The following is a 138414-nucleotide window of genomic DNA, read 5'->3' on the forward strand; positions in this document are numbered from 1 at the left end:
TGCCCATAACCATTATTTTACTGCGCGTTGAACCATTGATGCTAAATTTGAGAATCAATGGCGATTAAGCGTACTCGCGGAGGAAGTCGGGGGCGGAGGAGAGCAACCGGCCGAAGAATGAGCAGGAGGAGTAGACGGTGATGAGCGTGGTGGTTTGGGAATCCTTCCCCAACGACTCCGCGATCTGGCCGAGGTTGTTGCTGTAGACCAAACCGACGGTGGCGCCGCAGAAGTAAGCGACGTAGTAGAGCCAGAAATCGATGCGGCGGACGAGCCTCGAGACGCTGTGCTCTTCCCCGAGCGCCGCCAGTTTGTCCTTCATCAACCCGCGGCAAGAACAACAGTGTTGCCCAGCATCAGCATCGTCGCCTCCGCCGTCGCAGTCGTTATCGTTCCTAATTACGTTGCCGCCGGCCGTACTATCCTCCTCGTCGCTCCCGACGAGTTGCTTTTGCAGCTCAAAGTCATCGACAGCGCCGCCGATGAAGCTGAACAGAGAGCTGGAGTAGATGTTGCGTCGCAACCAGTCGCAGGCGCAGATCAGGTGGGGGACGCAGGCGGGAAGAAGCAGGAGGATGACCGCGCCGGCGAGGAGGAGGCGCGCGTTGGTGAGGCTCGATGAGGAAAATGAGTTGAGGAAGAGGAGGTAGAGGCCGGTGAAGAAGGCGAGGATGTGGAGGACGACGAAGATGTGGGAGTCGTGGGAGGAGGAGTCAAGGAGGAGAGCGGAAGAAGGGCTGCGGAGGATGGGGAGCAGGGCGGCGGTGGAGGCGAGGAGGGGGAGCGCGGCGTTGAGGAGGAGGTAGGCCGAGGTGGAGGAGGAGGAGGAAGAGACGGCGTTAGCGGCGAGGGCGTAGAGGGAGGCGCTGAGGCCGTTGAAGCTGATGGTGAGGCCGAGGGCGAGGGAGCGGTTGAGGGAGAAGTTGCGGATGCAGAGGACGAAGCAGACGGTGTTGAACCAACAGATGCTGCAACCGGCCAACAGGCACAACAGAAATACCTGTACAAACCAAATTAACTGTTCATTTACGGCGTTTATAAATCTAGATAGATTCGATCTAGACAATGGAATCTAGTGCGGCGGATGAGACGTTGACTTGGCGTTCGGTCAGCCAAGCAAATTGGATGGTGCTCCTTCGCCCTCACCATTAAACCAGAAGCTCGCTAATTAATGCTCTGTCTCTGTTTACCCGCAGGATGAACAGAAGAACGAGACTGATGATCCAGGGGAATAAAACTACAAATTTGGGTCTCGAAATGTCGATGGACGATCGAGAGAAAGGAAAGAACGATCAGAAAATCTTAATAACTCGTCGAGAAAAATCATAGGAAAGAAGAAAAACATCTATATTTTAATAGGAAAAGAAAATAGGAACGAAAGGAAAGTGGTGGCTATTGAAGATGGACGTACAGGGAAGTAGGAGAGGGAAATGCGGCCGGTGATGAGGAGCCACTGCGCGCCGTAGGCGGCGACGCCGATGGCGGCGGCGAGGAGGAGGACGACGGGCAGGGGGAGGTAAAGGAGCGCGAGGCCGGAGGACCAGCCGAGCGCCTTGCCGAGGTCGGAGGCGGTGGCCAGGTAGTTGAGCTGCACCTGCGAGATCCTCATCACCGCCTTCATATCCGACGAGTAGGCCGAGAAGTCGAAGTTGGTGCCGGTGAACGCCTGGATCCACACCGTCGCCGCCGCCACCATCCACTTCCGCGATTGCCCCTCCATGGATGAGACAGCCGCGGCCGCCGCGGCCCCTTCTATTAACTCCGATTTGATCTTCAATTTTCCTTCAAGAGATTTCGTTCTTCCATCCAACAATAACAATATCGGGGAAGGAAGGTTTGCCTTCCCTCCTCCATACCATACGAAATGAATGTATGGTATCTATCCACCCTTCTGGTCAATGTTTTTTGCTTAAAATAGAAAGCGTATCTAGTGAGTTGGGCTTCGTTGAGATTGGGCTTCACTTGAGAGGCCCAATTGGCCCATCACAAAGACTAAAATAAAAGTATTTAATATTTTAGCTTTAGTTTTTATAATCAAATATACAAATATTTATGCATGATTTATTCTTTTATAAAATAATAAACTTTAATAATAATTTCTTTATTTGCATATTCAATTTTGAATGAAGGAAGACTTACACTAACTATGCCCTCTTTGAGTTGGCCAATGCTTTATTCTTCCTCATGCTAGTGATCTGTATTGTACTTCTCCTAACTATTCTACTACGATCCCTTTACAGCATGAGCCCAATTCAAAATACTTTACATATATCATTTGTACTAATCCAAATGATCATTCTCCTCTAATTAATTACTCTGGATTAGTATCGATCATGGGAAGAAAAAAAAGATGGAGAAACTTCCAAACATTCAAAGTTTATGTCATGGGTGTTATGAGTTCAGTTGGACCCGGCCCGCGAGGTCCAAGATTGGCCTAAGTAGATGGCACGTCGGATAGAAGGTTGATTTAGTCTCACACCCTGACTTGCATCCTAACTTGGTGACCTCAATCCGATCACCTGGATTAGGTCGGAACTCACATTCCTCGGTCTCTCGTCTAGCCACCTGACTTGGTGCTTAGGCTCAGGTCAAGTAGGAGGACCGACCTTTCCCAAGATTTGATTTTACACTCGAGGTCGAGCTCTGATTCTGAGGCTCCACTTTATCTCAATCCCTAACCCATCCTAGCGACTCCAACAACTCCACCTTGCTCTCTTAGCTAGTTGTATGGACCATCCTAATTAGGATAGGGTAATTATGTAATATGGTGGTTAGCCTATTCTCCTACTTATGTGGCATAATGATATAGTATAATAATGAATGACACGACTTTTCGCTATTATGACAATGATGAACATACTTTTCTCACTCGGATGGAACATATTCTTTTGACAAGATCTCCGCACACGGATATTCTCCTTAATTAGGGACATGACAGGACAGTTCTATATAACATTCTCTCACCCTCACCTATATAATCCTCATTCTTTGCATTCTTCTTTCTCTCAAAAATTGATTTGGACGTCGGAGTGGTCGAGCCAAGACACCTCTAACCTTCCTTCTCACTGTCTTGGTGCTTGCAAGATTGCAGAGTTCATTGTCTCCTTTCTTTCCCGTAAAATCAACCCTGGTGCTAGGTGGCCAGTGACATGTCCAAGGGATGATCTCAACCGGAACAGTTTAGATGGATGGTCTCAATCAATGCACGTGCATGGATGCATGAGATATACACGAAAATGGATGCTGATGAGAAAATGATGGTCTCATATTCCCTTTACGTACCTGCACTACTGTGCACTGTGCACTGCATGAGTTGTCCCATTTGATATTGTTCAAAGATTAACGATGATTGAGGTTAATTAAAATAGAGAGAATTACCTCTCTTTTGATGCATATAAAAGGGCCTACACAGGCCCCTACGAACAAACCAACACACAGTACTCCCAAAGAAACTGACCTTTCTCTCCTCTAACTGATCTCTGCAGCTCATCTATCTCCTCTGTTCTTCAAGAGCTGTATGGCGAAGGAAGCCGAGTTGAAGGTGAGCGATCGAGAGCATCTCTGAGCTCGATCGTCTAGATAGATTTGTGTTTAATCAGTTAAAAGAGTCTGGTATTTGCGCAGAGTGTTGATCTGAAGGTTTCTGTTAACTGCTGCGAGGGATGCAAGAGAAAGGTTTTGAAGGCCTTAAGCATCAAAGGTAACTAATTAATTAATTAATTGTTCTTCATAATTTTTCATTGTTTGTGTTTCTTTTTGTGAAAAATTATTGTTGTTGTTTCATGGTTTTAGGTGTCCTGAGGGCAGAGATTCATCCAACCCTGCCCAAAGTGACGGTCATCGGCAATGTCGATGTAGGAATCCTGATAAAGAAGTTGTCGAAAGTCGGTAAAAGTGCTGAAATATTGGCCGGGGAGACGCAAATGCCACAAAGAGATGATAGGGTAAGCGAGAAGGAGAAAGATAATGAGAGCAAGGATGAGATTGACAAAGATGATAAAGAAATTGACAAAGGATAATCCCATGGTTGTCGAAACAACAAAGGAGGGTGTGTACCCGACAATTGTAACCGTCATTCCGCAAATGAGCTCGTACCAAACTATCTCACCGCAAGCTAAAGTTTACTATCCGGTGGAGCCTATTGCATACTACATTCAAGACTATCACTACTATGAACTGCCGTCCTACCGCCCTTCACCACCGCAGTCGCAAGCAATGGCTGCTTTCGGGGACTACTTCAACGAAGACAACACGGTAGGTTGCCGGATCATGTGAAGGATATATCGAACTTACCCAAAATGGCTTGCGCAAACAATTTTTGTGTGGCAGTGGCAAAGGGTAGAGGAATTGATTGAGGACCACAGCTTTGTTGATTCAAATATGGAAAAGGCGGGAGGAATTGAATGCCTCCCTTCCTTGCAACTTTGACTAGACTAGACTCTGAAAGCTCTACCGGCCACTTGTCTTGTTCTTCTGATGTTCTCTATCAAATTAAAGGAATGAAACTTCGAGTGATTAACAAGGAATAGGAATCTTAATTTTGCTAAGTGAGCTTGAAATCATGCTTCTGGGGGCCAAGGAAAGGTGGATGGATGGATACCAAGGAATAAAGTAAGAAGGCCATTAGCCACCAAATTTTGATACTTCATAGTCAATGATCAATTAAGAGCACCATGGAATTAAATTAAAGTTGAAAAAGACTGCTGGTGATGCTCTGTCTACATTTTGCTTGCTAAGTTCCTTTGGCTAGCTGAGAATCGATGCATGTTTTAATGGAGGAACAAGAAGTCCAGTGGTCAGTTATATATGTATATGTAGTTGAGTTTTGTGGAAAATTAAGTAAAGATGCTCCTTTGGAATGGAAGATATATATATATATTTTCATCACTCCATTCTGCAGCTAAACACAGCTACTTTATACCTGTTGATATATACATGGATTCTAGTTATAGTGTGTCGGTGTTAACTTAGTAATGAAGAAGAGAATAAATTAAAGAAGAAGGTTTCAGCTTCAGCTCTGATAATAAATTAAACAATGATTGATTTGATGCTGTGTGTATATATATATATATATTGAAGAACATTCAGTTAACTGCTACGCTCATGCTTCAACTGATTGAACTAGCCGAATCAAGTAATTAGATGTAAAAATATGTTGGAGATATTATTGGAGATACAAGGAACATAGTTTGAGTTGAAATTACAGTTGTTCCCGGGATATAGCTGAGTTGGTTACGATGGAGCAGACTTGCAAAAAAGACAAAGGGTTCGAATCTCAACGAAGCCGAGTGATATTCTCCTCTGTCGTGACCAACTGCAGTTTCTCGATTTACCTCCTCACAGATGGTCGTGAGGCCGACCGTGTAGGACTGCTGGGGTGGCAGATTCTATCTTTTGCAGAAGAGTTGAAATTACAGTTGACCTAAGTTGATGATCTCAAGTTGTTAGTCTGAGTTAGTTAGATTGAGTTGTTGGATTGTCAAAATTGTTGATCAAGTACTTGAGCTGATCGCATAGACATTTGTTGAATCGAGTCCGATTGGGATGTCACTTTTCTAAATGTTGACTGCTCCTTATAAGTGCTGCGAGGTTCGAGCAGCATGAGTGATCCCCGAATAGTATGTCGAGTGTCAAATCTAGAAGCCAATTGATAGCATCGTTCGACTATGGATTATTGAGTCAATCGAGTGCGAGTAAGTTGTTGTGTCACCCGACGGTTGACTGTCGAATCAACCGAGTATGAGTGGGTCGTTGCATCACTTGATAGTTGACTGTCGAGTCGGTCAAGCCTGAGTGGATCATTACGTCGCCTGACTATTGACTGTCAAGCCAATCGAATCTGAGTGGGTTGTCGATGCTTGAGCGTCAAGTTGGGAGACCAAGTACAAGTAGAAAATTGAGACGTTAAGGCTTACATTTGACACAATCTTTTTTAAAATAGATTCATCTTTTCCGACAGTATTTCAAGGTTACATTGGATATCTATTTCCCAAGATACAATGACAAAATCACGATCTCAATCTAACACAAGTTGTTTGTGACAAACTTAGCACATACTTGAACTCTATCACGGAAAAGTCCGTTGAGCGAAGGGCACGATGACAGAGAAAAAGAAAATGAGAGAACAGATAGAAGGCTTATGCATCTACTTATTATGTCTTTTTCTTTATTTATGATTGCAACCTCCTTATATAGGAGCTTAGACTCTTAGCAGCATCCGGCTAAGAAACATCAATCGTGATCATCAATAGTCAATCATCGACCATTTCATATCTACACATTAATGCATCCATTACCCACTTAAGTAGGTGACAAATTAAATGGATTCAGATGACAAACGTAGATTGATCCGTTTGAATAAATTTTACCTCGATCGATCCAGTATTCGATGCATAGTACAATCCGAACTTTAGATTTCCACACCTCTCCTACAGACACAAGTGTTGTGATTCAATATCGACCAATCTCATAGTACAAAACTAAACTCGAATGTACACATGGAAGATTTTTCCATCCATCAATCTTATTTCCATTATATATATTTATATATATGTGAGGGCAAAGAAAACTTTGAAAATAGCTAATTTTGTAGCATCATCTGACTTCGAACCCTCCTAATGAACACGTCGGCGACGTGGTCGATCTCATCCTCCAAGACGAACTCCGCGCCACCATCCTCCCGTGAGCTCCGGACCAAATCGATCGCCGAGCACGCATCATGATCGTCGCTCAGGCCCTCCTCGCCGCCGCCGGCGTCGTCGTCCAAGTCAAAGAGGCAGTGGCTCAGATACTCGTCTTCCTCAGTACTGATCTCGTCGTCATATTCCACCTTGCCGAGGATCCTGCCGGAGATGGCACTCGTCGACAGCAGCTTCTTGTTGGGGAGCAGACCAAGGAGCATGGCCCTGGGCTTGGCTTTGAGCACCATTGCTGCAACCACAGTGCCAATCTGCTTGAGCAAAGAGACGACTGCCCCTTTCTTCATTATTAATTTCTTTTCTTCAAGGAATTGTATAAATGCTTCATGGTTAGTATTTGTAGCCACCACAAGAAATCTTCTATTTGCTGAACTAAAGCAACAAAAGAAGAAGAAGAATTATAAGAAACTCATGAAAATGGAGAAGGCACTCAAAAAAAGATGAAAGTGAGAGGGAAAGTTATTTGAATTTAAGCATGAGGAGTGAATATGAAGATATATAAACATGAAAAGGAGCATGCAAATTAAGTTCTTGAGAGGTAAGTGGATATAGCAATAGCACAATAATGAATCTTGTTTATTCTTTGAAACATCATCTAAATTGTCCATATATATATATATAATTCAAATTGCAATTAATTAATAAAGTTTACCCTTTAGGCATATAAAGTTAGTTGAATCATAAAAATAAACATCCACAAATATATAATTTGAGGGGGCAAAAATCAATACCTCCTCATAGATGGTCGTGGGGTCGACTGTGTAGGATCGTCGAGCTGGGATGAGCTCGGCTCAGTTTTTAAGTTAAAAACGAACAACTTTTATTAAAAAAGATGAGGCAAAAATCAAACAAGTAATGTTCAAGCTAGAGACACTTGTTGAATCTTGAAATGGTGCATAGGTGGAGCAATCAAAATAGGCTAAAAGATGGTTAGAACTTTATTTAGAGATTTGATAAGAGGTTTAGTTTTTCGATATGACAATTGAGAATATTGAATCAATGGATGTACCAAGGAGAAAAACAAGTTATCGTATATTAAAGAAAAATAATAATGAGATAAGAAAGATAAACACAATTAAAACTATCAAATTATTCAAGAAAATAATGTCATCCACATGACACACAAAATGTTGTGTAATTAAAAACTAGATTAATTCAATAAAAATTTAATTTAAATATTTTATAATTAAAAAATAATTTGCATTTCTATACTTCATAATAGAACCATTTAAGTACTCTTTGTAAAGGCCATGTGGATTTTTAAGTAATGTTCAATCCTTCTTTTTTTTTGTGTATGTGTTTGATCACAAAATGTTTTTAAGATGATGTTTTCCACAAACATAAACTTCCTTTAATATTATGGTTCTTTAAATTTAAAAACAACTCAAACATTGTGAAGAATTTAGTAAAAAAAAAAAAACTTGCAATCTAAAAGGAATCTATGGCCTAGATTTTTCGATCGAAGGCGCACTAAAGCCATGTCTTTGGCAAATTCTTCTTCCTTTTCAACATGTAGGATGGGAAGGCAAAGGAGATACTCATGTTCGAGTTCTAATTAAAGATGAAGAAAAGTCACATTTGAGGCTTAAAGCATTCCATTAGGGATGTTTACTATAAGTTTAAGTTTGGTTGGGTGATTAAATAATCTAAGTGGAGGATTTCGTACACCAAGATATGAACCATGAGCTATTCAATGATAATAATAAGAATAATAATGATACTCTACAAGATAATAATCTAATGTAGCATGAAAAGAGGAAATTAATCTAATCATTTTTGCTAGGAATAACTTCACATAAATCTAATGTAGCATGAAAAGATCTCAGTTAAACTAATAATAAACAAGCAATCCATTAACAAAGAGTTAAAAGTTGATTTGACACAATATTCATGACAAACATAATTTAATGATGATATATTTCAATATGTATCATTCATAAAAAGTGTCATATAACTAACATACATGTTTTGTGATTATGCTCTTAATACTTTTTTTTAATATTACAAAGAATTGGCTGGTTGCATATGATGATGCCTTTTCTCACAATATAGTATCAGTAATAGTTCTAGTTTGTCTTAGGTTGAGAGAAGTCCATGGTGTTCCTCCAACCTGAGCCTGGCTTTGGGAATTCTGTTTGTTGAGTTGGCCTTTACTATATATAAGGTCTCCTTGAAACTTATGAAAGTCAATTCAGACATCCTATTCTGGATATACAGAGCAATACCTTGGATAAAATGGTTACAACGATCAACATCAATGGCTACTAGTTGCGAACAAAACTCCACCAACTTGTCGAACTCTGCACAATAGTCCAATACACTATGATCTCCTTGACAAATGCTCAAAAATTCCTGATGTCTTGCATCTCTAAATGCCTACTTCAATTGCTTCCACAAGATAGGTCTCATCTCAAAAGATGGTCTCTTAATACGCCATCAAACCACCAATTGCCCTCGAAAAAAATGTGCTCTAAATCTTCTAACCATCCATGAGCCTCCCATGGATCAGTGGTACCGTGGAAAGTAATGAATCACGCTTTTGCTAACTTCGCGAGTTGTAATATTCTAACCTTGTCAACTAGAATACTTTCAGCAAGTGTGACAGACTCAATTTTGAGCTTCTCTGTTGAGCTAGTCTCCAACCCACCCTGTTGCTTGGTCGGTTGCTCTAAAACTTGAACTATCTGAAGATCATATGGCAACATCTTGCACTAGAGGGTGCAATTTCCCCTGCTTAGGCTCTCCAACAGAGGGAGTACGTTTATGATCATCACTATGAAATCGAGAAGATCATCCTCGCACCATGATCTGCAATGAACCAAATGCTTAGACATCATCTTAACACAAAATATATATACAATACCACAATCTATGACTATAAATTTTTGCTAATAGACACTCAACCATGTTTGAAGATGACTCTATCCAAAGTCATGATTTGAAAATAAAAAACCATAAAATACAACAAACCATAACTTCTCAAACTCAAAGAGAATGAATTTTAGAGCCTTCCTCCTCATGACCACATCCATCTATGCATCATAACCATAGAATGACACCACTGAGAGTGCACAATGTTGTAATACTAATAAATAGTAAAAAATATAAACATATATCGACACAATGTCTAACTCATTATGAAGGCATAATTAGAACCGTGCTTATTGACTTAATTAAACTCATGCTAACAAATGAGAAAATACACAAAAATCAATTAATGAATAATAATGGAACTGTTTTCAATATTATTGTCGAGTATCTCTGAGCAAGATGATCCTATAATACTATTCAAAATTTAAAAATCACCTCAAGTCTACGAATCTCAAGATCAATGAAAAAATGGGAGCACATAAGTGCAAAGTGGAGTAATAAAAGATATAAATGATATAATATCATAGAAGGCAACAACAAATCTCTACAAATTATCTTCATGTTCTTCTAGCATCATAGCATCATTAATAATTTTTCATTATACTTCTTTCATTCCCTTTTTAAATAGTTTCTTCAATTTACCCTATGTTTTCTCTTTTGCACTATTACACATTTTTTCATCTTATTTTAGAAAAGAATTAGCATAATTTATAAAGAGAGTAAATAACATAGAATCCACCCATTAAAAGACGCATCGTAAATAAAGACGAATAACTCGTAATCCATCCACCTGATATCATAATGCATTATATGTAAAATATAAAAATAGAGATGAATAACACACAATCCATCTAATAAGGTTATATTGTATATAAGAGTGGACAAACTATAATTCACTCATTATGAAATGCATTATATATATATTATATATATATATATATATATATATAGGTGAACGACTCACAATCCTATTCTAAAATAAAAAATACATCTCACATAGAAAGGATCAATGACCTGCAATCCACTCAGTGAGCGATGTATGTCATATAAAACAGTTGAAGCCTATAAAATGTGTGATGCATTCACTATTTTATTAATTTGGTATAAGTAATTACATAAGTGTGAAGTCGAAGCTCTATACTAAATATGAGTAATTCATTCACCATTTTATTAGTTTTCATACTCTTTTTATAGTATGTAACTTGTTAATCACCAAATCATTAATAAGTATTATAGGAAACAATAAGTAACCAAGAGAGTTAAAGGGCAAGCAATGTCAAAGAAATTACCAAGCAAACAAGAGTAGAGATAATTACATAAAGAAGTCTCTTTTCCCAACAACTTAATAATTATATCATCTAGTTATTTAAATTTAGTCAATCACAAGGTAAATATACTGAAACAAACAAGAAACACCCATGTGAGTGAGAACTTAGATCACACCAACTCGCCTTAGGAAACTCTACACTTCTTTTACAAATTACCCACTCACATAGAAAGAAAGAATAAACTATGAACACTATAATATACTAGGTTTCCTACTAAATAAAGAATAGCATCCGTGCTAGCCCTCCCTTCTTATTGCCTTCAAAGGTACCACAATAATCAATTCAAATAGAACCATTCGCATTCAAAAATCAAAATGTGACAACAAACAGTGAGCACAAATAACTTCAAAGGTTTTAGGCATGGAGTTTGATCCTTTTACCTCAATAATCAATTCATATAGCGACACATACCTGTTTTGGTCTCAATATTGACAAGGATAAGCAACGATACTGGCGATAGATCTCTCAGTGTTTGTTGTTTAGATGTAGACTGCCCCTGATAATTCAAGGAAAGGAGGCTGCTAAAACTAAAGCCTCAAGGAGAGGATGCTCTTGCTCGGCTAGGCTTTCAAGAGTAGGAATCACAATGTAAATAGAGCAGGCAAAACCCCATCTTGACTACTGGGGAAAGATCGCGATCAGGAACGCTTTTATGAGAGAATGAGGGAGAAAAGGAAAAAAAGGGCATCAGCGACAATACTGGCGGCGGTGACGACGTGGGCTACGGCGTGGCTGTTGGATGAAGAATGCATTGGTTTGGAAGCAAGTTCGCAAATTTCTAGAAATCACAACTAGGTCGTTTGAAAAATATAACATTAAGATAGCTCGATCTCTTTGATTCGATCGTGCTCTGTCTTTAAGCAATTAGAATCAGCACGCTGGCGATGATGCAGTTGAATTGGTTTCTCATCGGAAATCACAGCACACAAACCTAAATCTTGCTTGCCCCAAAACAAGAAGGAAACGAAAGGGAAAAAAAAAAACTAGAGAAAGAGGAGGAAAGTACTGGGGAGGGCTGGAGATGATTCAGTTCACCGACGGCGACCTCATGGCTTCGAATCTACGATCGGAGAAAAAAACTTGCTCATCAAAAAAGCAGAATGAAGCGGATTGCTTCAGAAGAAGAGACAAGATAGGAAAAAAAATCTTAATAATAAAAAAACGCGACCTTTCTGGGAAGCTCCAATTTGGCTTCGTCTTCGGCGGCGGAGTTGTCCTCGGAAGGCGAAGACATCGACGACGAAGCCGCCATCGATCGATCGAAGAGAAAGATGGGACAAGGAGCGATCTCGAACTATACGGAGCCGTTAGAGGGAAACCGAAGCGAGTAGAGTTTCTGATGGGGCAAAAGTACAAAAAGACGCCTTTGATTTTTTTATTTATTATATATTATTTTTTTATAAAAAAGTATTTCATTTTTTTAAAATAATATAATTATTTTTTAATATTATTTATTTTCTATCTACATTTTAAATTAATTAATATATTATAACAATTATAAAATCATAACTATTATAAAAAAATTTTTTTATAAAAATTTAACTATTAAGAAACTTTAAAAAGCTTTTCATAATTTTATTGATTTATTTATTAAATAGAAAGGAAAAGGATATTAATTTTAAATTAAAAATATAAAAATCTATAATTAATTATAAAATTAAAGTTGTAACGATCAAGTTTTAGATTTAAAAAATATTACTAAATTTTAAATTTTTGAGAATTTTAAATATTTTTAATTTTTAATTTTTTTATCTATAGTATAATAATCATGATTTTATAGTTATTATAATATATCCGACTAATTAAAAAATTTAGATCAGAGTACTAAAATATATTTATATTATTTTATAAAAGAGTAGGACATGTTTTTATAAAAAATAATATAGCATTTTTTTTATTTTTATCTTTTCTTATTCGAGAAACTTTTCATTTTGGTCTCCACATACTTTAGCAACTTTATATTTCACCCTTATATTCTAAATTATTAAATTTCAGCCCTTTAGAACATAAATAGAGCATAGGGTGCATAGTAGACTCGACCACAGGCCGGGTCCAGCCTGGAGCCGGGCCGGGTCAATGGGACGGGTGGCCCATTGACCCGGTTAGTCAGGCCGAACTGGAACCGACCCGGCAGAATGCCGGACCGGTTCTGATTCAATAGGTGTGAAACTGACGGCCCGTCGGTTAACCGGTGGGTTGAACCGCTGGTTCAAAATTTTAACTCCAGTCAACTGGATTTTCTCATCAGTTAAATCCAGTCGACTGATGAGGCGCGTATCCAGTCGACTGGATTTTGAATTCTGACAAAAATCAGGTGTGATTTTAGCAATTCAGTAGCCGTTTTCTTGGTTTGACTAAATCAGTCGACTGGGATGGTAAATTCCCTGAAGTGCACTTTTTTTAATAAATTTTAAATTTTTTAATATAATAATCTCGAACCGTCGTGAACCGTGAATCGTAAATCGAACCGTGAATCGGCGGTTCCAAACCGTGAACCGTAATCGTCTTGGGCGGTTAAGGTTAAGGGTCGACCTATCATGAACCGTAGAACCAACGATTTCGAACCGTTGAACCGTCGATTCTGAACCGTAGTCGGATCTAGTGCATAGCGTACAAAGAGTACTGCGTCGCAGAGTTGCAAAAATGGACAAGAATTTGAATTTCGATGAAGTTAAAATAATGTCTTTCTCGGTCGTGGTCAATTATAATTTTTTTATTTATTTATTTATAGATGATTGTGGAATTGTTGAAATGATAGATTAAAATTTTTTTATTTTATAAAAACGAAGAACACTGTGTGCACTGCTTTACATTCAAACCGTCATCACTTCACCTAGACTGAACTCTCCACAAAGCAAGGGATCGAGCAAGCTCTCGATCGCCCACCGTCGCCTTTCAGTACTTGAACTAATAAACTCCTTTTGCTCGCGCTTCGAAGACGAAGCTTCACAGGTACCGGCGGAAGCCACAAATCGATCCTTCGGTTATATTCATGCACGAACGTAAAAGCAAAAGCGAAGGCGACGCAGCCGGTGCTCGACGCTGCAGGTAGCGTGCGTGCGTGCGTGCGTGCGTGCAAAGGCAAGGCTGCGCCGCCCGTACGGCTCCATGCCCACGCCGGTACTCGCCGGCGCTGGGAGCAGCACGTATAGTTTATGGCGATTCAATTGGCTTTCGTACGTCGTGGTCAAATCTGGATGAGTCTCCGTCATCTTCCAGACTTTCACTTTTCTTTTCAGTGCTGTGGATTCTCTTCTCGAACCATTCGTTTCGTCGATCGACGCAGAGATAATCTGTCAAGAGCAGAGATAGAATCTACTTTGGCAAACTGCTAATCCATCTATTGAAAATTAACAATGAAAATATTTTTGACAAAGTTGCACGATTTCCCAAATTGCTGGAGAAAGAAAAAAAGATTGAAGCAGCAGCAGCAGCAAAGCATGCACGGCACAGCTCGCCGTGCCACAAACAACGATAAGGCTGGTTAAGGCTGTCGACGAATCGTCGTACGAGTTACGCATTAAACAGTAAAAGAACACTGTTCAGTGTACCGTATAGACATTAATGGAGCCAAATCTAGGTTCTGTTAAACAGTATACAGTACGTTAAGATTCAAGTCCTAGTTGCAACAGTGAACGACAGCAAAGGAACAGTGAACACAAAGGTTAAAAATATATATATTAGTGTTCTACACTACATACAGTGAAAGCAGAATTGGAGCACTGCCCCCCTCGCATATATAAACGGAAGGGGACAGCAGCAGAGGGACATTGACAAGCCCACTCGGCTGCCGCTGCTCTCCTGCTGTCCCTGATACGCAGTGCATCCCCACGGCATTCCCATCCGGAGAAAGGGACAACACCGTCAGCAGAATTCCGTGCGTGCTGTCGAGAGTGTATATAAATCAATGATGATGCACAACACGAGCAGCTAGCCATTAGGAAACGAAGATCAGTAGTAGAGACAACTGGTGAGTTAGTCGTCGTCAAATGCTCTCTTTTCTTGTACTTAAACTTCTGGTCTCTTGTTTCTTTGCTACTTCAATTCTCCTCCTATTCGTGTCCATGGCGAACAAAAAAAAGTAAACCTGATGTGAAGTGGTGTCTTTCTTTAATTTGTTACTGGTTCCCTTTGGAGCTGCTTTCCTTTCCTTTCCTTTCCTTTCCATTCGATCCCGCGCTGACAAGCAAAGCAAAAGATGGAACCGTCCAGGTTATCGGCATAAAAGCTCTCTGGTCTTGCAGGGGCGATAGGAGGAGCTAGGAGGGAGAGGGCAAAGCAAGGAGGGAGGAAGAAGATGCTGGCCTGCATTGCTTGCGCAAAGCACGACCCGGACGGCGGCGGAGAAGACGCCGGCGACAGGCGTCCGACCGGCAAAGAAGCCGTCAAGAGCCTCTCGTCGCAGGTCACTCACTCCTCCTCCTTATTTAGCTTAAGTTAATTAATTAGGGTGTGGCATTAGAGCCAAAACGTCTTAGTGCGACGTCGCAGATCCCAAGAGACAGAGACCTAGTGTTCTGTTCCTGCGAACGACAAGTACTGCGAGGTTTATACGTGATTACCAGTGCAAACTAAATGCAATCTTATCACCACAAACAACCTCGATAGCAAATCGTGTCCAGTCTTCCTTGGAAGGAGAGCCTGACAAATTAAAAGCAAAGTTTTGTATATGACTAAGGAAGGAATAAAGCGTGGCTGTGCAACTGCTGCATGCGTGCATGCAGTGGTCGCGGTCCTATAATCCTCTAAATCTAAATACGCAGTAAATTCCAAAGATAGATCGCCGGAAGCTTGATCTCAGTGCGATCGATCATCTTCGAGTTGTTATAAGATCATCGATGAGTTTTCTGATCCCGGTCTCGATGCGCGCAGATAAAGGACTTGGTGTTGAAGATTTCCGGCGCAACGCGTCAGGGCAGAGGGAGCGGAAGCTCCTCGCTCTCTTCTACATCGTTCAGGAGCAAGAGCTTCCGCGGGGATCCTCGCCGTCGGCAGCGGCAGCACGGTGCCTATACTTACGAGGACGCCGCCCACTACGCGGCGGCCGGCTGCAGGTCGAAGGAGGAGGGTGTGGTGCCGGAGACGACGACGGCGAGTCGAAGGAGTGGGTGGCCCAGGTGGAGCCCGGCGTGCACATAACCTTCGCGTCGCTCCCCGGCGGCGCCGGCAACGATCTCAAGCGGATCCGATTCAGGTGAAGTTTTCAACAGCTGTAGATCTCTATGTTTTGTCCAGACGAATGGGATGCTCAAGTCGCGACTGGTGCTGTCTGTAGTCGGGAGATGTTTAACAAGTGGCAAGCACAGAGATGGTGGGGGGAGAACTACGACAGGATCATGGAGCTGTACAATGTGCAGCGCTACAACCGCCAGGCTCTCCAGACTCCGGCGAGATCCGACGACGGCGAGGTCAGTAACCAGCACGCCCTCTGTTTCACTAGATTTCTGCATGGATTTGCAGCTTTATTCGGGGTTTCATTCAGGGAGAATCCTCATGGTCGAGGGTTGGCTCGACAAAGGAGAGCCCCATTGCACCGCCGTTCACAACAGAGAGGCAACTCATCAGAGAGACCAACAAACCGCCCTCTGCTGGCGCCGGCGAAGGGTCTTCCGGTGTCAAGGCCGAAGTCGAAGCCTCGGCGGGTGCATCACGAACCACCACCCCGTCGAGAGATGAGGCGTCCATCTCCGTCAGCAATGCTAGCGACCTCGAGATAGCGGAGTGGGTGGAGCAAGATGAACCCGGCGTCTACATCACCATCCGGGAACTCACCGACGGCGCCCGGGAGCTCCGGCGAGTGCGATTCAGGTACTATTTATACATATGTAGTTTCTAGCTCATCTCAAATTAACTTCTGCGTACCTTCTTCTCCGATACTGATGAGAGCCATGATTTGGTGGTCCGGCAGCCGAGAGAAGTTTGGGGAGGTGCACGCCAAGCTGTGGTGGGAGGCCAACAGAGAGAGAATCCAAGCACAGTACCTGTAGACCTCTACGTACGCACTGCATGAACAAAACTCCCATATTATACTCCAAACAACAACGATTTAGGAAAGGAAAACTAACTGGGAAATTGTGGGTCTTAATTTGTACAAGTAGTTTCATCTTATCAATGCCATATCTGGTTGGATTTCATCTACATATTTCCTCTTCATGCAATTGAAATGCTGACAGATATCCTAGATAGAGTTCATCCCTTTTTAAAAAAAAAAAAGAATGCACAATATATACAAGAACTGGTAAATAATTGGCATCTATCAGGAGAAATCAAGTTCCATAGCTCTGTCATCCAATCAGAAGCAAAGAATTCAGTATTCAGAGTACCATTTGAAATGTGTATATTTACGATATGATATCACACTGCAAAGGTATGCAAAGAATACTTAATCTAGTTTGACAGAAAATTACAATAAAACTGGATGCAGAAAGATAATCAATCACCTAAATTGAATCATCCAATCAACAAAAAAGGAATTACCTACGTCATGAACTCTTCTCATTACACTGCAGGAGGACATTTCTGAAGAAGAAAAGAAAATGTCTACCTATATAGAGTATCAATTGGTTCATAGTCTCTGCAATTCAAAAACTGAATCAGATATCAAACTTACGAATAGCATGGAGTTCCATAGTCTTATAGAAATTTGAGTGAGAAACTGAAACAATGCCCGCCATGAGTACTTCAATTTTCCAACTAACTTCATCCAAGAGATCAGAACCAGCTTTGAAGCATATGCTTGGCAGCAATTCGTGCAAGAGATTCGTTCACCAACATTAGTAGAAAACAACAGTTATCAAATAGAGTAGAAAACATAATGTATTTCTTAATGAGTATTACCCAGACAATTGTGAACATGGATCAAATAGATGGAGTTTCAGATGTCTAAAATTACATGATCTAAACAAAGGGCAAAGGCTAGTCATCTCAATTAGTATATCTCATCATCAGGAATTTCTGGAGTCAAAAATTTCTCAGGATCTTTATACATCTCCTCGTAGTCGAATCTAGACTTCACTTTTTCTGGCACTGGTGCAAGAGGAATTATAGAGTCTCGATCAATAATACCATCAATGATTCCATACTCAACACCCTCAATAGGTGACATGTAACGATCTCTATCAATATCTTTTTTAACTTGCTCAATTGTGCGGCCTGTAAAACCTGAGATAATTTTTATAACATTGTCCTTGCTATGCATAATCTCTTTGGCCTGAACCTCAACCTCTATGGCTTTCCCACTAGCTCCTCCAAGAGGTTGGTGAATCATTATCCGTGTGTTGGGCATTGCAAATCGCTTTCCCTTGGTACCACCACCAAGGATGATGGACGCTGTAGATGCTGAAATGCCAAGGGCAACTGTGGAGACATCGGCTCTCACAAGCTGCACCACATCATAAATGGCCATTGTAGCACTGGAAACAGATGAAGTAAACAGTTACAAATTAGAATGCCTTAGGAAAATATATGATTTGTGTATTTGGGAGGAAACAAGTGCTGATGAATAAGAGGGAAAAGAGGAGGGGGGATGGTAAACAAGCGGAAAAAAAAAAGCACTAGTGGTCATTTTTCTTATGTGCAAAACTTGTTCTTTCCTTCATTCTTCTATTCATCTAACCAAGTAAACAGAAGAGATGATTATCCAAGTAATGCCATGTGCAAAGATCAACATAATAATAAAGCAGAATAAATGATGACACTCATCACAATCTGAACTTAATTATAAGGAAAAGAAAATATTTGTATACAACCTGAAAGACTGGGCAATTTAAATCAAACATAGAAACTTGAACAAGTTCAATGTTCACCCACACAAATACTAGCTGATCAGCTCTAAAGAACAGAGCAGTTAAAGATTTGGACAGGAAAATTTTTATAAACTTATTGTGCTTCATATATTCATCATCAATTGTCCAGTCAACCTCTTTTCAGTTCCTGGTGTGCAGTGATCCCAGAACAGAAGATCATGGTTAGGTGATTTCAAGACATTATGGCTGCAAAGCATGTTCAACCAAACATGACATTTAAATTTGAAACTTATTTTGGTGAGAAATAATAATTCCACAAAGACTTGTTAAACCCAAGATAATACATGGAAGCCAGATGTGCTTAGATATGGTGCTTCCTGGTTGGAAAAACAAGGCAAAAAGGACAGATTTAGCAAAAAGGGAATCACCAGAAGTTAGTTTGAATTTCTAAGTTCCAGCGTGTAGCAATATATACAGGAGAAATTAGTCAATATCATCCAAACGTTTTATGAAACATTGGAGAATGTTCCAAAGTTACAAATGGATAGCACTTCAAGTTTTTCATGAATGGGTCCACAGATCCAAGAGGAGAAGAACATAATGGTCACAGATGACATCCAACAACAGGCACCTTACCTAAACAACAAAAATCCTCTCTTATTCTGTGTTACAGAGGTCAATAAGCCACATCCCAAGCACAACTAAGCAGAAAACACACATTCTAATATGTAACAATTAGCCAAAAATAAACTAAACTAGCCTTAATTGTGACAAAAATATAGAGAACAAGTGGCTGAAGGACTTTCCATTAGAAATTGTTATGTTGTTAGAACACATTATCACGTTGATTAAGTGAACACACATGTATTTTTTAATTAAAAAAATCACTCCGACACTGAAAGGCGTTCATTCAAAAACATTCATCGTTCTTGAGGATGCTAGGTAGGTATGTTGATCGTGGATGAAGATTAGGTTTAGAACTATAAAATGCCCCAATTCCAGCAAATCACGCCACTCGAGATGATATTTAAATCAAATCAACAGAATTGGATACTGAAATTTGTAAAGATTTGATCTTAGAGCCTTCAATTACGACTCCATCATTTTGTACATAACCTCCAAGCGATTCAAGGGCGCACCTTAGGGAGCCACCGGAGGAGTTGATGAAGAGGCGGATGTCCTTGGTCGGATCCATGGCATCAAGGAGGAGGAGCTGGCTAATGATGGCGTCGGCCACGAAGTCGTCGATGCTGGTCCCCAAGAAGACAATCCGCTCGCGCAGCAGCAGGCCCATGACGTCGGACTCGGCGCCCCTCATGGCCGAGGCCGGCGTCTGCGGTGCCGCCGAAATCGGAAACTGTAAGTCGAAGGACGAAGAGGTCGAGAGGGCTCGGGCCCTGCCGCGGGAAGAGAAAGAGAAAGGGAGGTGCGAGGGAGATGTGAGGCGGAGAGAGAGAGATCGAGGGGGCTTTGCAGTGGACGGGGAAGTGGAAAGGAAGGCAGGCTTGAGGGGAGCGGAGACGAAGAGTGAGGCCATGGCGTTGAACGACGACGAAAGGCGGCGACCTAGAGAAAACATTTCGAGGCGATCTGCAACCCTCACCTCATCAATCTTCTTTCCTTTTTTTTTATTAATTAATTTATTTATTAATATACATAACAAAAAATAATTATATATTTTTAAAATTCAATTAATTTTAAGTCAAAATAGAATTTTACCTTAACAGGTAGTATTTCCGTTCTCGCTGCTTCCTCGCTCGCTTCCGCCATGGCTTCCTCTTCTGTTCCTTCAAGCTCTGCATCGTCTCCAACACCGATCGTACTCCAAATTGCATCTCTCCTTTTCCAGTTGCTCCTTTCCTCCTCGATCTTCCTCAATGAGAGCTTTATCGACATCTGCGGCAGTAGGATTCCTCCGACGGCGCCAGCTCCCCACAGCCATGCTCCATTCTTCCCCGGCTGCCGCCCATGCGACCACCTATCAGTGGGATCCAGCCCTCGACCTGAGGCTCCACCACCCCACGCTTCTGCTCCTCGAGAAGCACTGCAACTCCCCCGACCACTTCGACCAGATCCTCGCCCAGATGATGAGGCTCCACCTCACCGCCGACACCTTCCCCATGAGCCGCCTCCTCGCCCACTCCACCGCCGCGTCTCGCCTCTCCCTCGCCCTCCGCCTCTTCACCCACTTCACTCCCTCCCCCAACCTCTTCACCTACAACCTCATGATCTCCGCCTTCTCCTCCTTCCCACGCCAATCTTGCGACCTCTACAAGTCCATGCTGTCTTCCCCCGTCGCCCTCGATGAGCGGACCTTGCTCTCGCTCCTCAAATCCGCTTCCAAAAACGCACCTTTCGGCCGGCAGATCCACGCCCACGTCGTAGTCTGCGGTTTCAGCTCACGAGTCTACTTGCAGAACACTCTGATGAAGATGTACTTGGACGCCGGAGACGCCGCTGCTGCACGCCATGTGTTCGATCATATGCCTGAACAGGATCTGGTTTCGTGTAACATCATGCTGTCTGGGCTTGCCAAAGAGGGACGCTGCGTGGAAGCACTGGAGTTGTTTAGAGACATGGAAGCTTCGGGTATTGAACTGGACGAATACACCATGGTCGGCCTTCTGGTGTGCTGCTGCCAGCTTAAGAATGCACGTCTTGGAAAGGCTGTTCATGGCATGATCATAAGAAAGATGGCTCTCAGTGGCAGCAGCAGTAACACTAGCTTGATTCTGAACAATGCTCTCATGGATCTATATGCTAAGTGTGGGGAGCTCGACCTTGCAGTCAAGGTGTTCAATAAAATGCTCGACAGAGACTGTATCTCGTGGAACACAATGATCACAGGGCATGCAAGTAATGGACAATTGGATCTTGCTTGTAGGTTTTTCAATGAAGCGCCTAGGAGGGACCTGGTCTCATGGAATTCTCTCCTTGTTGGGTATGCCCAGGTTGGTGATTTGGAAATGGCGATCAAACTATCACGACGCATGCTTGTTGAAAGTGTTCGACCTGATAGGGTGACTGCCGTTGCATTAGTTTGCACTGCTGCGGAGACTGGAGAGTTGAGTCATGGAAGGTGCATACATGGTTGGGTGCACAAGGGATATGGAACCCTGGATGCCTTCCTGGGGTCAGCACTGATAGATATGTACAGCAAGTGCGGAAGTATTGAGAGATCTCTTGTCATTTTTAACCATGTTTCGAAGAAGGATGTCACACTGTGGACAGCCATGATCACTGGTCTTGCTTTCCAAGGCAATGGAGCAAAAGCTATGGAGTTGTTTGTCAAAATGCAAGAAGAGGGTCTGATGCCCAACAAGGTCACTTTAGTTGCAGCCCTTACAGCTTGCAGCCATGCAGGCCTGGTGGATCAGGGGACTGAAATCTTCGAATCCATGAAGCAACAATACAATGTTGAACCTGGCAAGGAGCACTATGGGTGTATGGTTGATCTTTTCGCCCGAGCAGGGCAGCTGAAGGAAGCTCTACATGTGGTAGAAAGAATGCCAATGAAGCCAACTAGGTCAATATGGGGAGCCATCTTAAGCGCGAGCAAGGTCCATGCAAACTTGGAGCTTGCAGAGCATGCTTTAACAGAACTTCTCGAGCTGGAACCTGAGGAAGAAGGAGGATATGTGTTGCTCTCCAATGCATATGCTGCTTGTGGCATGTGGAGCTCCTCAGACAAAGTCAGAGAGATGATGGAGAGAAAGGGTGTTAAAAAGATTGGGGGTTGCAGTTCATTGTTGGTTGATGGTGTTGTCCATGAGTTCATGTCTTCAGATAAGAGGCATAGATTCTGGCCTGAGATTTACGGCACCTTAAATTATCTGCACAAAATGATGAAGATAGACGAAGAAAGAGTACAAAAATTTGGGTCCCTTCATTGAAAAGTCAAGGTTAGAGACGTTCTACAAAACACAATTGACCTAGAGAAATCTGACTTTAAAAGATGAAACCAAATTGATTTCTTGCTAAAGATTATCTAGTCTTCTTTTTTTCACTTCGATTACCATTTTTTTCCTTTGTGTGCAAAGAACAGAAGCCTTGTGTAAGTGAACTCTACATCATTCTTACACTGTAATCTGAGTCATTATAGACTTATGCACTGTACAATTTGGTATAAATTCTAGAAAGAAAGGATTTATCTACCATTGCTGTTAAACCATCCAAAGTTTTAAAAATTATATCAAAATATTTAATATATATTGTTATGGATTAGTACACCTAGATCAGAGAGATAAGATCTGGTGCAATTAGCAGCGATACAACAAAGGCAAGGTCTGATCTTGTGGTGGACTGGCTCAGTTCGATGTCCAACTCTACAATTGGCTCGGCTCATCACTTAGCTCTCTTGAAGCTCCACACTCTAAGCTCGAGCGTTCCTTTCAATGATTGTCTAAGCTTTCCTCACCGTCCGAGCTCTTTTTTCGGTGACCACCCGAGCTCTCCTCTTCATGATTGTCGCCAAAAAGACACGTGCAATGATATAATATTTAAAGGTAATTCACCTACCCATATCGAATATGGGTGATATAACCCTTAACTACCGCAGCAATGGGATATTCTCTTTACCGGCGATGGGATACCCCTTCAATGATTCCATATAATGACTCCGCTTCTTACGGACACAAGTACACGCACACACACAATCGACACTCTACCTCTCTAAGTTTTCCTCTTCTTCTCGATTCGCGACATGACTTGAACGTCAGAACGGTTAAGCCAGGGTATTTCCTGATGTCCGTTCTCACTTTTTTTTTTTTTTTAAGTCTGATATGAGCTTCATCGTCTGCAGATCTGATCTTGCGTACGACTAATCCGTAGATGATCTCAAGATGTAGAGAGAGAGAATGATATCAGGCATATTGTCAAAGATGCTGTGCCAATCTTTCTTCTCAGCGGCATTTTGTCATATTGTCAAAGATAAGTTACCTGTGTCAATCTTTCTTCTCAGCGGCATTTTGTCATATTGTCAAAGATAAGTTACATGTGCCAATCTTTCTTCTCGGCGGCATTTTGTCACACACATGCAACACAATTCGCTCGGCGCCAATGAAAACACTCGCACTTGTCGTCGCTGTTAGGCTACACGCCATCCATCCGCATCACGAACACGGAAGCGTCGACGAAGCATCAATCCTTCTAGAGAGCAGCGATCGAGACCTGGCAACATTTATATAAACCGGAGGAGGTTAGGGCATGACCAAATCGAAGCAAGGTCGCGGAAGCAGATGGGGAAGTTGAGTTCGATGGAAGTTCTGCTTCTGCTGCTGCTTTGCTTCGCCGTCGCCGGGGCGATGGCGCAGCAGGCGTCGAATGTGAGGGCGACGTATCACTACTACTACCCGGCGCAGAACAACTGGGATCTGTACGCCGTCAGCGCCTACTGCTCGACGTGGGACGGCGGCCGGCCGCTGGAGTGGCGGAGGAGGTACGGCTGGACCGCCTTCTGCGGACCCGTCGGGCCGACAGGCCGCGACGCCTGCGGCAGGTGCTTGAGGGTAAGACCCGATATCAAACTAATTTTTAATTTTTTAAAATAATAAAAAAAATTAAATATTTGCAGTATTTTAAAATTTAACTTTTCGATCATATGCGGCGGCAGGTTACAAACACAGCGACGGGGACTCCAGTAACGGTCAGGATTGTGGATCAGTGTGCAAATGGAGGGCTAGATTTAGATCAAGGGGTGTTCGCTCAGCTGGACACAGATGGAGCCGGCTACCAGCGAGGCCACTTGATCGTTAACTACCAGTTCGTTAACTGCAACGATTGAGCTACGAATACAAACGCTAGCTGAATAAATATGTAATAAATAAATAATAATTAAATAATGGCTTTAATGCCTGACTTTTATAATCTTTTGATAAAAATGGGTTTTTTTCTTCTTCTTCTGTTCGCTTAATTTGGTAAGAGATATAATTCATGCACGTCTCCGTTCGACGTGCGACCTGAAACTTTGGAAGCCGATGGCTACTTTTCAGCGCGGCACGGAGCGACGAATCCGCGCTGCGGAACGTGCGTGAACCGCCGATCGCTGCTTCTTCTCCGCCCAAACGTTTCCGATTTAGGAAGCAAGAAATCGATGCGTCGTTTCAAAAGTCGATGAGATCAGATCACCGATCCGGAGAAGGAGAGGAGGAGAGAGGGAGAGGAGGGAGAAGGACTCCGGCGAACGCTGTTCCTGTTTCTTCTTCTTTCTTTCTGTCTCCAATTCGATACCGAGAGTTCGTTGGAGGTGGTGAGCCAATCAAGCAGGAATTTTGCTTGTGTTTTGGTTTATGTGAATCGATAGTACGTCGGGCATGGGTGCCGGAACCACCGCAGCAGCTCAAGCGCCGACGGCGGCGACGCTGTACTGTTTCTTCTCGGTGCTCCTCGGCGCCGTCTCCGAGTGGTGCCTGATCGTGATCCTGCTGACCAACGCTGCTTTGTCCTACGCCGCCACAAGGTTCGCGAGCCTCTGCAACCTGCCGCCGCCCTGCCCTTTCTGCTCCCGGCTCGATCACGTCCTCGGCGGCGAGCGCCGTGGCTTCTACCACCACCTGCTCTGCCGCGCCCACAAGCTCGAGGTCTCCGCGCTCGTCTACTGCCACGCCCACCGACGCCTCGCCAACTCCCGCAGCATGTGCGAGGCCTGCCTCCTGTCCTCCCCCGCCGCCGCATTTCGAAAGCCCAAGCCCGCGATCACGCTCGGCGACGACCCTCCTACGCTGGACGGAGACGACCACCCAGGCGTCAGATCCTGCTCATGCTGCGCCGAGCCCTTCACTCTCTCGCGGGCGATCGTCCACGGGAAGAAGAAGAAGTCCTCCGCCAAGATCGACGTAGCCGGAATCAACAACGCGCCGGTGGGACGGCGAGTCCAGCTAAGAAAGAGGCAGTGGAAGAGCTCGGATCGGCCGGCCGCCATGCCGCACGTAGGCTACAGCGAGCTAAAGATCACATCGGGGTCGGAGACGGAGATACCCTACTCCGACGACGACTGCTACGACGAGAACGAAGAGGGGGGCTCGCCGGTGAACGGCGTTAAGGACATCGAGGAGGAGTCGGCGTCGGCGGCGAGGGCGTGGCGGCCGACGACGACGGTGGAGGAGTTGGTTCCCGAGAGGCTCATCCATCCTAATCCTAACCCTAACCTTGTCGAGAAGAAGCCGACGGAGAATGATTCGAATAAAGTCGATCCCAAGAACACTGCTGTGGAATCGACGGAGAGAACGATCGAACAGGTTCCTCAACGAGGTAATCTCTTCAATTTCATACTTTGCCTGTTATTTTATTTTACCCTAATCGATCACTCCACAGCGGCGGCGGCTTCCGCTGCCAATCCGAGCATCAACGATCCGCCTACATCGGCGCGCGCCATCTTGCTGGAGCGCAACGAGAGCTTCAAGAACGCACTGGCGAAGAAGGGGATGATGATGTCGCCGCGGATCTCCGTCCTGGCTGAGGACTTGAAGCTCCGGCTGTCCCAGAAATCCTACCACGCTCTTGATCTGCCGTGGAGCGGCGACATGATCTTCAGCCCCCGCTTCGCGGAGGTCGACGCCTCCACCTCCGCCGGGTTGCAGAGCATCGCGAAGCGGCTCGCCGTGGAGCGCAACAACTCGAGCCTGGAGAGCTACGACGCGTGCGTGGTCTCCGACGTGGAGGCGGAGACGTCGACGGAGCGGCTGCGGCAGCAGATCGAGCTGGACCGGAAGACGATGAGCGCGCTGTACAAGGAGCTGGAGGAGGAGCGGAGCGCGTCGGCGGTGGCGGCCAACGAGGCGCTTGCGATGATCAACCGCCTGCAGGAGGAGAAGGCCGGGATGCAGATGGAGGCTCTGCAGTGCCTGCGAATGATGGAGGAGCAGGCGGAGTACGACCAGGAAGCGATCCACAAGCTCAACGACCTGCTGACCGATCGAGAGAAGGAGCTGATGGATCTGGAGGCAGAGCTGGAGAGCACCCGGAAGAGGCTCGCCGGGGAGGAGGGAAATCCCCACAGCGAGGCTGAATTCAGCGACCTGGTGGACGGATTCGACGAGGAGAAGGCGCAGATCTCGGCGTGCTTGAAGAATCTGCAGGACAAAATCAACACCACGTCGAGCTCAACCGACGCAGCGCAGATCGATCTGCAACTGCAAGACGAGGTCCTGAAGCTGAACGAGAGACTGCATGCACTCGAGGAGGACAAAGCGCTGCTCGCCCACGCTGTGCGTGCGCTGAGGTACGGCGGCGACGGAGTCAGGCTAGTGCAGGAAATGGCGCGGCAGCTCGAGGAATTGAGAAGGATTCCGGCGACGTAAAGGTGGCTGAGGATCGGAGCAGATAGAGGCTCCAGTTCCAATTACAGAACGAGAATTGTAGGCATTGGAATTTGGAAGGATAGATTTTGAGTGCAATCTCGGGAAATCTAGCAACTTAGCAAGAAACATTGAAGTTTACTGGCAGTGATCTGCTCAGCTGTTGTTTACTAAACGAATCAATTAGCACGAAAGATAAAGGTTTTATTTAGAACATAAATGACACGATAATTAATAACCGAACGATAAGTAGTGGATAAATGCACTGCTAATTCATGTTTACGCAGTGACTTGCAGTAATACAATCGCGTAATCATATCCCTTTCATGGACTCCTGCAACCGCCGTTACCTCCGCCTCCGCCGCCACCTCCTCCTCCTCCACCACCACTACCATGATGACTCCCCCGTCCACCACCTAAACCCCCATGGTGCCCAAGTCCACCTCCATCCCCGGCGCCGCCGCCTCCTGCTCCGCTCCCGCCGCCGAGGCCTCCCAATCCGCCCAGCCCACCAAGTCCTGTTCCTCCTCCGATCCCCCCGCCGCCAAGGCCACTGCTCCCGCCTCCGAGGCCGCCAACGTCTCTGTAAAAGGGCAGGCCGCCGAACCCACCGAGTCCGCCGACGCTGGCGAAACCGCCAGGCCCGCCAAACGACATGAAACTCTTCTGCTCTTCGACGCCGGCTGCCAGGCCAGCGGCCGGCTTTCTTGGATCTCAGGCGTGCCTCCTCTTCCGGCACCTTCCTAGAGTGCGCGCCGTGAGCCAAAGCAAAAGCTATCGCCATCAGGACCAAGAAACTCCAATTCGCCATTTCCTACTTCCAAATCCTAATCAGGACTCACTCAGAGCTTGGAGCGAGAAGCTTCTTATGCAGGTCCGTGGGCGGTGGGCAGTCCAAGAAGTTCTTTAATCTGTTCATATGGATGCATTAGAATTCCTCGGCGAAGCCACGAGAAGACGATGGCGATGTCTTCTTCATGCATGAAGAATTACTGCCCACCGAACGCATTGGCATCTTCTATGTTTGAGAACTGTGATTCAGAAAATAGTGGGGGGCAAACTGCAATTTAATCGAACATGTAATGGGCCGTTGTCGAAGCCCATAAAGAAGGCGGCCTGTTCCACTGCCATGTGTTTGCACCCCTGCTTACTCTTGATATTTTCGATCGCGTCGTCGATCGAGTGATCCAACGGCTGAGAGAGTCGCGTTCAAATGAAGCGGACCGTGCGTGGGAAACGACGTCGATCGTAGCCAGACGCCCTTTTTAGGGTTCGCCACCGCTCGTTCAAATCGCACGGCGCTCTCGTCCCGTCTTTTTCTGCCTTCTTCCCCGTCGCACTTCTCGGAAATCAATCTGATGGTAAAGTCGCCGATCTTCTTCCCCTTCTGCTTCTCGAAATTGGGTTTTGATTTGCAATTTTATGGGTTTGTTGTTGTTGTTGTTTTTGCAGGCATTGCCAAATCAGCAAACGGTGGACTACCCGAGCTTTAAGCTTGTGCTTGTCGGCGATGGCGGGACAGGTAAACAGCATGATTCACGAACTGCTTTGATCGTCGTCGGGTTAGGGTTAAGAAGATTTGCTTCTGTTGTTTTATCGATCTCGATCTCGATCTCTTTTACGTGAAATCTCTGCCTAGGTTTTTCTTCTGCTGGTATGGGATTAATATTTGGTCATGTTGATTAAGCGTACAATGTTTGGTTTATTGCTGAATGGGCCACTTCTTTTCCCATTTATTTTATGTTCGTTTTAGGGCAACACAATACTGTACTCAAATTGCATCTAGTTTGTATTCCCCCGACTTTTTTGATTTGTACCTCTGCACCTATAGTTATCTTATTCCTATGGTGTGATACAGGGAAAACAACATTTGTGAAGAGGCACCTTACTGGTGAATTCGAGAAGAAGTATGAGCGTGAGTATCATGTTAATCTTAAATTTTTATTTGTTTTGTTTGGTAATATACTAATATGCATCACAATGTCTTGGGGTTTTTTTTTCAGCTACTATCGGTGTTGAGGTCCATCCTCTTGATTTCTTCACAAACTGTGGAAAGATCCGATTTTATTGTTGGGATACTGCTGGTCAGGAAAAATTTGGTGGTCTGAGGGATGGATACTAGTATGTTCTGACTCGTGTTTATTTTTATCATTGCATTTTCTGGTTGATAGTGCAAGTTGATATAGTTTCTTGGCACCTGCTACTGATCATTTTGATGTTTCTTAATGATTTCTTCTTAAATATTTTTGGCTGTGAAATAGGACATTGGCTTACCAAACAGATGGACATCGTGGACTTGTTATTCAATCAATAATCTTCATTTAAGATTGAAAACCATTAGCTGTTTAAAAATATTTATTATACTCAATATTGCTCATTTTCAATTCAGGGGTTTCCTTATTGTTTTGAACTTACTGGTAGGTTGGTAGTTTTGATTTGTAATCTTATTTGTTCCCTATAATATATGACAAGCTTGTTGTTTATCAATTGCATTTAGAGAGAAAAAACTGTTTATGTGGGATTTTTGTAGATAATTGGATTCTCCATTTTGAAAAGCAATGGATGATAACTTTTTTCTTTTTTTAACTTTTCATACTCATGTTTGTCACATTCTGTTTAGTGTGAATTAAATGGTTATTGAAAGCTTGTTGCTTTTCTAATCTGGCTTTGCCATTTTCTTTTACAGTATTCATGGTCAGTGTGCTATAATCATGTTCGATGTGACTGCAAGATTAACATACAAGAACGTTCCAACATGGCACCGGGACCTATGCAGGTTGCTTCTAAGAACACAAGAAGATGAATACGCAGCTCCTGGCACTTCAAAATATCTAACAATTTTGTCTTTTTTTGTATTTGGTGAAATCAGGGTTTGTGAGAATATTCCTATTGTTCTGTGTGGCAATAAGGTTGACGTGAAAAACAGGCAGGTTAAAGCAAAGCAAGTTACCTTCCACAGGAAGAAGAACCTCCAGTATTATGAGATCTCAGCAAAGAGCAATTATAACTTCGAGAAGCCATTCCTTTATCTTGCAAGGAAACTTGCAGGGTAAGTAGATGATAATTAGTTTCTGCAGTTATTACCGCTAGAAAAAAGAAAGAAATAATAATAATGGGAAATGCCATGACAGGGACCCTAACCTTCATTTTGTTGAATCGCCTGCACTGGCGCCTCCAGAGGTCCAGATTGACTTGGCCGCTCAGCAACAGTAAGTGCAATTTATATATATGCTTTTAGATTTGTTGTGATTTTTTCCTTGCGGGTCCAATCTAATTGCTGTCTTAGTTTTTTATATTAGAGATTATGGATCTTTTGCTGGTCAATGATGATTAGTTCACATTCTTATTTTTCCAAGTAGACATATAGTGAATAAGTGATCCTTTGTTTGGTTGATTCATGAAATTAAATTGACATGGAATAACTATTCTTATATTTGCTTAGTAGTATTTGCTCTTTGTTTGGTTTGTGAAATAGAATGGGCATGAAATAATTAGTCTTATGTTTGGTTTATAGGAAAGGGATATACATGGAATGGAATAGCTTCCTCAGGAATAGAAACTATTCTTATGTTTGGAGCACCAAAATGTTATAAGAAATAAATAAGAAATAGTTTCACAATGATAAAATGAATGGCTTGTCTAATTCAGGGCAGTCATGTACTTTGTCTCCTTGGCCCAAAGCAGGTACTAGCCCGACATATCCCATTCACCCATTGGACTTGTACAGCTTGCCTCCTTACCAATGTGATTGATAACCCCTTCGGGTTGCCTTGTTTCAGCCAAATATGCTCACTCTGCAATTTGTACGGTTTGACTTGTCTTGTTGGACTCACCCAATTTGTACTGTTCAACTAGCTTATCATCTATCCATTTGAGTGACTGTGTGGCCCAAACCAACACAATAGGTCGGTTTGATTCAAGCTCTCGGTCAGTGTGGCTGCACTAGCTTTTTTAGCTCTACCAGCCTGCTCCACCCAATTGTGTTCCCCCAACCCACCTGATGATTGTGCAATAGGCCTGTCTGACCTATATTGAACTAAGGATGTATTATTTGAAGAATGAATAACTGCTTTGAAATATCGCAAGGAATTATTCCATATGAATGAGGATCCTGAAACATAAGAAAATTTGGTCCAATGGAAATCTTAAGGAATACAAAGTAACCATTCTCATAAACTAAAAACTCATCTTTAGATTTCATTCAAGTAGTGAGTGGCTTCAAGTTAGTTAAGTTCTATATAAGATTTTGTTCATATTTATGACTTTGCTCTGTTTTTTTGCTTCTTCTTTTTCAGACATGAAGCTGAGCTCGCTGCAGCTGCTGCTCAGCCTCTTCCGGACGACGACGACGATCTGCTTGATTAGAAGCGTTATACGAGTCAACATGATAATTAGTGTGTTGTTTTCCAAGGTGTGCTATGATTTGAACCAAGGGAACTCGTTTATCTGCCAAAGAGTTGCGTTTTTAGAATTTGCGCTGAATGCTTATCATTAGTTTATTCAAGGATGTTTCTCCTTTGATGTGGAACGTAATTTGTGGATAATTCTGCTAATCTCGATGCCGTTTTTAATCATTTGGATCTGTTTTTATCTCCATTAATTATGAAAATATTTTCTCCTGTTTTCCACTGTTTCCTTTTAAGAAAGTTAAACATCCTTCCTGTAAAAAAAATCATTAATTGCAAGTGTACTACATGTACTGCTGCAAACCTTGTGTACTGAAGTCAATGGATATTTATGTCGTTTTAAATTTATCATTTTAATTTAAAAATCAGAATTACAATTCATTTACAATTTTAAAAAATATATATTGTGTATTTTTATCAAGCTACAAAGTAAAGCAATCACTTCTAAACCGGATCAAGCCGGGTCCAACCCCGACCGGAGGAGCTGTCACGTGCTCCCCGAATGCCGCGAACCTATTGGATCCCCGGCCGCCGGACTGTCGAGGCAGGTTCTCCGGCATGATGTTCTCCAAAGAGTTCGCCCGCCACGGCGGGCACCTCCGCTTGTCGCTCCACCGCACCATCTTCCCCGCTCCCGACCCCGCCACCTCCGCCCTGACCTCGCCGGCTAGCACCTCCCCGTCGCCGCCCAGCCCGATGGCGGATCCGATCAAGACGCACGCCGCCGTCGACACGCACTGGCTCCTCCAGCTGACCTCCGTCCTCTGCGACCTGCTATCGAACACATTTAGATCAAGAGGGAGAGATGGTGTTGGGAATCCCCGGAATCACGCATCGAGCGCTCACCTCGGAGAGAACAGCGTGGGGGAAGGAGGAGGAGGAGCGGGCGGCGGCGTAGGCGGGCGGAGGCAGGCGTGGATCGAGATCGCCATTGCTTTCGCTCGCTCGCTACCTGTTCGATGAAACGTCCCAGAGTCTGGCGATGCGCGTGCCCTGCTCGGGCACGATCGATGGCTTCTTAAATTGGTCAAATAAAGAAAAATCAACAACCAAACAAGTAAACAAACGATGACCGTCAGATAAAGTTGGACGATGACACGGACGGTCGATACTGCCCAGCTTGCTTGCCGTGTAAAAGTAACCCATTGGCGGGCGATATCCCGCGACACGTCGGATGAAGTGGGTCCGGCTCACACATACCCAAATCTACACGCCTAGTTACTGGACCAATCTCTAAGAACGAAGTAGGTAGGTAACGCAATTTTCATTTTGCACGACATTGAGACGCAGCTGACTTGCGATCGCTTAAGAGCCGTCGGATGATGATCGGTCGGTGGATGGAAGAGGGCAAAGGAGAACAGGAAAGTAGTAGTGTTTTTCTTCGTTTAGTTGGTTCCCAAGCGTACGAGACCATCTTAATGTTACGCTTGTTTTGACCTCGAGCGAGAGCAGTATTTTTTTTTTTTTTTTTTTCCATTTTTTCCCCATTTTCCTTATTTTGTTCGTATTTTTCTCATTTTTTTCCAACAGTTTGTGATGCGTGAGGAACACGTGACAATCTTCTCTCTAATTCATCTATCTAATGAAATATTCATAATAAGTCTCCTCTATCAAATGCATGAATTCAGGATGAAGAGGACAAACTAGAATTTTTAAGAAATAAAACAAAAAATAAATCTTTTTTTTTTTGTTTTTGGTTAAATTCTGAATCGTGTGGTAAAGAGCAAAAGAAGATCCAACTTTTATGGAACACAATGCGAGTGTTCCTGATCTAAAGCAAAGAGAGAGGTCTATATTTGTCACAATGCAGCTCTCTATAAATTGTGTCTATTTGCTGAATAGAATCGAAGCAAAAAGGTTTGGAAAGAAAATTAGATATATAGATATCGATATCTTTCTTGTGTCTAATGTGTTCTTCCTTCATTTTTTTTTTGTAGATGGAAGGTGAAGGGAATGCGAGTCATGAACATGCTGAGAGGCGAGCGAAGAAGGAGAAGGAGATGACAAACGATCCCGTCAAGCTTAGGATGAAGGTGGAAAAGCTCGATGCCAAGATTGATGCATTGAAAGACCAAAGGGAGGAGATCATAAGGCGATTATATGATCTTGAACGAGCTTGATCTTGAGCAATTGTTGACCTCCATGAAGATCAATAACAACATTGTTCTTTATTGTTTTGTGGTTTGGCTTCGAAGCATTTTTCTTCCTTTGAGCGGGAGCAATAAATTTTAAGTTCTTTATTGTTCGAAGAAATGATTTATAAATGAAGTCCATCGCGTCTATGAAAAAGCATTGACAGTGGGACGATCCTTTGCAATCGCATTCAATGTTCATGAAAAGGATGGAGATGGCTCCCGAAACATGATTGAATTGGTTACTGTAAAATAGACTTGTTAAAATGAATAAGGAGTCGAATCTCGACGAAACTAAAACAATATCCTCCCTCATTGTAATCAATTGTAACTTTTCAATTTACCTCCTCATAGATGATTATGAAATCGACCATGTAAAACCGTTTGAAGTAACAGATTTCACAAAGAATGAAGATGGCTTCACCTTTACTAAACCATGCCAACTGTGTAAGACAAAGATGTTAACTAAGGCAATCGATCGAGCCAACTGACTAAAACTCAAAAAAGTCATACATCTCCGGGGAGTCAAACCTAAACCTAACTGCAATCCCCAACAACTCAATTTCACATTGCTGGCATGGATAACTAATACACAACCAGTTCTTCCATCCAGACATGATTCATAAGGTTAGGTAAATGAGTTTAAACAGAATAGCTCACATGTTTTTTTTTTTTTCTTCCAAAAAGGCCAAGATAAGGATTTCTTTCACTCTAACCAACTTCTTTTGGGTGTTACACAGTAGAAGAACAAGCATCAACTGATCACCAAAACATAACACATGGTTAGCACAGGACCTATTTAACTTCGAAATATAGCTGTCCAAGTTAGATGATACAACAACAGGTCTCTTGTCAATACAAATTACACTGGAAGTTTTTCCCATTCTGTGTGGTGTTTCGAGTGACCGCATCATACTGTTTGGCTACTTCCAGAGCTTTACAAATTTATCGTGACTGGCGGATGCAATTACTCCGGTCACATTCGAAGCTGCCAAAGCCGCAATCAGACCTTCATGAGCAGAAAGAGTCGTGGTCTTGTTCTCCTTCATGTCCCAAAGTTCTAGTGACTGCAATGAGACAGCAACTTCAATCAGTACTAATTAGGGAAGAAAAAAAAAGCATCATTTTGGTATGGTAGCAGTGTTTTTATTGTTCAAAGCTTGATTTCTTGCCCAAGCCGAAGGTACAAACCTTTCAAGGAAGGGGAAACAAAAATATCAGAGTCGATACAACTATTAGCGGTGCAAAGTTAAGAACCGAAACTTCGATGATTGTTACTATAATTCTAGGTTTACAAAAGTGAGCTCTAAGCAGCCAACTTGCCTGGTAACAACCAATTACGAGCACCGAATGATGGATGGGGTGAAAAACACATGAATGGAACTTGCTGCCATTGCAACTCAACTCATGCACGCATTCTCCTTCGCTTCCCAAACCAAAAGACCAAACTCTGACAGAGTCCTCACTAACAGAAGCAAGAAGATCACCAGAAGAGTTCCAGCAGATCGAATCAACATGTTTTGTATGACCCTGCAGTTGAACGCGATGTTGATAAGCCATAGTAACTGTTCGATTTTAGAAAAATAGCTAAACAAAAAATCTAAATGATTGGGATAAAAAAGGAGAAACAATATGACATGAAGAACTAAATATTAATTCCTGATGAAATCATTTTGTATTAAAATGTTATAAAGTTAGTCAAAATGCTCTCATGCACATTTAGTGAATGCTTAAGATTTCAGATAAAAGCAACCAACCTGCAGCGTCTGCCTGCGACCTTGTGTTTCAACATCTAGTACACAGATGGTGCTCTCTGCAGCAACAGCTAGATACCTACCCTGACGGGGTTGAAACCTCATTTGAGTAGTTCCACCCTGAATGCAAGGAGAAGAATAAATTCGTTGAAAATTAGAAGGATGTATACTTTAGGATCAGCAAATTCATAGCAATGTTTTGTGTGTACCTTGAAAACTCTGGCACAGTTACCATTGTTTATACTCCAGAAACGCATTTCACCATCACCATCACAAGAACAGATAAGATCCTCTTTACTTGGGTGAAAGTCCAAAGACATGACAGATGCAGAATGGCCAGTGAAAGTTCGAAGTGAATAGCCTGGCTGTGCATCAGAAATCATATAGTAAATTCCAATGTTTAATGACCAATCATGAATGGAGAAGTAACGGATCAGGCATGATAGTAACAGATCATTTTTGTTGGTAGTCCTCAAGTTCCTGATTTGTGCAGTCAATGTAGTGCATTCACATAAATATTGATATATGCAATAATTAGTGAATTTGCTCCTAAAAAATAATGCATTAATACGATCATTCAGGAGATGAGGAACAAGGTCCCTGATATTCTTGATATATTTAAGTGGTACATGAAGACTTATCCTCTAATGGAAAATGATGTTTGATTGTGGATAATTTCCTCCATTAACTGATGTTGGGCTACTAGACAAATGAGCTTTTGAGACAACCATTCCTTGAGATCTTCTCAAGGATAATTAAAATATAAAAGCCATAATTTGTCAGGATAAACAATTTGATGGGCATCTGCTTAATAGGAAGAACAACTGCACTTGCAGGCTATAATATCTAATTTGTACTAATGACAGACCCAAGAGAGACACTACTGGTATGCAGTTGACCCAGCTGATCAACTATTGCTTATTCTTGATAAACAAATCCTCTTTCTTTCATAAATATAAGCAGCAAAATCCACAGATCATACATAAAAATCACATAAAGACTAAAGACACTAAAAAAAGACCTGGAAGTTTTTTTTCTTATAAGGAAAAAAATACCCATGTAAACACATGCCCACACTTGAAATTGAACTATTTGTTTACAGCTCTTCTTTACAGGAAGATTATTAAATTACGAGAACTGAAAGATATCACATCTCGCAAAATCCCCCTAACAACAGCAGAAGTATTCCATTATGCTGAGGATGATGGTTTAGATTTACTGACTATAGACAGTCTCACCCTATGAGCTAGCTAATGACCCAATCATTATGGCAAAAATATACCATTAGCGATAGAATATCAGGCAATAATGTCGGTCTGGACTTGCAAATCATGAGCAAGACATTTCACTTGTTCAGCCTTATCCTGAAGAAAATCCTTTCTTTTTTTTTCTTTGCATAAATACATCTTCAATTTGGCTATCCAAAATAAATTCAAACATCTGAATGTTATCACATTGGTGGCCTTAGCATATGGTCATAATGGTCATTCTTAACTGGACCAGATGTTCTGGTCAGCAGAGTGTGAAATAATATTGCCTCAACCAAAGTTTACCCATTTGCCAAGGCATGCAAGTCTCTGACCAAAGCATGCCTTGGGTACCAGGAACAACTCCATAGGGTAACCTATGTGCGCTTCATCTCTTCCTAATTGACAAGGTGGTGGAAATAGTCTGATTCTTCCAACTCAATACACAATTTTCTGGAGATCAGCTATTGGCAGATTGTGGCACATGTAATTGAAATCTAGAAGCAGTAAATTTTCTAGTCAAATAAACATGGACCAAAAGAATGTTCCAAATCCAAGTGTAAAGTATTATTGCTTTGTAGGTAACTCAAACATTGTGGATACCACATCTTTGTATCTTGCCAGAGAAACATCTGAACACTCACCTGCATGTGATGAGATAAAGAAGCTACATACTAAATAAGATGGATGCAAGCAAACATTGAAAAAGACAACTAGCTAAAAATACGCCCAAAATGATTAGAAGTTTTTAAATGACGAATGGAATGAAAGTTGATCACTAAATACTAACATTATCAGCATCCCACACTCTCACAGTCTTGTCAAATGAGGATGTAGCTAGACGAGGCAAGCTGGAACTAAACCGAACATCAGTAATCAGCAGGGAGTGCTCCTCCAGTGCAGATTTGAGCTTCAAAGAGTCAGCATGCCACAAAACTGCCTGCACAACAAAATCATATCAAGGTTTAGAGAAATGGGAAGTATTGGATTATCAGTGGCAATTAATTGGCGAGACATTATATTACAATTCACCTTTTTATCATGTCCTCCAGTTGCAAGGAGTTTCCCATCTGACGAGAAGTGGCAACAAACAACTTTATTTGTACTTGCTCTAGCTGCTACAATCTCAGTAAATGGGAAACCTAAAAAGCAATTACTGACATCAAATAGAGCAATGCACCCAAGAAGATCGGCTTTGAAGGCAATGGATGTTAGAAACAGGAAAAAGGAGCAAGCTAAACAAAGATAGATAATTCTGCAAATGTTTTGAATGAGAAATAATGAACAAGCAAAGGCTGGGAAAAAAAGTAAAACCTTTTGCAGAATCCATAGAGCGACCAACAACATCTCTTGCGTCCGTATCATCATGAGATAGAAAGGACTCTACGTTATCATCCAAAGATGCATCTTCCACAAAGCGATCCATGTCAGCCTGCAAGTAAAACAATGTCATTATCCTCCTTTCATGAAAAAGTGCCAATTACAAGATACAAAATTGCAGGTTCATAGCATAGCTTCAGTTACTAAATGACAAGCAATCCTATATGATTACCAATTGGTTGGTAGGAGATGTCAAAGGACCAGTCCCATCACCAAACATCATCAGAGGCTTAGATGAGCCACCATTATGTTGCAACTGTGCAATTGACATTACATCTCCTGGTGTATGAGTCGATGGTGTTGAGGGCGCAGAGCTTGGAGAAGGCCCAGTGGTATTTGCTGTTCCAGAGCTATTTGCTGGTCCAGAGGATGAAACAGCCTGCTTTCGTTTCCGGCCATTTTGATTGTTTGAAGTCTACAATTCATTAACAAATAGTTGTCAAGACATAGGAGGGAAATAAAAAACCAGATGTTTTTGTTTTATCTTTTACTGATTTACTATAAGGGAAAAGAAAGTGACACCATTAGTGAGAAAATTTCACTTTGTAGTGTTGCATAGAGCTCAATGGAGAGATAAGAATTGTGTAACGACTCCAAATAGTTGGAATAAGCACAGCTTAATCATGATGGCAGTACAACAAAGGCAAAAATTCGCTTCAATACCAAGATAAGGTGAAATCATACCTGATCAGCCCCTCTAAAGGAATTTGACATGCTTCCATCAACAGTCATACTAGCTGCTGCAAGTTTCTCTGGAAGGAGATGGTTAGAATTTTGAGACTGTTGGCTTGAAAGGACATGTTGTTGAAGCTGCTGTTGCTGTTGCTGACTGCTGCTTTGTTGTTGTTGAGGTTGCATCTGAGCTATTTTCTATTACAAGCACACAGAACTTTTGAGCAAGATGTGCAACGTGGCATAAAACCGTAGAATAAAAGAAAAAGCTGCAAACCTTCATCAATAAATCTGAATCGGTGCGAGGCATTAGCAGACTTGGAGATTGCATGGGAGAACCCACATTGGGTATGACATCATTAAGAATATTTGACTGGCCATCCTTCCCTGAAACCATGTTCCTGTTGTTCAGAAACATTCTTAGCCTTCTGTTATCAATATCTGCAGCCGTTGGTGAGTTCATATTTTGCTGTGCCTGGAGAAACAACTGCTGTTGATGTGGACTTAGAAATTGCATTTGCTGAAGTGATTGAGGTGATGACTGCACAAATGACTTCTGCTGTTGTAGAAGTCCTGAACGAAGTTGATCAAGACCCTATAAGATGACAAAGAAATAAGCACCATAAGATATTTTGCTTCAATAGTACTTCCCAAGTCCAAATCAAAGTTCCCTCCAGAAACCGAAAGAATGAAAGAAATTCATATTCATGACAGGTAGCATATTGAATTACCAAATGAATGTAACTGCAAATACCTCTCAAATTAAAGAACCTTTCTCACAAAAGATTTTAAAAAAAAAAAGATAAAAGCAACAATAATTAGGATCTTCCTATTCGGTTATTCCAAAAGGTAATACTTACTGTTAGTGGCCAGCCTTTAAGAGTCAGATTGTTACCAACCTGATTGGGTCCTGCTAACAAAACACAAAGAGTTGGTGAGTCTGCTGAACACAAGGTTAGTGAGTCTACTCAAATGCGAGTACCTTAAAGTGAAAAACTAAATAAAAAGAAAAGTGACTTCTCCCACTATGTCTGCCCCTCCATAAGAAAAGTCAAAGAATGATTTCTCCTTAGGTCAGTAGCATCATAAATAAGAACAGGGCAAATAAAGAATATACAGACAAAAGTCAGTCAGGAGGCATAAAAGAAACAAGTAGTAAAATTCTAACAAACTCAAAGTTCTAACAGATGCTACCTGGCACTCCAATTAATGAAGCATCAGGACCAGCAGCTCTCGGATTCAAAATTGGAATAATCTCACTCTTTATTTCCTGTAAATGATATAATTATAGAACAAACAATAGATAGTTAGAACAGCAACATTTCAGTAACACATACCTGTGATGACCCAGGAACTTGCTGATTCCTGGTCTGAACCTGCTGAAGAGGCCCTGATAGACCACCAGCTGACCCATGCAAAACATGCCTGTATTTAAATCATTGGATCAATGAAGTCAAATTTGATTGAGAACACATTATGATTGAAGAATATCCATAATAACTTACAGTTATGTTCAGGAAACATGCTAAAACAGAAAGAGTTGAAGAACAACATATGTCTAACAATGTCAATATATACACGCCTTGGATTCTATCTTAAGTTCATATTTCAAATTGGCATGCACATTATTGAACTGTCACAAAATTCTAGCGCTAACTGAGCACAAGAACATTCAGCCATGTCAACCAAGCATACCCTGAAGGTTGAGCTGGAGCTGCAGCCGACTTCAGCATGGATGCATGGTTAGGATCCATGACCTGGCCCACATTATCACCAAACCTCTGAACAGAGAAGATGAGTGATCAATTAGATCAAATACTATAGATGATGGGTTAGTTATATCTCTTATGGTAAAACAGTGGTATGTCAATAGTAGTACTTTAACTGAAGCTTCATCCAAGGAATCTCGTTGCAGGGGCAACTTTAGCCGTTCTTCATACATTTTTGTTGCCAATGCATTAGCAGTTCCAGGATTCTGCCGCATCAAAGAATCTGTACTAACAAGCCCGCCAGCATTCCCATTTAATAGCTGACCTCCCTCTCTACGTTGTGGTTGGTGTTGTTGTTGTTGTTGTTGTTGCTGCTGCTGCTGCTGCTGCTGCTGCTGCTGTGCCTGCCTCTGTAACAACAGTTGCTGAATTTGCATATGTTGTTGTTGTTGCTGCTGCTGCTGCTGCTGTTGTTGTTGTTGTTGTTGTTGTTGCTGCTGCTGTTGCTGCTGTTGCTGTTGCTGTTGCTGCTGCTGTTGAGATGGTTGCTGCTGTTGCTGCTCTCTTGCTTTTATAAGTTGAGTCTAGCATAAAATTCAACATGAGTGTTTAGACAAAAAAGAAAACTTATCCTAGGATTAGTAACTTACATTAACAAATATATTCATATGTCAACTTGTCAAGTTCCAGTGATAGTAAATACTACAAGCTGTAAGATCTTTCTCAATCACTTTTTCTCTGCAAATTAGGCATGTAAACTCATTGCAAAATGAACTTTTACTTTTGTTCCTGTTGCTCCTATCACTGAGATGCATTAGCTTTTGTGCTGCTGCCCAACTACGATGTCATGGGAAAAAATGACTGGATCTTCTGAAGGAAGGGCAACAGCGGCCATGGGCCCATCTCAAAGTTAGAATATGCTAATAAATAGTTCAGTCCCAAGTATCAATATGCAAGCCAAGTTCAGACACTGATAACAACCACATGCACCGTTCTCGTTTGTTCAGATAAAATCAAGGGACCAAAGCTATTCTGCTAGTGAGGAACATATACCATCAAAATTTTGTTTGCAGAGCATTGGTTCTCAACCCTAAGGCTTGCTCTTTCAAAAAGAAAAAAAATCATAATGCATTGTAGCATAGCATACTCCCAACTTATGACTAAAGATGGAAAGGCATTGGTATGAACAGAGAGCTAACTTCAGAAGTAGAATGTTTTGCAGTAGCAATAGATAATCTTACCTCTATATATGAGGCAGCAGCATCTGAGTGTTTTTCATTTGTCCTAGCGATAAATATATCCCAAAACACAGACCACCACTCAAACAGAAACCCACCAGGAGCATCAATAGCTGAGACAAAAGGCAAAGAGTACAATTTCTAGAATAAGCTTGAAACCCTAGGCAAACACGCTATAGAACTATTTGCAACATACCCACTGGATCAGACGACACCTTGGCTTCAGCTTGAAAAGCCTTGGCAGTTGCCTGCAACTTCCTCTTCACCAAATAATCATAAATGTACACATCCAGCCTGGTCTCAACAGCACAGTGAGCAAGTCCAATATCAGCAAAGATGCCATTTTTCACACTGGTAACTAAGGAAAAGGCTATGCAAATGCACGCGTAGAACAAGAGCTACAGACTAAACGACTCGCGACCAAAATCAAGCTCAAAAGAAAACGAACGCAGGAGAAAGGCAGTTACTCAAGCTGCAATCGAAAGGAAGCGATCTAAAATCCAAACTTCGGGAACAAAAAGTAGCTAAACAAACCGTAAGACCAAAAGGACGCCTTTCAAACAGATAAAGGGAAAACACTTCATTTCCCAAAGGATAACCGAAATACATCAAGCCGCTCACAAACCCTAGCAATTAATAGCTCAAAGGCGAGTGCACGAGAAGGAGCACCTCCAAAAACCCATAAAATCCATCAAATCCCCGAGCAATACAGCCAAACTAGACAAAGCTCACATCTTGTCGGCTTCCCAGTTGGTGTGCGACATGATTCCAAGAGCCACCAAGTCAGTCCCTCTGGATCCTCAAAATCTCCCCCAGCGGCGAGAATCCCCTACGAGCTCAACCTCCGCCTCGGACGAGAACCCATCGAGTTAACAAATCCCCAGCACTTCCTGCTTCCGGCCAAACCCTAGAGACACCGGCGACTCTCGCCGAAGAAAAAGAGATATAAATAGAAGCCACACAACGCAACGTGGAGAGTGTTTTGAAACAATGGAAATAGAAATATATTGCTCTAATTTATTATTATTATTATAATAACCCACTTTATTGTCACAATATTCGTTTTTTAATAAATTTATTATTTTAAAACAAAATTATTTTTTTTTTATATTCAAAGTGGCTAAAATCCAAGAGAGAAGAAGCATTTTGTGTTAATTGTCAAAGCGAAGTATGTAAATATATATTTTTTAGGAACATTTCAATCTAACCCCTGCATTTTTGTTTTTTTCTAGATTTGGGGCCAATATATAGACATTTTCGCCCTTGCATTCCATCAGAAACCTCCACAAAGTTGTTGCCATTTGTTTGATGCTTTCTTTCTCATAAGAGATAGATGAGTCGTCACAAAGATTATTGATATTTTTACTTCAATAAAAGGTGAAATTTATCACTCTAGCGGCTCTATACGATCAGAATCCACGACCATCTGTAAAAAAATAAATCGAAAAATTATAATTGACCACGATAGAGGAGGACATTGCCTCGATTTCACTAAGATTCAATCCTTATCCACTTCAGTAATTCTACTTCATCGTAACCAATTCAATTATATTCCGGAGGCGATTAATGACATTTTTTTGAATACCTTCATAATCGTTCAAGTACATCTATCAATGAATTTAAATCGAATCGATAATGTACATAAGCCTAAAGATAAAAGAGGATCAAGGCAAGGGAAACTAAGAGTGCTAATTTTAGAGCAAGAATATATAATATATATAATTTTTAAATATATATATATATATATATATATTATTTCAAGTTACTTTTTCTTTGATTTTCATGCCTAATATCTAACCTAAGGGGCATTCTGAAAATCTCCTAACTGTAGAGAATAAAGTGAAAAAATCTTTAGAGAATATGGTAAATGTAGTTGAAGAAGTTGGATGGATTACGGAAGGGGGAATAAAATAAGGGGGAAAATGAGAATATAGTTCTTATTCTTCGATCGCAATTAGTACGAGACAGCGACGTGGCACGATGAATGATATCTTAATGCAGTGGCTAAAGGAAGGCCAGTCCTTTAATGGGAATATTTGGTCTTATCTTCGATTTATCTAAATATTGAGATTTGATGGATTATGTGGAATAATTTCTTTCCTTTTATTAAAATAATATTTTTTTAAAAAAAAAACATACAGGATGTTGAATAAAATAATAATTATTTTAGAGATTTATTTTCACAAAAAAATATCAAAGAAAATATCGCAAAAGAAGCAATAGTCTCTAGATTGGTTTTTAATTGAATAATATTAATTTAAAATAAAAGATCATAATCATGATAATATTTAAATAAAGATTTAAATGGTTTCACAATCTACGAAATAAAAGACACGAAAATAATTATAACGATTGAAAACTCTCTAAAAAATTTTAAATAATATTTTTTAAATTTAAATCTTGATTGTTGTAGATTACCCTTGATAATTATTTATAAATCTTAAATGAACTTCGATTTAATAGATTATGATTCTATGATTCATTTCAAAGGTTAAATCCTCCTCGTTACAAAACTTTTTAGATTCAAGGTCGTTGTCACTATGCCACGGTCGTGTTGGAAAATATGACCTAGCCATGTCAGTTGTCGGGCGAACATAGTTGACCGAATACAAACATATTGGAAAGAATAGTTTGGCTGTGTTGGCGGCTAGATGTCTTCGATTGATCGTGTTCGTCTCATATTCATCTTCGTCAAGTGACACTTCATTTTCGTCAAGTAGATTATGTTTGATTCTATATTTCTCTTCGTCTTACACAGCAAGAGATATCGTATCAGGCATCTCCCGTCCGAATTTGATGTTGGACATTTGAATTGTGGTCCCTTTTTTAAAAATTTTAAAATTATATTTTGATTAATTACTTTTTTAAACAAAATAAAATACTTGAATGGATTTCAACAACTTATATGGCCTAAATTTATTCTTGATTTATGATTTTAATTGATAACTCGTATATTTCAACATCTATTATTATGTGGTATAAGTGTTACATCATAGAGTACAAATAGCATTTATTACTATTATTTGAATATTGACTTTTAATTCAAAAGTATGGGAAAAAAAAACTCAATAAACCACTTGGCTTTAATAATATTGAACTTAAATAACTTCTTTTTAATATTCTATGCTCCTTCGGAGGGACGGATCTAAGAATTAAAGATTAACTAAATTTTATGATATAAAAGGAGTGGATTAAGCATCAAAATAAAATAAATAAAGAAATGTATATTTATATATATTAATTTTCATTGGTGTGTCAAATTATAAATTATAAAATATCTATGTATTTTTTTTACTAGACTAGACTAGAGCCCAAGACATCTCTATTCTTGAACTAATATGCTCATTTCATTTCTCAATATAATTCTCATGATCTTATTTTATCCTCTAATAATTATAAGCCCGAAATATACAAAAAGAAAAAGAAAAGATATAGATATATAAAATTTTGTTATCCCTCAACACTTAGTATTCAATTTTTTTCCTCGTTTCCTTAAACTTAAATATTAAATTTTAAATTTTAAATCATAAATTTAAAAAAATTAATAGTAAATATTCACGAGATGGTTATAGATAGATGTGCAGGATAATTAATATTTTATTATATATATATATATAGAGGAAATTAGTATTTTATATGCATATTTGTGTGACAAAAAATTTTAGATGTCCAAAAGTATTTCAACGTCTGAAATAGGAATAGTATTATTTATTTACTTATTATTTATTATTTATTTATTTAATTATTATTTATTATTTATTTATAGTTAAATTATTTTAAATTTTTTTTAGGGTTTAGGGATTTAGAGATGTAAAATAATTAGATATAAAAATGTTAGATACATGTGCATGTGCAAAATAATCTCTCTCATTAAAATTATATTTTCTTCATCACGCATGAAAAAAATATTTTATTACGAATGAACAAAATAATAAAAAAAACATCCATGTATAAGTCTTTAAATATATAGATTTGCTTGAACCTCTCAAACAATATCACCTTACTGATTTTTAAATTAATATTTATTTTCTTTTTTCTCTTAGTTAGATAAATATAGTCATTTTTCATTTATTATATTTGATAAAGTATTAAAAATATATTAAAAAGGATAAATGAATTAATTTAAATACTTTAAATTTAATATGAGAAATATAAATGCATGAATGAATGATGTGTATATTTATGCAAGAAAGAGCAAATAAAGAAATTGAAATACAGATAAAATCTAATTAAAATTTATAATTAAATTTTTAATGATTTTTAAAAAAAATAAATACTGAACTTTTCATCCTAGTCTTACGCATTTTTAAATCAATCAAGTAATAACAGAATTATCTTGTGAAGTCTCACTTCACATTGATGAAAAGGTAAGTAAGAGTCCACGTGTAGAGTTCTTGACTCGATTAACATTAAGTCTACGTAGGAGATCCCTTGATTCGGTTAACCTATAATTCATATAGAAGCAGGGGCGGATCGGTTAACATATAATTCATGTGGAAAGTGGAAACCAAAAAAGATTCTCACAACCCGAAAAACCCTAGAGATCAAGCTACTCGGTCACCCGATTTATATAATGCCGCCGCCTATGCCACCTTATCCAAGTTGAAGTTGTTGCCGCCGCGCCCGACGAAGACACGAAGAAGACAGAATAGGCAGACTTGCGATTTCTATGTTTCCTTATCGGCTTATCGGGTTGGTTTAGGATCCAATAGATCAACAACCCATTAACCCTAAAACCTATTAACCAGTAACCCTAAGGGTTTAATCAGACATCCGCCCCTGTATAGGAGATTCTTTGACTCGGTCAATATATAATCCATGTAGAACAAATTCATACTCAATCAACTTAATCACTTAATACCAATGGTATTGAGCCTAGGTGGGGTGATTGTAAAATACCGAAAAAAAAAAATTGGGGTTTAATTAATTCAAAACCCAATTTAAAATTAAAAGAAGAGGTGGACTTTGGTTTAATGGGTTGTAATTGAATATATAGGTTAATGGGTTTAGGTTTTGGATTTTGGACCCGTTAAGAGAGGAGATAAAAACCCGGTTATTGAGAAGGCTAGAGGAACCCTATTCGCGATTCCTTCTCCTGGCGATTCTGCCGATCGCGCACTGCCTCCTCGCCGTTCATCGCGCCGGCTTCCTCACCAGCCGAAGCCATCGCCGCGGGCGCCGACACCGCCGCGAGCCTCTCCTCTGTTTCTTCCTCATCGCGCCGACGCGATTCTGTTTGCGCCGTCTCCGTCAAAGTCGGGTGAAAGGATCGTCGCCGCTTCTTCTGCTCGTGTTTGCCGCCGTCGTTCTACCCTCCTCTACCCGACGCTGCTGCCTACCTTTGCCGTGACGCCTCTGCTGTGTAGCGACGCCGTTGCTGACGCTGGGACGCTGCCGTTTCTTCAGCGGCGTCATTCCTTGTTTTCTCGTGAAAGCACATAACCCTGCCTGCCTTCACCCCGATTTCACACCTGTTAGTTTTCTTGATCTCTGCCCTTTTGTGGTTTTGATAGGTTGGGGGCTTTATTTGGTATGGGGGAGTTAGGAAATAGTAACATTTTCCTTCCTTTATCTTAATCTGTGGAATCTGGGATTTTAATTTTGGGTTGTTAACCGTCCTAGCCTTAGAAAATAAAGTTGTTAGGATGGTTATAGAAATGGATAATTGGATAAAAAGTAACAAGGAAGGGAATAAAGGGTTGTTTGTTAGTGGCGTGAATTAAGTTTTATAGCTAGGTTATGTAAAAAGAATAATAATAATATGCTGCTATAGCTTAGTGGTAAAACATTAAAATAGGGAAATAAGTTTATAAAGAAGTAAACCATTGGAGGGTTAAATAACTTCGTTTCATATATATGTGGGTGATTAAAAAGGATTATTAGTAATTTAGTTGAGTTGGGGGTTAAGGTTAACTCTTGGTCCGGGTGAGGGGTTAGATTAACCTTAGAATTAATTAGGGTTCACTTCGTGGAAAATTAAATATTTAGGAATGTTTATTTTAATTACAGGACACGGAACCGGATCTCTGGACGGAAGTTTTCTTTTCGGACACCGACTATTTCCGAAAGGCGGGTATCTTGTCTCTGACTTATCTATTTATAGATATGCCGGTTTAGACATGTATTTATTTCTAGCTACCAGTGATAGTATATTTTCAGTTTATACCGATTTTGTTTGATACCTATGATCTGATTATTTATCTGTTATTCCTTTGATTGAATATCATGTGACACATTCCATATGCTACTGCTTGATTGTTATACATCATTTTTTTTTGATGCACATGCTAGACATATGACTTCGTCCCACAGTAGTACTAGTGTAGTATGCCTTAGGGATTGTAGGTGGGTACCGTACTAGGGTTAGATACCATGTTTATATTATGACATGCTGGCCAGCATACTGTCCATTCGGTCACGCATTAGCGATGACGTCAGAGTGCACAGCGGTTATACCCCTACCCATATGACCTTACATACCAGTGATGGATCTGACGGGCATATTTAGTTCCCACGCGACCTCACCTATCGGTGATGGATCTGACGGGCATATTCAGTTCCCACGCGACCTCACCTATCGGTGATGGATCTGACGGGCATATTTAGTTCCCACGACCTCGAGCCTCACCTTCAGTTCCCGGTGATGGATCTGACGGGCATATTTAGTTCCCACGCGACCTCACCTACCGGTGATGGATCTGACGGGCATATCCAGTTCCCACGCGACCTCACCTAGCGGTGATGGATCTGACGGGCATAGTTCCCACGCGACCTCACATCTCGGTGATGGATCTGACGGGCAGTTATCATTGAGGACCCACGCGACCTCACTTTGGTATGTAAGGATCAGATGGGTAGCAGGGGTGACCAGGATAGGATTTTATACTTGTGCATGATATCGGGATTCTTTGGTGATATGGTTACTTTCAGATTATTTGTATATGTTGGATATGTATATACAGGGGTCGTATGGATTGGTTAGTGATCATGTTACTTATGATTATATCGTTCGCATGTTCTGGTGAGTACGTTTACACATGAAGTCAGATTTTCCTTCCTGTCATTGTTCTACTGGTATTTCTATTTCTGTCTGCTAGTTATTGATACATGTCTACTTGATACCCGCTGAGTTCATTGAACTCACCCCGTTGCTTTTATCTTTTCAGGTTGAGGTCTGTCTGGAGAGCCGTGCTGCTAGTCCCGCGTCGAGTTGCAATTTGCTTAAATTCCTTTTTCTTACATTTCCGGAGTCTATTGTGTCAGGAATTGTTTTATGTCGTATTGTGTCAGAAACTGTTCTATTTCCGGTGGAATTTCATATGTGTTAGTTGTGGTGGTACATGCTTATATAATTGGTAGTGAATTTTATTTATATTATTTAGTACGGAGTTCATATTTTGACTGGTGTATGGTGGCCAGATAGGCCTTATTATATCGTGTATGTATTCAGGGAAAGTCGATTGTTACAGGGGAGATGCTGTCGAAATTTCTCGGAAAGCTGTCTCCCGGGGCGTAACAGTGATGCTCCATAACAGTGTAGCATTCCGAATACCCAAGCTCTTGAGTCCGAGTAGGTGATGGTACCGAACATTATAGCATCTCAAGTCTGAGCGGGTGGCAGTCCCAAACAATGTAGCATTTCGAATTCGAGTAGACAATGATCATGAGCACTATAGCTTCACGGCTATCATAATGCCCCGAGCAGTAACACTCTTGTATGCCTAAGTGGGTGATAGTTTCAAATACAATATTTATGTTATTAATTTTACCTAGGCATGAGAGCAATGTGAAAGCATCAAAATAGGAGTCAATTATAGAAAAGACACCAATCACAAAAGCTGGAGTTATGCGCCTACTTGTCATTGGGGCAATGGTAGGACATTCGGATTGTGACTCAGGGATCCGCGGTTCGATCCCTAGCTACGACGTATTTGCAAGAATTTTCTTCTAAACGGGGAACGCAATCAAAGGATGTTAGGCATCTGGATTGGCCGTATGCGCTTCCCGATTTATCGTGGTGGTCGGTGGGAAACTTCCGTGTGACCTGACCAGCCACCCCCAGGGATTGAGTTCATGAGACTATTGGGATTTATCATTTTTTGGAGTTATGCGCCTACTTAAAACTACGCCAAGGGTTGCAACCGTAGTTAGCTTCTACTAAAGAGTCACAATCGCTCGAAGTTAAGAGTGCTAGATAATGAAGAATCGCAACTGTTAAGATTAAAGAGCGTACAACTACTTGAAAGCAAAGGATATTAGGTAATGAAAAATCATGATTGCCATCGAAATAGACGCCTTTCTCTCCCTATATAAAAGGTAATCACTCCAACACTCAAAAGTAGGATAACAACAATTCTTAGACTTCTCATATGCTTTACTTAATTTTCTCTGTTCTTTTTTCAACTCTGACTGAACATCCGAAGGTTCACACTAAGGCGCACATTGGCCCTTTCTAACATCCGATTGATCTACTTCAGTCAAGGAGCAGAGTGCTTAGCGAAGTGTCCCCGGGATATAGTTGAGTTGATTATGACGGAGCAGACTTGCAGAATAGTACTTAGCGAGGCAGGGAAAGAGTTGGTTCATGTCTTGGCCCCCTTCTAATCTTCGATTGATCTATTTCAGTCAGATAACAAAGTGCTTAGTGAGGCAAGGACGGAGTTGGTTCATCAAAATTCGTTCATTTCATCTTTATTTCACAAGTACATTGTACACCCAATCAACTATGAAGCTGAACCGATCGAAGAAGACGGATCCAGTAGCAACCGATGTGTAACTAACCACGATGAAGCAGATGGCTAGAGTTCGAGAAGAGCTGATGGATCAAGGTTAAAATGATACATCAACCACAAAATTAACCATAATTTCTTTTTTATTGGTTCCTTTTAGTTCCCATCATTTTTATCGGATGTCTCTGAATAGACAGATCGGTCATCCTCAGGGATAGACAATGAAATTAATTGAAATTTATCATTATTTTTTAGTTCCCACCATTAATCCATCCATTATGGCACCTTAGTACCTCTCCCACGCGCGTAATTATAACACTCAGCAACAGCTTTGATATCTATAAATATTATCTCGATAGCAATAATTGCAAAGTAATTGTTTTGAATTCTGATGAAGATGAATAATCTCTCGTGTAAATTGCTCTACTGGAATCCATCTTCTCGACGGTGGGTGGAGGACAATCCGAGAAAGGAAAGGCAGATCCACGCTGCGTTCAATCTATACGAGCAATAAAGAAGGAAAACGGAATCAGCAAAAAAGCAAAACTATCTAATGGCGGAAATCAAGATGGAGGGAGAAAGCTTGCAACGAGACAAAGAAAGCAGAAAGAGAGAGAAAAGAATAAACCATTATAAAAGAAAACAAAGGAAGCTCAGTGGAGGGCTAGTCTGCCATTACACTGCATCTGCATCTCTCTCTCTCTCTTGCTGAATTGCCAGTTGAAGGGCAGGAGGAAAGAGAGCAGCACCGGCGGAGCCAGAAAGGCGCCGCCTTTATGCTTCCGGCGCTGCTTCTTGCCGCCGCCGCGGCAGTCCTGCTGTCGCCGGCGGCGGATGCGTCTGTCGCGTATGATCACAAGGCCCTCGTCATCGAGGGGCGGCGGCGGATTCTGATTTCCGGCTCCATTCACTACCCCAGAAGCACTCCCGAGGTCTCCCCTCGTCTCCCTACTTTACTCTTTACCACAAATGTGGCTTCTTCAACACTGGATTCCTCTTTCTTGGAGTTCAAACCTTTGCTTCTCTTTCCCATTTTTTTTTGGATTGTGGATTTGGTTGTATTCAGATGTGGCCGGATCTCATCCAGAAGGCAAAAGATGGCGGCTTGGACGTGATTCAGACCTACGTTTTCTGGAATGGCCATGAGCCTTCTCCAGGCGAGGTTTGCAAAAACACAGAACAAAAATTCCTTCCTAATTGGCTGTCCAAAGCTTGTTCGATAGGCCAATTTTTTTCTCGAAAAAATTTCAGTATCATTTCGATGGAAGGTATGATTTGGTTCGCTTCATCAAGCTGGTGCAGCAAGCCGGCCTCTATGTTCATCTCCGCATTGGCCCTTATGTTTGTGCCGAGTGGAATTTCGGGTAATAATCCAATGTTTATTAGTGTTTTCTTTTGCTTTTGTTGTTCTGTGAAAGATTTATTGTGATTCAATTGTCCTGCTTAATCAATAGAGGCTTCCCTGTTTGGCTCAAATATGTTCCCGGTATAGCTTTCAGAACTGACAATGAGCCTTTCAAGGTAAGAATCAATGGCTGAGCTACATATCTTCCCTTTACATTCTTCTCGAACGGCATGATTATACTTTGAAACAGGTAGCAATGCAAGCATTCACCGAAAAAATAGTGAGCATGATGAAGTCTGAAGGGTTATATGAATGGCAGGGTGGCCCTATAATCCTTTCTCAGGTATCCTAAACTGAAGTCTGGGTCTTTATTTGTCAAATGGGGAATATGCTAGAACATGCTAAAACCTGTCAGTGCTTGCTTTTGTGCCTAAATTATCTAGATAGAGAACGAATTTGGGCCACTGGAGTATGATCAGGGAGACGCCGCAAAGGCATACGCCGCTTGGGCTGCAAACATGGCTGTTGAACTTGACACTGGAGTCCCATGGGTTATGTGCAAACAAGATGATGCCCCAGATCCAGTTGTATGTAGCCATATCGCTCGCTAAGAAGTTCTTAATTCTTTCTATCACAATTGTGATGTTTTTGTCTTATCCATGAGGTCCCATTTGATGCATGCCTTAAGTTTAACCCTCTTAAGCTTATTCACTAAAATATTTTGTCATCCGTTTTGTGGAATCACATTATCAAAAACAAGATTATGGTCCCATTTTCTTCCTATTGTTTCAACTTATCTGCATGGTATCTTAACCTGCCAAAATAGATCAATAGCTGCAACGGGTTCTACTGCGACAACTTCTCACCAAACCAGCCCTACAAACCCAACATGTGGACCGAAGCTTGGACCGCCTGGTAATTATTTGTAATTACAATTTAAGCTTTGACTAAATACAAGTTAATGTGAAGTTCCTTCATTAGCCTTGTGTTTGTTGAATTGGTAGCTAAAACCCACCATGTTATCTTTGTTGCAGGTTCACTGGGTTTGGCGGTCCAGTTCCTCACCGGCCTGTAGAGGACCTGGCTTTTGCTGTTGCAAGATTCATACAAAAAGGCGGTTCTTTTGTTAACTATTATATGGTAAGAAGTTTTGGCTGTTTCACCATGGAGAAGAATAAGAAGGTCCTGATGTAATGTCTTTATGTTCCTGATTGTTTAGTACCACGGAGGAACTAACTTTGGTCGATCGGCCGGAGGACCATTCATTGCAACTAGCTATGATTATGATGCACCAATTGATGAGTATGGTAGGTACAACTTGATCCTCATTCCTGTGTGTTCCATGAACTTTGCATGTTCAACACATTGATTTTATGGAGAAATTCACTCCAAGAAATTTCTAAAACCCTAGTTATTTATGGTGATGCTTATATATTGGCATAAACAGTTATTAGTTTAATAGCTGCAGCATTTTAACAATTAGATACAAGAATAACATGCCCTTTGTTCCAACAATGATATAGCTATACATAGACACACACACACACACACACACACACTCATGTATGTATTCATATGGCACATTTAACTATCTTACACTCTTGATTACATTTTTTTTTGCTAATGTTATATTTATTGATAATAGACTCATCTATTTATAGATTTTCTCTTTGCAAGTACTGAGATTTGATTTTACTTTGACCAGGTTTATTAAGACAACCAAAATGGGGCCACTTAAAGGATCTCCACAAAGCTATTAAGTTGTGCGAATCAGCTTTGACTTCAGGTGATCCTGTGGTTACATCGCTCGGAAGCTATCAAGAGGTTCTGAAACTGATGCAGATTCTAATTTGCTAAAACCTTTTTGTTTCTTTTTTAGTACTCATGATGGTCTAACACTGGAATTGTTTTTATTCAGTCACATGTCTTTAAGTCAAACTCAGGCGATTGCGCTGCTTTCCTTGCAAACTATAACAGTTCTTCATATGCCAAAGTATCGTTCAACGGAATGCACTATGATCTTCCCCCTTGGTCCATAAGTATTCTTCCTGATTGCAAGACGACAGTTCACAACACTGCAAGGGTGAGGCGAACTAAAAAACTTACTTCTTTCCAGATGTTTCAAAGCTCATTCTAGTTTGATTTTCTGTTGTTAATTATAGTTTTCATATTTTTTTTCCTCAACCTAACACCCTTTGGTTCAAACTTCTTCTGTTTGATTACATTTCGTATCATGCTCAATCAGAACATCCTAATGAGACCGAACCTTCAAAATCCAGGATGATGTATGTTCCTCTTGTTTGTCCAGTAAAGTTCACTTCTTTTTTAGTGATCTTATAGGTTGCGTCCTAACCCATTTATATTTTAATTTTGTTCGATGTTCAAAGTAGATTTGGCTGTTTTGTATGGGTCATAATTAGACTTGCTCAAAGGCTAAATCTATTGTTTGGCCAAATTATCGAATACATCCCCTTGTTTCCTACTCTCCTTCCCCTCTCCTCTAGTCTGCAAAATCCCCGAGTGAGACACACGGGTTGCATCATACATAATGTGTGTGCCTCTTTCACTGACATGGCTGATGCTCCTTAATTGAAAGGTAGGAGTCCAAACATCTCTGATGAATATGGATCCGGTTGGAGGATTCTCATGGGCATCATACAATGAAGAGACAAATTCCATTGATGAACAAACGTTTACGACAGATGGGCTGTTGGAGCAGGTAAATGTCACGAGAGATGCTACGGATTACCTTTGGTATACAACATAGTAAGCAGCTAACCTTTATCTCTTGATATGTTTTGGTACAATTCTTCCACTGTAACCTTTAGATAAATGTTGTTAGACTGAGCTTTTACTTTCCGCTCCAAATTTCTATATAGCGTGAGCATATATCACGATGAACACTTCCTTCAGTCCGGCTCGTATCCAGTCCTTACTGTAATGTCAGCTGGTCATTCTTTGCATGTGTTCATCAATGGACAGCTGACAGGTCTGTGAACATCTTTACTGAACGATTCACCGAAAATAGGCCACTTTTCGTGGTTACCGGTTCCTTAGAACATATTTCTCCTTGATCAGGCACTGAATATGGCAGTCTGAACAACCCAAAACTGACGTACAAGGGGAATGTGAAGCTGCGGGCCGGCATCAACACGATTTCAATATTAAGTGTCTCCGTTGGGCTCCCGGTACGTGCCAATCTATCATGCATTTCATATTCTCTAGCACTAAATTTTCATTTGCTCTCAATTTTGTTGACAATATGCTAGAATGTTGGTGAACATTTCGAAATGTGGAATGCCGGCGTTCTTGGTCCAGTGACACTAAATGGTCTCGATGAGGGAAGAAGAGACCTTACATGGCAGAAATGGTCTTATCAAGTGTGTTTTCATCATTCTCTAATTATCACTTTGCCATTGTACTTCTTATGTTTCATGATGCTGATGGTATTTTGCAGATTGGCTTGAGAGGCGAAACTTTGAACCTTCACACGCTCACTGGAACCTCGTCTGTCGAATGGCAAGAAGCATCTAAGAACAACCCTTTGACATGGTACAAGGTAAAGACTCTAACGTAGCTGGATCAATATTCCAAAGCTTTCATCTTTAATTCTTCAAGCGATGCGAAATTCGGGTTTCAGGCTTTCTTCAATGCACCAGATGGAAGCGAACCTTTGGCCCTAGACATGAGTACCATGGGGAAAGGACAAGTATGGATCAATGGACAGAGCATTGGTAGGTACTGGCCTGGTTACAAAGCATCCGGAACTTGTGGTAATTGTGATTATCGCGGAACATACGATGAAAAAAAGTGCCAAACTAACTGTGGGGAGTCCTCTCAAAAATGGCAAGTGCAATTTTTTGCCGCCTTTAACAAATTGATGTACCTTCGATACTTGATGTGTACATTGTGATGGTAAATCCAGGTACCATGTTCCTCGTTCATGGCTGAATCCTACCGGAAATCTCGTAGTGGTGTTCGAAGAGTGGGGAGGTGACCCTACTGGGATCACAATGCTTAAGAGGAGTGTGAGCAGTGTCTGTGCCAATGTATCTGAATGGCAGCCATCAATGAGCAATTGGCACACAAGAGGCAATCGAAAACCGAAAGCCCGCCTATTTTGCAATCCTGATCAAAGAATAAGTGCGGTAAAATTCGCTAGCTTTGGTACTCCACAAGGAGTTTGTGGAAGCTTCTCAGAAGGGAGCTGTCATGCCCACAAATCATATGATGCTTTTGAGAAGGTAGCTAAACTTCACTTCCCTACTTGTCACTACCGATTTACTCTCATTGTATTAAACATTTGGGTACTATCTGCTCGACTCATTGCAGAACTGTCTCGGTGAGCAACGCTGCTCTGTGACAGTGTCACCTGAGGTTTTCGGCGGCGATCCATGCCCTGGAATAATGAAGAGTGTTGCTGTCGAGGTCATCTGTGAATAGCTGCTGAAACAAAGCATTCAAATTACATTTGGTGGATGAAAATGCACAAGCCATTCAAGAAGCTGCAAATCCAGATGCTGACTCGAAGTTTCACTACACACAAACACAGTCAGAAGGAGAACATTTATCGGTTTGGCATTCGCGAATTCGCACAGCGAGCAAATGTGACTGACTGTGCTCGTAGTCGAGTCGATTGCGTGTGTCATCTGTTTGTTTTCAAGATTAGAGAAGTAGCCATTGATTTACAGACTGAATGCATTGCATTCTTTGTTACCATTGTAATTTGTAAGAACAAGAAGCAGATGGTTATGAAATGTCTGAAAGTAATTCTATATATTGAGAAGAACACTTTTGTTTTCTTCCATAAACCATGATCTGAATTCATGTTCAGTGACTCTCAGCACTCGAGAACTTCATGGAATTGGGATTTAAGGATCAAACTGAAGCTGCAAACCCATCGAATCCCCAGTTCTTATCATGGAAATTTATTTATTTTTACTTTGTTTATTAGTTATTATCTTCAGTAAAAGGTAAAATCCGTAATTCTAGTGATCTTATAATCATCTGTGAGGAGGTAAATCGAGAACTACAGTTAGTTACTACGAAGATGATATTATCTCGATTTTGTTAAATTCGACTCTTATCTACTTCAATAAGTCTATTTGTAACCAACTTAATTATGTCCCGACGATTATTAATTATTATTAGGTTTGGGACTGAAATGGCGCAGCGTAGATAGGTTATATGGGCGGCACGTGAGATGCACGTGTCTATATTCTTCGTATATAGACTCGACTGGAAGCTGGAAAGGGGTAGTCGTCGGGGGAGAACGGAGTGTCGAAGGAAGCTGTCGCCGGCTAACGTGATTCAAGTGCAAGGGGGGAGAGAGAGAGAGAGAGATGAGAGAATGAGGAGGAGTGGTGGTTATTGATGGAATCGACGAGTAGTAGTTCCCTTTGCGGCGGCGGCGGAGGAGGCGGCGGCGGAGGGAGGTCGAAGGGGCGGATATGGGAGTTCCAGAGGGACATGATCGCCGGGGCGGTGATGGGAGGAGCGATTCATACTGTGGTGGCCCCGATCGAGCGGGCCAAGTTGCTGCTCCAGACGCAGGAGAGCAACGTCGCCCTCCTCGGCCGTGGCCGCCGCTTCCGGGGTATGATCGATTGCATCGCGCGCACCGTCCGTGAGGAGGGCGTCCTCTCTCTGTGGCGTGGAAATGGGACCGGCGTCATCCGATACTACCCCTCGGTCGCTCTCAACTTCTCCCTCAAGGTATTCGCGTCTAAACTCTGCGTCCTTTTTCTTTGAATCGTCCATTTTCGGGCCTTTGAAAATCGGCTCTTTTGGTCTAAAATTTATTTCTTTTAGCACTATTTCTCTGCTCTCTGCTGTTCTTTTTCTTCCAATCACGTGTTTGGGTGGTCGATTCCAAAGAAACGAATCGATTCCAATGGTATGCTTAGTTTGATTTTGTCACTTCCAAGCAACCTTGATGAAAGGAATGAGTGAGTCTAATGCTTTCTCTCGTATTTTTTTGGGGAATCGGTGCTGATTCTTGGCAATCACCAATGCTAATGCGCTGCTATCGGTAATTCTATTCTTAAATCAGGATGTAAGGGATGTATGATGCTGATGCTTAATCACATGATGCCAGCGAATTGAAAAAACAAGATGAATTCTGCATCGCAAGTGAACTCTTGGACGTGCTGTTGTCACTAGTGCATGCCACGGAATTAGGTTCAGAAACTCTGGAGTTGATAAATCATGTAGACTGGAATCATGTGAAACTGAAGCAGTGTTGGAGACATTAGGGGTTAACTTGTTGCTATTGAAATGGGTTGCAAGTGAACTCGTGGATGGAGTCAGGTTCAATAATTCTGGAGTAGATAAATCATGTAGACTGGAATCATGTGAAACTGAATCAGTGTTGGAGACATTAGGGTATAACTTGTTGCTATTGAAATGGGTTAACTGGTGGGGTTTGGAATAAATGAAGGATTGAAGGAATGGTATCTAATCTTCTAGCAAAATGCTGGCTGTATTCTACTAGATTAGTATGACCAGGAATTGCTATTACCTGGAGAAAACATCTGAGCAGCCATGGTCTTCAATCTTTGGGCTAAGGGTGGTAAATAGAGTGTTTGAAAGTGCACGCTCACTACTTACTGGGTATTTGTAACACACATGCATGGCTCACAGGGAGAATACATGCTACCCTTGTTAGACCATTCTTTAGAAAATAATGGTTCCTAAAATAGCATGAATTGTACAGCTGGAACAGCTTCACTAGGTGTTTGTTAAATGTTTGATACAATGATTAGGGCATCATATCCTTTAACTTGTGGAATATAGTAAATTAGTTTTTACACAAGCCATTTGATATAGTAGTTCTTTAGGCACATCCACATACTTTGTCGTTTGTTTGATGACCAATTGCTACCTTACATATGTAGCTCTGCCTACCAAGTACCAATGACACAACTTATTTTTTAGAGTAATAGTATTTGTTAGTTTGGAAGAATTCATCCTACCTTGGTTATGCCATTCTTTAGAAAATACTGATTCCCATAAATAATATGAATTTGTACAGCCAGAGCAGCTTCACTCGGTGTTTGTTAAATGTATAATGTACACATTAGGGCATCATATCCTCTGACTTTATAATATGGTAAATTAGTTTCTACACCAAATGCATTTGATATTGTATTCTGATTCTTCTTTAGGCGCATCCACACATACTTTATTATTTGCTGGGTGATCCACTGCTACCTCACATTTTTAGCTATGTCTACTAAAGGCACAATGTAATTTTTTTACAACAATATTATTTGTGGCATTGGTTTCACAGGAGACATTATGGGCATCCATAATTGCACCATCATCCTCTTATCATGATGAATTATCTTAACTGTACTTTCCAGATATCTCTTCTTTGTGCGCATCTAATTTGTTCTTCTCAATTGCATACGAAATTTGAATGCAAGAGCAGAGAACACATTAATTTTAACTTTTTTGGTCAGTTTTGTCTCACGTTATAGATATTTCAATCTTGGTGTTTATACTACTTTACTCAATTGCAAAATACACAAAAACACAGTAATACATTGATCCACCACCAATCTGTTTTGCATTTCCAAATACATACGAGAGAAAAAAAGTTATGTTAATATTGTTATTTATTAAGTAATTACTCTAATATATGTACTCTTTGCTCTGAAGTCTATCTTATTATACTAAAGAGGAATGTTGGAAATTGTTTTTGTGCAATGGTAGTGAAGGCATGGGGGTCTTCCTTTGACTAAGACTTGGCTATGGGAAGATATCAATTCACTCTTTCAGTGTTCAATTTGGTTAGGTTGTCTGTCAAGACATTAGACAATTGCACATATTAGGAAGTAATGGAAAGGCTCTTAAAAGCTTGAGAAGAAATGGTAGCTGAAATATTGGGTGAACTGTACACTGTGTTTAAGAAATCAGATTCACCTCTGCATTCCTCAGGCATTTTAAAGTTACCTCATTGCAAAACACTATTAGCTTATCTGATTAGGAGATGAAAATCAGATAGCTTTCGTTAGTATGGTTTTCATGATAAATTAGGTCATAGTTTCATTTGCAACGAAAAGGCAAAGTGTAGATGACAAAGAGGTGTGGACTACTGTATACTAAAAGAAAATTCTGATTCTCCTGTATTAAAAAAGTGATTTCTTTGTACAAATTTTATTATGAATGATATTTTAATAACAACAGAAAAAATAAATAACTGACATGTAGTTTATATCATTTTAAAAGATATTGGATCTAAGTTTGCAGCATTTCTAATGCATATTGAATACTTACTCTCAAATACTGGTCTTGTGCTTGCAAGGCTTTTTAAGCCTTCTGACACCCAGGAGTGCTAGATACCTCCTGTTCTTATTTTTCTAATTGTAAGAACTAGTTATAAGGTTTGGTTGGTATCCTACCCAAGCCAATGGTACAAATTATGAAAAATGGTTTCTTTCAAAAGTAATTCAGTTTCAAGGACACTAATCTATACATGTGAGAAATGTTCAGCTTTACGATATCCATGGAACTGAATCTTTTATTTTGTCACTATCATTAGATACAACCATTTTTACTTGCTGTTCCAAAGTTAGATTTGTCATCAGTCCTTCAAATAAGTGAATAATGTTGTCCTTTTTTTAACTCTCTTTGCCAAAATTATATCTTTTTGTGTCAAAGTTTGTGTTCCTGTACTTTGCATAAATTCTCTCCTTTAGATGCTCGATGGTTTTGTTCCTCAAAGCTTTTCTCTGTATTACTCTTGCAGGATCTCTATAGGACCATATTGAACAGAGGAAAAACAGATCACTTGTCTGTTGCAGCTGCCAACTTCATGGCAGGGGCTGCAGCAGGTTGCACAACTTTGGTGATCATCTATCCGCTGGACATAGCCCATACCCGCCTCGCCGCCGACATCGGCAGGACGGAAGCTCGCCAATTCAGAGGCATCAGCCATTTCCTTCATACTGTCTACAAGAAAGACGGCATTCAAGGCATCTACCGAGGGCTGCCGGCGTCAATCCATGGAATGGTCGTCCACCGCGGACTATATTTCGGTGGATTCGACACGGCTAAAGACCTCCTCCTCGCAGACGACTCCCCCTTGTGGAAGCGTTGGGTGGCCGCTCAAGTTGTGACGACATTCGCCAGCTTGACATCGTATCCACTAGATACCGTTCGAAGGCGGATGATGATGCAATCCGGCCTCGAGAAGCCGATGTACCATGGCACGCTGGATTGTTGGAGGAAGATTTATAAGCTCGAGGGTCCGAGATCATTCTATCGCGGCGCAGTATCTAACATGTTTAGGAGTACAGGAGCAGCTGCTATATTGGTTTTGTATGACGAGGTGAAGAAGTTAATGAGATGGGGTGGTTTTTGACAAGGATAACTTTTTAAGTCATTTTTTCGATACACAAAATTGATGGTCACAACAATATCAAAATGAGAATGCATTTCTTTTTTCTTTCATCATGATCGATTATAATTTCTCAATTTATCTTATAGTCATCAAATCGATCATGTAAAATCAATTTTTCAATTTACTTTCTTATTAAAAAAAATTTCAGTTAGTCGCATTGACTCAATCCCTAGAGGTGATTATTCGGTCTCACAAAAGTTTTCCATCAATCCAAAAGAAAATTTCTATAAATACGCCGTAATTGAGGATCGACCTAGATGCTCAGCATCCTTTGATTGCGATCCTCATTTAAAAAAAATTTCTGTAAATACGTCGTAACTGAGGATCGAATCGCGAGTGTCTGGGTGACACCCGAATGTCCTACCGCGGCACCATGGCTCCGGAGACCATTCAATTTACTTTTTTATAGATAGTTATAAGATCGCTGACGACAGATTCTATTTTTTATAAAAAAGAATTTATCTATTTTTCTCTTTTATTCTTGTATTATGGATTAGAATGCAACGGTAAAATACTTTCGTAGTTAAATCTTTAACATTCTTAGGTTTTTAAAGTTATTTTACCTTTTTGCCCCCCTTCGTCCAGATTTAAATAAACTGAACCAGCGAGTTGGAGAGAGGGATCCAACGCGTGTTCCTCTCTCTCTCTCTCCCTATCGACGGAGATTACAGATCGAGGTCCTTCCACGGCGGCGTGATGCAGCTCGAGGTCTACAGAGGCCGCCCGTCGACGACCGCGCCTGCTCCTCCTCCGCCTCCGCCCTCCTCCGACTTCAGGAGCTACAGCGCCTCCTACGCTTACTCCCACGCGGGCCCTAAGGAGTTGAAGGGCAACCCCGAGTTCGGCCCCTCCTCCTCCAGCCGGGGAGGCTGGGTCTTCAGCGATCCCGAGTTCCAGCGCAAGCGCCGGATCGCCGGCTACAAGGCCTACGCCGTCGAGGGCAAGGTCAAGGGTTCCCTGCGCCGGAGCTTCCGCTGGCTCAAGGATAAGTACTTCCGGGTGGTCTACGGCTGGTAGTGGCCAGGTATGCTCGATTCCTCAGCCAGATCGGTTCTCGTAAAAAAGATCGGAACATACTTTTTACTGGCCGATCTGATCTGCCAAAACTTTGTCTCGAGGTCTATGAAAATGGTTGTCGACTCGACATTGGTATCTAATAGTTTGAAATGTGTTGTTGCTTATCAACTCTGGTGGATTTCAAATCAAATATTGAGTCCTAAATCCTAATTAATCCTTGATTCTTTCAGCTGCTGTCTTCTATGGTCTAAAGAACTTGTTGAATCTGAATCAAGAAATTTTGTTTGTTTCAGCCCCTTCCACAAATGCCAACTTAGATAAGCACTAGATGTTGGCTAGTATATTAACTAGACTCGAACCCTGGACCCTGATGCTGTTCTCTAGTCTCAGTCAAACATTATTGTGCTTAGTACTGCACTGCTTGCACTATTATTTGTTTGTGTTGCTCAATGGAAGAGCTGTTGAAAAGCCAAAAACTACATAGACAAATAGGTAAATCATCACTATGGGCTTTAGTTGAGAGCAGGTGAACATAGTTAAAGCATAAACCAGATGTTACTTCTGCTAAATTTTTTCAACTTTTGTTAGACTAAGTCCTTCACATCAGCTATATGGAACTACTCTAACGTGTTGTCTAATTATTCAATAATGACAGGTCATGGACAGGATTATTGCATATCATAGAAATTCTGTTGTTTAGAGGGGTGGCATGAACAACAACAACCTGTATTGTTAGTGTTTTGTGGTTGTAATTTGGAGAGAGGCCTGTGCTAGATCAGCAGAGATGTCTGAATGTGATTTGTCATCCAGTATCAGAGCAGCTGAGCTGCTAATTAATTATCATTGTTGTGGAGATGGTGATGACATTTATTCTCCATATATTTTTGTCTTCTATTGATCTATTTATAATATATTTATCTATAGGACTCTTTATCTAAGATTTGGAATATTTTGGACTGCTAATTAAAACTTTCATGTTTGTGAAGTTGGTGATGGCATATAGACAAGTGATAGCTGCCATGGGCCAGTTTTTGCCAGACATTATACATGTGAAAGTGCAGGAATATAAATGGATCCAAAGTGCTCCAGAGTCCCAAAGAAGTGTTTAAGGCAGACTGAATCCACATGAGTTCATGAGCCACATGGTGCAAGAAGGAAGATGACTGGAAGGTATCTGGGAGAGATTTGCCATCTGAAACCAATCCTATATGGAATTACTACCTCAAATATTAACTCCCAAGCCAACCAAAGCACCCAGCAATTCTAGTGTACCAAGCCTAAGCCGCAATCTATCACCGCAAAAGGTACTTCCTAACCCAATTTTTTCTAGCCGGCTACGCTAAACCGAGGTCCGAGTTAGATCAAAACAACATTGTCGTTATCATGTTTTTCTTTTAGGATACCAATTAGCTTTTGCATGCTTTAGTAACCTACCCAACATCCACAGAAAATGAATACAAGTAGACTGATTGATGAAAATAACCATTTCTTTCAATCTCAGAGCTAAATAAACTTCTACCAGTGATTTCTGAAATGGAAAGATCAGTGAACTGGACAGGATAGATATGTTAAATCCAGCAAATTGGCTGTTCCCTTATGCTTTTAGAGCACAGGTTAGCAAGAACAAACTTATGCTGATTTAGCAAGTATAACAGCATAGTGACACAAAAGAAGGATTAGAAAAACATATAATCAGGTTCAAATCACATCACTGATTGTCATTGCAAACATAGACAAGAACCATATTCATCCTAACACATACACCTAGCAAATGATCAAGCAACACAGCAAAAAGATGGACAAAAATGAAACGGCAATTACCTGTCGGACTTCCAGCATGCTCCTCGGAGACTACAGAAGAACAAGCCCGAGTTCTGAAGGTGTCAAAGCATTCCTAATTCTATAGTTGTATAAATAGTAATGAAGCTGCCCATCACCAGGCCCAAACTTCAGCTCCTTCAGAAAGGTCTCATTGTCCATGACATCCAGAGCATTGAACACATCATAATCCTTCTGCTTCGCCACAATCAGAGCATCATTCATCAGCTGGAGCAGCGAGGATTTCGTGGCCACGTTGTAGTAAGAGTAGGCAGCCTTCAACACTGAGTAATTCTGGTTATTCAGAATCGAAGAAGGAAGTGTATAGAAGCTACAGAAATCTGTAACCTCATGGGTCTCCGGGCTCTCGACCACGAAACTGTCGATCACATTCTCGACAGGCAGAAGCCAATGCTCCACATCATTGTCGTCGAAATCCGGCGCGACGACAAACTGACTCAAGTATCCTCTCAGCAGCCGGGTGACCGCCGGAACATCACGAAGCTCCATCTTCCTGAACCCCGGGATCGCAGTTGCCTCAGGAAGCTTGTAGAGCTTGATCGTCCTGCTCATGGTCATGCGAGCTCCAAGGCGAGAGAAGCCGACATCGATCAGTTTTTTGGGATTCAGCGAGCGATGCCAGTAGCGGCAGGTCGTGATGGGAGTCGGCAGGACTACCCCCGCTGTATAGGCTGCCTGCCAGATGTTCTCCAGATGAACCCGCCTGGTGACCTCCTTGATCATCACCGGCGCGAGCCGCTTCGATCTCAGCTTCTTGTGGACGCACAGGAAGTTGACCTCGGCCATCCGGATGACCTCATCTCGCACGCGGATCCTGGCAGGTACGCCGGTGATGAAGGCGACGAGCTTCTTGGAGGCCTTCACGCGGACGCCGATGTGCCAGGCCTTGAAGTAGCCCGGCGGGCGGAGCGCCCACTGGAGGAACTCCTTGGAGTAATTGAAGCGGAACATGTTCTCGTCGTCCTCGACGTAGTTGTTGCTCAGGAGAGTGTAGACCTCGATGCAGGTGCGGTCGTCGTCCACATCGCAGGTGGTCCACTCGTACAACGCGGGGAGGTTGTACGGCTCCTGCTTGACGGCGGAAACCGGCGTCGGATGCTCGATGGGGCCTTCCGGGAGGCTGGCGTCGCTGGCGTCCTTGAATTGCCCCACCGGTTGCGTCTCCCAGAAGCGGTGCTGCTTGCTGCCCATGGATAGCGCCTGCTGGATCCTGCGGGCCAAATCGATGTCCATCCCGCCCCCAGCCGCCGCCGCCGCAGCGGTCGACGACTCCGCCGCAGCGGTCGGATCCGAGTTGAGGATTTGTTCGTCGCCGGGGGAGGAGCCGCCGTCGCCGACCACCATCGCGGAGACTAGAGACGAACACGACCGAGATCGGAAAGCGGATCAGCGAGGAGAGGATCGAGGGCTACCTCTGTGGATCAGTAGATCTCCATGGCAGGGGCGGATCGAAGAGGTGGGTAGATTAGGGTTTGGCGATGGAATCGGAGAGGCTGAGGGTGGAGAAAGCGAGGAACTTTATTCGTCGTCGTTCCCAATTATTAATTCGATTGGTAGCAGATAGATCGGATCGGATTAAATAGCAGCTATCGTAACGGTTAGAGGGGATGGTAACGATGGGCCATTCTCATAGTGGCCTGTTAATGGGCCATTCTCATAATGGGCTCTTAATGGGCTATTGCCACAAGTTTCATGTGCTCTCCAAATATGCCCTTGAAGTATAATTAAGTTAGTTATGATGGGGCTGATTTACTGAAATGGACAAGAATTGAATCTCGATGAAGTTGAGACAATGCCCTTGATATAACTATAACTGTCAAACGGGTCAATCCAGGACGGAACAGACCAATCCACTAAAAACCATTATATGGCGGGGCGGGACGAGACGGGTCGATCCACCAACTTGGCAGATTGAGAAATCTCCAACTCAACTCAACCCAAGGCGGATTGTGAGTTAGGCGAGTCAATCAACAGGTCTGTCAAAAAATAAAAAATATTAAAAATTTTAAATTTGAATTATAGTTTAAATTGATTAAGTTGAAATTTTTAAATTTAAATTATAATTTAGATGGATCAAACTTACTAATTTGTTAAGTTTTCTATTTTAATTTTAAACTTTAAAATAAATTAATAAACTTTCTCAACCCGCGGAGTCAATCCACACATGTTGCGGGCCTAGGCAGATCAATCCATCTGAATTCATCTTAAAATAGGTTGATAAAATTTTAACTCAATCCACCTAAATTGCTTGGTGGGACGGATCAATTCGACGGACCCAATCCAAATTGACGGCTATAGATGTAACGCTACCGAATAATTACTACACATTATAGCTGCAACTCAACTAATATACAATTATAATTAAATTTTAAAATCTTGAATTCTAAATTCTTAACATTATTATATTAAAATATTCTTTACCAACGTGATTAAAATTATTTAAATTTTATCAAAATTATTTTAAAACAGTTATAAAAGTTATTAAATAATTACTATAATACTATAAGAATATTATATTAACACATTATAACAATAATAAAATAGCTTTTACATGTAATAATAATTAATCGTAACGACTAAATAGCATTAAAAATAAAAAATAACATTATAATAACTACTTAGATAACTTCTACACATTATCACATCTATTAATTTTATACTTACAATTGGTGCTCTTTATTTTAGTTATCATCAAAAGGGCTGGATTCCTTTAAAATATATACTTTTCATAACATATCTTCCACTTGGCCACTACGTTCAAAGTTACATGCAAATAACAAATTTGAGTACATAGTTCACTATGACAAGGCAACTAGAATTTTTACACCACCCTGGACTAAGGGATCATCTAGATGCATACAATTCTCCAGCCATTCTGCAATATATTCACAACGCATTGCCGGAGAAGATAGCCAACGACTTCACTGAATCTAGTCGCATTCGACTTTCACCAGCCTCTTCGGTGCAACACACTCGCAGAGCTAGCAAAAAAGCTAAGCAACTTCAATATCAACTTATGTACAACTATTAGCACAATGGCACCTACTCATGGCCACTTGGATACCAGCTTATGTACAACTATTAACACAATGGTGCCTGTTCTTGGCCACTTCATGCACTAAAACCCATGTGGAGAGAACTCCAGGGGTTGGTGGGGATGCTATTGCAAGCTTGTGCAGAGATTTCTGTCATTGTCTCGCCGCTGACACCTGCGTTGCAGATGTTTGCTAGAGCGCGCATATGTTTCATCCCGTACTGAGAGAGAGATCCACAATGCTTTTCAAAAGTTCTTACCTGAATCAATTTGTAAATCAGAGGGGAGGAAAGATCAATTCTAATGTATTCTATCAGCTGACTGATACACTAGTTGTTTTTCTTAGTAAGGAACTAATTTGCAAGTCTAGATTCTGGATTGTATCAACAACTAGATCACCACAAAAATTAAGCAGAACCGTAAGGTTTCACATTAAGAATATGACCAATGATAAAAGGTAGATCGAAAATGGGATAGTTCAATAGTCATTGTCATTGCAACTATGAGCCAGAAGCTATCCATTTTTTCATTCAAGTGAAAAATCAAGCTCAAATTAAAATTGCTTAAAAAATAGCTGAAAGGAAAACTCACCATCGACTTGAGGCAGGACCAATCATCCACTAAAGGTTGGCCTGCAGGCCGAACAGTTTTGAGCATTTCTGAGCCTTGCTTGGAACCAAACAGCAAATTCCCAATGAGCTCTACACTATTATCTACATGTAACCGATGAGACATTACTTCAAGCAACTCCTTGTGGGCATCAAGCTTCTGAGAAGAGCCTAAAGGTGCTCTTTGATACTACGTAGAAAGGAACGATGATTAGTCGTAAACAACCAAAGAAACAATACGCAGACAGTCCTAAAGCATTAAAATTAACAAGTGAAAAATGAGTGTGCAGTCAAGGCCAACCTTATGCCAAAAATAAACTAGATCTGCGTCTCGTTGGTTAACGACAGCCCTTGGGAATGACAATGAATTGCCCTCGACAAAAGTGGTATTGTCATTGGCAGGATTGGAGCCCACATATAAGAACAGGTTTTGCACATTGAGATCTAGATCTCCATATTGCATGACATGTGAACCATAATTATATGTACCATCAACTGCAGTCCTGATTTTAACCTGTAAACATGTAAGAAGAAGAATGTCAGACTGGAAAGGACATAAACAACTATCATGATACAAGGAAATTATGTTCTGAATACTTACAAGTTGATACTGCTGTTTCAATGTTTCAGTCCGTAAATTGTGTATATCACTGTACATGCAGGCAAAAAACAGCTTAGAACTAGTCTGTACTCACTTTCTTATACTATGTTAAACCCAAATGAGCTAACAATCATTCCTTTTTTTTTTTATAGTTTTGATGGTTCCTGTCTAGATGTATTCAATACATATAAACTATAGATCACAAGTTCAAATTGAACACTGATGAGGTGAGGGTCATTCCTATCTTAGTTTTTACAGTCCCTGTCAAGATGTTACTACTTTCATATTAGATAAAATTACATGTAACTTATAATTAGATGATTTGTATAGAGAGAGTAAGTGCTCCAATACAAGAAAAGCATGAATAAGGATCAATGAAAACAAGCCAGAAAGGATAATTTAGCTACACTGTTGTGAGAGAGAGAGAGTATGTTCAATAGACACATGGAAAGGGATGAGTTAATACAAACTTAACAAAGAAATTATGTAAAATTTAATATCTTGAGAAAATAGTTATTACAAATAGTTTCAATATGAACAGCATAACACTAAAACAGAGACATTAAAAAGAACTAATGAATACAACTAGACAAAGAAACCATAAAAATTAATATTTCAAGGAAATAAAAGATCACAAATGCTTTTCGTACGAAATCATGTATTATGTTCACTCAACTTTTAAGTGTGAGGTATACAATCTAAATTCCTTAGATGGATAGAGGCAAACAAATGTTTTAAATCTTTGTTATTGCAGCAAAACCCTATTCACAGATCTACCAATAATTCGTTCTTGATGAAATTATGTAGTTCTGTCACCTGTCCTCCATCCAAGAGATACTATACAAGTCTCCCAAGCAGGTGAAGAATTCTAACGGAGGCCCTGGGTACTCTCCAGGGCAATAAGTTCCCCAACTACTCTCATAGGAATTTGATGCTGTTGTTGCATAAATATTTATGTCTTCTGGGAGAAGTCCCTCAAAAATACTTCCTGATTCACATGCTTCAAGATAAAATACCTGTAATAACAAAGCAAAAAAGATTGTAAATGTTGGACTTCTATCAATCTAAATGATGTAGTAAGCTTACCATGCTCTTGTAAGTTCCCATAGCATGCTTTTTCTTTAACGCATTGTTCAAATCGTCACTGTACAAGTAAGGATAGGTGGGCATCCCTGCATAATTTCATGACAGAGTGAAAACAGAATGTAATGGTTTCAGCATTATCATTTCTACTAGCAAACATGATGGACCAACAAAATCTAACTAAGATAGTTGTTCCCTCATAATATTATTTGAAGCCTTACAAGATTATTTTTGTATCCACTTAAAACAGGTTATTGGCTCATATACAACTACACAACGAGCTGAGCCTATCATATCCTTTAAACATGAGATTAAGAGAAGAAAAGATATATTCAAATATGTAATGACATGAGAGTGGTTAGGGAAGTACTCACCAAGAACCCCAGGCCCACCATGATCAGAGTAGAATATGAAAATATGATCATTTGGACCACTATCAACTACTTTCCCACTACCTCCAGTAAGAGCAGTTTTATTTCCAAGGAGAACAGCCAAGAAGTTGTTCACATTAACATCATGTCCAACATAATCCTACAAGGAGTTATCTGTAAACTGAGACAAATAACCTCGTTGACTAATAAATTTTGAGAATGAATTATGGCATAAATGGAACCTTTGGAACTCCAGCATACACATCTCCACCTTCCGGATGATTAATTATGATCCCAGGTCTAGGATTTTCCCCGTTGTATGAAATGTCATCGTACATAAAAACTATAATATTTTCATCTTTTAGTCCACCATTCTTCATTATTTGATATGCATGACAAATATCTGCCTGAATTCATGTTTTCCATAAGATGTGTTAGATTCATGAAGAACTGTGACAGTTATCTAGAAGGTCAGACTACTAATTCTTAGAACAATTTCTTCAAATTTCTTCTTACAAAGAAAGGTATTTTGGAATTAAAAATTCTCCTGCAAAACAAATGGCATAGACCGTATATGCAAGAAATTAGATTTAAAATATCAGAATCTATGTTATAGAATTTCACCGAACTGGAAACTTAGAATGAATAAAATTTAAGGCTTTTCCAGTTTGTTAATCATCAGTTAAAGGAAATCCTTTGGTTTAATTTAGCTGTATTTTTGCTAGTGGACAAATGTATCATTGCTGATTTCGGTGAGAATTAATTTGTCTTGGTAGACTTCATTCACAACTCCCTTAATGCTGGTTGTTAATGATCCATCCTACCTTCCCTCCTTTTCGTTCCCATTATATCTGTTTATCTTACTGACTAACTATCATTTTCCACTGCTTTGGTCCCATTCCAAGGGGCCATACGCATTGGTCTATGTAAATTAATTTTATTTAGAGAAAAAAATTCATTGTGCCCCATTCTCATAGTTTATTATTATTGTTTTTTAAATGTCATCCACACTTTGATTTTTTTTTTTACTCCTTAGACATTGAAATTGTTGTCGAAGTATCCCCTTCTCCAATAACTTGCAAAGCTAATAATCATATGTATTGCACATGATAGGATATACTGGATTTATAAATCGGTTTGGTATGGAATTTTCATCAAGATAAACTTTTTGGGGTAAAAAGAATTTTTATGTCTTTCTAGTGGTGTTAACAAAGTCTAGATTTTTGGACTACAAGCTGAATCAGTAAAATTTTTCATCAAAATAACCTTTCTAGGCATAGCAAATCTAGATATACATCTCTAATGGTGTTGGCAAACTTAAAAGTGGCCCAAACATTTAATTTTGTTGACCAATTTTTAGACCGCAAGCTGATTTTAAAGTCTGGATGGATTTTAGGCACTGCAGAAGAGGACACTTTTCGATAAGGTTTCAAAAAGGCAAGTAAACGTAAACGAGGACAAAATGAAAATTTCTCTTTATTTTATAATCCATCGCTTATCCCAGTTAATTTACTTTCAAATCCATGTAAAACAAAACCCATTGATGATTCCGAGAAGCCAATCAGGTTGGACTGAAAAATCCAGAACCAGTCATTCCTAAAGCCAAAGGATATGAAAAGGACTGAGAAGTTGACCTACATCACGAGATTACGAACAGTGTTAACTATTAGCCAGACCTAATAAATAAACAAAGATTCACGATTCCTGCATCTGGCCTGTCACAACACTAAAGAAAACTTGCCCGAACACGAACGATTAAGATTGATAAGAATGGCCGAAGTACAAAAAAGGTAAAAATACCCAACAGAAAATCAAATCGACCATGATCTTGTAAATTACAAAATCGTTTGAGAACATATAAATTAACCTTATGACTATCCTAGCAAGCTGCAAAAACCCTTTTGAAAGGGAAGAAATATCATTCTACGAGAAAAATCAAGTTCCGAAATAAAGTATCACAGGTCGAACAAAAAGGAAACAAATTTTGAACATCGAACTAAATCGACAAACTTTTCGTGAATAAACAATAACATAATAATAGCCAAGCAGAGATGAAGAAGATCGGCGGAGGAAACACACACACACACACACCTGATGTCGGTAGTTGTAGAAGCCTTTGGATCCGGCGATGAGTACGGCCCACCGGGTGCCAACGGCGTCGTCGCCGCCTCCGCTGCTAGCCCTCGCGCCATCGAACCAGTCCGACGGTAATCGGATGGGATTCCGACCCCCGTCGGCAAGCAGCAGCGAGAGGAGGAGGGAAGCAGCGACGATCGCGCCGGCGAGGAAGCGATCCATCGCAGGCAGCGGAGGAGGAATAAAGTGGAGAAGCCAAAGGCGAGGTCAACTTTTTATAGCCGGGAATCTCCGCTCGAATCACAGCCGTTCATGGCGAGAGTGCAATGGACGGTGGATAACCCATCTAGAAACGATCTTGAGATAACATAGAACCGCGGAGCAACTTTAAGGTATCCTGTGCCACATCATCTTTAAATTATTCTCATTATTTAAAGATGTGATTAATATAAAATGTTTTGGAAGTTAAATGTTTAATTAATAGTTTTATCAATATCGCAAGCCATATATACATATAAATTGACATTATTCATAATCTTATTAACGTAGTTAAATGAAGAATGAATAATATTAATTAGTTAGTGGTAAATATTGAAATTTTTATAATATAATAAGCAAAAGTTTTTTTTATTTTAAAAATAAAAAAAATAAAAATCAGATTGACTTATCGGTTGGCTCAATCTATGGAAATGAAAAAGTCAACTAAATAGCGGCCCTTGATTGTCATACAAAGTGAGGACCACATGAAACGATAAGATCCAATTTGAGTGAATCCTACAAAATGCGAATCTTGCACGCAACGCATAGATTCTCAATCGGTGGGGCCCTTGATTGTCATACAAATATTTCATTTTTATATTTGCATTGTAATAATTCGGGCATTTTCCCCGGGGCACTTTTGGATTTCGGAATTTCTTTCATATTTTTCGAAGGGTGTATTCTTCCCCTCAAAATATCTTGTTTCTTTAAAAAAATTTAAAAATTTAATCCGTATGGCACGCGGCTAGACCAAGCGGATGTCTTGGTCGGGCGCAAAGCGGTCCAACGATCATGTGACCTAGCTAAGCGGGCAAGTGGTTGTCTAGTCGTGTAGGGTGAACGCTCAATCGGTCGACGGATCAATTTTTTTTTAATAAAAAGGGTATTTTGAAGGAAAAAAATATACCTTTAAAAAAAATATGAAAGAAATTATGAAATCCAAAAGTGCCCCGCGGGAAATTACAATGCAAAAATAAAAATAAAATATTTGTATGATAATCAAGGGCCCCACCGATTGAGAATCCATGGATTGCGTGCCAGATTCGCATTTGTAATTGATTAATTAAGATTCCTTTTGCTCTATTTATTTATATATTTTAATTGAATTAAAATTTTCGGTGTTTGAGTTCATAATTATCTGTAATTTTATAATTTCCACGAGAAGCGTGATAATCTAGAAGTTTTTAAAAAATTATAAGTTGTTATCAATATTATAATATTTTTATCATAATTAATTAATTAATTATTTTAAATAAATAGTTTGATCAAAATTATTATAATAGTACTGAAATAAAAATATTTTTAAGATATAAAAGATCTTTTAATATTTTATAAATATAAGATATAAATAATGAAAACAAGGGTATTCTATGAACACAATTTAAGAATTATGGAAAGAATCTTGAAATTTTTTTAATACTACAAAAAATTAAAATAGTCATTAGATCGAGGAAATATTTTGTAGTTCTAAGGTGATTGTGTGTTCGATTGAGGTGGAGCAAGAAGATGATTAAATAGAATTAATCATCCTCAAAATTAATTGTTCCGGTTGAGAACTGCATCTGGACACGTCACCGGACCTCGTGGAAGTGGAGCAAAGGAAGGGAGGAGAGCGATACGAGCTTCAAGGGCTTCAAGACCACCACGCCGAGGAAGGAGATAAGGCCAGCCACCTGGAGGCCCTGAAACATCACCGGAGAAAGAGGTCATCCTGGCGCCGGGGAGTCCCCGGACGGCCACTCCGACGCTCAAGTCAGCCCAGTCAGGAGGAAGAAGATGAACAGTAAAAAAAATACTGTAATGAAATACTCTAATAAAAGGAAATGCTCAGCTTATAAAAGATAAGGAGAATGAGAGAGAGAGGGAGCGGAGCCCGGAGAGCGGAGCTTAGAGCCGCAAGAGAGAGATAGATCCCTCCTTTTCGAATACCTTCTTCCTCCCTTTATACATCAAGAGCTCCCTTGAAAGTATGACCAGTTCTGACAAAGCATGGTCTTGAGAAGACAACCAATCACATCTGCATTCAATGCTTGGTTAGGTTATTCATTGGAGAGAGAGAGAGCGTCCTGACAAGTGACCTCTCCCATTAATGTTTGACACAGTTGTTTAATAATAGAGAGAGAAGACCCTTTCTGAAAAGTCACATCCTTCTGACAAGGCATGTGGTCCTTAAGAAGATCTTGATAAGACCTTTCTTGATATGATATGATATGAATGGAGGCTGGGCTGTGCCGAGTGGAATTGGCAGCATTGAGCTGAGTGTTGAGTGGCCTGGGTGGAGGTGTCGGATGGCAGTGCTGAGCTGCCGGATGACAGTGCTGAGCTGCCAAGTGGACTGAGTGGCAGAGCGGAGCTGCCGGATAGCAGTGCTGAGCTGCCGGGTAGCAGTGCTGAGCTGCCGGATAGCAGTGCTGAGCTGCCGGGTAGGCTGAGTGGCAGAGCGGAGCTGCCGGATGGCAGTGTTGAGCTGAACTGTGCTGTACCGACTGGGCAGAACTGAATTATACCGAGCCGAATGAGCCAAGTCCTAGAGGGGGCTATAACACTCATGTGGCCGAATGGGCGATTCGGAGGCGCGACCGAAGGGATAACTTGACTTCTTTAGGCCTTTAGGGATAGACAGTGACGGGAGCTGACCGAACCCATGGATGAGGCCCGAATTAGACTCGAGTCAAGTCTGGGTCCTCCAATATACTCACCGGAACATAAGCCTCCCCGCTAGTCTAGTCGAAGGGAGCGTGAGTCGGACTGACTAGACTGAGTCGGACTCGAGTCTGAGTCGGGTCCGTAGACTCAGCCGATCAAGTGGGAGAGAGACAGGACTTCGAGAGACGCAGGGCACGGTAGAGATAATTGACTCAAGTAGTCGGTAAGGAGCTAGCCGACCGCGGAGGAGTTGGAGTCAGGCTAAGGAGAAGTCGGACTCGGACCGGTAGAGAGTCAACCATGATAGGTGACGACTCGGCTTGGTGGGGAGTCGGCCATGATGGGTGGCGACTCGGCTTCGACTCCACCGACTCGGCTTCGGCAGCTGATTCGGCAGCAGTCGGAGTTGGGCAGAAGCACGACGGACTTAGACTCGGGACTCGGCAAGGTCAGGAGGCCTTGTACAGCAGGGGAGGCAAACTTGTCATGTGCATGAGAGCCGGCTGGCGTTACACCGCGAGGACAGCAAGCGGGGCACGCCAGAGTCGGTGGAGTCGGCTTAGTGGACACATGGAATCGGTGACTGCCAAAGTTGGCAGGTAGCTTGCGTAGGAGTCGGCAAGGAGTTGAGTTTGGTAGACACATGGAAACGGGACGTAAGACATATTGTGCTTTTTACTGATGGCGTGTAGAGGTCTCCTTTGCCATCCTATCCCATCAATCAATCACTAAGTCCCTTAATTTGAAACGGCTCCATGTCCTTGCCTATTTATTTATTTCACCAGATGGGATAACTCCGTAGTCTCTTGAGAAGATTCGTTTTATGTAGGATCCATTTGATGAAGTATGAGTGTTCGTTATCTGATCGCAGCAGAGTCAGTAACGCGCAGCAGTCGGCAGCGCGCAGAAGTCGGGAGCCTTTGTCCTGCGGTGTGTCGGGCTGGGGCGCGCGACACCACTGGCCTGGCGGAAGGCAGTGCACAGAAGGAAAATAAGAAGTGTTGCGAGCCTAGGAGTCGGCGGACGTGTCAGCGTCCACAACCATAGGCATGGCGAGAGCAGGTCTGCGGCCGGCTTGGAGTGCGCACAGGTCAGCTTCGACTGTCATGCAGTGGTGAGGTCGGCAAGTCGACATGGAGTCGGACACGCAAATGGGAGTGCCTCTCATGTGTTGATTCTCTCTCCTCCCTCTTCCCAAACAAAATGAACCACATAAGCAACCTCATTCTTGAATCAAGAGAAGCTCGTGATTCTCAAAGAGAGCCTCTTGTCTCACTGTATCACAACCACATGCATGTTGTTAGCTTAGCTTTGGCGTTTTTGCTTCTACTTGGCGTCAATACAAACTGCTTTCTTAGCAGTCTTGTCTTCGTGGACCATACATGATGTACGAGCTAGGTGGACGCTGCCCTTATAGAAGGATCGAACGCTTAGGAGCGATCCTTTACCATAAACCCAGCTTAAGTGCTATTAAGAAGGAAGGACCGAGATCCCATAAAAATTGGTAATTACTCCGTCCGTACTTGAGTCCCGAGGGGTCAAGGACGGGGAATCAAATGGGCTGCTCAGCCGAAGGGATCCTCAAAGAAGGGATTGAGGTGGCTGTGGGAACCGAAGCCCAAGTGAGCATTCGTCCCCTTATAGGAGTCAGCCGTCGGTAGCGGCAACGCGCGGCTTTCAATGTGTTGGGTGCGCGAGAGAAATCAATCGCGCAGGCAATCGTGCGGTGCCCGAGAGAAGTCAGCCGCAGATCAGCGAAGTCGGCCAGGCGCTGCTGTTGGGCGCGGAGTAGGGGAGATCTCTTGTACGAAGGCGCCGTCTTCCTGCACTCAAGGACGAAGGCTCTCAGAACGCTATGGAGTTTGATCAAAACAGGAGAGGTATTGAGTCCGACTGAGTTTTTGCTGCAGAAATAGATCTTGAGGACCTTGATAGGCTCTATTCTCTCCTACCTCCGCTTCGACTTTCGGGATGGTTCTGCTGTCACAGTTCTCCCCGACCGGCATCGGAGAAGAAGACCAACACTCGGCTTTGTGTCGATTGCGAGAAAACAACCAAGATCCTGCCAGCTGATGCCGCCTGCGCCTATATGCTGACTGCCGCCAACCTCCCGAGTCCGCTACCGTCATCCTAGAAGATGGTGGTTGGAGCGGGTGTCCAACAGTCGGCAGAAGGCTCAGGAGATCGGCAGTTGCTGGGTAATGCTCGTATGTGAATCGTCGCAGACTAGAGAGGCCGACAGTCGCTGGGCGGTGTCCAGAGTCGGCAAGGGCAGTGGGCAAGTGCAGTCGACAAACTGTTGCCGACTGCTCACGCCATTCGACGTGGCAGCGCTCGGCAGTGGAGTAGGCTGTGTCGCCGAAGGAGTCGGCAGGTGCCGGAGGAGTCAGCAGGTGCCGGAGGAGTCGGCAGGTGTAGTCGGCAAGCTTTTGCCGGCTGCTCACATCACTCGACGTGGCAGTGCTCGGCAGGTGCCGGAGGAGTCGGCAGGTGCCGGAGGAGTCGGCAAGCTCTTGCCGGCTGCTCACATCACTCGACGTGGCAGTGCTCGGCAGGTGCCGGAGGAGTCGGCAGGTGTAGTCGGCAAGCTTTTGCCGGCTGCTCACATCACTCGATGTGGCAGTGCTCGGCAGGTGCCGGAGGAGTCGGCAGGTGTAGTCGGCAAGCTTTTGCCGGCTGCTCACATCACTCGACGTGGCAGTGCTCGGCAGGTGCCGGAGGAGTCGGCAGGTGCCGGAGGATGCTACTGAGGAGTGGGCGGGCTCTGCCGACATGCACCAGGCGCGAGTGAAGCAGCTGCCGATTGCAGCTGAGTCGACGGCAGTGGGAGTTCGGGCAGAAACACAACGGACTTGGTCTCGGCAGGGAGCACTTGGCAAGGTTTTTGGTTGAGTCGCCATCAGGGCGAGCTTCCGCGTGGAGCGGCCAAGGTGATTCAGCAAAGGGCAGACCCGGCCAAAGGCGGCGATAGACTCTGGCACGCGGTCGAGCAGTCGGTAAGTTTGGGAGGTTGGCAGCGACGTGGAAGACGGCAGCAGGGCCGGTGTCTCCCGTGGCGAATGCAGACCCAGCTGCTTGGCAGCAAGGCGCGACGGGCGAGCCGAGTCGGGAGGGGAGCGTGATGGTGGGCTTCGTGGCGTGGAGTAGCGCACCAGACCTTAAGTGGCTGATATTTCATCACCATATAACATTTGGAGTGGTGGGGGAGGGGAGAACTTGACAAAATTTGATGGAACTGCAGCATGGACCTCACAAGGCACGCATGAGAGACTTCCAAGTGGCCCCCATTCCTTTAATCGAGGCAAGATTTCAGCATACATTTCTCTAATCGAGGAAGGCTGTGATCTTTTGCATCACTCTTTAATCGAAGAAGGATTTGAGCTTTTGCAGCTTTTGTATCGCTCTTTAATCGAGGAAGGCTGTGATCTTTTGCATCACTCTTTAATCGAGGAAGGATTTGAGCTTTTGCAGCTTTTGTATCGCTCTTTAATCGAGGAAGGCTGTGATCTTTTGCATCACTCTTTAATCGAGGAAGGATTTGAGCTTTGTATGTGAGCTGCTCTCCTTCATCATTACTGATTTAGTTACCCAAGATCAGAGAGGAGATCGAGAAAGAAACGAAGATGATGAATAAATAAACGATCGGGAAACGGTGGGGCAGCCTCGCCATCAATGGTGAGGCTGGGACATCCTCGACGGATATGTGTCGGGAAAGGTATGAGCAAGCCGTGTGCAGAAATTGCCAGCGAAGGATTCGGGCACGAATGTCGCGGGCAGTTGCAGAGGTCTTGGGAGAGCAATTCGTGGCCGAGCCTGGCGGTAGGTTGAGATAGTGCACGCACATCGCGTGGTGGACTCGAGAAGCCGGCGTGTCGCACTCAAAGGAGCCGGCAGTAACTCGAGAATTCGGCAGTAGTAAGGGGAGTCGGCACTTACGACTTAGCGCTAATAGTGGAGCACTCGAGTGAGTCAGTGAGTGTTGCTGGTCTGAGCTGTCTGAGCAGGGGGAGTCAGTGAGAATTCTGCTGGCTGAGCTGACTGTCCGACTGACTAAGCAGAGTGCCCGACTGACTTAGCAGCATGGCCAACTGACTGAGCGGAATGACCAACTGACTGAGCAGAATGGCCGAATGACTGAGCAGAGGAAGTCCGATTGGATGGCTGAGAAGCCCGGACGAATGGCTGAAAGTCTAGATGAAGGGCTGAGAAGCCTGGGATGCATGGCTGGAAGCCTAGATGAAAACCGCTTAACAAGAGAACTGCGTGAGTTGACCCCACGCCGGTAGTACGACTCGGTTGCCTAGGCGAGCTCGACCCCGGCTGCCGGAGCGCGGGGGAGTTTGAGAATTGTAGTAGATGGCGCTGACGGACACTGTAGCGGGTCCAGTTCCGCGATTCGGCTTGACCCCGGCTGTGCGAAGCGCGGGGGAGTTAAATATGAAAAGATAGCAAGTGTTATGAAATTTACCAGACTTTGATGTGGCGGGCGCTAGTGGTCCGTGACCACCGGGAGTAAGCTCGACCCTGACTAGGAGGGGAGGTTGAGCCCTGAAAAGAACATTTGCTGATGGAGTAGGTCCGAGACCTAATTTGAGCTCACCTTGGCTCGAGCCGAAGGGAGGTTGAATCCTGAAAAGGGCAATTGCTGATGGAGTAGGTCCGAGACCTAATTTGAGCTCACCTTGGCTATGTCCGAGCCGAAGGGAGGTTGAACCCTGAAAAGGGCAATTGCTGATGGCGTAGGTCCCAGACCTATGTCGATGGCGTAGGTCCCAGACCTAAGTTATGTTGATGGAGATAGCTCGACCCCGACTATGTCCGAGTCGGGGGAGGTTAAGGTTGCGGTAGAAAAATGTCCTGCGGTTGCTGTCCGGAAACTGCTAGGACGGCCGTGGCGACCACCCTGTTGAAATCTTCCTCCGTCATGGCGTGAGGCGAGGCTGAGGAGGTTCATCCGTCGGCATCTCAAATCCGGGCAAAGTGGTTTCCCACAGACGGCGCCAAATTATGTTCCGGTTGAGAACTGCATCTGGACACGTCACCGGACCTAGCTCGCCGTGGAAGTGGAGCAGGAGGAAGGGAGGAGAGCGATACGAGCTTCAAGGGCTTCAAGACCACCACGCCGAGGAAGGAGATAAGGCCAGCCACCTGGAGGCCCTGAAACATCACCGGAGAAAGAGGTCATCCTGGCGCCGGGGAGTCCCCGGACGGCCACTCCGACGCTCAAGTCAGCCCAGTCAGGAGGAAGAAGGTGAACAGTAAAGAAAAATACTGTAATGAAATACTCTAATAAAAGGAAATGCTCAGCTTATAAAAGATAAGGAGAATAAGAGAGAGAGGGAGCGGAGCCCGGAGAGCGGAGCTTAGAGCCGCCAGAGAGAGAGATAGATCCCTCCTTTTCGAATACCTTCTTCCTCCCTTTATACATCAAGAGCTCCCTTGAAAGTATGACCAGTTCTGACAAAGCATGGTCTTGAGAAGACAACCAATCACATCTGCATTCAATGCTTGGTTAGGTTATTCATTGGAGAGAGAGAGAGCGTCCTGACAAGTGACCTCTCCCATTAATGTTTGACACAGTTGTTTAATAATAGAGAGAGAAGACCCTTTCTGAAAAGTCACATCCTTCTGACAAGGCATGTGGTCCTTAAGAAGATCTTGATAAGACCTTTCTTGATATGATATGATATGAATGGAGGCTGGGTTGTGCCGAGTGGAATTGGCAGCATTGAGCTGAGTGTTGAGTGGCCTGGGTGGAGGTGTCGGATGGCAGTGCTGAGCTGCCGGATGACAGTGCTGAGCTGCCAAGTGGACTGAGTAGCAGAGCGGAGCTGCCGGATGGCAGTGCTGAGCTGCCGGATAGCAGTGCTGAGCTGCCGGGTAGCAGTGCTGAGCTGCCGGATAGCAGTGCTGAGCTGCCGGGTAGGCTGAGTGGCAGAGCGGAGCTGCCGGATGGCAGTGTTGAGCTGAACTGTGCTGTACCGACTGGGCAGAACTGAATTATACCGAGCCGAATGAGCCAAGTCCTAGAGGGGGCTATAACACTCATGTGGCCGAATGGGCGATTCGGAGGCGCGACCGAAGGGATAACTTGACTTCTTTAGGCCTTTAGGGATAGACAGTGACGGGAGCTGACCGAACCCATGGATGAGGCCCGAATTAGACTCGAGTCAAGTCTGGGTCCTCCAATATACTCACCGGAACATTAATCAAATCGTAAAAACTAAATACTTAAATTATCATAAAAAATTATGATATTCTATAAGAATTTTAGTACAAAGATACAAATTAAAACGGTAGTTTAAATTATGTAAATTATCATTTTTATAAAAAAGTTAAATAAATGACTTATTATATTATTTATTTTGAGAATATCTTTGATTTCAAAGGGGAGTAATTATGATTAATATTATAATACTGTTTTAAAATAATTTTTAATTAATTTAAAATGATTTAATAAAATTTAAATATTTTTTTATAAATTAATAAAAATATTTTATATATAATAATTTTCATGGAATATAAATTATGTGTACTACTCTCTTCCTCCTGAAATCAAGTTCAAATCTAATTTTTAAAATGATTTAATATTTATTTATTCTTTCTAAAATGCTCTATTTTAATATTTAAAGTTTGAGCTTGATTCTGATCACACTACGAGATCGGACGGTCCAGATGCGGCCGCCTCCAAGCCGCTCGTTGGCCACCAAAACCCTAGAATCTCCTCTATATAAGCCCACGCGATGCCGATGGCCGGAAGCACCTTCGTCGACGAAGTCGCCGTCCACTGTTCTTCTCCTCTGCGTCTCTAGATCTGGGAGTCTCCTTCCGTTCGAAGGTATTTTTCATCGGTTTCTTCAATTCTCCGTTAGATATGTTTTGTAGATTGTTGAGGAGGACGATGACGACTCAATATCAAGGTCTCGTTCGTCGTAATGGCGGTGCTTGTCTCCGCCTTGACGACCATCCTGATATATCACCACCCATATTCTGAGTCCGCCGCCTCTGAGATTTTCTTCCAAGTGATCACAATGTTAATTTTTATTTCGGATTCACCTCTTTTTGGCCGATGATTAATCGATTTTAATGACAAGCATATGTCTGAATCTTATCTCCTGATGAACAGATCTAATCTTCTCTATGAGGCCGATATTTTTCCACATCCTTTGGTTTAAAATTTTGATTTGAGTTTTAACACTTTAAACACTACTGCCTTCCTTCTGAGATTTCTAATCCTTTGATTATAGCGATTTTCTTTCTGGTTTACAGAGGTCTGATGATGATCGCATAGTTCAAATGATCTAAACCCTTTTGGGGTGATGATTATTGAAACGTCTTTCGCTCCTATCTGACGACCTCTATGTCTTTCCAAATATGATCGAGAAATCAATGCACATTTAATTGACACATTAACTTCAAACTTGAAACTGCTTTGATTTTGAGTTGGAATGAAATTTGTTTTGGATCTGCATTCGACAAAAGCCAATCTTAAGCTCAAGAGCAACGGCCAGAATCTTCCTGATGATGAGGTCCGACGGGGAGGGGCTGCAATTAAGAGTGCCGCGTTGCCAGTGATTGCTCGCCGGCGATGATGGACTGTAAGGAGACGGATTCAACTTGTAGATTTAAATTCTTTGCAAATTGGATGGATCTTTGAATGTAGATTTAATTCACCTTGTCAACTATGATTGCTATCTAAATTTACATGTTTGATTTAAAATTTTCAGATGTTGCTGAGTTGCGATTTCTTTTAAAGATTTTTGTGGTTTTGGAGGGCGTCAAATGCATTAAAAACATTCTCTTCTGGTGGTCTTATTTGACCATTTCTAAATGAAAAAAAAACAATGTTTATGCTCCATATTTAAAAGAAAGAAGGGAACAAAAAATCATGGAGTAGTTAAAAATTGTTAAAATGATTTGTAAAAGTATTTTTATTTATTCTATCAAAATTTCACATGAAAATCAACCCCATTAAGAAAAATTTATAATATAACTGATAATATTATAATAATTACAATTGATAATTATTATAATAACAGGTATAATAATATTATATTATTAGTGATCAAAATTAAGATATCCATATTATAGCCAATATAATTCATAAATATCAAAAGTATTTTCAAAAATAAAATATAGATGAGACAATGAAGTATTACTTTGATAATAATCTAAAAGTATTTTTTTATAAAAAAATTAATGATAAATAAATAAACGTCCTTTAACTCCTTTTAATAATTCCAATAAAACCCCAACATGAACAAGACTTGCACAACATGCATCTTCCTTACAAAAAAAAAAAAAATTGATAATCCCAATTAATCACGTTGACTCAATCTTTGAGGATGACCGATTCAATCCCACAAAAGTTTCTCATCGACCACCAAAATAAATCAAGAAATACGCAACAACCAACCCAAATACCCAACATCTTTTAATTACGATTTCCATTTAAAAGAAAATTCTTATAAATACATTGTAATTGAAGATTGAACCACGAGTACCTGAATGTCATACCACGACACCATAACCCTGAGGACAAACCTGCATCTTCCTTACAAGCCTCAGCAAAATCTAAGAGGAATTGATTAAGATACCAAAACAAAATCTTACATTTGATATATTGAATGCAACAAGAATTAAATTGAAACTGACAGAATCTACAACCATCTTCAACAGAACTTGTTCCTATGCATCTGTATCCTTTTTTACTAGTCATCATCTTCCTCATCGAAAACCAACTTGAGGTTCCTCTTATGCCCAGCCTTTTGGGGTGCAGAAAAAACATGCATTTCCTCTTCGGAGTCGTCGTAGTTCGGCTCGAGTTCTATCTCCCGAACCTCCTCGCTGCTCGGGTTATTCTCCATCACCACATCATCATCATCTAGAGCAGATGGAATAGTGCCAGTGTCCATTTCATCCTCAAGGTTTTGGTCTATGCTAACTGGATCTCCTAGAGCTTCCTCCAACTGCCTTGGAACTCTGCTTCTGAAAATAATAAGCATTGATTAACTGCAATTATCTTAAACAAGTTGTTCTAATTAGTTAGACATACTCATGTAGCTGGCTTGAGCCTTAGTATCAACATTCAGTTTATTGAAGCAATAAATTCAGATTGATTACCAAGCATTCCTCTTTTGGATATATTTTCGTTAAGCACTTAGCTAAGTTCTGGTTCACCATTAACAAGTATCGATGATTCGCTAAATGATGCCAATGCATAGAAAAGACACCAAAGATACTTACTTCAGTAAAGTAGCCAGAGTCTCCTCATCAGAATCCTGACTATCTGGTGTTGTTACCTTGTGAAGCAGAGCGACACTTTCATGTGTAGTCTCCTCATTTGTCGACAACTTGCTCTTCTTGTTTCGGCTCCTGAAAGGACAGAATATCAATTGTCGTAATGGACCTACAGATGTTTAAGATATTGAGTGTATCAATTATGTAATCTAACAAACACTGAATACTAGCCTAGTAGGACCTTGATAACCTATGACAACAGTTACCAGAAAAGCCTGAGGAGCTGTCATGAAGATGGAAAGTTTAGTATAATTTATCGAGTAAGAATAAGATTATACTTGAATGCTAACATCAATTGAGGTTTTGAGGAAGTGGCACATTGCTAGAAAATTACATGAAGATGTAGACTTGCTTAATAGTATGGTTGCAATAATGTTCGTATTGATCGTCACACATGAGGCCACAGATATTAATAGATTCTGTCCAGTGCCAAAACCCTTCTATATAAAAGGGACAAAATTTCCAGTATTTCTAAAAAATACAGAAATGATAGCACCAAATGGGACAAAATCTACCTTTGTTTTATAGCAAGCAAGGTTTCCCTTTCTTCTTCAGAACCATTGTCTTCATCTCTTGCTTGGTTTCTAGTTTCTGATGAGCCTATCTCTTTAGGAACAACAAGACCAAGTTGCTTGAGTTTACGCGTAATTTGGATAGCTGAATAGGTCTTATCAGCATCTAAAGCCTCAGCTATCATATGACTGCATTTCTTATGATGCTTAAACCTGCATACAACAAGCAAACATCATGGAAGAATACAGGTGAAGATTTCAAGGAAAATTTTTAGATTACCATGTTTACCAACTCAAACAGAGACTAGTTCAGAAGTAGAGAACGTTAGATTAAAAAATTAGTCAATAGGACAGAGAATTGGATGAAGTAGCCATGGTATCAACCTCTCAAAGAGGATTTTGATCTTCAGCTCCTGGTCTTTGCTAAATGTTTGTACTCTTTTTCTTTTGCGTCTGGAATACAAGAAAAATGAGTTCAGTGAATGCATTATTAAGTTTAAAAAACTCTGTTGTGCCTTAACCTGTTATTGAAGTTACTAGATTCAAAAACAATTATAACATATGAAAACCATCATCATAGTTAAAATACCAGAATTGACTAGACTTCAAATTTCTAGAATGGTTAGCTAATACATGAGCAGTATTGTTAAATGACCTTGAAATATGGTTCCATCCAATCAGTGTAGAGGCCAGCAGGAAACAAATCATCCACTAGGTTAGATATAAACCTACAAACCATGGTTTTGGTTCCATGCTATGCTACTCAAACTTGGGAACATGTACTCACATAGGTATGGATCTAGGTGTCTGCCAACTCATTTTTTTACTCAAACTTGGTTACATGTATCTCACATAGGTATATCGATCTAGGCATCTGCCAACTCCATTTTTTAAGAAAATTTAAATGGGATTAATGACGTACTGATACCAACTCAGTGACAGATAGTGTATCAGGTATCCAACATGGGTACAAGGGCATATGAGGATGAATACCAAAGGTTCCATCTGTCGCACAATGGATAATCCATGCAACTATGCAGCTATTATTCATAACAGGTTAAGGCAGGTTTAAAGATGGACAACTCTAACAATTAGGTGAGAATTGTATTTCTTTGGCATCCAACCATAGTTCCACAAATATGCCTCATCACGAGGATTATTGATAATCAAAAAGCATATTGCAACGGAAAGACAATGGCACACAATGTAAAATGAACACTCGACTACAAAGCATAAATAACTTACAAGGCTGCTCCCTGATAAGATTTTTTCTCCTTAGCTTCTTCAGTGGGATTCTCTCCAGCTGAAATAGATGCATTAACACCTGACGAATTTTTCTTTTTCACTGTGTGTAGACCAAGCTGTTTAAGTTTACGGTAGACTTGAACAGGGGTTATATTCCCTTCAGGGTTTAGAGCTTCTGCTATGAGATGACTGCATCTTTTATCTCCCTTATACCTGAATATCAAAATATATCAAATCAAGCCTTATATTTTAGAACAGCAAAAACACAACATACCACTTACTTGTGATATAGATTTCTTATAGTATTCTCTTGTTCTTGGTCAATAAAGACTTTGTATGGTTTGGAGACCTTTATGTTCTTCGATCTAGATATTGAGAATTAACAATAATAAATTAAAATATTAAATGTAAAACTGTTTGGAGCAAAAACAAGTAGTTAATTTTTCAGTGGTTACTGACCTTCTATCCATTTCTAAATTATCATTTGAGATAGATCTCATGCTTTCCTGTTCACCCACATTTTTCTTAGTTTGGTCAAAATTATTTTCATGCAACTCATCAGATGAATTATCATCCCTGCATAGTGAGGCTCATAAAATATCAAACAAGAGAGACTCACTATGAATATTTGAGATATATTATAGAAAAATACTCTTTTGCTCAATAAAATTAATATACATGGGCCAAAACAAATATTCTCATATAAATACCTCAGATTATTGAAGTCAGATGGCAAGATGAATTCATCATCACCAAGAGAGTCTGCTATGCTTTTGGGCCTTGTATCAGTTCTCAAAAAAGTACCATCATGAGGTTTGTTTGCATCTTTCTGGAGATCTGAAACATTAGCTGAAAGAGCATCTGCAGTAATGCAATGGCATTCTCTACGTGTCTTCCAGAAGAGTATTTCAACAAAAAGCAATGGTCGCTCTTTCATTAGCTTAAGCATTCTTCTTATAAATTTTGTAATAAAATTTACAATATTACTGTGTTTCTTGGATTTTGATGATTCTTGGTCAGCTAGTATATCATAGAACACCCTCAAGATTGATAACTGCAGAATGAAACAGATTACTCACATCAAACAAACAAGTCAATAACATCAGGGTAATATATGGGTTGACTCAGAAAATACCTGGTAGAGCATAGGGGAAATGTCTAAATCGTCACATATTCGCCGTAGCATGCATATGATGTAGTGATTGGTACCAGCAGAGTTGCTTTTATAGTACTTCAGCAACCAACATAAATTGCTAATAACACAGTTGTTCACAAAAGTAGCAACTAATTTGGTTATATTAAAGTCAACTTCATTGGTGTCAGGCAACTGATCATCACTAGAAGAATCTACTGGTTCATGGACAAGCTCAATGAAATCAGCATTTTCAATCTCACCAACTAAAGGAACCATGTCATCTCCAATGCCTCTCTTGTTTATGGCAACATCTGCAGCTTGATCAGAGAGTGGCATAACTTCTCGGTCAATGTCTTGATCAATTTCACCGAGCTTGGTCGATTGCTTGTTTATCAAGGAATTAGGTTCTACAAGTGTTTCAGAACTATGTCCTCCAGTTTCATCAGCTTGATCAACATCATTTTTCAGATTTATGTGCTCACTAACGCTAGCAGCCTCATTATTTCCAGTGCCTTTTGGTTTCTCCTTCCTTCTGACTTTCCTTGACTTTCTAGCAACCTAAAGTTTAGATAGGAACAAGAAGAATATAGAAAGTCATTTACCAGTGCAAGGTTATGAATCTTAGGTTACTTATAGATCAATAATTCCATCGACCATCATGATCAAGCTGTGTTAGTCCACTACTTGAGATTGACCATATGGATCCTTTTTCCTACATTGAACTTAAAGCAAGTGTAACATTAGTGACGTCTAGATATCGTAAATCACTTTCACTTAGGTTACTTATGTATCATCATCTACCCTTATGTTGCAGCTTGACGATTGATGATGATGATTAATCCATTATACCTTCAGAAACCAAATGGAATATATACATCATGCCTTGCCGAGGTTTAAGTCATTATCAAACTTATCCTATGATGAATCATATTATGGAACTTTCAAAAGGAGCTATTTTGAAACCAATAAAAGATGAGATAATCATTTCTGGAAATCAAATTACTTACATATTTGGAATATCTACATGTTGTGTATTTAATAAGAATTGATAGAAAAATAAGGGAAAAGAAGAAAGAGTTACATATAATTTTTAGCGATTTTGAAAAAAAAAATATATGATGGTCTGTAGACAATAAGCTCTGAGAAAAAGGAAAATCTAGTAACTAGACTAATGTGATAAATAAGATGTATAATATATCATTTTTAATGGTAGAGCTACAAGAACGCGATAATGATTTTTCTATAGCTATAACTTTACATGGTCAACTTTACATCTCTATCTTTTCACATTAATGTTATATAAACTAACCAATCATATTCAAGATACACTCTCTTTGTTGTATATTATTTGCATGAATTGTGTTAATTGATGAGTATAATTAGATTAAATTTGAAGCTTGGATTATAGAAAAAACAATAGAAACTAAAGTTTTTAAGATGAATAGAATAAAAATTGAATATACAAAATGTAATTTATCGCCTTAGTTTCTTAAATTGTAAGGCACCAAAATGTAATCCATATGTCAAGGGATAGATCCCCTTGAGATCTTCATGCCCTCATAAGCTAAACAAAATTATAAGATTGTTGTATGGTATGCAATACTTTATGGATTAGAATATTATGTTGTTAGAAAATAACATGCGCTAAAAAGTAATATAGCTAAGATGAAAATACTAAAATGGATTTAGGGTTACTAGAAAAAATAAAACATGAATATTTAAAAGTAATTAGGTGAAGCTCCAATAAAATATAAAATAGGAGAGAAATAGGTTGATTCGATTCATACAAGTTCAATTGTGAATTATATTTTATAGTTAGAAAAGTTGAATCTATTAGAAGAAAGTGTAAAGGGTAGAGTAAGTTCTAAGAAAATATCCATCAATCTAATAATAAATAAATAAATTTGAATACTAATTACTGGTCTTATCTTGCATAAAACTCAATAAAAAGAAAAGATTCATGCAGTCACACTAAATAATTGGGGCAAAGATGGCTATGTCAATCCTACTTATCATGTGATCTTAAACTATGTATGCAATTTCAAATTCAGGGTTTAGTTTATAAGTGGAACATGCAAGACCATATTGTGCACAAAGAATAGTTGAAATAACTACAAGCAAAATCCAAATCTGTGGAGCTTTAGCTATTGTTAGACCATACCCTCAGTGCACCACGGTCTTGAAGTTTTTCCATAAGTCGTAACATTACGTGTATCACTTCCAACAGATCTGCAAGATCACTGAAAGAGAAACAGTGTGTATCATAATAGGAATATAGCATGATAAATAAAGCTTAGGACAAAATATAGGCAATAAACAAAGTTTTAGTAAACATGAAGTCATTTAAACAAAATAAAAAACATTTGTGCTGATGGTGACTTTAGTAAGATATCATTCCTAGATACAAATTCTTTTTCTATTCGGACTTAATTGGGTCTCTTTGATTCCCAGAGGATTTGTATTTGGAAATTATTAGGTTCAGATTTTGTTTTATTCTCACTTGAATGTGTAATGAAAGAGATACAAGGGATAAAATCGACCATGCAAAAGTATCATTGGATGATTATGCCACCAAATATACAAGCTCCTCAAGAACATAGACAATTCATCAAGGTATAGCTCCACCAACCCAGATGCCTAAAGGAGTTCCATATCAATCACTTCCATTCCTCCCATCAATCCATCTGTAGCACTCAAAGCTAGAGCTCTAACTTGATTCAGATGAACTAAATCTTCTAGTTTGGTAATTGGACCCAAGAAACAACTTGAATTTTATATTTGAATCTATATTAAAGTTAATATGTAAAAAATGTATGGAATTCTTATATTTTTTTCGCTGTAAAATATCTTCACTCCCAAAAACTCACTTTCATAAAAAGTAGTGTTGCAACAATAATGACAACTAGTAGAATGGAGAGAGAAACAAAATTGGAATTCATAGTTATGCAACATTGCTAACAGTACAAGATGGTTACAGTTCTTATGGATAAATAGACTAAGGTGTGCCTTATGCGCCAACCAAAAATATACCCAGTTCCTAAAGTAGCATATGAATATGGATAATGAAGTAGCAAATGTTTCAGGAGAAACTAAACATAAAATTAGTGATAGTTAATTATTGTAGCTAACACTTTGCATTCCAAAATGTAACAATTACAGTAAAGCATTTAATTTTCAATAATTAATCTAAGTTCTCAAATACACCATGAATATAATGTTTAAAGAGAGGCATATAAGGAACAAAAATTGTCAGAATCATATAGCACTATTATTTCTATGGCATGAACCTTTTGGGTTGTTTATGTGAGTTGAAGGATTTGAACATGTTCAACAGAAAATGAGTCAGCCCTTCATCCGTCTGATCATAAAACAACTTATACAGCAGAACACGAGCAACTTGTGTTTCTTTTGAACCTTTAGAAGATACTTTTAACACCAAATCTAGCATGCGAATCTGCATATCAAGAAAACACTTTAAACAGAAATTTGCATTATAAAAACGTGAATTAAAACAAACTGAAATTTTGATTCCATCTGGTTTCATAAGGAAAACATTGGCATAGTTCATTTGGTAAAATATGTTAAGCTTCAGGAAAACTAAAAATAATTATAATTTTTAAGTTGATTTAACAAATAAATGATTGAAATAACTGTAAGACATTATTTGACATTTGTGCTATTGCCTGTTCACTAAAGGAATTATGAAATGTATTTGAAAAATCTAGGGGGTAAATTGATATTTTGCAAAATATGGGAGGTGATGTAATAATTTTATACACTTTGGGGGCACAGTGAAATTTCTTTCACAATTTTTCAGATTTTATTCATTTTAACAATTCCCAACAGATATATACCAATTTGCTGTAACAGTGGTCAATTAGCATATTTTTTCCCTTTTTGAAAATAAACCTATCTAGCAATATTGAGATGACATATAGCAAATATAGCAAAGTAAAGACTATCAATCATACTCAATATAAATTCTCTCATTGGATAAGAAAATCATAGATTGCTTAAAAGTTAAAGCCTAATAGCCTATCCTAAATAAATAGAACTCATGGCTTGTTGTATTTATTACAAACTTAGAAAGATACATTTGCCAATTCTCATAATGGTGAAAAATACAATCTCCAGTGTTTTCTTGCACTTAGAGTGAATATTTTGAGAGCAAGAGATATTTAAATGCAAAGCAGATACTAGCAAAACATTTTGTGATAAATAACCGGACTGTAGAATTAGAAACACAACATGCTGATATATTTATTTACTGAAACTGACCATACTCTTAAACAGGGAGCCAATAGTTGACAAGGATTTGTAATCATTAGTTTGCTTCAAGCCATCAAAAGTCTCAAGCCATTTGGATATGACAAATTTGAGCATAGCTTCATTCATTGTTGCTGCAACTGGTTCGCAAACCTCACCATGGAATGTTGTTTTATCACCGCACAAATTTTCACATGAAAGATCAGAAAGGGGTTCCTCCATATTAAGTTCCTGAAGAAAAGACATCACTTGATTTTTACAAACATAAGACCTGATCACCTGCTACATGATTTATTTATATCACTTAAGTAAACATGATGCCTTAAGCAGATATAGAAACATGTAGTAACTAGTTGGTAAAAAAAAGAAGCTAGCAAGCTAGGCGCTTGAAGTTGGTAGAGACTGTCACAGCTGTGCAATTGAAGCAAGGAGTTCAAATTCTAAAACATAATAGAATAGATGGTTTCTCTTCATTTATGTAAATAGAACCATGTTACAATGATGATTAGCATACTACTTAAGAGTATCAATCATTTATTATCAAACATGAGAAAGAATAAACAGTATGAGATGTGTTAAACCTTTTGCCATGTGAACTTCTGTAGTGGATTATACTGTGAAACAATAACTAAAATGTTGGTTTGAAGAAACTGTAATTTTCAGAAAATTCTAAGAAATACTTCCACAACTTATGATTCATGTTTGCCCCCAATTATTTGGTTGGCTACATGAATCTCATCTCTATATTGTTAGTTGTTGAAAGCCCATTACATCACTTACACTTGACAACCTAGCCTTGTGAAAATATGATTTAAAATTCATAGTCATATCAATTTTAACACTAGTTACGCCAAGCTCAACTGTTTTCATCTTAACCTTGGGACTGAACACTAATAGGCATTTGGTTCACGAAATTGATTGAAAAGGAATAAGTAACTATTCTTAGGGAATGGAATTGACAAGAAGAGATTAGGAATACTTATTCCTTAGTTTGGTTCATGGAATGAAATATAGATACTTCATTTGAATTTCGATGCTTGATTTGTAGGAATGTTATAAGTAATGTATAAGGAATGGTCTTCACACTGATCTACATGAAATATTTTATCAAACTTATCTAGCTCTTAAAACTGACCTAGCTTGTCCAACCCACTTGAATTGTCCAATTGAACAACCTGTCTAGTTGTAAGACCAAGAATCATCTGCAAGAGAGGATCTTTGCTTTAGGAATAGGAAGTTTGCAAGTCTCTGATTATTTTTTGCATCTTCTCAATTATATATTTGATCAAAATTTGATTATTTTGGTTTGTCCTATTATTACAAGTCGAGCAAAATTGACTAAGTTCAAATTTATACCAACAAATATAATGCAAGCATCAAGAAAATTGAAAAGAGATAGCAAGTCAATACACGATAATAAGGACTTTCTTCTGAATTTTTCTCACCTTTGATATTAGGATCTTTTGGTGCTGAAATGCCAAAACAAATTTAGCAACTCGAAAAACATCATAATCTCAGCTTTTTGAATAGACTGTGACTCCTTTGTAATATCAACATAAATGGATTGCATCAAAACTGGGGGATAGAACATTATATGGCAAAAAAAGGTGAACAAAAAGCTTGAGTTAGTATCAAGAAAATGCAAGAAATTAAATATCTTTACAATGAAATTTACCATTATAACCTCCTGACAAAAACTGGTTCAAGAATTCATTTAGTAGTTCCAGAATATTTTTCTTTCCAGGATGCAAATTGTCATGGTCCCAAGCGATTCTCTTTAATGGACCCCGTTGAACATTGTGAATTTTTATCATGCCATTTCCTGAGACAGAGGTTGGGTGCCGTTTGAGTACAGTTTTGGAGCCATCCTATCAACAAAATATCGCTTATATATTAAGCAGCCATCAAGTATTCCTGTAATAATTTCCTCACAGCATTTGCATAAGGTTAGAGAGTATACCACCCCAAGGAGAGTAAATGTTCCGCTGAACTGTGAATGGCGTTCAACGTTCCTTAGATGGATGGTTCTTCTCTTCTCCTTTTCTTCTTCCATAATAGATCTGAGAGAATCTATAGTTGTTGAAATATCCTCATTTACCTGCACATATGATTTTAAAGTGATGCTACATGTTCAACACAAATATTTCGAAGATTCTTTGCTGGATTTGAGATTTCAACCCTGTAAAACTCGGTCAGTTTATCCCTTTTACTACTTATGGGAAACCTTTTAATTAATTAAAGTCATGAATTTGAAGCATTAAAGTATATGGCTTCCAAATCAAACTCATTTTTTTTCTACAATAACATGGTGTTTGCAGATTCCCAGTTACTAACAAAATAATATTAGCAGAAAAAGAATATGTCAGAAGTACAAAAACTTTGCAACCCTTCAGACAGACTAAGCAAGTTTGTTTATGAAAAATCAAACTTGATAGAACTTAATATGCAGTTAAACAATGATTGACAAGCTTCTTCAACCAACAAGAGGACCCAGATGAAGAAAAGAAAGCATTGCTAAGAGAAACAAATTATGTATAAAAGTAGGCAAGGACAAAATAAACCTTATTGGCCGGTTTAGAAACTCTAGCTATGAGGTCCGGGTCCTGTCCCAGAAAAATGAAGTTGAAAATTTCCAACAAAAGAAGATTGTCTTGCTGAAGACAACCAGAAGAGTCATCAACATGCTGAGTTAGTACTATAATCAAGTCCATAACATTCTCTTCGAACATGAGCTCCAACAATCTATCTGCCAGACAGAAATACTGAGTAGCTAATCCAGCTGACTTTTGTTGCTGTGTGATATCAAGGATGGCTAGGATATTTCGGAACAATGTAAGCACCAGCTGAACCAACTTCCAGTCATCTTCTGTAAATGTGTTGCTGGATGAAATGTTAAACATGAAAGTTCAATCAGTAATTTTGGCATTGTACCAGGAAATGGTACAGGAAGAAGACCAAAACATGAAACAACATACTGTATAAATTGATTTAGGTCAATGTTTGCCAAAAGACAATCTAACCCCATGATATTTATTCTAATTCTGGACAGATAAACTTTGCGAGTATCAACTAGAAAATTTGCTAGCAATTTTCAATTTATTGTTCACCATAATGAGTTCAAACAGGCCCATCAAGGTAGTCATGGTAATATGCTTCATGAAAAGAACCAACCTGAGCCAAATCTTTCAAATGAGCTGAAAACACGCCAAGCTAAAATCAACCAGATTTTTAAAAAGAAACAAATTAAGCCCAATCAAGTCTGAGTCTAGCATCCCCTTTTTAGGTTCTTTGTACTTGATTGAATTGGTCAAGTTCATGGGTTTCTTTTTTCATTGTTTTCTGGAAAATAAATGATACATTTTTTTATATGAGTCAAGAATCAAGCCCAATCAAGAGTGGTTAAGTTGAATTAGCTCTATTTTTTTATTTTAAAACTTGTCGTATTATTAAAATCCTACCATGAGACATCAAACTATTATAGTGATCACTTCCAAACTAAATTCTTCTTCATATGTGAGAATTTTCTTTAATTATCATGATACAGCAACCAGATCATAATAAAGATGAAAGAGACTTCCCCTTGGAGCTAGGGGTATATACCATAACTGGACATGACCCAAAACATAGAAGAAACAAACTTTGTAAGTGATACAACACGATCCGAATACATAAATGGATGACACAATTTTACCTATTTGCAAAGCAATCTAATTTAAAAAATTCTAATAGCATTTTATGTTACATAATTTAATTATTTAGAGAACTTAATTAATCTTACATTTTACAAAATTATTATTGAAATTAAATTAACTTATTATTATTTCATATAATTTTATATCGACCTGAATGACATGACCCATTTATGAATCATCATTGAAATCTATGAGAAAAAGAGAAGGGAAGTTTTAGTTAGTAAAAAGATTATTCTCTTGCTAGTGGATGCCCAAAAAAAAAAAAAAAGGACAACCCGATACACAAAGCTTCTACCAATGCAAGATCCTAGGGAAGAGTAGACCACATTGAACCTACATTACAAGAGGTTGTTTTTGCGATTCAAATCTATGACCACAAAATCATAAAACAACAACTTTACCGTTGCTAGTGGATGCTAATGATTTGAAAATCAAACCCAAGGTTGACCTGGATGTTAGAAACTCCATTATGCACTGGAAAGTAATTAAATTAGCTTACTTAATAATAGATGAGTGGAAGTAGTGCATTAGACTGATTCTACCTATTGAATAGTCAAATACATTGTTCAACTAGAAGCTGGGGCAGCTCGCCAAATTGAACCAGCCAATCTAGTGTGGTTTTTAAAACATTCAAGCTTGATCTAGCCAAGCTTAGACAACATGCATGATTATGATATTTGAGTTCTTGCATAATGGCTAGTTCATTATCGTGGCTAACATCTTCGACACCATGAGTATTTGAGGGCAAAATGGTGAGTGTACTCTTAACAATGGATTTTATCCCTATCCGTCCACATTAATAACCTCTATTAATCACCTGAAGGACTCCACAATACATCATTGTATTAAAGGAGTTTTTGTGTGTTCTCTCCAATTTGTTCTTCATTCCTATTATGGTAGAAACAAAGTTCTTCATTAGTTGACTAGTGTTTGCATTCATGTAGTCTTGTTTTCCTAATGAATAGTATGAAAGAAAACACATAGCATTTTCTATTCCATCCTTCCAAGTAAGCAACAAGAGGAAAAACCTTTTTTTTTTTCACTTTAACTTTTCCATCCCTCCATATCTCCTCTCCTGTCTCTTCACTTTTCCGTTCCTCCAATTAAACATAAAATAAGTTTCACCAGTAAAACACACTACTTAAAGAACCTCCAACAAAGGAAGATTGAGCTAACATACCAAAAGTTCTGAAACAAGTCTCACAAGCAAAAAACAGTACACAAGAAATGGCACGACACAAATTGCCACCCTACTCATATTCCAAATATCATTTGTTTTCAGGAAAAACCAATGACTACACTAATTTATCTTTCCATTGTAGCATTGTTGCAAATAAATTGACAATATAGTGATAACCTTTTATGTATGATAAATTCTTGGACTTCTAAACTTGTCTATTAGCGTTAACTTGATAAAATGAGTATGAATTTCTAACAAACATGTACTACCACGCTCCAACATACCAATTGATCCAATGTATTATTTGCCAATATGATCCTGTAAAAATGGTACAAGTTATAGCATTGCTACTTTGTTATACTATTTTAAGGGAAGATGAGATTTTGAGTTAATGGATTGTAGGACATCAATCAAGCTTCCAACCTGAGACTCGTTAAGGCAATTGATGATGTAGTTCTTATACCTATTAATCTTGTCATTCTAAACAAGCCCAGGAGAAAACTCTCTCTAATTCTAAACAAGTAATCATGACCTAGAGGATGAAAGAGACACACACTTTCTTCTTCTTCTTCTTCTTTTTTTGCATTTGAGCATGGTACCTTCCTACAATTTAGCAAAAATCCTTCTGATGCTAATATTCTGTCGTTTGATGCAAAAACCCTAGAAAAATTTAGCATTTTATTTTTTAATTTATGTAGATTGCCTAGACAGTTTTCTTCAAACAATAGCTATCTCCAATGAAAATAAAAGGGGAGAAAACAAGCAGAGAAATATAACATTCGGCGTTAGAGTTATTAACAAATGTTAAGATGGAGCTGTTAACTCACTGCTCTAAATGATCCAATGGATCTTCAAGAAGAGACACGATAACTGCAATGGTGATAGAACGTGTCAATGAAGCTTTCAGATCCCACAGATACTCTATCTGCTGCGCAACATTATCTGAAGAATGGTCTACTGGCATTGTCATAAATACCAAAATCTTGACTGCGCAGCAAAAAGTCACAGTCAGGCCATAAACTGAACAAAGATTAAACTTAAACAGCAAAAAAAAAAACTGGCTTGAAACTTGGTGATACAGAAAGTTACCAGCACTGATTAACAAATTCCGATCGCTCTGGTAATGTTCAATTAGAGGGACCAGATCACGAGACACTATATTCCACTTGCATATCTGTTTGAATACGTCTCGCCGCTGCGGATTATCACGCCTCAAGAATCGCTGCAAATCCTTCAAACTATCTGCCGAAAGCGCCCATCTTGTCAACTAGAAGGAAATACCTAATCCGAGTAACAAAGGACCTCGAGTGATAAACCCTACCTAAACAGAATTCGCCTTTTGTGTAACCGACTAGGGCGCCATTCTCGTCCTCCTCGGGACACCCGATCCCAGCGCAGATGATGGAGAGCCCTTCCGTGTCCATCTCGAGCTCTTCTTGGCGGAATCCGGGCTAGTTAGCAGCGCCCCTAACTGGGGATCGATTTGAAATTGAAGATCAGGCTTCGGAGGAGTCGGTGAAGAGGAAAGACGAGACGAGAATATAGAGAAGGAGAAAGCGGCGGCCGGGTGAAGAGGCGAAATTTTCCCGCCATAGTACGCGTTTCGCGCGCGTAATAAATACTTCAGCGGGCTGCAGCTTGCAGGCAAAAATGGAAACCGAGTTAGGTTACGACGCAAGTCACGATGCAAGATGGAGCCTAACAATCTACCTTGGGTCGCGAGTCAAGTCGTGGCCTGAAGCGGTGCTTTAGTCGCGAGTTAAGTGGCTCCTAACTAGGGGTGAGTAAAAATTGATTAAACCGAATAAATCGATCGAATTAAAAAATTTTGATTTGATTATTTTAGAATTTTGATTATTTTTTCTTAAAAAATCGATTAATTCAGTTAATTTGATTCGATTTCAATTTTAAAATTTCTTATTCGATTAAATCGAATAAACTGAATTAATTTTAAAAAATAATTTATAAATTTTAAATAAATAAATTTATAAATTTATAATTAATTAGTAAAATTTTATAATATTTAAAAAATTTAGTAAATTTGATTAATTCGGTTAAAAATCGAATTAACCGATAAAATATCAATTCGATTTGTTCAATTTTTATTAGAAATTCGATCAGTTCAATTGGTTAAAAAAAATTAATTTATTCAATTTTCAATTTATTTAATTCAATTCAAATTTATTTAATTCAATTCAATTTGATTTTAATCGAATACTCAGTCCTACTCTTAAGTTGCAAAACACCTACCATGCGAACTCGTCGAACATGAGAACAATAGAAGTAAGGGCCGTTTACTTCGACAGACAAAAATGAATAAGGAAATCTTCAAGTCAAAGTCAAAGTCCAAATCCAAGGCTTGAATCATGCCATTTATGCAAAGTCAAAAGGAGAAACAAGAATAGTATGATTTCAGTAACATCTCAAGAACCCTGAAACTAGTTCTGAAGCCACAGTAGCAGTCTGCAAAGGTAGCATAAAATTTACACAACAAATAGCACGTCGATCATGCTTGACGACGATGACGACAACGACGACGACTAATATGGTTTACCAATCCATATCCTCCCAAACTTTGTTCCAAAGGATTGTTCAGATCTTATTGGATTCTCTAGCTAACACCATAAGCCAATCGCAACTAAAATACACAAACAAACGAGACAAAAGGTACACCAAACTTGGAATCACAGATAGGTTGCATTTGTTGGAATCACAGATTGTTCATATCTTATTGGAGTAACTGCTCCTGAGCATTGCTACTAAACTTGCTCCACGCACTCTGCCTTCGGGAAAAGAACTTCCATGCTCATACTCGGATGTCAGATCGAAATTGGTGCACCCTACAGAATCATCGTCGCCGTTCTCGAGCTTTGTTGTCTCCAGTTTTCTGGGTGTTGGGCATGGGATAGTAGTAATTGGCCCAAGCATAACACCACCATGAACACAATGGTCCTGTACCAGGGCACTGTGAGCAGTACAGAGACCAATTTTACCTCTGGCAAGCTTATCGCAGCACGGCTGACCGACACCAAAGCTTGAGCCAGGTTGACCCCATGAACATCGTCTACCTCCTCCATGAGCTTTACAAAAGTCGGTACTCCCTTGAGCACTTTTATCGCATCCTTTGAAATTGCAACGTTTTCCACCACCATGACCGACGCAGAAACTAGTCCGGCCTCTGGCACTTCTAGGACACCCAGAGAAAGCACACCTCTTTCCACCACCATGAGCTACACAGAAGGGAGTGCCCCCATGAACGCTCTTTGGGCACACACCACCACCCTGATATGAACAACGCTTACCGCCACCATGTCCCTTACAAAACGAAGTGCTCCCCTCGGCGCCTTTCGTGCATTCTGGAAATATACACCTCTTTCCACCACCATGTGCCTTGCAGAATAGTGTGCTACCTTGAGCGCCTTTTGTACAATCCTTGGCGTGGCATCGCCGTCCACCACCATGGGCAATGCAGAGGCCTGAGGAACCTTCTGCACTCTTTGTGCAACTCTCCCACTGGCACCTTTTGCCACCGCCATGCCTGATACATAAACCAGATTTTCCTCTTGCAGCACGAGTACAACTTGGATGGTTGCATCGGCGACCACCACCGTGAGCAATGCAGTAATCTGTGCGACCTTCAGCACTTCTTGTACAGCCAAGAAGTTGACATCGACGACCACCTCCATGGGCTTTGCAATACATCGTCCTGCCCTCTGCGCCCTTTTGGCAGCCAAGTCGCTGGCATCTCCGCCCCCCACCATGAGCTATGCACAAACCAGAAGCACCTCTGGCACCTTTGGTACACCCCTGGAACTGACAGATATTTATTCTATTTTTGCGTTTCTGTAAATTAGAAGTCTCAGAAGTACAGGTAACTGGTTTGTTCAATGCCTGCATCGTGGTTGATTTCCCATTCAGAACAATTGAAGTTGAATCAGCTTGAGCACACTCTTTCTTTTCAGAAGAAAAGCTGCCAAATGTTTCTAAGTTGGTCGCACAAGGTTGAAGACACACCCCAAATATCCAGCAATGGGCAGCCGACCCTTCCTCATTCCCAGACAGAACCACTGGTTTTGCAACTGTAGAGTTGTTCAAGCTATTTGATTTTTGGTCTGAGATTGAGCTGGCACTGGATAAAGCAGATGCAGAAGATGAAATTGATAGACTTAATTGCAAGTCAAGCGGGTGCCCAGTATGATAAGCCTTCAGATCATCAACTGATGATTTAGCAGGAGTCATGCTGTTCCTGTTCCTACTTCCAAGATGAAGCTGCATATCCAGTCCTAGGTTCACGGAGGCCTCTTCATCGGTTTCCTGCACCAAAGATGTGGTGGAAACAGATGTCGAGCTCATCTTGCTAACGTACGAGGAACTTGATGATTGGCCTAGCAAGGCATATTCTGAATTTTTAATCTCACTAAATTCCTTAAACTCCCATGTTGTCCTTTCCGTGTTGGGAGTTGAATCATGCATATCTGAAAGGGGATCAAGTGGTGTTTTGGCATCAGTGCTGCATTGGCCTCCTAATTGCATTGACCTCCTGAAACCAAATGAGGGGAGGTTCGTTGTAAAATCTGCGGAAAGCATGCTCTTGTCTGCCACCATTATTGTGAAAGAATCTCTTAAATCAGCCAAACTTGATGAAAAAAGGACCAATCAGCCTGTCTTCTGGGACTCAGAGTTAATAAAACATCATAAGAAATACTTGAATGAAGGACTGCAACCTCCACTGACAAAACCAGATGTATCACGACGGTCCATTATGTAAAACTCAGTGCCAAAGTAAGGCGATCAATAAGCACTCAAGTCAAACAAACAAACAGGCACGAAGCTTCAGCCAACAATGCCATCAATGGCAGTTAAGCAACAGGAAAGCCTGTAATAGGAACGACAATTTTTTTAAGCAAGCTGGGACCATACATATAAAAGCCATACTCACAAAAGAAGGGCAACTGTTATGAATTTCCATTAGCAATTGTTTAACTGAATAACAAACATACCAATGACCATCAAATATAAAAACATTTAATGTTTGTCAGCATGAAAATAATAGATGCTGAATAAGAGGCATCAGTCCACATAGGTATTAATACTGATAGCTAGTTGGACTTGGCTATGAGTATCCACTACCAGAACAGGTTTGAATCTAGGTGTCTGACACCTTATTTTCTATAAATTATTCTATGTTGTCAGTAAAAGAATAGGCGTGGAGGTCTAACACTGATACGAGGGAGGAAAATAGAGTGAAATATTAGAAAGCAAAATTTCAAAATATTTAATCTCAATAGCACAAATAATTCATCGGAAACTAGAAAGCAAAACTACTGTCTTATCATCATTTCCTAAATTTCAAAATATTTAATCTCAATAGCACAAATAATTCATTGGAAACTAGATGAGCAAAAAAGTAACATATTATTCAGTTACAAGGTATTTCCACTCCAAATTTTCTAAAATCCGGCATGTGTAAAATAGTCTACAGACAGGATATCAATCCTTCCTTGTTACTAAAAGTTATAAATGAATGAAAATCATCAAAATCATTCTTGACCCAAGCATTGTGTTATTCGGACCCCTCTTTTAAGTTTCAGTTGCATGATTTTCCATTGAAAGCCAGTAAAATTCAGTCTATTTCATTATTTGAAGAATAAAAAACTACCAAAAGCTCACCCACATTAAAAAAAAAAATCCTGGACAGCTGGATTATACCAATAACAACGGAGTACATATGTTATTGAACTAACAAAGAAGTCCATGTTTCAAAAACTACTACACCAGGAAATGTTTCATGTTGTACTAGCACCCATCTCCAACAAGTTAATTGTAATCAGTGTACTTGAGACTTGAGTACATGAAGAAACCGCACTGCGTGAGGACACTACCATAGCAATATGTGAAGAAATACATCCTAAAATGGAAAACTAAAATTTTCACCCTCTAAATCCAATATGCAGATTAAGATCAGTAAAGCCAATAAAAATGGTCTACAATAAATGCATAGCCTGAAAAGAAAACAAAGTGTAACTAATAACTATTAAATAGAAAGCCTCAAACTCTTCCTGGGTTCAAAACAATGAGAAACCTGTCAAATGACTCCGCAGCAACAAAAAACCCGCCAAATGATGGGACAATCAGTACTAGATACGCCAAAACCCTTAAGTTCAAGAAATCATTCACTAACATCTCTAGAGAAAAATGTGGTATAATCTAAACTCCTTGTGGTAGGTACTAGCGCAATCGATCTCAAGGCTCAAGTGGTTAATAATTTTCTTCCGTGATTTATGAATAACATATGGAAGAGTAAGCTTTACTTTTGTATGTACTTTTTCTCAAGGATGTTCGAGAACTGAGTATTAGTTCCAAAATCATATAACAATAGAGGTCAAATTTGGAACTAATCACAAAGGATATGTGATTCATAAATAGCATTGATACGATAGTATTCTTTGGCTTAATTTTAGTATATTTTTTCTTTAAAATGCCAAAGTCATATTAGTTCCAAAATCATGTATCATAATCAAAATTAGAGTTCGTCACAAAGCAAGTTAAAGCAATAAAAATAAAAAACATAAATATCTTTGGTTTTGTAAAAATAAAAAACCATCATGTTTTGTAAAGTCAAAACTGAACCAGAGGACATTCAAAAACATTGTTTGCCTCCAAAAAATGTTGGACATGAAAAAGGCTAGAAATTAGTTGAAAACTTCAAGCTACCGTTTTATTTATTTTTTAAATAATAATAATCATGAAAAAAGATAACTGGATGATAGTCCCATTCTATTTACAGTAATAATAGTTGATGTATGAAATCTGCTCAGTGGATGTAATCAGAAACAAAATTCCTGAGGAATGAAAGCTTTTCATCCTCAGTACAATAATAGCATTTTACGGTTTTATGATCCACATCAGTACAATAACAGAATTTATGGTTTTATGATCCTCAAAAATATACGGTAAGTTTTTCAGCATTTTCGTGATCATTCAGTTGCACAGAAGTTGCTCATCTTACCAAACAAAGAATTCTTCTGCTTTTGAAGGTACCTCAGTATGGCAAATTACCTTGTTAGGGTAAAAAGAAAATGGCTTTGTCAGAAATTGCACATCATATAAGGCAACATCACTTGAAAGAGGCTTTCAGACAAATGCACATGATTAATTGAGCAGTTCGTAACATGGAAAACATACGAAACTACTCTTGTTAAAAATAAGGAAAGCTATGTTCCCTCTAGAAATGCATTCACATATAATATCCCAAAGTTGACACCTAGATACTTCCGTTAGTTGATAACCATGACGGACAAAACAGTGTGCAAAAGACTGTTCTACAGCTTCTTTTCTCTATATCGGTTCTATATATGTAGGATATCCTAAAGAACCAAAAAATATTTTGCATAATCGCAAATCTTCCAAGATTACAAGTCAAATTTGGATTGTTATATGATAATTAATAGCATGTTACAGGAAAAGAATCAACAGAATAGTTAAGGTGCATGAACATGAAATCAAGTAAGCTCGATCTTTAGCTATATTGAATATATCATTCAATATGCAAGGGATAAAGATTATCATACATAGAATAAAGAATTATTGGTAAAAGTGGAGAGAAGTTTCTAGAGTGCTGCGTTATTGTCATGTCCCTTTAAGCTGAAAGCAAGTTTAATAAGATTGAGATATAGATAAACCTACTTCGTGGATTTAAGTGTTGGGCTGTTAGGAGATATTTCGCAATAAAGCAGAAAGATTTACATGTTTCACAACAAAAATTCCAGTGAACACACGCAAACCAACAAAACACAGCAGCACAAAACTATGTCTATGTAAACTTTAGATCACCGTATGAAAAGGAGAAATAACACTCAAAGTAACAGGATAGAAGATTTAAGGAAGACACCTGAACGAACTAAGAGTGGAAGACTATATAAACGTCAAAATAAGATGATGAAGATTAAAAGGACAAGACAGGCAACAAGCAACGATGATACACATAAGAGATCAGAGATCAGAGCACCGATCAGGTATGAATATGATACAGATCTAATCTAAGAGATCAGAGCACGAAAGAGATTAATTCCTCTAGTAAAGATTAATTCAAGGATCCTGAGAAAGGCTGTCAAGTGCTCTTGAGTCCCACTGTGATTTTCAGAATTATTCCCGTGAAATCTAACTTGACGCTCAACAAGACAAACAAATCAGTAAAATAATTGTATCTGTTTCTGGATTAAAAGAAAAACTTGTCCCTAGAAAGCACATAAGGAGAAACTAACCAAGGTGGAAAAATAGTCCAGTCAAACAAAAATTTCCAGATTTGAAGCAATCGATATGTCATCAACAGCGCATATAAGGTCGACGAGCGTCAACGAGGAAACGGCCAAATCAACTTGCCACTACAAAATTATCGAAGAAAAAATCGCCCTTTTCCATTCAGGAACTTATCCAGGCTAGAAATTCACAGAAATCAGAAGCTAAAAAAAAACATACGCAATACAATTCATCATGTGTCATGGGCAAGATTAAAAGAGGATTCTTCAGCGAAAAGTAAACTAAATCAGAACGAATCCAGATCGACGAAGAAAGTAACGAGCTCAAAATCGAAACTTTTTCCAATCAAAAACTCTGGCTGGAGGTATAAGATACCCGAGTACGAGAAGGCTGCCTCTGCTCCTCTTCGACGAAGGCAGACTAGACGAAGAACGGCAATCGGCCCTTCTCAAACTACCAACAAGAGAAATCGAGCAGGCCGAGATCTTGGAGCAGCCGCGGACGAGGAACTAGGGTTTAGTTACCTTCTCGTCGTTGGATTCTTTTGAGACGCGGAGAGCGGAAACACGCGGGTAGAGGAACGAACTCAACGCTTTCTTCGCCGAGTCACAATCCAGAAAGACAAATGGAGAACGGAAGCTTTAATATTAAAACCAAGAGAGAAAAAAAGATGAAACTTGATTTTTAAATTAAATTAGAGCAAATTGAAAAAAAAAAAAAAAAGAAAGATAACTTTTCATGCCGCCCCTCGGAATTTGATAAATGATCTTCCTCTTTAACTCTTTTCTAAAATATCTTCTAAAATTTTAAAAATACCAAATGTAAATTGTTTTATATTATAATTATTATCATTTTTAGGATGTCTTGATAATTTTCTTATTTAAATATAAATTAGAAAGTACCAAATGTGACATGAGAAAATTAATAAGCACTGGAGCAGATTGAAATGCTCCCATATAAATAAATATGCGGGCACTTTGGGCTGAGACTGGAGAGCACGCGCACGCAGTAGGGAGAGGGTACCGGGAAACCTACGGTAGCGGGGCCCACGCGCGTGGGAAAAGGCAGGCGGAGGATGCGGCGGCACGGCGGGCCGTCACCGAGGGAACGCCGCCGCTTAGACACGTGGCCGTCCGGGTTGGTCGCGAATTTTACCTTTTTTACATTTTATAAGGACATTCTTTGATGACGGTAGAATATCTAAGTTGTCATTCAGACATCCACGGTTAGATCTTCAACTATAGTATATTTATAGGAATTTTTTTTTTAAATGAAGAATCACAATCAAAGGATGTTGCATCTGGGTTGGCCGCCATATGCGCTTCCCGATTTACCGTGATTGTCAGTGGAGAAACTTCCGTGGGACCGAACTGATCACCCTCAAGGATTAAGTCAATGCGACTAACTTCTCGATTTACCCTAGTGGCCGGTGAGAAATTTCGATGAGACCAAACCGATCACCCCAGGGATTAAGTCAATGCGACTAATAGGGAATTATTATTTTTTTATAAAGAGGGACGTTTGTTTAATACTTTTAAAAACAAGGGGTTTTTCTTAACTTTCCCCCTTTTTTAACAGCTAAAACTCAAATTACCTTTAATCTGCAGTAAATCAAAATAATATTTATCAATTATTTAAACTTCATTAAATCACTTACCATCCTAAATCATAAATTCACCATAAAAACATGATTCACCATAATTTCTGTATTTTATAATAACCATTCAATAATTTCTATTCGATATAAATCTTAAATTCATCCTAAACATGTAAGTTTTACATATTATAATATAATCAATTAAAAATATTTTTAAAATAAAATCACTCGTACCATCCATTTAATTTATTTTTCTTGAAAAAAAATGTCTCCTATTTTAACTGATAGGATATATTTAATAGCGTAATTTAAAAAACAATTTATCAAACAACAAATTTCTAAAAACAAAAGGATTACAGTAAGTACTAAACTACTAATGCACCAGAGAATGTGGACGTCATGATCAGAATTCCGTCCAAGTTCAATGTCAGAACAGATGCAAAGCATCAGTGCTTTGCACTAAGACATCCAGTAAAATAGCATCCAAACGAAGAGTTGATAAACAGTGTTTCAACGAGAACAAGATCTGAAATAATCTAGATGATAATTACTTATGTATTTTGATAATCGGTATTCCATTTTGTGCATCAAATGCTTTTTGTTGGTGATGATATACATGAAACGTATAGGGTTTAGACCAATTACATAGTGGTAATTAGGCATACAGTCACACAAAGTGGACAATGCTTGAACATGCTGAAAAGTCTCATGATAACTTACAGTACAGCGTATACAGTTGATCATCTAGAACTAATCTAAGTTGCAAACTAATCAATCAGCAACAAAACTTGGCATCTCCATTCATTTTCAAGGTCCGCCAAGTATAGCGTTTTCGATATCCTCCCGACTCAAAGCATAACTAAATCTTCTCTCGACGTCCTTCTCGAGATTTCCTGGCCCATTTTTCAGATACCTGAGATGAAATATGGAATGGTGCAGTTAATTTTAGTTGGATTTTTCAGTGTAGGAGGGAACGAGATCATAGAAACAGTGTGGAAGACGTGTTAGTGGGCTAAGATTTGGATGGCTCTACTGTTGAATCGATTGCAACAAAATGAAAGATACCGAAAGGAGAGATAAAGAGAACATATGAAAGTGAAGATCTAGAAGGAATCAATTGGCTCCACAAAGTCTTTGGTCTAAAGTAGGACTTATCTGTGAGAAAAACAACACCGGCAAATCTTCCTTTCCCTATTGATTTGCACTATTTTCTTGGAATGTTTTGAAACCAATGACAAATTTGCAGAGGTTTTGGGATAGTCAAAGATCAACAAGTGTATACATCAAATAAACAGTTGACTACCCATCAATTACAACATGATTCCAAGTTCCAACTCAAAGAATTGCAGTGGAGACGCCTGATAAAAAGTAGACTTTCTTCCCCTTGTGACTTAAGCATATACCTAAGATTGAATAAAGCAACAAAATCATGGGAATCAGCATCACATGTATGAGCGATCAAATTCATCCCAAAGCATACCTCAACTTACCACCTATTTGGTAAATTGATTTGTCAATAACAATAGTCAGACCCTCGCATAAGCAAGAAAGAGATTAACCTCCTTTTTCTATAAAATAGGAAAAACATTACTTTCATTGGTAAGACACAAAAGCTATTTGTAACTCTCATCCAAAAGAAATTGGCTATGCTCATAAAATTTTCAATTACATATGGAGGTTGTTCACCAGAACTTGTTTGCTTGATTCAAAGGAAATAAATTGGGAGCGGATTGGACAAGAATTTGCAACCAACAAGCTATGTGAAGACCCTGCTCTACAAATTGTCAAATTGAATTCACATGCCAATCCAATTGTTAGATGAATCGTACTCTTTTTAGATGTTTGAGAGAATTATGTGGTTTAGAAGAGCGGCATTACAAATCAAGACACAGGCTATCCTGCTACTCCATAGTATAGATGAAACTTTGTGAGATTATTAGAAAAGATAAGTTCAAGAAATACTACAATCCTAAAGTAGTTTAATTAGCTTCTATATAAGGAGATAAAATAGATTTAGGTTGTATGAATATATACATAAAGCAATAAACTCTGCATAGGTGATTTGAATTGATTAGAGTTGAAGGTGTGGCAGATATTGAGGAACCAAAATAAACTCTATTCAACATGATTTAAACCAATAAGAATTTGGAATTTCCTAGTGATATACTATTGTGCAGAGTTTAATGGTGGGGTAAAATCCATATAGCCAACCGTTTAAATGAATAACTCCTATAGCAATTTCAAAAGATCAACTCCACTCCACTCCACACCACTGTCATGGAATTTAGTATTTTATCAAGACACTACATTATAAAAGATGATTTTTACACTAGATTACCTTCGTATCTCATCTATGGATCATAGTTTATTTTTTTGCCTCATACTCTTAAGTATCTATTTTAACACTCACTACCATGAAACTCTTGGGGGCAAAACTATTCCAGCTACCAGAACTATTTGCTTCTTTGTTTAGTCTATTATACTTCTACCAAATCTCACTTCACAAGCTCCAGTACCAGATTCCCCATTGAAATAATCGGTGTGCCATTTTGTAAATATGGTTGATGCAAAACATTTTAATCAAGACTACTTCATTATCCCAGAAGAATATAGATCTGGTTATTTTAGAAGAAAGGATACCACTCTGGTTTTGGATCATCAACCAATACAATTATCCGATTGCATATAGAATGAGCCACACAAGTTATGCAGCCAAATGTGGTCAAGGTAGGAAAAAAAATTCATTTAACAAACAGAGGGATCAAATTAAATATTCAAACAGGATATATGTCCATTGGAATTATTAGTAGCATTACTAGCGAAGAGCAGCGATGAAGAAAAAAAGTGTCCATCGAAGTACTAACCTAATGTAGAGATCGGTGACGTCGAGGGAGAGCTGAGCGTGCCAGCCGGCCTTCTCGACTAGCCATACAGCCCGTTCGTCTACGCTCTGGCGGAAACCCAACTTCCTGAGCCAGGCCTCGATGCAGGGGAGGCTGTGGGCGTAGAGCGGCTTTTTTTTGTCGGGAAGCTTCTTGAGCCATTCCTCATCCTCTTCCGTCGCAGAAGAAGAGAACGACGCGGAAGCGGCCCTCATAAGCCCGTCCCTCCGCCGCCGCCCATGCCTCAGCGAGGGCGTTAGGGATTGGACAGCAGGCGGGCGGATAGCGGGAGAAAGGCGAAGTGATGAGGAAAAGGAGATAGGACGGGTGATGCATCGGCAGAGAAGACCGGCGGACATTGCTGCGTCGACGCGACCGTAATTGGATATATTTCGCCGGCGACGAGGAACCCGAATTGGATTTGGGGAAGATTGGCTCTTCGACACATTTTATCGTCGATTTTGTAATTTATGCATTTATGAAATGAATTTGTATTTTCTTTTCAAAAAAAACTCAATTTGTTCCGGAGAGATAATGTTAAAATGAATTTAATTAAATTAAAATTATTTTGATTTAATTTGAATAATTTTGATAAATTAATAAATAATATTTTAATATAATTTTTTTATATATAATAATTTTAATTAAATTTAATCACTACTTAAACACGCTTTAATAACTATGCCTCTTAACGGTAATTTTAGTTTATATAATAGTGTAATACGTTATAAAATTAATACAATAGTATTGAAATAATTTTTTTTTTTGAGATATAATAAGTATTATTTTATTATTTTAAAAGTCTATAAGCATCCTTTTATATCTGAATAATCATTCATACGAGTTTGATATTCGGTGCGACTCTCTTGTGCGCCTCCGTGAGTGCCACGCGATCCACCGTCCATTACGCGATCACACGTCATATCTAATTGTTCAAATATGGGAATACATAGTGTTCCGCCTCCACCCCCGCCCCTACCGCCGCCGCACCGTCCGATCACTGTCAATCGCCGCCTTGGGCGCGATCGACACGTCGCTCGTCGGCGCGTTGGTCGGCATCGGATTTCGACCGAATTGTAGCCAGAATCCGGTGCAATTTGGGCGGACACATGCCCGGTAGTGGCACGCGCCGATTTCCAACCAAATCGTGGTCGGAGACTGACCGAAGAAGGATTGCCGTCGCACGCCAATCCTTCCTCAGTCAGTCTCCGACCGCGATTTGGTCGCAATTCGACTACGATTTGATCGAAAATGACGCGCGCCACTATCAACCGTGTCTCCAATCAAATCACGATTGGAAATCGGTCGAAGAAGGACCGCTATCGCACGTTAGTCATTCCTCAGGCGGTTTCTGACCGCGATTTGACCGGCATTTGGCGCGTGCCACTATCGATCGTGTTCCGGTCAAATTGTGTCGGATTCTGATCACAATCTGATCGAAATCCGACGTTGGCTGAAACATCGATGAGCGGCACGTCGATCGTGCTCGGGCCGGCGGTCGGCGGTGGCAGGACGACGCGATGAGAGCGGTGACAACGGCGATGGATTAGCTATGTCGCTCACGGAATCGCGCAGCGCGGATCGCGCATAATATCAAATCGCATCATTCATATATATTTTAAAATATAATATAAACTTAATTTTTTAATATAATATTATATTTTTAAATCGCCCTGAAATTTAATATTTATTTAATTTTTATCCGGCTAAAGTGAAAACGTATAAAGTTCGCATTTTTTTGCATAATAATACCTCGAGAAAGCGTACAACGAGATTTTCCTTGTAAATTTGGTGAGCAGCGAACGGAGAGAAGAGAAGATCCTAAATCGTGTTGATCGCAGCGGAGTAAGAAGGAGAAGAGGAAGAAGACGAGGTGAGAGCAGGGGTCGGGCGGCGGCGGCGGCGGCGGCGGCAGCAGGGACGATGCAGATCCGGGGATCTGGTTACCGCCCGCTGCCCAACTCCCGGATATCCGCTGTCATGCTCGCAATGTTCGCCGGCATGGCTTCCTTCTATGTTGCCGGCCGGTCTGTGCCTTCTCGATCCGTTCCTTTACATTCGATGCATTTTCTCCTTGATTCTTGTTTTTTTAAATCTTTTTAATTTATTGTCAGAATTATTATTTCTTGCGTTTATTAGCATCCAGAAATGGTGACGTCGAATCAAAGTTAATTTTTTTTTTTATCCAGTCTATGGCAGGACGCACAGAGCAGGGTTTATCTCATTGAGGAACTGGATCGAAGGATCGGCCAGGTTCTTTTTAGGTTTTGTTTTGTGAATCTTCATCAACTTATGTAAAGTGACTAGCGTTGTCGTTTTAAAATTTTCCCACTATCGTATTCCGTTTGAGCTGAAGCGCCACAAATTTTAGGGAAAATCTGCTATATCAGTTGATGAGACGCTGAAGTTGGTAGACTGCAGGTGACTGGCTTTCAGATTCCTTCTTCTTTTTCGTTGATTGGAGCCTCTCTCTTGGGTAGCAGGGATAAAGGGTGACTTAAGATAAATGTATATTTTACTGTTTAGGCAACAGCACAAAAAACTAGCGGCTCTAGAGATGGAGCTTGCGGCGGCAAGACACAAAGGGTTTGTTGGACAGTACTCTTCAGAGACCAACGGGACTTATTCAAAGAAAAGACTTCTGGTTGTTATAGGAATAGCTACAGGATTTGAACGGAAAAAGCATAGGGATGCAGTTCGAAAGTCATGGCTTCCAACTGGTGCAGTACAATCTTCTGTATTCTTTTTATACCTCTTCATTGAATTGATGAAATGTATAACCTGTTATAAATTCTTTAATCCGATGCAGTTATAGTTTGATTATTGTTGGTATTATTGTCTTGGATAAAAAATAGATTATTATCATGTTTTCAGAAATATTAGTATGCAAACAGTCCGTAAAAGAATTTTACATGAAGTATGAATTCTTCTTCCATTCCTCCTAATGAACAGAACGTTCAAGACTATTCAGAGAATTCATCAAGATTTAGGATGCTAAATTGTTGATTTCTGCTAAGTTTATATATTTTCAGTTCTGAGTATTTTCTTCCATTTGTTCTCAGGTGCAGCAATGAAAAAATTAGAATTAGAAAAAGGTGTGGTAGCACGATTTGTTATAGGGCGAAGGTAAATTTGAGTCACTGACAATAGAACATAATCACATTTGATGTGTTTTTGATATTTGGATAGTTTTACTCTTCCACAGTGCAAATCGTGGAGATAGTGCAGATAGAGAGATTGACAATGAAAATTGGAAGACAAAGGATTTCATCATACTTGTACGTTTAAACTGCATTTTCAGGTTCATATTCTGAGTATTTTCCTTAGCTATACTTGTTTGTGCAATTCAAATGTGTTTTTCATGTTGCATTGTATTTCTGACTCTGGAATATTCTTTACATTTATAATTGTTAACATATATATCAGTTCAAATACAATTGTAAAATGAATCCTGTGATACCATAGTTAAAGTTCATGGAGAGGAAGCAAAAAATAAGTATGATAATAAGCTTTATGCAGCACAAAACATTCTGTATTCTTAGTGACTCAGTTAAAAGAAACTAGAAATTCTACTCTTCTAATCTGTTTTTTAATGATTGCTTTAGTTCTTCCCAGTGGAATGAATACACTGTGGCATATGTTTACATTTATACACTATCAGATGCATATGAAATCAGTTTCATAATTAATGAATTGGTGAAACCAAGAATCCTGCAGCTGCTTGCCAAATAATATGTTTAATTATATACTAATTTCCTTTGGTTGCTTATGAAAAAAACAGTGTTGAAAATGAAACACAAATTCCCTTCTTTTTCTTATTTCCTGATTATCAGTTTTTTTTAACCTATGCTAACAAAATATATGTTACATGGTATTCAATTACATGAAATTCACCTTACAAAGAATGAGAAGGAAAACAGCTCCTTTTACTTGGCCATATGATACAACTTTGAAGAAATTTGCTCGACTGTGACATAAAGCTATCTGCATTTGGCTAAATCTGCACTTATGATTTCAAGAAAAGATTGGGATTTTATGAAATCTATACATCTTGACTGGCCCTTGTTTCTCTTCCTTTGGTCTTTTTACCTAATATCTCTTGATGCATATTCAAGTTTATTAATAATATAGATTTTTAGAAACCTGTAAATCTTGTTAATTTTATTTTACCACTTCTATCAAACCTAGTACACCAATTTGTTGGAGTCAAGGATAATGTAGAGTCTATAAAGAGATCCCCTACCATTGTGTTCTTCAAGTTTTAATACAGAATTGGGTTTCTTCAAATCTCTTCTCTCTTGCAAGGTCGCCTATGGAGGCACGCAGACTCCCACATGCAGCGTCACCTTTTCCTCAGTATTATGTGCTATCTGGTTTTGACACTGTAAAATTGTGTACTCTTTATTGATTATGCTCATTAACAGTGTCCTATGATGTCGTATTTTGATCTGTGATGTTCTGAGCTATTCGAAGTTATGGTTCTTGATAGTACTTTTCTCAATCTTTCATGTGTAAACATTTTCTCACAGAACAATATTTTAGCATCTAAATAAGATGACATCACATCTTCATATTTGAATGATGAAACAATTTATTCTTTTCTATAGGATAATCATGTGGAAGCTTCTGATGAGCAGCCAAAAAAGACAAAACTGTTTTTTGTTCATGCAGCAGAAGCATGGGATGCCGAGTTCTATGCTAAAGTTAATGATGATGTCTATGTTAACATAGGTATGTTTATCAGGAATATTAAAGTGCCTTGATATATCCTTTCAAACCAATCTGACTCATAAATATTTTGCTTTGGTTAATTCAAGTCTTGGCTCTGGATCTTCACACTGCTTTTCTTGTGTGTTAAGATTGATGCTTGTATAACAGTTGTATTTTTTGATTCCCAAATCAGAAGTGTTCAATTGTAATAATATTTTTAAACCAAGACAAGTATGCTCAGCACTCAATTGATTCCTCTTGGTGAAAATTATTTTAGCCTATGACTACTTGGAGGGGGAGGGAATCAAAGGGGAGGGAGGTGGAGCGGTTGTTGAAGGGAAAGGAAAGAAGGGATTTCAAAACTTGATCACTTGGAGTACTGGGAGAGAAAGGATACTTTACTTTCAATCTCTTCTGCTAAATGCTTTGACATGGACGGTAGAAGAAATAAATGTCTAAAATACATAAAATACAACAACAACAACAACAAAGCCTTATTTTACTAAGTGGAGCTATATGGATCCTTCTATGTCATTGGGCTCTATCCCCTACTATATCATCATTTATATTTAAATAAATTTTATTTTGTTTTATTATTGCTAACCAAATCTTTTTTTGTCTTCCTCTTCCTCGTTTAATATGCACATTTGTCATAATTTCACATCGCCTAACTGGAGCATTTATTAGTCTAATTACCTATTTGTAAATTTAAATCCCTTCCACTTATTATTTGGACAGCAAGAAGGAGCTCCAATATGCTTCCCATGTGTTCCCTCTCATATGATAAAATCATGCTCTTCTGTTGCATGTCTTCTAACAAACTATATGTCATTTCCATTTTTCTTCCTCATTCGAACTGGAGATATATTAGCATCATTTGTCACCATTTATCCTATTATTAACCATAATGAATAGGATGTATGAGTGCTTCCACCACTCATAATATTTCAGTTATAGAACAATATCTTCATAGATCATAGACATGAACATCAAGATATAGGACTATATCACCAGTCAATATCTTCTTAAACTATCATAAATAACTAGAACCAAGTAAAGCAATATAACTTAATATGAACAAATGTTCGAAATAACAAATGTTCGATAGTAACAATGTATTGATAACAGCGAATGTTTGAAATACAAGTCCATTCAAAGCAACAACATCATCTTGATATATGACAGTCTCTTCTCAACTCACCATAACATGAAACTCTTCAATTTATCTTTATTCTGGCTCAGATAGTAGTGTTGGAAGTATGCTTGTTTCAGGGACTCCAACCTTGTTTATCTCCTTCTCAACAATCCCATTATAGCATGCAAGTGCAGTGGCACAAATACTAATTTCCTCCCTGAGATCATTGATCTTCTTGCTAAGACTCACACGTTGATACCACCAGCTTTATAATTTTTCTGGAATTTTCCACTCTCGATGCTCTTGACCCACAATATTTTTCGACTTGTCATTCCTTTTATTGTAACCAACAAAAACATCTACTTCATCATCTACTCTCAATGCTCTCGACCCATGCTTTTGCATTTCCTCTGGCCTTTCTCTTGCTGTGCTAGCACCCTCACCAGTTTCTCTATCTTGAGAAAGATAAACTCCCTAACCTGTCAAAAATGTTTTTGTGTGTGTGTGTGTTTTCTAACTTCTCCATTAACCTAGATCCTTGATTGATAAAAATTAATTTGATTAGTGATTATCTGGTGCTTTTCTTAGATGCTTTGGGCACAATGCTTGCAACTCACTTGGACAAACCTCGTGCATACATTGGGTGTATGAAATCTGGCGAAGTTTTCTCTGATAAGTGAGTATTAATAAACTTCATTGTCTTGTTCTGTAGAAAATTAGCTCAATTATGTTTATTGATTCCTAATATTATATTCAGGAAAGAAATGTGGTTTGAACCAGAGTGGTGGAAGTTTGGTGATGGAAAATTGTAAGTGCTCTTTGAATTAATATACAGTTAGGTGTATCAAGTTACATTGTGTTTGATGAAAAAGAAGTAACTATTTCTTTCTATGATTCTAATTATGGCTATCAACTTTTTGAATAATGAGTATGATCAACTGCATGTACTTGTAACTAAAATAGTTTCCCAGAATGCTCTGATTGGAAAGGAATGTGAATTTGCAAATAGATTTACTTCATAATTTTGATGATGTTTATTAGATCTGTTGCAAAACTAATAATTTTATTCTATAAAAGCATTTAATCAATATAATTGCACATTTTTATAAAAAGGCAAGAGGAGAAGGTTGAAGTAGAATGAACCTGTAGACAAGCTAAGGTTTAATCTTATCTGTTGTATAAAAAAATTAAAAAAGAAAAAAAAATTGTAAAAATTATCTATAGATCAAGTGCCCGAGTATAATCAAGAAGGGGAGTTTTGGCGCAACGGTAAAGTTGCTGTTGTGTAACCTGGTGGTCATGGGTTCGAGTCGCGATAATAACCTCTTACGATAAGGTTACGTACAATAGACTTTTCCCTGGGACCTCGTATTGACGGGAGCTTCGTGCACCGGACTACCCTTTATCAAGTGCTCAAGTCAAGGTAATTAAATATAATTATAATTATGTGGACCCATTGGGGTGCCTACCTATCAAGATCCCACTGGTAAAGCTTTCTAAGGAGTATAGAAACAAAGACCTTTATATAGGAAGATGGAAATCAAAATTCAAAAGGTAGGACTAAAAGTGAAGCTAATTTTTGAGGTTTTCCTCTTCTCCAAGAGTGGTTGCTGCTCATCTTTCCTGTTTCGTATGAGTAGCTTATGCAAAAATATTGGCTAGGAAGATACCAATCAAGGAGCTTAATTACTTTCTTTTACCATTAAAAGTTAAAATAACAGCACAGATATATGAACAGTTAGTGGGCAATGACAAAATTGGCTCATGGACTAATGAACAGTTGGATGTACCCATGAAGTACTATCGAGCTTGAAACAGATAAGCTTAGGCTTGTTATGTATTTGTATAATCTGTTTGTTCATTTGAGTCACAGGACTTTATAAAAATCTAGCTTTTTAGTCAGGCTCACAGTTCGTTTCATTCAAATGCTAGCTAATATCCTCTACAAACCGAGGTTCTGTAAGAGAGTTGTAATCAATATATCAGCTACAAGCTAAGGTCAGGTCATTCTGTAGAGAGATTATTGGCGGCTGTGCATTTATAATATGGTCTCGGAGTCTAGTCCTATGCTACTGTCATATTTCTTCTCATTCTGAACACAATATGCCATAATTTTAACCACTGCTAGCTCACTGCAATACATAGTGACATTCATTGATAGAAAGGTGCATTGCAGCTCATATCCATTGACATGGCAAGCAAGTAGGAGATCCTTGTGCTGTCAAGATTTTTTGTCCTGAATTCTTATTTTAACTAAATGATCATTCCATGTTCAAATACGGATGTCATTTCAATTCATACTTATACAGCAAATTCCTTGATGCTGACACAGATATTTCCGGCATGCTTCTGGAGAAATGTTTGTGGTTTCTAGAGCTCTAGCACAGTTTATTTCTATTAACAGGTTTGTTTGCTTATTCCAAGTGATGAGTTAGGCAATGGTTTGCCAGCAAGTAGGGAATATGTAATTCATGATGGACGCAATCACTTCTCTATGCCATAGGGCTATTCTTCGCACATATGCGCATGACGATGTCAGTGTTGGATCATGGATGATTGGTCTTAACGTGAAGCATGTTAATGAGGGAAAACTATGCTGCTCCAAGTGGTCATCAGGTTTGCTCATAAATCCAAACCCATTTTTCCTAAACGTCATCCTATGATCAAATTTCTTGCACAATGTGTGCTATTATTTTGCCTGTAAACTTCAGCTGCCAGACAATGGCACCCAAATTTAGATAGCTAACTCATTTGCATCATAACATCGACATCAGATTTTATGTTTACATATCAATTCATGCAAAGCAGCATGTAGTTAACAAAATCAAACAGTTTATATGATGCAACATTTGCCAACTTTTCCACTCTATATTCTTCTTCTCAGGAGCCGTATGTGCTGCTATATGAAAAATGTACACTAAGAGTCCTTTACATGGTGGATTTTGTTTGGAGTAAATTACGTAGAACATCGCAGATGCAATGTCAGAATTGTGTGTGAAGAGGTGCAGCACAAGTGTTCTAAGAGTTGGCTTTTCCACAGAAGAAACAAAGTTGATTTTCTTAGGTTGAGATTGAGAGCTTTGTGTTGATCTGTAAGTACATTATTCACACTTCTTTCAGATCCTATATATGTAATCTTTAGTTAACTGCAATTTAATTTTTCTTGAAGAAACAATTTCTGTTGCGATCATGAAGTTCAATTGACTTTATGGCAAATCAAATTGGGTGAAAATTAAACACGTTTTTTAGAAACAAAATCGAGAAAGAAAAGCATCTTTAATTATATTTTTCATTCAAAAATTTTTTTAAAGTAAAATTACTTTAATTTAATTAAAATTATATATAGTATTTGTAGCAAAATATTTTTTTATTAACTTATTAAAATTACTTTTAAATTTATTGTAGCTACACTAAATAGTTATTACAGGTAACTTGGATAAAATTAAAATTATTTTGATAAATTTGGATAATTTTAAATAATTTAGTAAAGAGTATTTTAATATAAAAATGAGAGTGTTATTTTATTTTATTTTTTAATACCTCGAAAAGGGCGCCATTTAATTTGATTGGACGATATTATATTTGTCCTTCCACGCCATCCCCACGTTTTCCCACGCCGAGTTGCCTCCTTTTAACGCTCCCATTAAGCGAACTCCCACTTACTTTCCCCCATCTTTTCCCGGCGTTTTGATTGGACCTCCTTGGACCCCACAGCGTGGGCTCCTGGCGTCCCACCAATAGCAAGTACGCCCAACAAGTAGTAGGCGTAAAGAAGCGCATTCACGAAGACGTGAGAGGCGGTCGGTCCCACAGTACGCACGCTGGCCGACACCACGTCACCGGCCACGTGATTGCTGGCGTCTACTCTCAACGACACGTGTACGGGCGATGTCAGGCCGAAGGAGATAGTGGCGCCCGGCAACGCCTCGGTCCACATCGACCCACCGCGTCGTACCCGTCGCGTTACCGCGCTGACTCGTCGGCACGAGTATGGGCCGAGGAGGACGGTGTTGTGGTGAGGCCCACTTGGGTTCGGGCGATTGGGTCTGGCGTGTGCGTGAGGTTAGCGCTGGCCCGTGTACGCAGTATCACGATAAGCTGATACGGACACGTGTACGGTGACGTGGCCTCTTCCTCTACACTTCGCTCGATTTGGGAAGAGCTCTCCTCTCCTCTCCGCCGTCTCCGATGGATCTATGGAGAAGAGAATAGCATAGGGGTTGGGATCTGTTTTGATTTACTCGGCGGCGGATCGGTCGTCCTCCTTCGGAGATCCTTCGAGTTCGGCGTGCCTTCGAGCGGTTTGATTCCCTTTCGCCAGTAGGTTTTGGCTTTTGGAGGCATAATCGTCGCGATTCGGTCAATTACAGAGTTGGTGAAGCAATTCGTGCGGGATATTGCAGGTAAGAGAAAGTTCTGGGTGATGCGGTGAATTCTTGTTGCTCTGTTCTGGTTTTTATTGTTTTCTCGTCGCCGATGTACTTTGGTCCATATTTGGGGATGTTTACTTCTTGTGCTTTGTCTTCGCTAGAATTGGGGTTTTGGCTCCTTTCTGGCATAAAAATTGAATCTTGGTCCCTTCTTTCTGGCAGGAATTTACAATTTTCCAGGTAAACTTGATTTCTTCTGTGGGTGTTTGTGTTTCTGCGTGGGTTATAACATAGATACATGAGATAGATCTGGATAATTTGGTTTACCAAAGGATGGAAAAGATTTGAAATGAAGATTTTGAGTAGCAGATGATAAGGAAGTTATTTTCCTCGTTTTCAAAAGAAAAAGGAACTTATTTTCTTAAAACAGACTGAATTCTATGATATGGTACATAGTTGCACTTAGGAACTTGCAATATGGTCCAGTGAAGATGAGTCTGCTCTCGTCTGTTGTCCGGAACAGATTCCGTACTTGAAAGGATTTACTTCTTTTTCAAGTTTTGTCGTTTGGTTGGTAAACAGGAGTTCGTTTTGTTCCTTCTACTAAAATGTTTGACATATTCTATCATTTTTGATAGGAAACACGAGTTAGTGTTTAGTTCATCTATGAATGCAATTTCAAAGTGTTCTTTACCCTTTGAATTTATATATCATGATGACGCTTATTAATGCGTGTCTGTCTCTTTGCTGATTGCTATTTTGGCCTATTGACTAAGGATCAGTTATCCCTTCCTACAGGCTCCTACTTATCTGCGTAGTCGTGAGAAATTAATGATAAGATGGTAAAATTGGTTTAACAGTGAGAATAAATTTATAAATTCATTAGTTATGGTGATGGACCTGTCTTTAATTATGGAGAAAGAAACATACTAGAGTCTGCCATGGAGTACTACTTAATCAGAATCTAAGAATATACATGAAGAGACAGTTATTCTGACTGTCTCAATCAGTTCATTCTGTAACACCCAAGACTATCTGGATTAGAGGGTGCGATATCGAGTTGAGGGCAGATTCGGTTTGGGAAGAGCAAGACCATCAGATAGTAAATGGACGGTTCTGACCTGCATTATGGAAGAACGCCGCCTCGCATCTTGTGAAACAAGTCTCAGCTAGAGGTACAGTGCCAATCTGGATTACCATGTTGTGCTGAACTAGGGAATTTAAAATCTCAGTTCCATCCTGGTTCCTTCAAGGCTCTCAAAGAGAGATGGCTGATTACAATTGGAAGCTCTGGATTTGTGGCAGTTTCATTCAGCTTCATTATACCCTAAATTCTTCTTGATTGTCTTTGCTGCCTGGAATAAGCCTATTTCCAAACAAAGAATTATTTCTCCTCTCTTTATGAAACTTGTTATTCAGTGTCAATCTAATCACATGATTTTTTTCAGAAATTTTCTAATGCGTTTGAATCTTGATGATCTTCCAGCCAATTGTCCTACTGAATTTTTGGTTTAATTTATTCATACTACTTAGCCACACCCAATCTCTGGCATTTTCAACTATATGTTGGCATGCACACATGTCCTGACTTATTACAATCCATATGTTTTATGAGATACTGCAGGAAAAGCAACATATTTGCAAGATGGACATTTAGTAAATTTCAGAGTAATTATTTGTTGGGTCATTTGTTAAAGCTCAGGAATTTTTCTGCAAAGAAATATCTTGTTGTATATTATATTCCAACAAGTCCCTTTATTTTGAAATTTTAATCAATTACAAAAGCAAAAATCTATTAACCATACAATTTGTTTTCTCAGGTGCTTCAGAGTGTGATTTAATGGGAAATAATGAAGCTGCAACACCTTCAAAGACTGAGAAATTGCCTTCACCTGTGCAGGTGGGTGGATGCTTTTTTTTTTGAACATTAAACATCATCTTTTAAATAAAAAAACTGGCTCTAGTTGGTGGGCCCAGATGTATTGGTTCAGTGGTCAATGTAGGTAATCCCCTTATGGAAAGCAAAAGGAATAATTTCATTTTGTGCTTTCAATATATCACTAATTTTATACCATCCTTATCATACCTAAATCTCTGAAGATCAGTTTTTTTTTTTCTTTTTTGCTAGTAGCCTAGTAGTGAGAAATATAGTTCTTTTTTTCCAACTCGTAAATAATCGTTCTTTGCAGTTGCAGGAGCAGCCTGCTCTTCATCCATATGCTGACTGGGCAGCTATGCAAGTTGGTCACTACTAGATTTTATTTGTATGGTTGTGGATAGTATCAAAGAAAATTACCAATGACAGGTCATTTCTTATCTTTCAGGCATATTATGGTCCTGGAATGATGCATCCTTATTTCAGCACTTCTGTTGTACCTGGTTATGCACCGCATCCATACATGTGGGCTCCTCGGGTACATGAAACTCTTTGTTCATGTCCTGAACTCTTCTTTTCTAGTTACTTTTTATTTCTAAAAGGTGGATTCGCTATAGGATAGCATGTATTAAGTAATGTAGTTAGTATTCAAGCATTGGCGGGCCTTTTTTAAGGAAAAATATCATTAACATAATTTCGTATGACCCTTTTGTACAAATTTGGGAAATTGGGTTTGATCCCTGTGTACATCAATGCATGACTTCTTGAAAGTACTTTTCCATTCTTGCTCTATTCTTTGAGTCTAAGATGGGATGTGTGACATTACTACAAAGAATAAATGGAAAAACGTGCACTATCTCAGTATGAGCCTCTGATTCTGTCTTAACTGCTGTAAAAGACAGAGACACCACTGAGTGCTAAGTTGATATGCTTTGGGACCAATAGGAGTATAATCTAACATCCTTAACAGTTTCAAGCTAGTAGGTAATGGATATCATAGTACTGGTGGTGCAGAATGTACTCCCATAGGAAATTCAAAGCAAGTTTCTGTACCAATTTATGAAGCCACGTTATTTCCTAGTCCCAGTGGTAAGAGTTACAACTGGTGAGGAACCAAAGCTATGGCTTTCTATGAACTAAAACCTATGCATTTAGATCAAATACAAGTTATTTGTGGAAAAAGTCGGATCAGGGACTTCATGTTAACATGCAACAGGAATGAAGAGAAATGCTAGAATAGAACATGTGGGATAATAAAATTCATTTTGATCTTGAATTGGAACATAAAAGTAGACTTTGGAAGATGTATGAATATTTTTTTTTCTTAAGATTAACTAGATTAGATATGCATACAATAAGATTCCCCAAATGTCAGTCTGTTGTTGGTCACAGAACTAAGATTGGAACTGCAAAAAATGTTAAAGTGGCAATACAGCATGATTTTTTATTGTAAGTGACTATTATATAACTTTCATCATCTTGATAATTGTTATAATTTTTTTTTCATGAACTTAGCCTCTTGTTCCACCTTTTGGGTCTCCATATGCTGCAATGTATCCAAATGGAGCTTATCCACACCCATCAATGCCTCTTGTAAGTTGTCTGTGTTGGACTACATTTGCTGTGTTGGATATCTAACAGCTGTTATATGTAAAGCTTACTATATCGATGGTGATTGACTGTTAGAGTTCTTTTAATGAGAATTATGCTTTTATTTGCAGGGTTCTCATGCGCCACATCCTGCCGCAACTGAGGCAGTTGTGGTGAACACTATTTACTTTTGCAATCTTTTGGTTGTACTTCATTTTTAAAAAAAATAATTATTTGGTCCCTTTTTTACAGATGGCAACCCCTTTGAGTGCAGAAGCTCCTGATATATCATTAGGATGCAAGGACAATTGGTTAGCGACTAAGCTTAATGCAACTGTGGGAAACAAAAGTTCAAACAATGCATCAGGTGCTCATGGGAATGAGCTGTCACAAAGGTTTATTCAACTGTATATTACTGAAATTAGTCAGATAGTTTACTTTGATTGGATCTCTTAGAGAACCTTTTTTTGTTATAAATACAGTGGGTATAATAGTGCAGATGGGTCAAGTAATGGAAGTGATGGGAGTGATTCAGCAGGAGTAATGCCCTTCTGCCCTCTTCTTTATTTCTTTTCTGTTTCAAAAGTATCTTTGGTACTTTCTTGAAAATATTCAGAATGTTTTGTCTTGTTATAGGGGTCTAGCAACCATGTAAAGGTTGGTTCGGAAGATAGGCCATCATCAGGTATCACTGCATTACTCTCTAAATGAAGCATCAGTGTTCCAATTTGTTTGAAATATTATCTATTTGCACATCATTTATAATTCAAAATATTATTTCGAGGATTCATATGTATTATGTGAAATTACTTTGAAATCGTGATATATGTTTTCTTATTGCAGATGAAAGAAACATTGACTCAACTATCAATCCTGCTAATGGGGGAGGAAAAACTTCCTCCAAAGTCTCTTTTGGAGTTTCTGGGACACCTACTGATATTGCTGGAAATCGAGTGAGAAATAAAACTTCCCCTGGTCCAGCACAACCATTGGTAGTGAAAAACACTGGCACCCCTGTCCCTTCATCAGCAATTCCCATGATGCCTGGTTGTAATGGTGTACCTTCTGAACTATGGATACAGGTTCAATCTCAAGTCCAGATGTTTGTTGTTTTTTTTTTATTTCTGTTCTTGGAATTGCTACTAAAACTTGCAGAAGCAATTAATGATCAGCCATGTGTTTATTGCTGTAAAAAAATATACTCTACTTTATTATCTTATCGTTAATCTTTCGCATTAATATGCTCAGCATTTAGTTTATTTCTCAATCCTCATACATTGTTGTAATAGGTCATTAACTGTGTTCAGAATTGATTACCATTTGTGCTCAATCTCAGAATTGTCTTGTAGATTCTTATAAAGAAGCATCCCTTCAAGGAACAAAATGCAAATCGACATGTTTCTTTATTACCCTGCATCTAAGCTAGTTGTTGATGCTTTAAATTCTAAAGCACTTCTATTGCCGGCAGCATATAGAAGTGTTCCTTTTCTTGACGCAGCTTGTCTCAACTAAATCTCTAGGCGATTTATTTCTTCAGGATGAGCGAGCACTGAAACGGGAGAAAAGAAAACAGTCTAACAGAGAGTCTGCCAGAAGATCAAGGTTGAGAAAACAGGTATTTAAGTTCGACTTTTGACCGATATCACTTTCATCTTTCTCTTGTTGCTAAAATTTCGGTTGTTTTGCATTTCAGGCTGAAAATGAGGAACTTGCAAAGAAAGTGGATGCCCTGGTTGCTGAAAACACAAATCTTCGATCTGAAATTAGTCGACTTATCTCAAGCTCTGATGCACTGAGAACCGAAAACTCAGTTTTATTGGTACTCTTATCTTGTCTCATTGCTATAATCCATCTTTATACAGTAGGTGAATGCAAGATCTGCAGACAGAATATGAATTATATCAATAATAATCTGAATCTCACAATTTGTTTTATTCTATTGACAGGAGAAACTGAAGAATCTACAAACAATCCATGCCGAGGAGCCATCTCTTCCTAACGTGGAGATTGAAGGTGCACCATCAATTGTTGCCGCAAACTTACTGTCAATGATTGATAAACCAAACTCGATTAGCTCGGGTGAAAATCTAGAAGCCGGCAGCGCTGATGACCCAAATGGCAAGCTTCAGCAGCTTCTCGACACTAGTCCAAGAACAGAAGTTGCTGAAACTGTGTTGACCATGATTCCAGTGACAGTGCAGGATAAGTGATTATAGTGATCCTGTATAATCTTCTTCTTCTTCTTCTTCTTTTCACGGCTTATGAGAATCCATGTAACGACGTTGGAAGCTTTTAGAAATCCCAACTACTAATGGATGATAACTAGGAATCCATGTAACTACTTTGTTGGAGGTTCAGAAATCCCAACTGCTAATGGATGACAAGAACTGCTGTAAGATCTTTGCCAAAGTTGTTGCCTTAACCAGTAGCTTGTTTGTGCTTTGTAGTTACTTTAGGATTGTAAATGAATTGAGCTGAGTTTGTTTGGGGGTGTTCAAATTTATTCATTTATTTTGCCAAGATTGTTTAATTTTATTAAATTTATTTCTTATTTGTTTGTTAAAAGTATGATCTAATCGAAACAAGTGCTATTTATTATATTTAAAATTTAACTAAAATAATAATTTAATAATAAAAACTTGTTATTTTTAATTTTAATGATATTGTATTAAAAATATTATATAAAGTGAAAATTTACTTTAACAAAATCTCGAAATTACGGGTGTGTTTTGAAAATGTAGAAACATTTGGGGTGAAATGAAATTGTGTATACTATAAATTCGGATAATTTTTTTTTCTTTTTCTTTTTTAGGGTTTTAATTCGCCACAGAGAGAGAGGAGAGAGAGAGAGAGAGAGAGAGAGCGGATTGGAGTTTGGACGATGGTTGGTTGCTCGAGAAGCGGGTTTCCGAAGTGGATCCCGGCCGCCACCAGGGTCGAGTTTGATGGCGACTCGTCCGCAAATGCATCGAAGTCGGAATCCCAGTCCACCTCGTCCCCGCCGTCGCCCTCCGCTGCTCATCTCGGCTCCTCGTCGCCCGACTTCCAGATGGGATTTGGGGAGAGGGCGCTCTCTGCCGCGGGTGCCGCTGTGATATCAGCCATCCTTGTGAATCCCCTCGACGTTGCAAAGGTGAGATCTTGACTTTGTTTGTTGTATTCTGTACCATTCCAATGTTTTTGGTTGGGCGAACTCTGTGCCACTTTTCTTTCCGTCGTTTCCAATTGAGTTTCTGGTGGAATCAAATTTGTCTTTTCTCTTCTGATTACTTTTTGGAGTTTTAGCAACCTTCCTATATTGTAAACGCAGACGAGGTTGCAGGCGCAAGCAGCTGGAGTTGCATATTATCCCATGCAGCATCAGTACGGAAGACGCATGGCGTCCCTCGGGCCAACAACGGTATGGTTTTACCTGCTTTAATATACTACTATTTGAGTCAGTGTCTGTTTCTGAATGATCATTCAACTTGTGGTGCTAGCATTACATCTGTTCTTTATACATTGTTAGATTAATACGACCTAAGATGTGCACATTCTGCTCTAGTCGATTCCTGAAAATATGATTGGTTGCTAATTAAGGGCCTCAATATCTGTGGCAGATCATATGAGCAATTAATTGATCGAAAATTTTCAGTACTAGTATTCCTCTATATGGTTAATGACTCTAGTTGATACTTTTGAACTCCAAGACAAATGTCTGAGCTTAAGATATCGGCTGATGTAATTTGGCTATTAAATTTTCTTATTCACTGAGAATTATATTACAATTTGCAAGTTATTCTTCGTTCAGATTGAGTTTTTAGTTGGCATTGCGCATCTGGTTTAATATCATACTGGCATGATGTTTGCCTTTTGCTAAACATGCCATTTTCAGTAAAGAAAATTATTATAGATTTTATTTTGAGAATAGGATTGTTAAAGAATACCATGTTTTTATTTTGAGGACACATCTCTCTTCCAACTATTTAAAATCTTTTGTATTACTGTGTTTGGGTTAGTTATGCGGTATCTCATGACTGACATAACTTTGATAATGTGCTCAGATGATTTCAGATTTGAGATGCTCCCCATCCTGCAATCGTGCTGCTATATTTGGCACTGAATCAGTTTGTCCTCCTGACTGTTTCCAGTACAAGGGCACAATGGATGTTTTCAATAAAGTTGTTAGACAAGTAAGTGCACTAAACTAACACAAATATATAATAATGCCTTTGCAAAATTTCCCCATTATGTCATTTTTTAATTTCTAAAAACAACAGGAAGGTTTTGCTAGATTGTGGAGGGGTACGAATGCAAGCTTAGCATTAGCTGTACCAACTGTGAGTTTCCAATCTCATTGCCATATAGCTGCATAAATTCCTTGATTATATTTTTCCCATCTTTTTTATGTACTTTTATTTTTTGAACTTGCTTTCATGCTATACCTTCTGCACAATTGTTCTCCAATATTCTGGCCCCACATCATAGATGTTTAACATGACCTTAGTTCACAAGGTCTACTACTTAATTATTAGACTTTTTATAAGAGTTTTTTTTTTGAATTTTATCAAATAAAGATGCAAATTTGGAGTATATTTACAATTTATTAATTATTGCTGTGCAATAAGGGTCTAAATTACTACTCTAGGATAATTTATCAAACAAAGATTTTAGATCTGGCTTTTGACAAATCTATCTTGAATTTTGATTTGTGGCAAATCTATTCATGTACATCTACTTTTGTAACCATCACAACTCGTTGCCAATTTACAATTAGCTGATAGATATGTAAGGCTTGTGATTTTTTGGGTGTACCATCATGGGATTTGTAACAAATTTAGCTCGAATTTTGATTTGTAAAATATCTATTCATGCACTTCCAACTTTGTCACCAGTGTAACCCATTGGCAATTTACAATGGATTCTCTTAAAGATGATATAGCATGGTATTTTTTGGGTGAATCAACATGCCTCCTTGATCGACATAGACTAGTAAAAAAATTTAATTGATTTACAATTGCACTATGATTCATTAGGGCTCCTATTTAATTTTGAATTTTTTATCAACCAAAACCATTCCTTGTTGTGTTAGCTCGTTGTGGATGTGTCATGTGGTAGCAAAGGTGCCATATTGTGCCTGGTGATGCCATTAGGTTGAACATAATGTGAACTTTCTTACAAGTTGAAGGTCAGTTAAGTTTATTAAATGCGAGAATTTGGGCTAATACCAAGTTTAATTATTGACCAACTTTTTCATAATGGAATAGGACCTCAATGGCTCAATTTCTTAAAGAATTAAAGTCACAAGGCAATTAAATTTAACAAAGAAAGTATTTGCCAATTTTGGAAGGTCAAACTAACTACTTTAATGGAGTCTTGGATTCAGTAGAATTAGGGCAGGACATGCTAGAAAGAGAAAACAAGCTCATCATCTTACTATCTGTAATCTGACTTTTTATTTAAGTGAATTATTGTAGTCTATAGCTTGTGCAGCATGCAATTTGTTGAGACGTTACTTTTTTTGTTGGTTACATTAATCATAATTTTTTTTTCCTACATGGCTCTGATAGTTTTCTTGAAAATTTTCTATTTGGAAATTTATGTGATACCTTATAGGACTTTGCTTGTAGGTAGGAATATACTTACCCTGCTACGACATATTCCGCAATTGGATGGAGGAGTTCACGACCCACAATGCTCCAATTTTGACACCTTATGCACCTTTATTTGCTGGCACACTTGCACGTTCATTAGCATGTATTTCTTGTTCACCAATTGAGTTGGCAAGAACACGTATGCAGGTAACCTCGTATAACTTCAAGTTGGTTGATTCACTATATTTGCGATGGACTACATGCATTTTATCTTGCCATTAAGCTTTTATATACATAAAGTTTAGAAGACTGAAATATTGCATTATTATTATTAAAGCGAACTATTACATCATATTTGTTGGGCTTAACATAAAACTCTATAACTAAAACATCTTATGTGGAACTAAACTCACAACACATACAATTCGTAACTTTGATAACTCAGTATCTCTAACATCCAATAACTCAATAATGCTAACACTCCTCCAGTTAGAACATAGATATTATGGGTGTCTAACTTGTTATAGAAAGCATTGAGGTTTGGATTGCAGTTGTAGGGAAAGAGATCTTTAAAGCCGTTGAACACAGATATTATCAATGCCTAACATGTTGTTTAAAGAGTTCATGGTTGGATTGTAGTGTTAGGGAAGAGATCTTTGAAGCTTAGTGAACACATTGCAAGATATTGAATTTTGGAAGGATGGGTGACAATTTGCAAGAGCTTGTAGAGTGAGATAGGGATATTAGGGTTCTAACGTCCACTGTTTAGTGCCCCGGTTTTTATGAGGGTATAAAACAACTAGGACAAAAAAAGAGGGTAGAAAAAAGATTCATAGGAAGAAGAATTAAAATATTTTCATCCAATCATTTCTTTTGACAGAAAGAAAGAGAGCAGAAATTTTTTTGAAACTTTATTCATCAAATATAAAAAATTTAAAAAAAAAAAACAGATCAATCTTTTGATTGACTAGAGTTGCTTTTAATTGATTAAATTTAACTTTTAATTAGTTTCTTTCTTATTTTTAGAATTGCATAATAAGATTTATATCAAAGTGTATTGAATCAACTGACTTCTTTTCACTTTTGATTCATATGGAAGAACCATATTGTTTTGTATGAGATCTTATGATGAAGAGGAGGCCAAGTTGTCAAAGTATCTTTTTGCCTCCTGGTGATTGAGCAAGAAAATCCTAATCCTAGGAGACAAAACCACTTAGATACTAAGTTTGAGGGAATGAAATATTTTACTATTATTATTATGAAAGATATTACATCATATTTATAGGATTCACGTAAACTCCTATTACTAAAACATCTAATGTGGGAATGTTGGAGTAAATCCATGGCACATGTAGCTAACAACTCTAATATCCAATAACTCTTACACTTATTACAGAACTTACTCGGCTGATTTGTTCAATCCATTCATGTTTCCAATTACGGGCTTGATTTTGTCATGTTAGGTTTTTAATGCTGCATTTAGGTCATTTTTGCCTCATAAGATAGGGATGTACAGGCGCAATAGAAAGGAATAATCTAAAGAATCTTCTATATTGTTTGCTTGGAAGCCAATGATGGGCATGAAAGGGCAGTGAATTCATGGAGGACAAATTGACCACATCACCCTTTTACCATCTCTCGCTTTGTTTGCCCAATTTTGGGTGGGTTAGTTTCACGGGAAAAGAGTAGCTGCCCTTGGTTTCCCTTCAATTCAACCACTCAAGTAAACAATAAATTCACTTCACTTCCCTTCGCTTTACCTCAAAGCTGGATCTTTTACTGAAGTAAACAACCCCTTAGATCATGTCTCATGATGAAAAGAAATGCAGATGAAAACAGGTTGAGAAAAAGGTTTTCCAGTGATCATGTTACTCTGTTTCTTTGGCAGAAAAGAGGGAAGGAAAGGGCTGGGGAAATCTTTCTTTGGCTAGCTCAAATCTGTTTTTGCTTGATTTTGGGTTGAAAAATACTCTTCATGTGCAAGAGAGCCCAACGCTAAATTCTGCTATCTGTTCATGTGGTGTAGAATGAATTTGTTTACCAATTACCTATATAGCAACTTAAGGCTTAGTCTCCACTGGTTAACCTTTCCTCTGCTTGCTTTCCATACTGCAAAGTCAACTCAGAGATATTAAAATTGTTCGTTAAATTTTGTGTCATCAGGCACATAAAGAATTTAAAGTTGGAGTAAAACCCCCTGGAATTTGGAAAACACTAGTTGGAGTCCTATCTTCTCTCCGTACGAATGAAAACAGCAGCTGTAAGTTGATAGATTTGTATACTCACATTACACTGGTTTAACTCTCCATCAAGTAGGCATGTGCTTGAATTGTAAAATATAAATAGTCTCTTTTAGTTTGTCAAAAAATGGAAACTGTTTTCATGTTGGATAGGAATTGAACTGCCTAGTGAATTCATGTTGGATAGGAATTGAATATAATTTGACACATATACATCCTATTTGATATTGAGTCTTTTTCAATTGATCACTACTTCGATTGATCCACGTGATATTCGTCAAGCGTGTCTAGGTTTTTTTTGTATAATGTTATTCTGATGGTAGATTTGGATAGTTATTTTCTTAGTTGTTTTGCTCCATGTTATAAGCTCAGAGAAGGATTAATATATTTGTATTAGGGTCGTGTGTGCTTTATCAGTAGTTAAGCAGCCCACTCTAAGTCCTTGGTTACTTATTTATCATTTATAAAATACATATTCCAATAAAATAATACCCGTGATCCTTCAATAAATTAATAGTGTTTATGTCATTTCATATTTTGGAACACTTGCAGTGTTTGATTTCTTTTTTCACATGTTCTGTTTTATCCAATTCTAATTTATGGTCATAATATACTGTTTATAGCATCTCATATTTTGGAACATTGGCAGTTTTTGATTTCTTTGTTCACATGTTTTTTCTCATCTGATTCTATTTTCAGGTTTTGACTTGGATTTTGTAACTGAAGTGTCTTATTGTGGTCGCATATTTGTATTTGTGCTTAATAGCTTATTAGATATTTCTGTTATCTTATTCCCTCCTATCAATTTTAACTATGAAACTACAAGACAACTTACTTACAAGGGCACGTATACTTCTGAAAACAGGGCGAGGATACCGTGTTCTATGGACAGGTATGGGGGCACAACTTGCTCGTGATGTTCCCTTTTCTGCCATATGTTGGCCAACTCTTGAACCAGTATGTTCTATAAGCAGCCATTTATGCACTTCTTGTGCAAGTTTTTTTGCATATTCATTTGACTTTTTATGTCGCTTAGAAATGCTTAATAATGTTATGTTTGGCACTTGCCTAATTATATAGATCCGTCGAAGATTACTTTCACTAGTTGGTGATGAAGGCAATGCTGCTAGTGTTCTAGGGGCGAACTTCTTAGCTGGTTTTGCAGCTGGGAGTATTGCTGCCTTTGCTACATGTCCTCTCGATGTTGCAAAAACAAGGAGACAAATTGAGGTTTGCTCTCAGGATTCCTATGTTTCCTTTCGCCTCTCCTTTCAGTTTTCACAATAAATTAGTCGGCATTTGGTACTACCAGCATTCTAAGCTATATGAGGGAGGGATGGGAATCAATCTTCTTCCTCCACCCCATCTTTTTATTGGTTATCCCTATCCAGCAGTAGGAAGCAGTGTTCTGAACATTCTGCTGTTATCGTTCGACATCTTTTTTCCTGTTCTTTCATGATTACACAGACACACACACACAAACAACCTCCCAATTGAGATTCATACTAATTCACTGTTATCTGGACTCTCATTCCAGAAAGATCCATCAAGAGCTCTAAATATGACGACAAGACAGACACTGGCCGAGGTTTGGAGGTACATCTCTTCTTAACACATTGCAATAACTATTCATTTCTGAAGGCATTTTTCTTCTTATCGTTTGCTTTTGTGCCAAACTGATTATTGTGTGACCAACTCACAGTGTAAGTAGTCGATCGATAGATTAAACGACCTGCCTTAATATATGCAGGACCGGAGGCGTCAAAGGCCTCTTTACCGGTGTAGGTCCTCGTGTCGGACGGGCAGGTCCTTCGGTCGGCATCGTAGTCTCCTTCTATGAAGTCGTCAAGTACATTTTACATGAGAGAAACACAGATTCATGAGAGAGTAAGATTGATAGGTATGCAAGTCACTGCTCACGCACATAAGATTATTTTGCTCAAACTCTCTAACTGGGTCAGTCCTCCATGGCTGTCTTCTAACCATACAAGAAAATAAAGACCTCAAACAAACAGAAGAATAAAGACAGCTTCCAATTTTGTCAGAATATACAGACAAACAATTTTCCATTGTTGTATTTCAAGAAGCCAAACAATATAAATTTTGAGCATTTTTTGTTTTCAGTTATTGCTTCCTTGTTATATTTTTGCTCAATTTGAATGTTAAATGATTGTTTCACTCGATCTCAATGTAATTAATCATAAACAAGTCATTCAGTTGCAATCCCCTCCATTGTCCACATCATATCGTATCACATAGTATCACAGTTCAGTCACTGCCGGCCGGCGCCGGCGACGGAGGAGGGAGTCCAGAGGAAGGCGCCGATGGCGAAGCCCCTCTTGTCGGCAAGGTCACCGGCGACCGGAAGCCCATACTGCGCCAGCAAGCTGTCCAGCTTCCACTCCGGCATGGCCTCGTAGTCGTCCTTGCTGTAGCGCGGGTAGTGCACCGGCATCTGGAAGTGCCCCGCTGCCGCCGCCGCCGCCGTTGGTGAACAAGCCGGCGCTGTTTGGCTTTGCTGCCATGGACTCCATTCTCTTTCTCCCTGGAAAAGGGTCAGGGAATCACTGAGTTCATAATCTCTTCCTTTTGAAGACAACCTTTGATATACAATTATTATTATCATTATTATCATACAATGTGAATGAGCTCTCATAAGGTGCATATGGCCATCATGCAAATTTTATGGACTACTCGTTCCATAGATCTTCTTCCGATTTAATCTTAGATATTGATGGACGTTAATTAACAAGGATTAGTTTAAATGTTTAGAATAGATTAGTTTAACAAAGATCTTCTAGCTATTTTTGTACATGATTCTATTAATAGAGTAGTATATATATATATATATATATATATATATATATAGAGAGAGAGAGAGAGAGAGAGAAATGCTCTGTTGCGCGTCGCTTTCCTACGTGCCCGTGCGCGATAGTCGAATCACCGTCTATCACGCGATCGTGAGCCCATCGGACCATCCAAAACTGGGAATGCACAGTAAACACGCCCTCGACCCCCAGCCACTGTCGTCGCTGCCGCATCGCCGTCCGACCACTGTCGGCCGCTGGACCGGGCTCGATCGATGGCCAACTCACCGGTGCACCGCCGGCACTGGATCGGTCTGATTGTGGCTGGAATCCGGCCGAATTCGGTTGGAATCCGGCCGAATTCGGTCGGAATCCGATGCCGGCCGGTGCGCCGGCGAGTTAGCCGTCGATCGGGCCCGGTCCGGCGGCCGACAATGGCCGGACGGCGACGCGGCGGCGGGAACAGTGGCTGGGGGTCGGGGTGTTGCGGAAATACCCGTCACGCAGCGGAGCATTTTCGTATATATATATATATATATAAAGTTGAAGGTGAAACATTGGAAATTTAAAAATTTTCTGGAGATTGTTTGTTTCTTGAGAAGTTTTTAAACAATAAAATTGTTAAATAGAAGAAATAAAAAAAATAAATGTAAGCATCACTAGTAATAAATAATAATGATTTCCTAAATTTTAGAACTCTGGAAATTATTAGGAAAATCTAGAATCAGAAGATTTCCACGCTATTAATTTGGCCATAGCCCATTTGGTGTGTATATGTTTGAGGTTTTTGGGTCAAATTTTGATAAAACTGTGACAATATTCTCTTCTGTTGTGGTCAATTGCAGCTTTTTGATTTACCTGTTCATAGATAGTCGTAAAGCCGATAGTGTGAAGCTGCTGGGGTAACAAATTTCACCTTTATTGAAGTTTGAGGTTTTTATGTTTATTTAATTTGCATTCTATTCAGTAAAAAAAATTAAGAATTTGAATAGGATTTGATTAGGAAAAAATATTGGATCTGTCATCTTAGCAGTGCCCTAGAGTCGGCTCTATGAGTATGGAAGGATATAAATTTATATACACAAGTAGGAGGCGTATGGTGGAGAAATTTTAGATCGTGAGTTTTTGCAAGATTTAATCCTTGACTGTTACATCAGAAATATCATACGTTCACCGTTTGTGTTACGCCTTGGGTGCTAAATAGGATAGTATTTGATTAGAGCTTGGATACCCAGTAGTTTATTGCATATTCAATAATACGACAGATGACAGATAAATTTGTGAAGATTTTTTAATATCTGAAGAATATTTTAGATTAGATAGCTTGCAAAGACTTTAATAGTTATTATTAAAATCTTAATTTGAATTCATCAACTTAAAGTAAATGTTTGCATGGGTTTTTTTTTTTGTCCCCGGGGCAATGGTGCAACGGTAGGACATCCGGGTTGTAATCCAGGGACCCGCGATTCGATCCCCAGCTATGGCGTATTTACAAGAATTTTCTTCCAAATGGGGAATGCAATCAAAGGATGTTGGGCATCTGGATTGGCCGCCGTATGCGCTTCCCAATTTACCTTGGTGGTCGGTGGGAAACTTCCGTGGGACCAGCTGTAGGATCAAGGTGGACCACCCCTGAAAAATAAAAATCGATCTCTTGCGTTCTTTTCAAGGATAGAAATTAGTGGCAATTAATTAAAACAAACATTAATTAAAATAGTATAATAAAAACTAGTAAAAGACTAACACCAGAGTTTACTTGGTCTCAACCTAGATGGTTGCAGATCCAAGGCCAACTACGGCGTATTTACAAGAATTTTCAATTACAGCTACCAAATGGGAATAATTGATGCTATAAACTCTAAACATTCTAAGTCTATTTATAGTATTAGCAAACAAATCTTGATCGTAGATTATTGATAAGATTCTTCAGAGCCATTGATCTTGATGCAATCTTGATGGTTGATTAAAGATAACTTTAAATCATAACCATTAGATAAAAGGATAAATTTGCGCTAATCGTTGGTCAAATAATTTACCTTGGTGGTCAAGAGGTGGGAAAGTTTTGACCAAAGCTTTGGTCAAGGCTTTTAACGTTTTATTTACAAACGTTATCAAAACTTTAATTGGATTAAAGTTTATGTAAAGTTTAATTCAATTAATTGAATTAAAACCTTATCATGTGGGCTTTAAGCGCGGCATGGGTGCACACTATTCTTAGCACAATCAAAGCTTCATTCTGGTCCAAGTCAAAATGTTGACTTAGTCAAAAGTCAATTTAGTTGACTTTTTATAGAGATGTCGTTTGGGTGATTTCTGGCCACCTTAGTGACCTCACACGATCGGTCCCACGACCATTTGTGAGGACATCGCGCACGTCCTTCTCGCTCCACCGGAGTACTTTTGTAAGTCTGCGTCCCACGACGCACCGAGCCCGGGTATTGCAACCCCTGGCTTCGCCAGGATTCGTACCCTTGCACACTTCAGAGGGATAAGAAAAACAACAGGACCTAACTTAACCTAGTTGACCACATCAAAACTAACCGGGGCACCTATGCCCCAGGGGGAGACTGACTGGGATTTATCTTTTTTTTTTTTTTTTTTTGCATGGGTACCTTTAAAACAATATAAATGTAGCCTATTTAGTCCACTGACTAAACAATTGATTCAAAGTAAACCTACAAAAAAAATTTTCAATCGACAACAACAAAGAGTAGTTTACCAACTTCTTAATCATGTGTTAGTTTGCACTCGATCTTCCATTTAGAACAGATATAAAGATTGAGCAGCTATTTATTATTATTTTTTTTTTAAAAAAAAAGTAAGAAGATGTTGTTTGATCGATAAAAGCAACCACCATATCACACCCACATGCAAATTCCCATAAATTTTGGCACCAAGCAAATCTGAATTTTCTTCTGAAAAAAACATGCAAACTTAATATATTATCAACACTAGATCAACATTTACAGCAATTTCCAAGCACATTGGAAATTCTTTCATAAACTACACCAAAATCGTTTTTTCACAACTCATTTCTCTTCTAATCTAGTTCTGTAAAGAATCATTAGGTAGGTATCCATTATAGTACATTCTGATCATAAGAAGCACCTCTATATGCAAAGTATAGTGCCTCTCATAGGAACAACTAAAACCTGGAACTTCTTGCTTTACAGTAAGGATTTTGGAGCTTTCTATTCCAGCGAGCTGCGAGTGTCAATAGACAAACCAATTTTGCGCATCAGATATGGGAATAAAACTTGGAAGAAATAAGCATTACATTGAGGCACTTCCTTGTTTAGTTGATGATGATAGTCGCGATTCCCAGGTCGTGGCACTCGGCATCTTGGAATTTGTTTCTGGTGAAGCCTTGGCACCAACATAAAGTTTCAGAATAAAACAGCAGCGGTGCACATAAGGTGCATATTGACAGATTGGTTGCCACTTCAGCAGAATGCCAAGTTTGTCATCAGGAACATCACGGAGATTAATCTTGTCGACTTTTTTTTATCGAACAAGCTGCAAAACTTTTATTCTTCCTGTGGAATTTGCTGCGATGACCATATTTGATTTGCTTCTCCAGCAGACACTTGAGACAAATTGTCCGCCATCATCACTTGTCTCTTGCCCCGTAATTGGGTCAATGGAGCCAAATTTGTGAGAAGTCATTGGCATGGGAAATGCTCTATAATAAGCATAAACCTGGAGAAATGAAAGAGTTTATGAATAAAATCATATAATTGATAGTCAGTAGAATCTCAATTAATTGGAAACAAACAAGGAACATATTGAGATGACCAACATGAGGGGGAGAGGGAGTTTGCAGTGGGGTAGCAGAAAGTGAAATTCTCCATTTGGAATAACCAAAGAGGAAGGGTGAAATTATTGCTTATGCTCTTGGATATTTAGATTTTTTCTCTCCATGGATTTGGGAGTTCTATTTGCTGGCTAGGTGTTGAGTTTTCAGTATTTGCTATACTGCAAGACACACTTGAATAATCTGAGCACCCAAGACCTTCACATATCGAAGTTCATGGCCAACTAGTACAAACATAAACTTTCTCAGAAATACAAATAGTATATTTCATTGATCAATTTCTGATGACTTTTCTGTTTGCTATTTCCCTTGCCATAATTATTTTTATGAGAGTGAGCAACAAAGTTGTAAGCAACTTACTTCATTTGTTTCTGAACCACATGCTATATACCCATCACAAACAGACAAGCCAATGAAATTCTGCAGAAAACATGATAAATGCGAATCACAAATAAATTCCTCAAAAGATACAGTTATGTAAGTAACTAAAAGAATTAAAGTGAGAATACCTTCTCATTGGTATGGCCACTTAGAGTTAGGCTGCAAGCATCGGTAGACAAACCGCCAGAATTTGTTTTCTCAAGATCCCAAATTTTAAGCGTGTTGTCAGTTGATGCAGAAACAAGTGTTTCGGAATCTATAAATTTAACATAGCTGACTGCCTTTCCATGCCCAGAAAGAGTACACCAAGGAATTCTAGTGTTCCTTAAATCATAACAGTAGGTTTTGTAGTCTGCACATCCCAAAGCCAAGAGGTGCGAGGAACATGAGAATTGGACAGAACACACATTGGCCATAGTTCTTATGTTGTCTATAGAATTTTGCTGCAATAGAAAAGTAAGCTCAGTTGATAGTAAAGTAAGCACGCAAGTCCAGTAATCAAAAAAGGTCTTATTGCCATGAAACATAGCAAATCCCGAACTTTCAAGAATAATTTACTTTCTTTCTATTTTACAAACTTATTACAAGTCCACAGTTTAATCAAATAATTATGTGTACAACATAACTTTCTTTTCAACATGTAGCAGATTAAGACTCCATGTGACCATTGAGCAATGCTTAAATACAAGATTTATTCAGTATTATACCTCATTGATGCTCCAGAGTTTCACAGTGCAGTCATCACTTCCACTTGCCAGCTTAGTTGGATCAACTACAGAGAAATTGACAGACCATGCTCGTTTCTGGTGCTCTGTGAACCTAGTAAATCCACGCCCAGTACTTGCATCCCATAACTGAACTTAACAAATATGAACAAATCAGAAAGCACTGAAAACTGATGTGAAATAGGAAATTTATTTATTTTTAAGTATTAGAATTGTAATAGTTTATTTTGTAAGGTTCTCAGCTTTAGCAGAATAAATCTTCAAAGGAAGGTTACAAGTTGGTAATTATCTTAAGAGCATATAGAAGTTTTGGTAGAAGTTCAATTTAATTTTGTTTGTTTCTTATTTATAATTTAATTTATTTCCTAGTTTTTTAGGTTAGAATCATTAAAAGGAGTCCGGTTCTCCCATGTTAGAACATTTTTGCATAACAAGATTTTCCTCTTTGTGAATTTTTATTCTTTGTTTGAGATTATTTATTTCTTCGTGTGAGCTTGTGTTTCTATGTGCAAGATCAAATGGCATTAAGCCTCTATGCAAGTTTTAATTTGCTTTTGTGCCACATTAAAATTTTAACCAAAAAATGTTTTTCATAAATAATGAAAACAAAACCATGTTGCACTCTTATGTACCAATGA

The 138414-nt window shown here is 39.5% G+C and overlaps 22 protein-coding genes, 1 long non-coding RNA gene, 2 other non-coding genes and 1 pseudogene across 31 annotated transcripts in view; 15 read left to right on the forward strand and 11 right to left on the reverse strand.

Moving 5' to 3' along the window:
- LOC141831156 (protein NUCLEAR FUSION DEFECTIVE 4-like) overlaps positions 1–1839 on the reverse strand; it is a 2416-nt gene extending 577 nt beyond the window's left edge. Inside the window, exons 1-2 of the mRNA XM_074718575.1 lie at positions 1412–1839; positions 75–1000 (exon numbers count right to left, since the gene is read on the reverse strand). Of these exons, the coding sequence (XP_074574676.1) occupies positions 75–1000; positions 1412–1720 (1235 nt within the window). The 5' untranslated portion in view covers positions 1721–1839. The remainder of the gene's footprint in view (positions 1–74; positions 1001–1411) is intronic.
- A 1678-nt stretch (positions 1840–3517) lies between these two features.
- Positions 3518–4275, forward strand: LOC141830366 (uncharacterized; annotated as a pseudogene).
- A 2305-nt stretch (positions 4276–6580) lies between these two features.
- Positions 6581–6985, reverse strand: LOC141830320 (uncharacterized). Its single transcript, XM_074717767.1, has one exon. It carries the CDS (start codon positions 6983–6985, stop codon positions 6581–6583), a length of 405 nt encoding a protein of 134 aa, XP_074573868.1.
- Positions 6986–15194: 8209 nt separating this feature from the next.
- LOC141830978 (protein BREVIS RADIX-like) lies at positions 15195–16884 on the forward strand. Its single transcript, XM_074718430.1, is given in 6 exon segments — positions 15195–15302; positions 15770–15979; positions 15982–16091; positions 16173–16305; positions 16380–16705; positions 16806–16884. Coding segments are annotated over 6 exon segments (966 nt in total).
- An 811-nt stretch (positions 16885–17695) lies between these two features.
- On the reverse strand, positions 17696–20246 carry LOC141830930 (ATP-dependent Clp protease proteolytic subunit 4, chloroplastic). The gene is made up of 2 exons (XM_074718381.1): positions 19782–20246; positions 17696–18309 (listed from the first exon to the last, which is right to left on the reverse strand). Exons 1-2 carry the CDS (start codon positions 20219–20221, stop codon positions 17826–17828), a joined length of 924 nt encoding a protein of 307 aa, XP_074574482.1. The 5' UTR covers positions 20222–20246; the 3' UTR covers positions 17696–17825.
- A 230-nt stretch (positions 20247–20476) lies between these two features.
- Positions 20477–22676, forward strand: LOC141831214 (pentatricopeptide repeat-containing protein At3g04750, mitochondrial). The gene has a single exon (XM_074718626.1). It carries the CDS (start codon positions 20520–20522, stop codon positions 22533–22535), a length of 2016 nt encoding a protein of 671 aa, XP_074574727.1. The 5' UTR covers positions 20477–20519; the 3' UTR covers positions 22536–22676.
- A 1189-nt stretch (positions 22677–23865) lies between these two features.
- On the forward strand, positions 23866–24514 carry LOC141831109 (barwin). Its single transcript, XM_074718538.1, has 2 exons — positions 23866–24149; positions 24254–24514. Exons 1-2 carry the CDS (start codon positions 23880–23882, stop codon positions 24422–24424), a joined length of 441 nt encoding a protein of 146 aa, XP_074574639.1. The 5' UTR covers positions 23866–23879; the 3' UTR covers positions 24425–24514.
- Positions 24515–24953: 439 nt separating this feature from the next.
- On the forward strand, positions 24954–26999 carry LOC141831277 (putative myosin-binding protein 5). The gene is made up of 2 exons (XM_074718682.1): positions 24954–25890; positions 25954–26999. The coding sequence occupies exons 1-2, from the start codon at positions 24954–24956 to the stop codon at positions 26937–26939; spliced, it is 1923 nt and encodes a 640-aa protein (XP_074574783.1). The 3' UTR covers positions 26940–26999.
- Positions 27000–28160: 1161 nt separating this feature from the next.
- On the forward strand, positions 28161–31510 carry LOC141830798 (GTP-binding nuclear protein Ran-1). The gene is made up of 8 exons (XM_074718224.1): positions 28161–28297; positions 28389–28458; positions 28795–28851; positions 28940–29057; positions 29623–29712; positions 29806–29985; positions 30068–30145; positions 31232–31510. The coding sequence occupies exons 1-8, from the start codon at positions 28295–28297 to the stop codon at positions 31299–31301; spliced, it is 666 nt and encodes a 221-aa protein (XP_074574325.1). The 5' UTR covers positions 28161–28294; the 3' UTR covers positions 31302–31510.
- Positions 31511–31660: 150 nt separating this feature from the next.
- On the reverse strand, positions 31661–32330 carry LOC141830799 (protein CHLOROPLAST VESICULATION). 2 transcript variants are annotated; one of them, XM_074718225.1, is made up of 2 exons: positions 32189–32330; positions 31661–32116 (listed from the first exon to the last, which is right to left on the reverse strand). In XM_074718225.1, the coding sequence occupies exons 1-2, from the start codon at positions 32272–32274 to the stop codon at positions 31765–31767; spliced, it is 438 nt and encodes a 145-aa protein (XP_074574326.1). In that variant the 5' UTR covers positions 32275–32330; the 3' UTR covers positions 31661–31764. The 2 variants fall into 2 exon arrangements, with proteins under 2 accessions (XP_074574326.1, XP_074574327.1); XM_074718226.1 differs by having other exon boundaries at positions 31662–32113.
- Positions 32331–34173: 1843 nt separating this feature from the next.
- Positions 34174–42428, reverse strand: LOC141830443 (transcriptional corepressor LEUNIG-like). Of its 2 annotated transcripts, none has more exons than XM_074717881.1 (18): positions 42207–42428; positions 41671–41768; positions 41478–41587; positions 40407–40820; positions 40223–40308; positions 39865–39952; positions 39722–39797; positions 39388–39437; positions 38805–39122; positions 38540–38725; positions 38028–38270; positions 37790–37907; positions 37508–37617; positions 37266–37415; positions 35438–35593; positions 35232–35348; positions 34798–35004; positions 34174–34541 (listed from the first exon to the last, which is right to left on the reverse strand). In XM_074717881.1, the coding sequence occupies exons 1-18, from the start codon at positions 42236–42238 to the stop codon at positions 34398–34400; spliced, it is 2703 nt and encodes a 900-aa protein (XP_074573982.1). In that variant the 5' UTR covers positions 42239–42428; the 3' UTR covers positions 34174–34397. The 2 variants fall into 2 exon arrangements, with proteins under 2 accessions (XP_074573982.1, XP_074573981.1); XM_074717880.1 differs by having other exon boundaries at positions 39388–39440.
- An 8302-nt stretch (positions 42429–50730) lies between these two features.
- On the forward strand, positions 50731–56319 carry LOC141831208 (beta-galactosidase 2-like). Its single transcript, XM_074718622.1, has 19 exons — positions 50731–51135; positions 51270–51365; positions 51455–51567; positions 51658–51724; positions 51799–51891; positions 51992–52135; positions 52375–52463; positions 52583–52688; positions 52768–52855; positions 53254–53372; positions 53467–53631; positions 54145–54314; positions 54428–54537; positions 54627–54736; positions 54818–54928; positions 55006–55107; positions 55189–55394; positions 55474–55792; positions 55881–56319. Exons 1-19 carry the CDS (start codon positions 50980–50982, stop codon positions 55989–55991), a joined length of 2475 nt encoding a protein of 824 aa, XP_074574723.1. The 5' UTR covers positions 50731–50979; the 3' UTR covers positions 55992–56319.
- A 503-nt stretch (positions 56320–56822) lies between these two features.
- Positions 56823–61007, forward strand: LOC141831179 (putative ADP,ATP carrier protein At5g56450). The gene is made up of 2 exons (XM_074718597.1): positions 56823–57263; positions 60301–61007. Exons 1-2 carry the CDS (start codon positions 56922–56924, stop codon positions 60913–60915), a joined length of 957 nt encoding a protein of 318 aa, XP_074574698.1. The 5' UTR covers positions 56823–56921; the 3' UTR covers positions 60916–61007.
- Positions 61008–61587: 580 nt separating this feature from the next.
- LOC141831172 (uncharacterized) lies at positions 61588–62828 on the forward strand. Its single transcript, XM_074718588.1, has 2 exons — positions 61588–61978; positions 62627–62828. Exon 1 carries the CDS (start codon positions 61651–61653, stop codon positions 61969–61971), a length of 321 nt encoding a protein of 106 aa, XP_074574689.1. The 5' UTR covers positions 61588–61650; the 3' UTR covers positions 61972–61978; positions 62627–62828.
- Positions 62829–63631: 803 nt separating this feature from the next.
- LOC141831170 (glycylpeptide N-tetradecanoyltransferase 1-like) lies at positions 63632–65335 on the reverse strand. Its single transcript, XM_074718587.1, has one exon. It carries the CDS (start codon positions 65152–65154, stop codon positions 63823–63825), a length of 1332 nt encoding a protein of 443 aa, XP_074574688.1. The 5' UTR covers positions 65155–65335; the 3' UTR covers positions 63632–63822.
- A 1176-nt stretch (positions 65336–66511) lies between these two features.
- LOC141831169 (vacuolar-processing enzyme-like) lies at positions 66512–71811 on the reverse strand. The gene is made up of 9 exons (XM_074718586.1): positions 71599–71811; positions 69750–69914; positions 69511–69667; positions 69140–69225; positions 68870–69069; positions 68054–68102; positions 67754–67966; positions 67436–67642; positions 66512–67104 (listed from the first exon to the last, which is right to left on the reverse strand). The coding sequence occupies exons 1-9, from the start codon at positions 71803–71805 to the stop codon at positions 66922–66924; spliced, it is 1467 nt and encodes a 488-aa protein (XP_074574687.1). The 5' UTR covers positions 71806–71811; the 3' UTR covers positions 66512–66921.
- Positions 71812–81257: 9446 nt separating this feature from the next.
- LOC141831212 (uncharacterized) lies at positions 81258–82256 on the forward strand. The gene is made up of 2 exons (XR_012602020.1): positions 81258–81325; positions 81757–82256. It is a non-coding gene; the product is annotated as an uncharacterized LOC141831212 (long non-coding RNA).
- LOC141831288 (small nucleolar RNA Z43) lies at positions 81384–81485 on the forward strand. The gene has a single exon (XR_012602033.1). It is a non-coding gene; the product is annotated as a small nucleolar RNA Z43 (small nucleolar RNA).
- LOC141831287 (small nucleolar RNA snR60/Z15/Z230/Z193/J17) lies at positions 81755–81847 on the forward strand. Its single transcript, XR_012602032.1, has one exon. It is a non-coding gene; the product is annotated as a small nucleolar RNA snR60/Z15/Z230/Z193/J17 (small nucleolar RNA).
- A 799-nt stretch (positions 82257–83055) lies between the features above and the next one.
- On the reverse strand, positions 83056–97275 carry LOC141830968 (uncharacterized). Its single transcript, XM_074718422.1, is given in 20 exon segments — positions 83056–83475; positions 83734–83862; positions 84303–84512; positions 84684–84752; positions 85545–85757; positions 85826–85909; positions 86004–86120; positions 86255–86598; positions 86680–87237; positions 88841–88919; positions 89967–90133; positions 90958–91176; positions 92391–92443; positions 92446–92520; positions 92621–92813; positions 92906–93043; positions 93507–93825; positions 96645–96804; positions 96907–97059; positions 97139–97275. Coding segments are annotated over 20 exon segments (3660 nt in total). The 5' UTR covers positions 97242–97275; the 3' UTR covers positions 83056–83198.
- Positions 97276–98159: 884 nt separating this feature from the next.
- On the reverse strand, positions 98160–104676 carry LOC141830609 (uncharacterized). 3 transcript variants are annotated; one of them, XM_074718011.1, is made up of 2 exons: positions 104452–104676; positions 98160–100693 (listed from the first exon to the last, which is right to left on the reverse strand). In XM_074718011.1, the coding sequence occupies exon 2, from the start codon at positions 100420–100422 to the stop codon at positions 98539–98541; it is 1884 nt and encodes a 627-aa protein (XP_074574112.1). In that variant the 5' UTR covers positions 100423–100693; positions 104452–104676; the 3' UTR covers positions 98160–98538. The 3 variants fall into 3 exon arrangements, with proteins under 3 accessions (XP_074574112.1, XP_074574114.1, XP_074574113.1); XM_074718013.1 differs by lacking the exon at positions 104452–104676 and adding an exon at positions 104082–104434; XM_074718012.1 differs by lacking the exon at positions 104452–104676 and adding an exon at positions 102827–104071.
- Positions 104677–106245: 1569 nt separating this feature from the next.
- On the reverse strand, positions 106246–108991 carry LOC141831163 (uncharacterized). Its single transcript, XM_074718579.1, has 2 exons — positions 108538–108991; positions 106246–106586 (listed from the first exon to the last, which is right to left on the reverse strand). Exons 1-2 carry the CDS (start codon positions 108912–108914, stop codon positions 106481–106483), a joined length of 483 nt encoding a protein of 160 aa, XP_074574680.1. The 5' UTR covers positions 108915–108991; the 3' UTR covers positions 106246–106480.
- Positions 108992–110323: 1332 nt separating this feature from the next.
- On the forward strand, positions 110324–117571 carry LOC141830738 (hydroxyproline O-galactosyltransferase HPGT1-like). The gene is made up of 12 exons (XM_074718160.1): positions 110324–110582; positions 110745–110808; positions 110927–110976; positions 111082–111275; positions 111618–111681; positions 111761–111833; positions 113163–113286; positions 114989–115076; positions 115158–115208; positions 116733–116804; positions 116904–117016; positions 117285–117571. The coding sequence occupies exons 1-12, from the start codon at positions 110479–110481 to the stop codon at positions 117305–117307; spliced, it is 1020 nt and encodes a 339-aa protein (XP_074574261.1). The 5' UTR covers positions 110324–110478; the 3' UTR covers positions 117308–117571.
- Positions 117572–118565: 994 nt separating this feature from the next.
- On the forward strand, positions 118566–124645 carry LOC141831168 (G-box-binding factor 3-like). The gene is made up of 13 exons (XM_074718585.1): positions 118566–118803; positions 120591–120670; positions 120960–121010; positions 121095–121184; positions 122162–122239; positions 122368–122409; positions 122489–122631; positions 122719–122776; positions 122873–122921; positions 123080–123318; positions 123774–123851; positions 123930–124055; positions 124183–124645. Exons 2-13 carry the CDS (start codon positions 120611–120613, stop codon positions 124444–124446), a joined length of 1278 nt encoding a protein of 425 aa, XP_074574686.1. The 5' UTR covers positions 118566–118803; positions 120591–120610; the 3' UTR covers positions 124447–124645.
- A 469-nt stretch (positions 124646–125114) lies between these two features.
- On the forward strand, positions 125115–132172 carry LOC141830701 (mitochondrial carrier protein MTM1-like). The gene is made up of 10 exons (XM_074718119.1): positions 125115–125369; positions 125547–125636; positions 126280–126408; positions 126496–126555; positions 127846–128016; positions 129973–130069; positions 130915–131006; positions 131130–131279; positions 131587–131645; positions 131800–132172. The coding sequence occupies exons 1-10, from the start codon at positions 125118–125120 to the stop codon at positions 131930–131932; spliced, it is 1233 nt and encodes a 410-aa protein (XP_074574220.1). The 5' UTR covers positions 125115–125117; the 3' UTR covers positions 131933–132172.
- Positions 132173–135753: 3581 nt separating this feature from the next.
- LOC141830748 (protein SPA1-RELATED 2-like) overlaps positions 135754–138414 on the reverse strand; it is a 13767-nt gene continuing 11106 nt past the window's right edge. For all 3 annotated transcript variants that reach the window (XM_074718174.1, XM_074718173.1, XM_074718172.1), the window contains 4 exons: positions 137759–137905; positions 137180–137494; positions 137031–137090; positions 135754–136555 (listed from right to left, as the gene is read on the reverse strand). In XM_074718174.1, the coding sequence (XP_074574275.1) occupies positions 136361–136555; positions 137031–137090; positions 137180–137494; positions 137759–137905 (717 nt within the window). In that variant the 3' untranslated portion in view covers positions 135754–136360. The remainder of the gene's footprint in view (positions 136556–137030; positions 137091–137179; positions 137495–137758; positions 137906–138414) is intronic.

The sequence above is a fragment of the Curcuma longa genome, chromosome 6, assembly GCF_044706935.1.
Source record: "Curcuma longa cultivar G26 ecotype Majalengka, Jawa Barat chromosome 6, ITB_CL_G26_1.1, whole genome shotgun sequence".
NCBI classification, from domain to species: Eukaryota; Viridiplantae; Streptophyta; class Magnoliopsida; order Zingiberales; family Zingiberaceae; genus Curcuma; species Curcuma longa.

Bases quoted from the DNA above. Each gene is read 5' to 3' on its own strand.
- LOC141830320 (XM_074717767.1), bottom strand. From the start codon at position 6,985: ATGAAGAAAGGGGCAGTCGTCTCTTTGCTCAAGCAGATTGGCACTGTG.
- LOC141830930 (XM_074718381.1), bottom strand. From the start codon at position 20,221: ATGTTTTCTCTAGGTCGCCGCCTTTCGTCGTCGTTCAACGCCATGGCC. The intron at 18,310-19,781 runs GTGCGCCCTTGA...ATCTGTTTCCAG, and splicing joins TCCTCCGGTGGCTCCCTAAG to TGCTACAATGGCCATTTATG.
- LOC141831214 (XM_074718626.1), top strand. From the start codon at position 20,520: ATGAGAGCTTTATCGACATCTGCGGCAGTAGGATTCCTCCGACGGCGC.
- LOC141831109 (XM_074718538.1), top strand. From the start codon at position 23,880: ATGGGGAAGTTGAGTTCGATGGAAGTTCTGCTTCTGCTGCTGCTTTGC. The intron at 24,150-24,253 runs GTAAGACCCGAT...ATGCGGCGGCAG, and splicing joins CCTGCGGCAGGTGCTTGAGG to GTTACAAACACAGCGACGGG.
- LOC141831277 (XM_074718682.1), top strand. From the start codon at position 24,954: ATGGGTGCCGGAACCACCGCAGCAGCTCAAGCGCCGACGGCGGCGACG. The intron at 25,891-25,953 runs GTAATCTCTTCA...ATCACTCCACAG, and splicing joins CGAACAGGTTCCTCAACGAG to CGGCGGCGGCTTCCGCTGCC.
- LOC141830798 (XM_074718224.1), top strand. The intron at 28,459-28,794 runs GTAAACAGCATG...GGTGTGATACAG, and splicing joins TGTCGGCGATGGCGGGACAG to GGAAAACAACATTTGTGAAG. The intron at 28,852-28,939 runs GTGAGTATCATG...TTTTTTTTTCAG, and splicing joins ATTCGAGAAGAAGTATGAGC to CTACTATCGGTGTTGAGGTC.
- LOC141830799 (XM_074718225.1), bottom strand. From the start codon at position 32,274: ATGGCGATCTCGATCCACGCCTGCCTCCGCCCGCCTACGCCGCCGCCC. The intron at 32,117-32,188 runs GTGAGCGCTCGA...TGTGTTCGATAG, and splicing joins CCCACGCTGTTCTCTCCGAG to CAGGTCGCAGAGGACGGAGG.
- LOC141830443 (XM_074717880.1), bottom strand. From the start codon at position 42,238: ATGTCGCACACCAACTGGGAAGCCGACAAGAT. The intron at 41,588-41,670 runs GTATGTTGCAAA...CTTTTGTCTCAG, and splicing joins GGTGTCGTCTGATCCAGTGG to CTATTGATGCTCCTGGTGGG. The intron at 37,416-37,507 runs GTGAATTGTAAT...TTTGTTGTGCAG, and splicing joins CTGGAGGACATGATAAAAAG to GCAGTTTTGTGGCATGCTGA.
- LOC141831208 (XM_074718622.1), top strand. From the start codon at position 50,980: ATGCTTCCGGCGCTGCTTCTTGCCGCCGCCGCGGCAGTCCTGCTGTCG. The intron at 52,689-52,767 runs GTAAGAAGTTTT...CTGATTGTTTAG, and splicing joins CTTTTGTTAACTATTATATG to TACCACGGAGGAACTAACTT. The intron at 54,929-55,005 runs GTGTGTTTTCAT...GGTATTTTGCAG, and splicing joins GGCAGAAATGGTCTTATCAA to ATTGGCTTGAGAGGCGAAAC.
- LOC141831179 (XM_074718597.1), top strand. From the start codon at position 56,922: ATGGAATCGACGAGTAGTAGTTCCCTTTGCGGCGGCGGCGGAGGAGGC. The intron at 57,264-60,300 runs GTATTCGCGTCT...TTACTCTTGCAG, and splicing joins CTCTCAACTTCTCCCTCAAG to GATCTCTATAGGACCATATT.
- LOC141831172 (XM_074718588.1), top strand. From the start codon at position 61,651: ATGCAGCTCGAGGTCTACAGAGGCCGCCCGTCGACGACCGCGCCTGCT.
- LOC141831170 (XM_074718587.1), bottom strand. From the start codon at position 65,154: ATGGTGGTCGGCGACGGCGGCTCCTCCCCCGGCGACGAACAAATCCTC.
- LOC141831169 (XM_074718586.1), bottom strand. From the start codon at position 71,805: ATGGATCGCTTCCTCGCCGGCGCGATCGTCGCTGCTTCCCTCCTCCTC. The intron at 67,967-68,053 runs GTAAGTATTCAG...ACATGTTTACAG, and splicing joins TGAAACAGCAGTATCAACTT to GTTAAAATCAGGACTGCAGT. The intron at 67,643-67,753 runs GTTGGCCTTGAC...CTTTCTACGTAG, and splicing joins TAGTTTATTTTTGGCATAAG to TATCAAAGAGCACCTTTAGG.
- LOC141830609 (XM_074718011.1), bottom strand. From the start codon at position 100,422: ATGGTGGCAGACAAGAGCATGCTTTCCGCAGATTTTACAACGAACCTC.
- LOC141831163 (XM_074718579.1), bottom strand. From the start codon at position 108,914: ATGTCCGCCGGTCTTCTCTGCCGATGCATCACCCGTCCTATCTCCTTT. The intron at 106,587-108,537 runs GTTAGTACTTCG...ATTTCATCTCAG, and splicing joins GTCACCGATCTCTACATTAG to GTATCTGAAAAATGGGCCAG.
- LOC141830738 (XM_074718160.1), top strand. From the start codon at position 110,479: ATGCAGATCCGGGGATCTGGTTACCGCCCGCTGCCCAACTCCCGGATA. The intron at 113,287-114,988 runs GTATGTTTATCA...TGCTTTTCTTAG, and splicing joins TGATGTCTATGTTAACATAG to ATGCTTTGGGCACAATGCTT. The intron at 115,077-115,157 runs GTGAGTATTAAT...TATTATATTCAG, and splicing joins GGCGAAGTTTTCTCTGATAA to GAAAGAAATGTGGTTTGAAC.
- LOC141831168 (XM_074718585.1), top strand. From the start codon at position 120,611: ATGGGAAATAATGAAGCTGCAACACCTTCAAAGACTGAGAAATTGCCT. The intron at 120,671-120,959 runs GTGGGTGGATGC...CGTTCTTTGCAG, and splicing joins AATTGCCTTCACCTGTGCAG to TTGCAGGAGCAGCCTGCTCT. The intron at 124,056-124,182 runs GTACTCTTATCT...TTCTATTGACAG, and splicing joins CCGAAAACTCAGTTTTATTG to GAGAAACTGAAGAATCTACA.
- LOC141830701 (XM_074718119.1), top strand. From the start codon at position 125,118: ATGGTTGGTTGCTCGAGAAGCGGGTTTCCGAAGTGGATCCCGGCCGCC. The intron at 125,370-125,546 runs GTGAGATCTTGA...TTGTAAACGCAG, and splicing joins ATCCCCTCGACGTTGCAAAG to ACGAGGTTGCAGGCGCAAGC. The intron at 128,017-129,972 runs GTAACCTCGTAT...TTGTGTCATCAG, and splicing joins TGGCAAGAACACGTATGCAG to GCACATAAAGAATTTAAAGT.